This window comes from Enoplosus armatus, chromosome 13, assembly GCF_043641665.1.
Source record: "Enoplosus armatus isolate fEnoArm2 chromosome 13, fEnoArm2.hap1, whole genome shotgun sequence".
Classification (NCBI taxonomy): domain Eukaryota; kingdom Metazoa; phylum Chordata; class Actinopteri; order Centrarchiformes; family Enoplosidae; genus Enoplosus; species Enoplosus armatus.
Genome location: NC_092192.1, coordinates 21,579,119 through 21,687,455, shown reverse-complemented (window position 1 = coordinate 21,687,455; position 108,337 = coordinate 21,579,119). Strand labels below are relative to the sequence as shown.

The window sequence follows — 108,337 nt, the reverse complement described above, 5'->3', positions numbered from 1 at the left end:
TATATATATATATATAGTGTATAAGTGTCACGTTCATAGGTTTGTCCTCAATTTGTGTTAAACAAGGTTGTTTCACATTTATTCAGTCTACATGACTGATTCTGGATTAAATGGATGTGTAAGAGCCATTTATCTATTTAATTGCCTTTGTGTGTATTTTGGTGTTATACACCTTTTGTACACTAGGGGCCAGTGACATGTGTTGCATGCCAGGTGAGGCATATGCCTACAGTTTTTGGACCGTGGCCATGGTGTCTGCAGGAAGCGCAGCGGTGGCTCAAAGTTAGTTCATTTGGTTGTGAGACAGAATCTGCACAGTGGTGATTTGGGAAAAATGTATTTGACGTGTACTTTGATTTTTTTTTTTTTTTTAGTTTGGCCCATGTCCCAGCCACTAACATGGAGGCAGCTGGGTTTATGACCTATACTGCAGTCAGCCACCAGGGGGCGCTCGAGATGTTTTTGGCTTCAGTTTCAGGGAGCTGTCATGTCGTCCATCTTAATATGCAGTCTATGGTCTGGACATTGTAATTGGTTTGAGCATTACACAGCTGATGCCGACGGCACGCGTTAAGTACACAGTATTGGAAAGCCTATTTGATTGAAGTGACAGTCAGGTTGTATATTGAAGTCGGGGGACTTGTTAAGAGACAGATTTTTAAAAATAATGTTCAAAATCGAAGTCGCTGAGGCCGAGACATCCTGGCTTTTAGACCCTTATATGACTTCAAAAACGCAGTAGTGAACAACATGCCAGGGGAGAGTGAACAGAACAGTAGAGAGAAAATAAAGAGAATCTCCACCTCCCCAGCTCAAGATGACCCTGATGACATCATCAGAGTTAGACAAAGGAGATATCACACAACTGTTTACACAGGCGGTGTAGTACTCTCAGCGACGGGCAAACTGACCTTTATGTGTAAAATCGGTGGCTTGCCCCTTTAACGAGGGTTAAAGCAGTAATGTTATTACAGGGGATTCGTCTTCATCCACTGAGAACACCGCTAATGTTTGTATCATCCCCAGATCCCTCCTGTAAGAGTTCCTCTAACTGCTTCACTACTTCACCTCTAACACACAGTGGTCAGTGAACCCACAATGCACAGGGTTTGCACATGTCCCTACAGTAACACATGTCGAACAATTGGCAGCTGTGATCACATTACTGAATGTCTGTTACATAATCTTACAGTGCGCTGCCCTGCTTTTCCAGAACAGCCTATGGCCTCAGTCAAAGAACAAACATGTTTACTACGAAGCTTCGGCATTGCATTAAAACGTATTGCACCCCCCCCCCCCCTCTGTTTTGTATTCTAAGTGTACGTACAGTATGCATTTTGGAAGCACATTACCACAGCGCAGTGTGTTGCCCTGCCGCAGTTCACTCTCAGGACACAGCGCCTGCTGCCCCCTGTTGCTTCTCTGGCTCTCTGCCAGCCATAAACCCTAGTGGCTCTGGCTCCTTCTTATGTCATCGGCAGCTGAACTATAAATTAACCTCCATGACATAAGAAAACATCGATTCAAGCTATATCCATCTGCCCTCCCACTGCTGAAAGCGCTGTCCACATAGGCTTATATTCATTCGGAGCCCTCAAAATGCGCTTTAGGGGTTAGCTTTGCGACGCAGCTGAATTAGCGAAATAAAAAATATTTTGTCATATTGTGAATGTCCCCAATCTGTGGTGGTAAAACTGCTTGTGGTCAACGTAAGTTTGAGTAGGTCAAATATTTTTTCTTCTTTGTTAGTGTGGGCATACACACATACACAGGCAAAGTAAAAAAAATATACCCTACATGTAATACTAAACATACACTAATTCAAAATGTCGTCACAAAGTAAACCGTATGTAGTTGCTTGGGAAATGTTTCTTTCTTGACAATAAAATGTATTAAATTTTTAAATAACACAAAACTAAAATGGCAGTTTTCTATGAAACATTTCAACCATTTAAAGAATCATTAAAAGGTCAAAGGTCAGCGCAGGTGTGTTTCAGTATAGTGTTTACCTTTTTTTTTTACCCAGTACTTTTGTATCGTCAGGTGTTATATTTATTTAGTTTAGCAATGTTTGCAAGGCACCAACAGTCACTCTGGAGAGGGTTTCTAAAGTTTAGACTCAAATTCATAATATTTTACATGGACTTGCATGGAGTTTGAAAGATGGGGCACTTAACAGGCAGGGAAGGTCTAATGAAGTATACTGTAAAGATACATTGGGGGACTAAAACTTTCTGCCTTTGTCCTCTACCTATACAGTTTGTATAGTCTACTGTTACTGCTGGGGTCCACAAGGTGGAGACATTTGTAAAGTAGTTGCTGTGCATAGTGACCATGCCCTTCACTGTCATCACGAAAGGCTGCTTCAAATGTGGTTATTCAGACAGTTATTAAGACATCGCATTTCAAACTCAACAATCAAACCCATGCAGATCGCAAATGTGTAACTCACCGACAGACTAACACCTTTATAAATGTGTATCAGAATCAGAAATACTTTATTGATCCCCGGGGGGGGAAATTGTACAGTACCGATGCGCCCATTCAAGAGTAGAAAGTAGCATAATTCAGAAATAAAAGTATGTACAAAATATAAAAAAAATAAGAAATAGAAAATAAAAATATGTACATTTACAATATTAAAGTGAAAAATAAAAGTAAAAAATATATACAATAGCAATGTAATGTATGTATGTATGTATATATATATGTATGTATTGTATAAATGTGTATATATATGTATGTATTGTATATTTATACACATTTGTAAAGGTATTACTCCATTCTGATGAATATTTCCTACCTAACAGATTGTGCTACCCAATATTTATACACATTTATAAAAAGGTATTAGTTCATTCTCATAGATGTTTTCTACCTGATGTATATAAATATAGGGTAACGCATTCTGTCAGGTAGGAAATATTCATGAGGATGGACTAACACCTTTTATAAATGTGTATAAATATAGCACATCTACATTTGTACAATACATACATATATATATACACATTTATGCAATACATACATATATAAACATTTATGCAATATATACATACATACATTACATTGCTATTGTATATATTTTTTACTTTTATTTTTCACTTAAATATTGTATATTTTAATTTTCTATTTCTCATTTTTTATATTTTGTACATACTTTTATTTCTAATTTATGCTACTTTCTACTCTTGAATGGGCACATCGGTACTGTACAATTCCCCCCCCCCCCCCCCCCCCCCGGGATCAATAAAGTATTTCTGATTCTGATACACATTTATAAAGGTGTTACCTCCGTTTTTCCTACAAACTGAATCTGTTTTTCAACAGATTTGACACTGTGGGCCCTGACAGAGTGGTCAGCAACACCGGGGCCCCCGCGGGGGACTGTCCTCTCTCCCTTCCTCTTCACCGTCTACACAGAGACCCGCCATCTTCAGCAGTTTTCTGATGACTCAGCAATAGTTGGATGTATCAGTAAGAGTGATGAGGAGGAGTACAGGGCTGCTGTGGACAACTTTGTCTTCGTCACGTTGAGCTGTAGATGCTTCTGCTCACACCACGTGACACAGGGGCTGACTGTGGATCTGAGGAGGACCAAGGCGCCGATGACCCCTGTTTCCATCCAGGGGGTCAGTGTGGACACTGTAGAGGATTACCTGAGAGTTCACATTGACAATAAACTGGACTGGGCAAAGAACTAATACTATACTCATTTCTACTTGTTCTATTCTTGAATGGGAGCACCTGTAACTCTCTGTATTTCTGTATTTCTGATTCTGAAATAAGTGGGAAAACTCAAGTTACCACTGAAATCACTCAGTATGACTGATAATAGTAGTTACAGCTGTAATAACTGAAATATGATTCATAATAGCAATAACAATTTTAACAACAGAACTGTGACTAAAAATCATTGTAGCGATGAGTCAAACAGGCACATGGCAACCGCAGCCAGGCGTACCAGGACCACGATCCACAGGAGCCTGCGAGACGAGAGAGCACAAAGAAGCTCCGGGGAAGAAATAAAGTTAGTAACATGCACTGGAGGGACATGAATGTGTAAAGATGGAGAGGGAGAGGAGGAAAGGTGCATCATGGGAAGTCCCCCAGCAGTCTAGGCCTATAGTAGCATAACTAGGGGGCTGGTCCAGGGAGGCCTGAGCCAGCCCCCTAACTATAAGCGTTATCAAAAAGCAAAGTTTTAAGCCTACCCTTAAAAGTAGAGAGTGTGTCTGCCTCCCAGACCCAAACTGGGAGCTGGTTCCACAGGAGCTTGACAGCTGAAGGCTCTGGCTCCTGTTAGTCTTTTGGAGACTCTAAGAACCACAAGCAACCCTGCATTCTGGGAGCGCAGTGCTCTAGTGGGGTAATAGGGTACTATGAGCTCTTTAAGATATGAAGATGCCTGACCAGTAAGAGCTTTGTAAATCAGGAGAAGGATTTTAACTCTATTCTAGATTTTACAGGGAGCCAGTGCAGCGAAGCTAATACAGGAGAAATATGATCTCTTTTCCTGGTTCCTGTTACACGTGCCGCTGCATTCTGAATCAGCTGGAGAGTCCTCAGGGACTTATTGGGACAGCCTGATAATAAGGAATTGCAATAATCCAGCCTAGACGTGACAAATGCATGGACCAATCTTTCTGCGTCTGTTTGAGACAGGATCTTCACTCAAATCACCTCAAAAGTGAAGGTGTCACAAAAAAAAAAGCTCAAATGAGCTTCTCACTGAATCACATCTGCTGTCTGGAGTGAAAAAGACAGATGAAAACTTTTAAAGTGGGAAAACCAGCTTGCAGTGACTGACAGGAATCCCATATAACGATAAATGTCATTACATTTAAGTAAATCAATAGTAAATGGTGAGGCAAGTTCATTCTGGGAAAAAAAAAAGGAATGATGGGAAGAATGAATGACCGCTAGCTAACACCCAGTAGATGCAAATATCACCCAGTGGGTTATATAGGTCACATCTCAAATCACGTTTAAATTTTCAGACGAGTTTAGAGGCTGGCCAATCAAAAGAAGAAAGAGAAGAAAGAGAAGCGATGCTCAAGATACTGTATGTACTTAGGCCTCAAGAGCCCTTCTGCCGGCAGACACAGAGAAACCTCCGGGCACTCCACTGCTACGACTCCATCCTAGGGGGAACCTGATGACGCTGGTCGTGCTAAACACATCATTTGACAAAAGTTCAACACAAACAGAAACAATGAAGTGAGGTAACTTACCAGAATCTCCAATGTCCTGGACCTGCTCTGTGGTTGTCGAGTCAGCGTCCACAGGCTCCACAGTTCCACGCTGACGCTCCCACTGGTCTCAGCATCACACGCAAATGTCATTTGGGAAATGGTATTAGAAACACTCGATATGAATAGCTGGACATAACGACAACTTCATATTGGATGTACAACACTGTTGTGGATGTATAGCAATAAAAAAATATATATATAAAAAGAGCAATATTCAGCATTTGATCTTCTCTGTGGGCTAAACTGGGTGACATGGTTGAAATCAATATAACTGTTGAATGAAAGAAAGTAGAATGATTACACAATATAAACCATAATGATGACTTATCGGCTTTCGTGCTTACATTTCTGAATAGTAGCGCTCGGCTCCTATTTGAACATGAAAAGTGATCTTTGCTCAGCAAATGTGCGTGTCTAGATGCCTGTGACTTTCAGAGCATTCAGAAAAACAAATAAAATGATCAGAAATCATCTACAAGTGCTCATTTCTGTACAAACCTTCAGTTTCCATCTCATCCAGTGAGTTCCCCTGCACGCTGGAAAAACATCCTTTCTCCATTGACAAAAGCAGTTTAGAAATCTTGTGAAACACCAGCTCTGACCCACTGGTCCACATCTCGTTTCATGACTGAGGAGCCTCCACACTCCACTTGAGATCTGCTGACTCTACAGCCTACCCCAGTGCTTCATCCAAATCTTAATTTGTCTGGCTTACAGGGGAAGATCTTAGCAGCTCACGCATTCTACTAACATACAGATCAAATGCAGGTGGTCCAAGCATTCTTAAAAACCAAAGTCAACCCCACCTGGGGACAGGACCATATACACAATCTAAGGACATCCCAAGCCATATTTGTGTATATTTGTGGTTCACTGCTTAGCGTACATACATGCACTCAGGTACTTACACTTTGAAAAGCTTGTTATGAGAGCGTCCTTGCATACCACCTTACCACACCACAGGCAGCTACGCACATATAGTACCAATGTAACATGTTGGCAGGTTTTACATTTTGCCACAAGTAACATCTTTAAGCAGCATATTGGATCTAACTGACCTTTCCGACCCTGTTGGGTGTACCAAGCACTGGACTGGAATAAACTAGCCAATTGTCAACCTCGGCCTCGTGCGCAACACCAGCAACTTTAAAAGATTAAAATATACAAAATTATATTCAAAGGTTTGTGTTAACTTTTTATACAAATCACAAAACGCATATCACTTACCTTATCCAAGCTTTTGCTCAGACCACTTGATGCACCTACAGGTACGTTTTCAGCACTCGCAGAGGGCTCTGATGTGGGTGGTCCCTCACCACGCTGCCCCTCTGACATTCTTCCAGGTATCTAAAGATTTAAACAAAACATTTCAGACCAATGAGATCGCGTATAAATAGATATATGTTCTGATACAGTCAGCGTCTTTGTGTACTATGTCAACTAACAATGTGAGTAATGCTGTAAAAAATCATGTTCAAACTGAAGCTAGATGGACAATATACAATATTTATGTACATGAATGTTGTAGTTTGAGCATTTCCTGACCACCTTGCATCTCCACTTGCCAGTCTGTGTCAGATGGGGCTTCCCCAGCACAGTGCAGTACTTCTTAATTTCTTAAAATCTCAATTTATATACAAGGAGTAGTGTAAATTAACCTGACTTAAGAACTTTCTATCAATAATTTCTGTATGTTCAGCGAACCAAAAGCAACATGTCGTTTAATTCTGATTACACTAAGCATCGGCATAATACGCACCACCACAGTTTTCCGTTACAATTGAACTCGACGTGAACACCTTAAGGCGGTCATGCTAAAGTCTTTGTCTCCTCTCGCGTTCTTGCTTACGCTTCATTAGTTCGCCTCCGCATTCCGACAGAAAGCCCTTTTTAAAATGGAGCAGAGGTGTGCATACCACGACCTAATTCATATGCAAATATAAATGAGTGACAAAAATATTTCAGTCAAATCACACCGTGAATCCCAAATAGCTTAATGCTATATTACATGTTTGTGTGCACTAACAGACACAAACACAAACCCCATCTGTATCACGTTTTAAGAATCACTCAACGATATCATCTCTTCCAACCTTTGCGTCACTGACACCATCCCAGGCAAAACTTAGAGAGAGTGTAACCACATCAGGACTGGACTTTCTTTTAGGGTCGACTGTCTTTTCTGTGTGTGCCTGGCCCATAAAAACCTTTTTCTAAATTGACACTGGGCTGGCCCAATCACCTCTTTAAACCTCTCCCCTTTGGGCTCAGTGCCCTCATTAAACAGCTCATGGATGAGACAGTGCAAGGGAGCCAACGGAGAGGCAGAGAAAATAATCTACATGCAGATGCTACCAATTGTGCAAAGATTTGTATAGCGCCAAATCACAACAAAAGTCATCTCATGACACTTTACAAATACAGCGGATCGAGACCAAACTCTTTATAATGTTACAGAGACCCAACAGTTCCCGGCATGAGTAAGCACTATGGCGACAGTGGCAGGGAAAAACTTCCTTTGACTACTACATACTATACAAACTCTGTTACACTAGGAAGAGGAGCAGGCAAAGGAGCAGGCATGTGACGGGGGAAGCAGAGGAACACAGTGAGCAGGAGCGTAGTTGAAGCAGTAAGAAACCGGGATGCTCAGGGAGGTAGTGCATGTGCCACGGTGAATTTTATCCATATGGCGCCAAATCACAACAAAAGTAATCTCATGACACTTTACACATAGAGCAGGTTTACAGTGACAAGGAAGCAAGGTGGGCGGTCATCTGCTTTGATGAGTTGGGATGGTCAAAATGGACACACTCACACACACAGACACACACACACACACACACACACACATACACACACACGCACACAGCCAGTGCAAAGAAGCTAATTTTCCCTGGTTCCTGTCAACACATGTGCCACAGCATTCTGGATCAACTTGAGTCTTAGCTGAGGGAGGGACTTATTGGGGCATCAAGTTGGCTAAAACCTCTGGACCAAGAGCGGGCTTTTTAAGAAGTGGTTTAATTACAGCTACTTTAAAAAGGACTGTGGTACGTAGCCTGTATAAAACGTCTTTAAGCAGCCTAGTTGGGATGGGGTATAAGAGACAAGTTGATGGCTTAGATGAAGAATTTGTATTAGTTATTTGGTGAAGGTCAATGAGTGGAAAATCTAAATATTAGCTATTTCTAAAGGTTCCTGTGTTGGAAGGTAAGTCAGGACCGCCTGAGGGCAGGAGGTGATTCATTTTGTCTATAATGATATAACATAATTGTAACGCCATTATAAAGTGAGACCATCAGCTACTGCTGCTCACTCAGTCAATGCCAAATAGCGTAGTATAAACTGTTTTTCCAACCCATTTTTCCACCCGAATTCCAATTCTGATAAACAATTCAGCAGGTTCAAAAGTATTTCAAGACACTTACGCAGATGAAACTAATACTTCTTAGACCACTTCCACCACCACTGTTAACTCCCTCAACGATGAGGGATGTTAACTCCCTCAATGTAGTTTGAGAAATCCAATGTCCCTTCAGACAACAACAAGCCTTTTTCCTTCCATAAGTAGTTAGAACCCGCTAATTGCAGCTTGCGGCTATTTTTGATATTTATTGCTTTTATTTGTTTTATTGTTACTGTTTGTTTTTGGCTGTTTGGTTGTTGTTGTTTTTTGGTCATATTTGGTGTCATTTAAGGATCTTGTTATTTTAGTTTTTTTGTTAAATGTTTTGTCTAATTGTGCTCATTTTATATTATTGTTGTTCAGGACCCCCTTGAGCGAGACGGCACATCTCAAGGGGTTCCTCCTAATTAAGAATTTCCAACTTTTTGTTTATTGTTATTGTTGTCCAAAAAATATATACATAATCGTGAATCCTCACCGTTGTTCTTGTGTCTTGCCTTTCTCCACTCTTACAAATATCCGGTTAAGATCTAGTAACTTTTCATACTTGGACAGAAAGTAGTATTTGGGTGGAATAAACCTTAAGTATATCCCACTATTAAACTATATATAGTATAGTATTTTACTTTGAAGGTCGTAGGCGGAAGTTTCAGTTTGTGTTATTGAAGATGCCTTGGTTGCATTTTTGAGATCCTTCTTGAGAAAAACTGGGGTCCTGAAACCGCAGCCTCCTCTACTGCAGGAACATAATATTGGACAGAATGGACTACTACCTCTATAAATGTGGTCAAAAATAAGGTAGCTCAGTCTGTCAGGTAGGAAATATCTGTCAGAATGGACTACTACCACTATAAATGGGGTTAAGAATAGGGTATACAGATGTATTAAATATATACGTATGTGGCAAAAGACAGATAAGAAATTGTGAAACGTAAAAAGAAATACAAGCATTTGGTATCCTGTGTTTAACTATAACCGGATCGTTGCTCAAAGCTGGATGTGTTAGTTTCAGTTAAAAACAGGATTTTTATAATTAACACATCTTTGATTACATGATATGTATTTCTCCTTCAAACAAAACTCACTACATGGGTTTATAGTAAAAACCTTGACCTTTGACCTCTCTAAAGGACAGGGAAAAAAAGAAGAGCTTAAAGAGTGTTCCCTGCGAGGAATGATGTCACATTATTGATATTATTAAACAGGTGAAGCTGGAAATACTCTGCTGAACTTGTTCACAGGTCACCTGCTGAAGACGAAAACATACAGTACTAAGTACACGTGGCAAAGCAGGTCGGACTTGTGAATGTTCCGCTTGGGGGGAAAAGAAAATCACATTTTACATTTGAATACATGAAGCTTGCATTCTGATCCATATCAGTGCACCATAAATTCACCTCTGCCTAGCAAATGTACAGTACATCCACCTCAGCAGTGCAAAGGCCAGAGCGGCAGTGTCTCTACTGTAGTCCTGTTGCCATGGAGTGATCATATTGGGGCAAAGTGCTTGGGAAGGAAACAATAAGAGCTAGCAGACGGGCTGCCACTGTTGACTGATAAAACTGCAGGATAGGATTCATTTATTGCTCAAAGGTGTGTGTGTGTGTGTGTTCTCTGGAGTCTGCAACTGGAACACTTGTGATAACTTATATATCAGGGCTTAGTTATATCAGTTATAGTTATATTCATTTTGTTTTATCTATTGTAGCCTCTTGTATTGTATTGTAGTTTTTGGTGCCTGAAATGAGCCGAAAGAGATTGGACAAAGAGATTTTCACCTCTTGTTTGTCGCTGTGTAGCCAAACGTTAGCTTTTTTACTCCTGGGCGAGTCCACTGACGCGTCACAAATCACAACATTGGAGAAGATTATCTCGCTGAACAAAACGTGTAAATGTCATAAACCTTTTGTTTGCCGCAGAGCTTACTTTCTGCAATAATCCATAAATCCCATGGGGGGGGGGGGGGGGGGAAATCCCATTGGCTTTTTTTGTCAAGGGAACCAGGGCGATGCTGAACTTCTGGGATGGCCTACAAAAATATGTCATCCCTGCAACACCCTACTGCAGCTGCACTCCCTGAACTTTCTCACAGGGGGGTGGCCAGATGGGGCCACTGAAAATCCTGGGGTGGCGCATGAAAACCAAAAGCCAAAACTGAATTTCAGGAATTCTATTATCCTGTTGGAGTATATAGAGTATGTGTGAGCTAAGGAATCCCACAGTGTTGGTATATCAGAGCGTATGACGTGATGCACTGCTCTGTTGGAAACACCACTCACGTAGAGCTACTGTGGCTTTAAGAGGCAGCGTGCGTCGTCACTACGCACGTTGCAACACTGGGGCGTGACGTCGATTACAGACTATAATAAAAAAAAAAAAATACCAACTCCACGGACTTCCTACATGAATCAGTGTGAGGATACACAGGACCTGGCCGCACCATGTCCGCCGCCGAGTGGAGGAAGAGATGCGAGGCTGAGTGGAGCCTGCAGGGCGCACCGATGCCCGACAGCTTGGACTGGAAGTCCGCGTACGAAGCCGAACCGCTCGGGAGAAACTTGCTGAGGAACCCTGCGCCCCACGGTACCACAACACTTGTCAGAGGAGGGGTCAGAGCTCAGTAGCACCGATCTACAGGTTTTTAGTCGAGATGTTAGTGTGCATTACAATAACTTGAGTCTTGAATTGTTTCCAAAGTTCCAGGTTTACTTGGTAAAGTAATTCATATTGTTCATATATTGTACATATAAGTCAGTACTACTGCTCCTCCTTCAGTAACACATGGAACAATTTAGCCATTTAAAAAAAGGCACAGACTTCCTCATTGAACTTTTTCAAACATTATTGAGCAGCTTTGTGCGATCTGACTAAAGGTTTGGAGAAGAAACGAAGAGTGTCATAATAATAATAATAATAATAATAAATAATAAGGCACAGAGTAGCATTCTTAACTCTTTTGAGTTGGCATCATGTGTCATACATGTGTAAAAGCTCCATATCAAGTTTGGTTGGCTCTGTTCCTCAGTTTAAAGGGTCAGTTCATCCAAATGAAACTCATACCAACTCAGAAACGTTGGCAAGTATCTTTTGACGGGAAGATTTGAAAATATGACCAAGTAATGTGTTGTTAGAAATAAGTCATTTATTCAACACACATTTGAAAGAAAATCAACAACTATAGCCGAATCTGACAATGTACAGTCGTGGAATGCTGTGTTTTCAACAACAACAACAACAAAAGAAATGAAATTAAGACGAATAATATCAAAGTTTTTGCACAAAAATCCAAACTGATCACTTTAAGGCCCAAGGGGAAAATCGGCTCATGCATTTCATTTGCTTTTAATTGTGTCCTCTCCTTCATGAGGACAGGAGTCAAAAAAAAAAAAAAGACTGGGTAAGTGAATGCAAGCAAAGCTTCTGTCAGGTGGGAAATGTTGAAGTACATGGAAGTGTGTTTGTGGCGTCTTTTGAAATGCTCAACAGCAACATGTTTTTTTTTTTTTAAGGAAATATATATATATCGAAATGTCTAAATGAGAAGTGAAATAGGAAGAAAGTGACTCAGGACGTGATGCCATGAGGCTTTAAGAGGTGTGTCTATCAACTACCTCAGGTTCTTTAAGCTTTATTTTGTTAAATCTCTTACTAAACTAGACCGTTTTTATCATCATAGAAGATGTTGGCCCAATCCAATTCGTAAAGAGAAAAATGCAGCAATCACTTAGGTTTCCTTGTTGTTTGTCGCCTGGAAGCATGTACCTGCCCCCACGTGTACATTACATTGAGCATTAAGACAAAAGGATAATATAAAGGAATAAGTGAAACTAGGTAATTGTATTGCCCGTTGTCATTTTTGTAAACTCAAGAAAAGAATGCACGTTGAAACGTGGGATTCTTCCATGACACCACGCACACCCACACTGCTGACTCATACTTAAAGTGAGTGTTTTCCCACAGAGGCACACCCAGTGACCCTGACAGAGAGATATATTCTCTGGCTTTGCGATGTTTACAGTGGGATCACCGAGGTTTCAGTAGGTGTGGTCCCATTTACAGCTGTCCCTTTGTCTTTATTTCCCCACACAGGCTTGAGCAAGGACACCCCTCCACCCGAACCTGAGCTGCCTGAAGTACCGACACGCGGACCTCCACGTTTTCAACCTGATGGTGAGAGACAGGCGTGGTCTGCATGTGTGGCAGCCAATGAAGACAAAAGGAAGTGAATGAGGGTTTTGTTAAGCCTTTCAGGTAAACGTTTCTCTTAATTCGTAGGCGACTTCAGTGGCTGGACCACGAGCACGGAAGTCCTCCCCTACGATACCAGTGGCATCCCGGAAGATGTTGTGGTCTGCGCTTTGCCCCAATTCAGGTGGGTGTTAGTGGGGATCAGATGTTTACCACACAGCTGGTTAAAACAACAGGGGTTTACCAGTGAACATATACTTCCACCTACAATAAAAAGCCGGCACATATAAGGTCATGTGACCAGCATGTGGCTAATCTGACTCTGGTCTGTTCTCCTGTCCTCAGCTGGTTCTCCATGGAGCAGGTGGTGGACCTGAAGGCAGAGGGACTGTGGGACGAGCTGCTGGATGATTTTCAGCCTGAAATAGTCATCCAAGACTGGTGGGTTAATGAGCACCCCCACCCACCTGCAGGCCTCATCAACAGACCAGTGCGTGATTGCTTATCACTGCGGTCTTATTAGCTTGTGTGTACAACACGTTGCTTCACAGTCTGTGCATCTGTACATGCCGTGCAGGTTTGCCTCTGCAGGATCTCCAGGTTACACCAGTAATTCATTGGAATTAATCAATTAGACGTTTACCAATTGAACACTGTCTTACATAGTTCTTCCCAGGAAACTTCTTGGAAGTTATTAGGGGGAGACAATGAAATTACAGTAAAAGAAGCTGTTTTTATTCTAGGTTTGTGGACTCATGAACATCCTTAGATAAAACTGCCAAACTACATTTTGTTCTGATTTCTTGGTACACCTTCCATAATCTGTCGCTTTGTCAGGTATGAGGAGAGTCAGCTGCATGAGTCCATCTACCAGCTGCATGTCAAGTTACTGGGGGCGGACAAAAGCACGGTGATCTCGGAGCACTCTGTCAGCCCCACCGAGGACCTCAGCACTTACTCACACACGTGGAAGGAGGTGAGTGACTGAGTGTACCCTGACAGGTACAGTGGTCGCCCCTTTAATGATCAGGACCAGGATTCGAGTTTTTCATTGTATGTCTCTCTGTTGGCCTGCAGGTGTCACATGCGTTCTCTGGCTACGGACCCGGGGTGAGATATGTCCACTTCCTGCACCGACTGAAGAACAACTTCATGATGGAGTTCTACCCCACGCTGTTCACCGGCAGCTCAGTGATTGTCAAACCAACCAAAACCAGCTCCTAGGCTGACTGCTGCTGAAAACTGCAATGCAGACATAGTTGCTAACACACTCAATCTAAACAACCTGACCATCGCTTATTTGATTTTAGACTAGAAATTATAGATGTGATTTTAATGCACTTTACAAACGGAACATTGCAAAGTGTGCAATCTTCAATCAAAAATTGTATTCGCTTTTTTACGCAGATTTTTGGGGTTTAAATTTCGCATTATTTTCAAAATGACTGGTTTGTGCAATAATAAAAGACAATTTTCTTATTTCACAGTGAATTATTTCTTTAGAGCACTGAAACCTGTGACTGATACAGTGTACTCTATACACACTATATGTGTATATGTCTATGCGCTCTCACTCACTATATTTCAGAAATCAGGACTACAGTGCGTAAGACTGAAATTAGACTCCTTATTTTGTATAATAATATTACAAGAAGGCAGTTTTAGTGAACCCCTTATAAATGAATCTTATTTGACCACAAAACTGTGTTAAAGTTGTCTTGTCTAAAACATGTATGTAGTCATTGTAATCAATCATTTTCTCCTGTGCTCTCATTCAGTGCATTTACATGTCTCAAGTAACCTTTGAGATACCACTTTACAAAGGGGTTGTAGGTTCTAATGGCGTTATTAATGCTTAATGGATACTTAACCCCAACTAATACTTTATACATCAGTTATAAGCCATTAATAGAACAACCATTTGATCACTCTTTTCTAGTAAAACGCTATAATAATGACTTATTAACATGTATAAACTGCAGGCTTGCAGTTTTTAAAGCAACATTTATAACTGCATTATTACCAAATAGAAAGGATCCATTCAAGCCTATGGGATTTTTCACAACCTGGCAACCTCTTATATCTTCTTACTAATACTTAAAATACGCGACGAAGCATTACTAAATGATCAATTAACCATTAATAAAGAAATGAGTTACAACCTAAACCCTTTGTAGAGGATGCCTGGCACCACATTTACAAACGTGTGGAGGGATGGAGAAAAAAAAGTTATAATATTGATTACATGTGAACTAAAACTAACACACTATTATGCAGATGGTTCACAGTTCATTCACTGTCAGTCGATAAACGGCCACAAGAGCGATTAATAAACTGCAAATGTGCCAGCATTGGTGCAGTCACTGACCAGCTAAACACAGCTGCACAGTGACAAGAGGGAGTCTGCACATCACAGTGTATCAGCTTTGCAGCTGCGCACTTCCCCCCTGCGTGTGCTGCCTTCGGGTGCTCTCGAAAACAACGTCTACGAGATTGTCATACCTACAATACAAAATAAGCCATGCTGCAGCAGGAACAAAAACGAGCTTTTTTTTTCTTTTTTTTTTGAAGCTTCATTTCACAGAACACTAAATCGCCACATTTTCCCCACCACAAAAAAACTTCAACCAGCGGCCGACAAGTCGCTTTCACACAGCTCCACCGCGGTTCCCGAAAGCAGGGATTTGTGAGCAGACCCTGAACGCAGCACGTCACCCGCCGCATGGGGCTCGCAGCATCACCGCCGCTGGTTAACGGCGATGTGAGTTAACGGGAAAAGTTCACTCTGTGAGTTCAGCTGTGTGTCGGGGGACGGGGATAGTTTTACGAGGCGCGTGTTTGCAGACTTTCCAGAAGCAATGCCAGCCTCTGGTGGAGCTGTGCCATAAAACCAGAAGGTAAGAGACCAAGACACGGGGGACGGACGCCGGGACAGGTGCGGCGGGTAAACTGCTATTTGGGAGACTGCTAAAGACTACGCCCTCGTGACCCACCCGTAGTTTTGATTGATAACACGCCGACATTAAAACAGGCACTACTTTATGGGCTGTCACTCAGAGCGGCGGGTTACTTCCAAGTGCTTCATGAAGGAGGTCAGTTCGGCCAGGACCGTCCGAGTGGACAGGCGCTGTCTCAGTGAACTCTGTCCAGGAGGAGTTGTAGCCTAGAGTTAGTTATGGTTCGGCAAGGAAGTGCATGTTGTGAAGTAATGCGAGTAAAATACGAAATAAAGAGTGTCTCATCTTTAAGAATTCAAATATTAGTGAGTAGAAAGTGTTTAATACAGCACAGCCGTACACGTGTGGCCGAAGAGCGCTCCGCGCCACACGCAAGTTCTTCAAACCACTGGCACAAGCTCGAATCCGACGTCGTTAAACAAATTTGGGCCACAATCTTCACTGTACGGTAGGCCTTATGTGTGGAAACCCCCCCCTGACATTTGCTGATAAAGGTCAGCTCTGAAGTTCAACCCTTAACTGATATGAAAGCATCATTCATTTAGCTGATTGGCTGCGCCACATACAGCGCGCCACTCGCCCATCTCTTGTGTCCATGGCCGTGCTGGCTGCCCGCAGGCGCGTTAAGAGCTGGTGATGTGTGAGACAGGAGGCGCTGACTGCAGATACACCCCCAAGTGCCAGTCCACTATATTTGATTAGGCACATGATATCGCTTATATATATATATATATATCTTCTCAGATAAGCCTCTTTTGGTTATCTCTTTCTTTACTCATGTGGCACACACACACACACACACACACACACACACACACTGTTTTCTGATGTTTTTCAGATTAATGATATTAACTTGGAATTTCTGTAGTGTTTAAGAATAGATTAGAGTGAACTTGGGCTGATTTCAGCAGAAAAATAACAGACTATATCCGAGATAATTAAACACGGCAATGGCTAAATCAGTAGACTGTGGAAGTCTTTGTTCTACTAATGCAGAACACCTACTTTGTTGGCCATCAGTAGATTTACACACAGAGCTGAAATGGTTAGTGGATTGATTATCATTCAGCAACTATTTTGATACTTGATTCATTGTTTGGAGGGATTTTTCAAGCAAAAACCATTTGCTGGCATCAGCTTCTTAAATGTGAGTATTTTCACTTTTTTTTTTTTTTTTTATATCATTGTAAATGTAATGTCTTTGGGCTTTGGACTGTTGACATTGCTTTGGGAAGTTGGGATGGGAATTTTTGCACAATTCTTTGACACAAACCATCAATCAAGAAAATAATTGCCAACTTAACCCATAATACAAACAGTGGTTAGTTGAGGACATATTTAAGTTGTTTGCAGTATGCAGTTTTTTTTTTTTTTTTTTTTTTATCTTAGGTGGCAACTAAGCACAAGGAAGACAATTTGTGTTGGGGTTGAGAAGCTAAATCCAAGCAGTCCACCACTAAAGCTCACTGACACTTATCCTGAAATGCAACCCACCAGCCCCGCGAATGCGGCGGCTCAAGTAAACCAATGCTGCAGCATTGTATACAGGCACCGATATGCGGGCCATCGCAGGTGACACGGGACAAAGGGCCATACTACACCTCACGTTTCTCTCGCGTTTCCCCTCCCATCAGTTAGTAAAGCGGCGCAGTTGGTCAGCCTCCCCAACTGAAACCTTCTCATCCACTACATTTAGGGACGTCAAGACCCATGGATGGGTCTCCTTTACCCCGAGTGAATTAGATTACCGCACCTCATTTTGTTGTTGGTTTATAATGACGTATGAGCTCTATGTCCCAGCTGCCACTCGCAGTTCAGTTTAATTTCTGCTTACCATGTTTCAACAGTCATTATATATACTGTAGCTCGAGTTTACAGCAGTGTACGTGCTGCGATGGATAGTATTTACCAGCCTCTCTGTGAGTGTGTGTGTGTGTGTGAGTGTGTTAGGAGAGGAGAGCCTGTGGGGGTCTGCTTTGTTTTCATTGACTCTCTAGTCTATTGTGTGTCCAGGCCTGCTGGCTGCCTCTGCACATTTTGTTAACATTTTGTCGGTCCAAACTAGCTTGTCGCCCTGAATTCGAGCTGTCGCGGTTGAAGAATAAAAGGCACCACAAGAATGTTTCGCACGGAAATATTGGTGAGTGGTTTGTTGACTTTTCCTCGCCGTCGTTTTCTGTCATTCTTAAGGTTGCTCCACCGCGGGATGTCACCCAGTTAATGGGCATTATAAGCAATATATGTTAACTCAGGCTGGGTAATGAGTAGAGATCTTCTCCTCAATGTGTCACACCGGGAAAAAAAAAAAAAAAACCCAAAATCTCCATTTCAAAGATTAGTGATTGCTCAGGTAGTGACAGTCTGGCAACAGTGGCAGCAGTGTTTGTACGATTGACACCGTCACATTGTCATATCACTCCTCGCAGCCAGCAGCGTGTGTTTGGATATTCCGTCTGTTATTGATGTTTCTGACAGTATCCTGAATATTGCATAAATGGTGTCCCTGTTTGGGTTCATGCTGAAGTTGAGAATGCTGCTCCTTCTAAGGTGACAGTGGCTGGGCAGGGTGTCTCAGGTAATGGAAACCTCAGGAGCTGCTGTCTGCTGGCTGTCAGTCGTCCACAAACCCCTTTCGGTCCACCTCACCTCCGGCCCCACGCGGCCTCTCTCTCTCTCTCTCTGTTCACCGGCCTCTTCCATACATATACAGTGAGCCTGCCTGAGGCACACGAGGAGAAATCTTAGGAAATGGACGTGTGTCACATTGTTAGCGGAGGCAGAATGACTCGAGGGGGAGAAACGGGAGATGAGAACGGCTTAGAGATGTCAAACGGATTGTTTACCTCAGAATCAAACTGATTGGAGACGAAGAGGGCCGTTGAACTCCCTAAACCACCCCGGGTCTCAAGGGGCCTCTCCTGAAACCTCACAGTACGGACTTAGTGCTTAACCTGAAATCACCCTCGGATGTAGTAGCGTTTGGTGATCTGAAAATATATACCATGAGGTGATTTATTGTACAAGTACAATGTGTAGTGAAATGACACATATTGGGCAACAGAACGTATTAATAATATGTACAATGTGCAAAAACGCTAAAGCAATTAAAAGGTATTATACACACACACACACACACTCAGTGGCCAATTTATTAGGTACACCTTTATAATCTAAATTCGACCTTTACAAAGATAACAATATAGTAGGTAGGTAATGTTATGTCCACTACATTTACATACATGAGGGTCCAGTACAACACCACCACTAACAATTACCTCAGTAATAAACATATTAGTTGAATTAACACCTCTCAGAAAGTTTTAAGAAAAACTGATAACTGAAACTAGATTGAATACGTATACCTAATACAGGGGCCAGGGAGTGTGTGTACATATATATATATATATATACTGTATATACTTAAATTTGAAATAGAGTTAAATTAAAGTGAAATTAAGTTGAAAAATAAAGAATAAACCTCTAATATAATACCTATAATACCTCTCGTGTATCAGGCCATTGTGGCAAATATTCATCACAATATGACACTGTATATACCAGTGGTTCCCAACCTGGGGGCAGTGGGGGTCTTCAGTGTATATACAGTGGTAAAATAAGGGTCCCTTAAGAAAAAGGTTGGGGACCACTGGTGTAAACCATGAAAAAAAAGATTTGATCTGTTTTGCCCACACCTAGCGTGGACAGCCCAGAAATGAGATCGCATGTAAGGGTATGGGCCACTTGCTGATCAGCATTGTCACTCAATTATCAAAGTAGAGACAATTGTTTATGGGCTTCAAGAGTTACTTTGCTAAGAAAAAAATATATATATATACTGTATATATACATATATGAGAGACTGTTTCAAATATAATGGTTTTTGCTGGATGTTTCAGTCCTCACACCTTCAACAGGTGAAATTCTGCGCAAGAACTTGCAGTAGACATTGAAAATCAACCATTGGACTGTACATGAACAGGCCAGAGACATGGAGCTGAACTGCGCTGGCTGAAAGTAGATCACCATACTTGAAGAACTGAACAGCGTGGCAGCATGCCCGCCGTGCTGTAAACTAAACCTCGTGCTCAGCCGAGCTTGCACTGCCGCTGTCCAGATTGATGGTAATTTTGACCCAGTGGACTCGGAGGGAACAGAGACTGTGAACCACTTGGGTTATCTTTCCCCCCGCTGCGTCTACATGGACTTCTCAAAAACCAATTAATTCCACTGGGGTACTGATTGAGCCGGTATAGTTAACTTGTAGACTGAGTGACTTCACACAGCGCAGAGATATGGTAAAGCACTTTGAGACACTGCCGCTAATGTTGAAGTTTAACTTTGTCTATAGGTCACTCTTTAAAAAGTTTGAAGATCTTGGCGTCCACGAACGGCTAAGTAGTTTGCAAACTGTCTTTGAAGCATTGCTAAAGAATTGATGGACAAGTTTTAAAAAGAGAGCAAAGTCAGGGTGCCTCTATTACAAACTGCACCATGAACTGCAATAACTCAAATATATTCCCAGCTACTGTCAGCTTTTACTGCTGTGGAGATGTCATCATCCACGTAACTAAAGCCCTTTTCAGACATGCACCCCTTTGATGTTAATCTGATGGTCTCATATCTGCATAAGCCCCTTAGTCACTCGGTCGGACCTGGTAACATAAAAAACTGTAAAACTTCACGGCACAAGAATTGAATGAGAGATTAAATGCACATCTTGTTCCACCTGCGAAGAAGACTGTATTAAATTCATTATCTCAATCTCCATCTCTCAAAATCAGTTTGATAAACTATAATGTTTACTCATGCCAACTGCATGGATAACCCTAACCCTGAATGAATATCTGGCGAAATGTTTTACAGCATGCGAGCAAACAGGAATGACTAACTTCCTGTCATTCATTGCTCGTGCACTGTTGGGGATTAGAAAGCAGGCAGCAGAATTCACTTTAATAACGTTAGAATTATGAAATTATGAAACGGTCACGAGGGCTTCAACGGCAAAATGCATTTTAAAATCCATCAGTGATGCGGCCCGCGAGAGAAAGCAGAAGACCGGCAACGAGGGAGTAGCTCCCGTGGTTTTGTTCACGTCCGCAGACGGACGGCCCCCCCGACAGCAACGCAGTCGCTCCTGCCCGGCTGACCGTACTGCATCTCAGAGTGGTCCGCTTTTATACAGCGTGCACAGCGAAGGATGTGAACGCTCGGAAGACATACGTCACTCTCTTGGACAGTCTTCACCTTGTAGGGAACAAGGCCACAATAGACTGCTGAAATTACACAACCGAGAACACGTAGAGAAGGCTGTGATCCTTTGCTAGGGTCAAAGTAAATGGTAAATGGTAAATGATCTCACTTATATAGCGCTTTTCAACCTTCACGGTTCCCAAAGCGCTTCACAGCTAAGTCTCATTCACCCATTCACTCACACATTCACACACACCAATGGCGACCGAGCTGCCATGCGAAGGTGCTGGTCTCCATCGGGAGCAGCTTAGGGTTCAGTGTCTTGCTCAAGGACACTTCGGCATACAACAACAGCTAACATGACATCTCTCTCTGCCACACGTGGCACACGAGCACGCAGCTCTTCCCATAAATGTCTTGTCATATCCATACGTCTGGAAAGGGGCTAATACAGTAGGATCTTTGGCTGTGAGAACCCAACCTGGGTAGATCAGGGAATCATTTTACCAAAGCCACAGTAAGAAGGTGTGAAGGGGGCGAGGAGACTCACAGGTTCAGGCATGGATCCAGCTGTTGAAGCTGTAATCCGATGTACGCAACTTCCTGTCAAGACTCTTCATTCTGTCCTGTATCCAGTGACTAGCATAACTTGTGTGTGTGACAAGTTTTAAACCTGTTTAAACATTTGCAGAGAGTGTGCTCCGTGGAAAATCTCATGTAATGAAAACAACTAGATAACTCTTTAACAACCCCTGCTCTGCTTTGCATGTACTCTGTGCAGGACCAAGGTTTGAATACCTTTACATGTAAAACTCTTCAAAATGTTGTTTTACTTCAATTGAAAAGACTGATACTAAGCACCTACAAGCAAAATTAATTATATCAAATGAAGCACTTTTTGATTTTCTGAATTGACAATTACACAAACTCATTAAGTGACAGATATTACTATTTAATTAAACAAAACAGGGACATGTTATAAAATCCTCAGAATTTCAGAAACCAAAATATCTTGAGAACGTGCGAAAGACGGTTGTTTTGTCTTGCCCCTCAGGACCCATTTTGAGGTCACCTGTCACATAAGGTAACGTTTGCGTAATCCAGCGGTGGGTGGTAAAAAGTGGGAAATGTTGAATGTAAACAAATCCATGCTTGTTTACAATGAAGCCTCCACAAGATACCCTTAATGCCACATTAGTGGTCTGGCCCGGTCCATCTGTGTGTCTGAGCGGCCCGTGTGGATTATCTTACACTCTGACTCATCGGGTTCATTGACAGGCCCACAGCGGCAAGCCAGAGCCCGGTGTTACTTATTAAAAGGCACGGATCTCTTTCCTCTCTTTACTTTTAACTGCAAACGGAGAGACAGTCTAACTGCCTTGATTTGCGTAACTTGAACGGACGCGATCGTGCTGTAATGGATGTGTTTTATACTGTATTGTCCGAATCCAAGACTGAATCAGCTGTGGGGAATATGGCCCTGGAGCTGCAGTCCATGAAACTGCAATAATTCCCTTTCGCTACAAATTCAGATTGGTCTCTCGTGCATTGCCTGAAGTCCTTCGGTCCGACCATCCAAACACTTCCAAAACAGCTAGTAGCATCTACGCTATCCGACAACATTGAACGCTTTAGATGCATAGGAACAAAGGGAGAACAAACAGCGATAGACACAGAAGAGCGAGATAACTAGATAAAGATAAAGGCGGCACTTACAACAACTCAAACTTTATCAACAGAACGTCCAAGGCGAAAAAAACCAAGGCCTATTCTTCGGGTGACAGACGCTGCTATGATCAGTATTTTCTATTCACAATGGATCAAATGATGAACCCACAGAGAATTATCACTGTGGAGTGTGTCATCGTTTTTGTGGGGGGGGGTTTATGGCCGCTCTCACCAGCCTGGTTTCCAGCAGCAGCAGCAGCATCAGCAGGCAAATAAAGATAAAGTCAGCGACTAGCTGGGGAACATAGTGGAGCATTTAGCAGCTAAAGGAATGAATGGCCTAAACAGAGCTAATAGGGGAGTGAATATTGGACCAGAAACATGACTCCTAATGACTCTGACTAATGTTGCTCTGTTCACCATATCAGCTTTATAAGATGATGACATCTCACTGTTCATAGGAAGTGGCTGAAAGAAAGCAATCAATTGATTGGTTTAAACACTGTTCATTTGTATAATAGTATTATCATTGAGAATGGAGTGGTATGACTACATAGATAAACTACACTTCCCATTATCTGAAGTCTAGTCACAAACATAAAGGTTCCTTTCCTTCCGCGTGTGATGTACAAATGAACCTTTTTGTTCGTGGAGAGCCACAGCAATGCTGTACTTATTTTACACCATTTTGTAGCATGGGGTTTCAGTGAGTGTTTGAGGTGAAGTACAAACACAGGCTGTGATTGGTTGTCTGTGAAACTGATACATGCTATGTTATTGGTTTACCTGTGCATAGAGCTTACATCCTGGAAAGGTGATCTTTGTCAATCTGCATACAGGTGAATGTTTAAAATGGGATTGCCAGTGGTGAAGACGACACTGGAGACCCCCCCCCCCCCGAAAAATGATTGAAAATCACCAAGTTAAACATCTGGAGCAGTGTTTTGTGTCAGTTTATTCCCTGTTATTGATGCTTGAATTATTCATCCCTGCCTCACCCTCACACCCGAGTGCCCCCCGCTCGTCAAAAGGAGCGTCCCTCATCTGACAGTACCCCACTGTCAGGGCACAGGCAGGAAATATTAAACTGTTAAAGGTGCTAACTCCCTTTTTCGCTGGCACTCCTATCAGTGTAAAGTAACCCCAGGCAATCACTTATCGGTGGCGCTGACAGATAGTGGCCCGTGTCTGAGGCAGTAAGAGGAGATGAGCTGTCACCCGGCTCACTGTTCTGAGGACCACAGAGCTGTCAACACCCCACAACCCACTTCCCCCCTAGGCATGAAAATAGCTTTGTGAGATTTTCTTTTTTTTGTGTGCTTTATGTTGCTCACTACCCTCAACTTTTAACATTATCAAGTATGACTTTTAAAGCATTTTTCGAAGCGACAGTTAAACATTAAAGTGCCTGGTGAACATTGTTCCTGGAGCGAAATCGAAAAAGAGACAGCTCTGATCTGTTTAGGTGAGGGCAGGGAGTGGCAGCAATCTGCCCATTTATCAATCCATTTACTCAATCTCTCGACTGGAAAGACTTGGAAGTACTCCCTTTATGTCTGGCTGATAAATCCACCAGGCTCCTCTTCTGAATGATGTTTACAGAGCTGCTTGTACGTGCCATGAAAGGAAGAGATATCCTGCTATATTTAGGTGAATGCATTGATCAATAATGCATCCTGCTCTTCCAGCACTGGCTTCTTGATTAGCTAGCACTCATATATTGCCATCTGTGGTTCCGCTGCGTTCTACAGATCATCCACAAGGAAAATGCCCCACTTATCATACAGAACAAATCTGTATTTGAGCCTTAAGCATGCCGCACACACGGCAGACTCTAAAGACCCCTGCAAATATATGATACAGGATGTTAAAGTCGATTTCCTGTCCATTCTATATAACTATAAACATGTTGGAGCAGTTCGTTAACAGTCACTTATGCTTTTTGTTTAGGTGGTGAGTTGTGAGTGTGTGTATCTGTGTATTCAGTGCATATTGCTGGTTTCACATGTGTGGGCTCTCATGCCAGCCCAGCAGTATTATAACATTTTAATGGGGCCATCACATAAGAATTGATTTGACAGGAAGTTTGTTGTCCAAATACGAACGTTGAGGAAGTTATTTTTGGTGAGCCTACACCCCCCCCCCCCTCCCTCAGCACCCGCCGGTGTAAGGTGGCCCTCTGTCTGAGGTCGTGGTAACCATAGCAGGCCTTGGAAAGTGAAATGCGATGCGGCGGGCCCTCTGGGCTGTGTTTCTGAATCACAACTCCATAATGAGCTGGCAGAGCTCGGGCTGCATCAAAGATGCAGCACCCCAGTATCTGTTTCAACTCACGATGCACAATAGTGCAGTGTCACCTGTGCAGGGGGAGTGGAGGCAGTGGGCCCAGGAGGAGCACAGAGTGACTGAAAGCTTTCTACCACCCTGGCGTACTCACACCCGCACTGTACACACTGCAAAGCACACACAGCTCACACTGCAAACCGCCTGCTACACCTCAACATGTGTCCGCTCCACTAATGTCTGCGCTTTGACCTTATTAAGAATCCTTTAATCCAAAGACACAAAAATAAAAACAAAATGAAATTATGTAGAATCCAAATGCCATTTTTGAGCGGGAACACTGTCAGTAAGACGTAGAAAGCAGTGGAATGCTTGCAAACATCACGACCCAATGATCAGTCGTTTAGGCATTAAAGTTAGCAAGCGGTAATGATTTAGATAATAAAGAAAGTAGGTAATTAATAGCAATAATTAATGATTGAAATTGCTTCAAATTGCAGTCAATGCATGGGCATTACTCATTAGAGTGCATTAGAGTATTTACCAGATGCACCAGATGTGTCATGTCAACATTAGCGTTGACACAGCGCTGCAGGCAGAAAAAACACCGCCTGAGCCGTAACTTAGCCGCTTAGTCATCCTTACCGCCAGTGGCAGAGAATGATAACCACAGGGGCTGCATGGCTCAGCAGCCTGGCTTTAGTTTCTCGGAGGTCATTTTGATATGCTGTTAAGATTACGCGGTCGGGTCAGTTTGCTTTGTGTTGGTGGCTATGGTTAAAAAAAAACAAAAAAAAAAAACAAAACAACATACATCCTGGCTAACTGTGCAACACAGTCCCAGCAGACCATCCCTGAAAGAGAGTGCGTGGGTGTATGCATTAGTCAGTTTGTGGCTGATCATCACCTGCTGGGTATTACATTCTGGAGGATTACCACGCGGGGAGGCAAAGAGAGCTTTGGCTGGTAAAGCACATTTAATACTCAAATTACTCACAAATTACTCACAAATTACTCACAAAACTGAAGGGAAACAGGTTTAGGTGTTAATTTTCGGACGAAGTGATGGTGCTCTGAGGAGGTTTTTCACTTTTTCAGTCCTGTGTGCAGAATTTCTTTATAGCCACATCTTTACGTTTTTGGTGTATATTTCAACACAAAAAGCTGAGGTGGTGCTAATTTAAAAATAGGTCCCTTTTAGGGTGTAAGTGTTAGATCTCACATCGGTTCTTGGAAAAGCTTCAGTTAAATGGGCCTTGTAGGTAAATGGCACTTGTATAGTAGCTTTCATCATCTGAAAGCATTCTAACACATCAAAAGGACAATGCTAACTGGCCCGATGGCGCTAGGTGAAAAGTCAGTAGGATTCATCATCTGGGGACCATGAATGTCTTTACAAAATGTCACGGCAATCCATCCAATAGTTAAATAGAGATACTTCAGTCTGGACCAAAGTAGTGGGCCGACTGACCGACAGACACTGGCATCCACACAGAAGTGCGTGGCCTCGAAATCTAATGATGAATTAAAAGATGCTTTAGAGAGAAACAAGGTGAACTAACATGTACTGTAAACTGTTACTCCCCACTGTGTCTCTTTCTTAGAACAACGTGCCTTCCTCTGTTCCCCCAGGAGAGTCCTCCAACCCAGTGTCTCTACCAGTGACCCCCCCACCCCCCACCCCCAGGCCCCTCCTGACTCAGGGATATCATGGGACCCCTCCACGTTCACCCTTCCACACTCCTCTTCCTGCTTCTCTCCCTCCTCCTCCTGGCCCTCCCCTGCACCTCCTTCAGGCGTCAGGTTGTGGAGCGAGCGTCTGGCCCCGAGCAGCCTCAGTCCTCCGGTAACACCACGGGGACCAGCAAGCGGACGTGTGTGGGCAACGTGGTGTGCAAACCCGGCATCCTGCTGCCGGTGTGGTTGCCGCTCAACCCCTCACGGGGGGAGCAGGCAGGGAGGGCGGTCATCTACTTCCTCTGTCTTATGTACATCTTCCTGGGTGTGTCCATCATCGCAGATCGCTTCATGGCTTCTATAGAAGTCATCACCTCTCAGGTATTATTGAACTTCGTATTTATCAGAAATAAAATGCAGTCGTAATGGCGAGTGCTTTGGTCCCATTCTCCCAGATTGTGACTGATGAGAGAGCATCTTGGGAAATTCAGTGTGCCATTATGCCTCAGCGGCCACTGGTCAGCAATAGTTGCTATATGACAGCTACATCCAGTCTTAATTGAATTGAATACTGAAGTGGAACAGTGTTTGAAAAGATTGAAAACACCATTTCAAAATCAAAACGCAAACAAGTATAACAGGCACCATAAGCCCCTCTAAGAACGTTACAGTGATTTATTATAAAGGCTCGTTTACAAGTCGTAGCATCACATTATCTTAATACCAAAGCTCAAGTAATCCAAATATCAGCCTCACTGTGTTTGAAACAGAGTTTTGGTCAAAGTCCTTACTCAGTTTATCCTTAACCATCTGTGTCCTTTCTGAAAAATCATATACACCCCCCCCCCCCAAACCCCTGGATCCTCCACATGTAGAATACAGCCAATAGCTTGTCCACAAGTTAAAACTAATAAAAACTGCAATTATATAATGAATAATGAGTGAATATGTCAAATTTGAGTGTTATCACACTGTGACACTGACATTGATATTGACAGCATGTCTGACATATTCACAAACTCGCGTCCTTGTAGGAGAAAGAGGTGACCATCACCAAACCCAACGGTGAGACGACAGTAACGACAGTGAGAGTCTGGAATGAGACTGTGTCCAACCTCACGCTCATGGCCCTGGGCTCCTCGGCCCCTGAGATCCTGCTCTCTGTCATTGAGGTACACAGAGCGCTTCGCATTCCTTTTAACGTGCCCTGTCTTTCACTGTGCAGTGCACACACACACACACACACACACCTTTAAAATAAATGTCTGGCTTTCTGAAAAGATCTATGACTTGCAGTTGAGGATGTTAAATTAATGAATGAACGAGGAATGAGACAAGAATTGGGGTAAACTCTGGGCACCACTTTTGTAATTGTCATTTTAAGGCATCACAAACCATCAAGGTTCATTTTCTGGTTTTCCTCTTCTAGTTCAAGTCAAAAACAGGCCACGTCTAGGTTTTTGTTCTTTTAGTTGTTACATGGGCTTCAGTTCAGTTCCAGTTAGCATTATAAAAGGTCTTTTGATGTGACGTTTGTCTTCTTTGTCCCTTAAATGTTTGACAGGTGTGTGGGCACAACTTCGATGCCGGGGAGCTGGGCCCGGGCACCATAGTGGGCAGCGCTGCCTTCAATATGTTTGTGATAATTGGTCTGTGTGTGTGGGTGATCCCTGACGGAGAGACTCGCAAGATCAAACACCTGCGAGTGTTTTTTATCACGGCTTTCTGGAGCATTTTCGCCTACATTTGGCTCTACCTCATACTGGCTGTCATCTCGCCTGGGATTGTAGAGGTGCGTTTTTGCGGTGCCTGTATTCAAATGTATTTCTGATGAATCAAGCGTGCAAATCATGTGACGTTCACACTGCCCATGTCGCCAGGTGTGGGAGGCCGCAGTGACGCTGCTTTATTTCCCGGTGTGTGTGATCTTGGCTTGGATCGCTGACCGTCGCCTACTCTTCTACAAATACATGCACAAGCGTTACCGCGCTGACAAGAGGCATGGCATTGTGGTGGAAATGGAAGGCGACCTGGAGCCCAAAGGCATTGACGTGATCATGGATGGAAAGTTGTCCGACGGCAGTTCATGCCCTGGAAACTCCTCAAGTGTGACAGTCTCTGTGCAGACAGGCAATGAACTAGACCAGAACAAAGATGAGGTAAGATAAGGGAGAAATGCTGTTGTAGAGACAAATAGCCTTTTTCCCCTTGATAAAGTAAAGGTTTGGGGTCTATTCTGTATTAACCTCCTAAGACCCAAGTTCTATCTTAATTTCTCTTTGCTATTTGGGCTTATTGGGACCTGATAAGTATAAAAACTAAGCATCATCTGTTGACATGATGTGGTTCCGCATATGGGGACAATTTTGAATTTCCATACATGCAGAATTAAGTATTATGGTATAACCCAAAATGTGATGTCCACGCATGTGGATGCCAGGTCTTAGGAGGTTAAGTAATTAGAGCTCTGTAAATAAAGATTTCACTCAAATTTGGGTATGTTTTTTCTTAAAGAGGAAAGGCTACCTTCTACCCTGTCAGGCCCACTGGTGGATCTAATGTTTTTCTAACCTTAAAGCTGGGATGGGAATTTAAGGGGAATATCAGGTTTCCCGAGGCTAGCTGGATCCAATCCCAGCAGGAGTCTGAATGGCAGTAGTGCAGACAGCGGGAGTCTTAACGGGAGGGAGTTGATCAGTAGGAGGCTGAGCAGTTGGGAGGTTTCTTTGATGAAGATTCCTGCAAATCGCACTTCATAAAAGTTTTGCCCCAAGAAAGAAGAATACTTTTCCAAGCCATGCCTGCTCATTCTGCTGTTGATTCCCACCAAACCCCCAACATTTGGCTAAACATGCATCTCTATAAAACGTTAAACTGGTTTCCTCTCTTGGATAGGTGGTCCGCATCCTGAAAGACCTGAAGGAGAAGCACCCAGACAAAGACCTGGACCAGCTGATCGAGATGGCCAACTACTCTGCCCTGGTTCACCAGAAGAAGAGCCGCGCCTTCTACCGGGTCCAGGCGACGCGCTTGATGATTGGTGCTGGCAACATATTGAAGAAGCACGCTGCCGAGCACACGCGTCGCTCGGGAAGCCCGGAGGACGACAAGGCCACATGCTCGCACATTAGTTTTGAAAGTGCCCAGTACCAGTGCACGGAGAACTGTGGCTCCCTGAGCCTCGGGGTGATCCTCCAGGGGGGCACGGGCCAGGACTCTTTCTGTGTGGACTACTGTACAGAAAATGGCTCTGCCAATGCTGGCGCTGACTATGAGTTCAGCGAGGGAACCCTGGTGTTTAAACCAGGGGAGACCCGCAAAGAGATCAAGGTGAGCAAGGGGACAAGGGGACTGTGAAAGCCTTCTTAACAGTGTCTCAAAGTTCACTGCTGATATGTTTCACTCCCTGTGTTTCCTGTTTATCTTCGCTGTCACTGTCAAAGTATTTCAAACTCTGAAACTGAAATAGTAGTGTTCTCTCCTCTCATATTTCAGGGTTTGATATCAGTGAGACCCATGGAATAGTCCTTTTGAAAGTTGTGTTGTAGTGAGTTTCAGGTGAAAAGGGGGCCTTATGCATCCATGAAGAGAGTGATCATACAATGCTCTGTGCTCTCCAGGTGGGCATCTTGGATGATGACATCTTTGAGGAGGACGAGCATTTCTTTGTGCGTCTTCAGAACCTGAGGTTAGACGAAGGTGGAAGCGAAGGGACAGGAACTCCACCCAAGGGTAGGCTGGCAGAGCCGCTGGTTGCCACCGTCACCATCTTGGATGACGACCACGCCGGCATCTTCACCTTTGGGCAGCGGGTGCTGCGGGTGAGCGAGAGCACGGGCATGCTGACGGTGACCGTGGTGAGGAACTCGGGTTCCAGGGGCACCGTTGCTGTACCGTACCACACAGTGGATGGCAGTGCCAAGGCTGGGGTGGACTACGAGGAGGCCAGAGGGGAACTGGAATTCACCAATGAACAGACCAGGTGAGGCACAGTCAGCAACCAGAGGCAATGACTACAGGAAGTCTTTAGGAGCCACCGAGTCTGATGGATGAAATTCCGGACATTGATCTATTCTCTTCCAGGAAGGAGACAGTGCCAGACATCGCGACTCTTAAGGTTGCATCTTCCTACTCTTCAACATATTATACAAGGCTTTTACATTATCAACAACCCTAAAACAAATACTTTTTTTGAAGGAGAAGGCTGGCGATATTCTATATTTTTGGTATTGTCAGGTGCATGAAAAGATCAAAACCAACAATATGTTAATCCCTCTCTCAATTCTGTCTGACTTCTCTGCCCTGTATTTGGAACTCAACCCCAAGCTCATTGTTTCCTACAAAGATATAAATCTTTAGAAAACTGGACACAGACTAAACGATTTCCTAAAACAGCTGGTCACTGGAACAAATGTCACTCAAACAGAAGTCAATTTGTTAGATTCGGTGCTCTTGTGAGTATTTGGGGCAGCAGGATGGTGTATGTGGGCTTTGTTGATAAAAAGAGAAATATAGAATATTGCGAGACATGTCCTTTAACAAAGAGACGATTTTCTTTTGAATGAAACTGTAACTGCAGTGTAGGTAGATAGAAGGTTCGGAACATGCATTTTTCTCCGTTTTGCCAGCGGGTGTTAAATAATAGACAAACTGAAATATGCGCTGATGGTCTCTGAACCTTGGGCATAATTTCTACAAACACACGAGGCAATGATCGAGAGGACTGCTGCTCTCTTTGTCAAACCAGCAGTCCTGAAACACAGCACCCTGCGCGCTTTTATATGGATACTACCTCGTCCCATTAGCGCTTTTAGGCAAAGGGCACCCGAACCTTACTGAGAGATTACTATGGGATTTCAGTCACCCACTCTGGGTGGACGAGGTCCTATTAGACAGAATTACCTGACGACGTGACACCCAAAGATAATCCCGTCCCCGATCAGGTGTGGGAACCTACAGTCACCCCATGTAAGCTGACAGATCCTTTTCCCATTAAAATTTCAGGTTCTATAAGCTGTGTTTGCACGTGGACTAATTGTACACTTAGTGAAAGACTCTGTTATGTAACATGGCCCGTCAATAGACGCTGCACGGTAAAGGGTACGACAATTTGTAGATCATAGTTAATGGAGCAGTGTAGGGGTGTGTAGCCTTATTATTTCATTATAGAATCACAATCAGACATACTTTATTGATCCCCGGGGGGGGGGATGATGATCGTGTTTTTATGTATACAGTCCTTTCAAGTTGTCAGGAAGTCATCAAAGTATTCACACAAATGAGCTATACGGATGTTGATTAACCAGTTCTTGTGCTACAAGTCATTTAGTTTAGCTGTATTTCTTTGGCACAGCTGAGGAGCAGGAGCACACTATGTTTAAGCCTGAATTATTTAAAGGTCCACTGTGGTTAATTATTTAGGTCACTTCAATTTGGGATGTGATTTAGATGGTAGAGCAAATGTTTTGTGCAGTCTTGTATTATCATTCATTGTGTTAAATAGTACTTAATCCTTTGTTTTTTTAGAAGTAAAAAAATATATATATGTTTTTGTTTGTGTGTGTGTGTGTGTGTGTGCCTGCTTGCATATCTCCAGTCAGATCTTACAAGTGCGCATCATAAATGTGGAGGAGTACGAGAAGCAGGAGAACTTCTTCATTGTGATTGAGGACCCTAAATGGCTAAAGCGAGGAATCTCTGGTACGTGTTCAAGCCTTACAAATGTCGTCCTTGTGTTTTGGTGATGATGGTAATGAATGTAATGCAGTATGAGGTGAATATCCAAGATCAAGTATCAAAACAAATGACAACAGCAACACAGGCGGCTGAATGCTGGGCACCTGCGTCAGAGTCAGTAACTGAAGATTACAGGCTGCCATTCACCGCCGCCAATCAGGAATATATCCATGTATCCTTTTGTTGCCTGTTCCCTGTAACCTCAATGTGTCAAAAAGCATGCTGCGGGAATTGGATATGTTCTCGGAGGTCCAAAGAATCAGTTATGTTCGTTTGTAATGTAGTCATTTATTACGTCATTCGGTCAGAGTGGAAGTGAAGGCAGCCGTGAGGGCACAGTGCGCATGCCGATCTGCTGAACAAAGTTATTTTTTCCTGTTGCATTTCAAAATGTATTAGTCCCTGAACATAGTGTTGTTGTATTGTATTGAATCATTGTCTGTCTGTCTGTCTTCACAGCACTGCTGCTAAACCAGGGTAAGACAGTTTGGGTGTAGGTTTGGGTATTAAAGGTGCAATGTGCAGCATTTTGAAATACTCACATTATTGTGAAGTTGCAATTATGCGGAGATCATAAATGAGACAATTGTAGGCCTTAGTCTCACACCATCAGTGAAGTTGGTGATTTTCTTGAGATGGGTGCTTCTCCTGGCCATTGCTTCCTGTGGCAAAAAGGATTTGGTTACTTTCCTTCCCCTGGCTTTGTGCGTGTATTGGTTTAAAAAAAGAGCATAAACATGGTTTCAGTCTTTCCACTACTTGACATTTTCAGAAACTTGGAAAGCTTAAGCTCCATTATATATGATTATACTGTATAATATACATCGGCATATTGTTACTTTTACTTCGTGGAAGACAGCTAATCTTTATTGGTTAATTGCGCTTGCATGAGGGCGGGGCTTGTCACTGAGTGGCCAGATGCTTGCACTGCTGGGAGGGGGCCTGCTGTACTTGATGTGGCCGGTCTCTTGGGGCAGAGCCAGTACTACTACTACTACTGGGGGCAGGGTGTGCCACCCCCCTAAAAATGCTGAGGATGGGGCTTAGTTGCTGTCAGCAGTGATGGCAGTGTCAGGTCCACTGGGGGCAGGAACTGCTGTCATCCACCAGGACTGGCACATCCACTGTGCTTTTTGGGGTGGGGCCAAGACCACAGGCAGTTGGAATGGGTCCTTCTACCGCTGCTGGCGCTCCTGCTGGTTATCAGGGCGCTTAGATCATCATTTATCAGAAAGCTTAAATAAGAATTACAACCAACAACTCTGCTCCTCCTGTCAAGTAAAGGTTCCTCTCTTTAACTTATATCCTACTAGTGTATACTTTCGAATGATCCCTCCCCTCATGTCTGGGAATATTAGGATTATAAACTCGGTGCAAGCTGTGTACCACCCCCAACAAGCTCTGCCAATCACATGATTTGAGTTATAGATAGACAAAGTCAGTCAAGCAGCCTGAGATACTCAACTCAGGGCAAAAAGAGCCCACCTCACCACCCCAGCAACCTGTTTCAACAGGAAATTCATTAAATTGTGGAAGCAATGCTAAATGCTACACACAGCACCTTAGTGTGTGCAGAGTGTGGACTGGTTTTTTTTTCTCATCTTTATGCTTTAGAGGTTTGGCATGTACCCTTGGATGAGGTTTAGGATGTGCGTGTGTGTGTGTGTGTGTGTGTGTGTTTTGTAAACGACACAATCAATTATAGACATGATCATTAAATGCCTGTGCTCCCTGACAGGCCACCCCACCCCTGAGGAGGAAGAAGCCCGGAGGATCTCTGAGATGGGCAAACCCATTCTTGGAGAGCACAGTAGGCTAGAGGTCATCATAGAGGAGTCCTGTGAGTTTAAGGTGTGTGAGTGGCTGACAGAAGGCATTACACTAACAGTGAACTAACTGAGTATGTTTTAGGTTTTAAGTTCATTTGGAAATCGTGCTCTCATCGTTGGGTTTTGAAAGTGAAGATATGCGGCTTAAAGCTTGAACTTATCATTACGACTGCATGTTTTCCTTAAGCTACTATCTACATTAGGCAGGAGGAACAATAGTTTGTCTACATTGACATTCAGGTGGCACTCGAGTTAACTTGAAATATTTAATATTCCTTTTAATTTGAATGGTATTTCCTGTAAAAGCTTTTAACGAATGTAAGCACCTCTGCGATCTGTGTCATTTAACCGTGGAGATGTCAAAATATGTGTTTTACTTCATTAACCACCTTGCAATCTCTTACACATCAGACTCCCAATGGAGTACTAGACCAGGTACAGTCATAGAGCCAGCATGCTGTGTGTGATGGTACTGATTAGACTTTTCTCATCTCATTTTCCCATTAAACTCTCATTATACTCTTCTGATTGCATCTTCCCTTTCTCCATTCTCAACTGTCGTCATGCATTACATGCATCTTGATTACGAGATGCACTGAGGCAACGTGTGTGTGTGTAGCTGTGTGTGAACTGTTTGGGTCCATTCGTTTTAAAATGAATTCAAATTCTGCAGCAGAACAGCGAAGCCAGTGGTTTCGTGGGTATACTATTAGTATGTGCGATATTTGTTTTGGGTATCACACTGGGCCTAGTCCATATCAACTAGCTTATAAAACAAGCTTACGATAAACCTTGTGGTGAGGTTGCAGGACTCCATAACACAAAAGAGACTGAATGCCCACATACAAGTAACACAGACTCCATAAGACAAGATTACCATCTCTGTATTAACAATATCCAAGAAAAAGCCTCTCTACCCACCTACTGTTATACCCCTCACCATACCATTGGCTGCAGAAAAAAACGACTAAATAGGCAGAAACTGCTTGTCACAGCTGCCAAGCCAAGACTGACAAAAGATAAAGACAGGTTTTAAACCTTTTGACATTTTTGAAAAAACTACGACTACCTCTGCCTCGTTACTGACCTATTTGATGTGTTGTGACAGAACACGGTGGACAAACTCCTGAGGGACACGAATCTGGCTTTAGTGCTCGGCACTCACTCATGGAGAGAGCAGTTCATTGGAGCAGTCACAGTCAGTGCAGGTGAGTTTTTGTTTTTTTATGTACTTCTTTAATTGATTTTTTTTTTATCAAGTATTTTGTGCAGAATCTTGGGTGAAATTAAGAAAAAGTACTGATCAGAGAAATAGTTGTGTAAAACTGCATTTCTGGAGCCTCTGTTTTCTTTCTTTTCAGTTTTGAGGGTGGATGATATTTTGTCACTTTGTATCTGACCGCTGCATAAATGTGAGCCTAAGTTCATGACCTTTGTTCACTTCTCAGCTTCCATTATCAGTTCCAATGTGTTTGTTCTCTATCTTGTTATTTTATTCATATGGATTGTGTTATGTACCCAGTTTAACGTGTGAAATTCTATCGCGATAAAATGTTTCATCTCAGTCGATATTGATCATTTTTAGTGACCTATTTTTAATAAAACCAGAAGTGCAAAAGGTTGAATTTAACCACTTTGCACTAATTTTCTCACTCCATGCTGTTTCTGCTGTTGCTTCCGTTATCAAGGGGTATGATAGGCTGTCTATGAGCCAGGGTGTATTCGTTGTGTGCTTTCATGACGGTTTGCATTTAATGCATTTAAGTGAAACTATCAAACATTCTATTAAACCATTTTCTTATTGCTCTTGATGAAATGTCTGTTGCCGATACACAACGCTATCGTATTCTTGCCCAGGTTGGACTATTCCTTTACAGGAATAACAATATGCTCATGCGCTGCCTGGCAGAGAGTTAGAGGAGAAGATCAATACAACTCTCATGTCTGCCCGTTAGATATAAGTGAAAATGTTTGTTCACATCAGATCAGCAAGCAAACATTCATAAAATGGTACAACCTACCCCAGGTATATTATTCTCCACCATCTTCACATGTACCTTGACCTTTCAGTTACTTGCTAGGTAGCCTATACGCACTAAGACCACCCGAGAACAGTGGGGAACTACAGAGACGTATAAAAGCAATCAAAGGATATGAGAGACAAAACCAGTTGATCTACACAATAAAGATATGACTGCACCTGGTTACAACTTTCGTGTTGTCCGATTGAGCCCAAAGCGTGACTGCATCATTTGTGGATGCTGACATGCCTTTTGGTGCCTTGTTTGATTCATCTTCACTGTGTCTTCTTTAAACAGGCGATGGAGATGAGGAGGAGCAGCGAATGCCGAACTGCTTCGACTACTTCATGCACGTATTGTGCATTTTCTGGAAGATTCTGTTTGCTTGCATCCCGCCCACTGAGTACTGGAATGGCTGGGCGTGCTTCATCGTGTCAATCTCTGCCATTGGTCTCTTAACAGCCGTTATTGGAGACCTTGCTTCCCATTTTGGCTGCACCGTCGGCCTGAGAGACACTGTCACTGCGGTGGTCTTTGTAGCACTGGGGACTTCACTTCCTGGTAAGTGACTCTACTAGGGAGTCTCTACTGAGTGTTTTGCAATAAACAGTAAATCCCCAGCGGGGAGGCACACACAGTAATGGCAATGTTTAAGTCAGTTTAATTGATTTCAAAAGTCTTAGCCAATAATAAGCACTGAAAGAGTATTTGTGTTGTTTTAAACCATTTAACTATTGACTATTTATTTCAACTTTGCTATTTTGTCCAGATACCTTTGCCAGTAAAGTGGCTGCGACTCAGGACCAGTATGCAGACGCATGTGTGGGAAATGTGACAGGAAGCAACGCGGTTAATGTGTTTTTGGGCATTGGGGTGGCCTGGTCCGTGGCCGCCGTATATTGGGAAGTCAAAGGCAAAGTCTTCCGCGTGGACCCCGGCTCGCTGGCCTTCTCCGTCACACTCTTCACCATTTTTGCCTTCTTTAGCATGGGAGTGTTGATGCTACGCCGGAGGCCGTCCATAGGCGGGGAGCTGGGAGGCCCGCGGATCAGCAGAGTCCTCACTTCACTGCTTTTATTTGGACTCTGGTTCCTCTACGTCCTCTTCTCCAGCTTGGAGGCCTATTGCCATATACAAGGCTTCTGAGAGAGCGCAGCTGGGGAGAGTAATGACTGCACAATAACAAACAGACATCACCAGGACATTCACCTGTACAGTGCTGTTACAGTAACTACCACTGAGAAGACCTATCATCACTTGACAACTGCTGCCATGGTTCCATAAGAAATGTATACACACCCCACAGACTTGCACACGCAAACCTGTACGTCACAGCCTCTGCCGGACAGTTCCAGTCAGTAGAATTGATCGTGACAGTACTGATTCGTTTTCACTTAAGTGGACCTGTAGTGACTGTTTTTGATAAAGGAGAGCAAATGGTCAACATGTACTCTGTGAAGTCACTGGATTTTTGCTTGATGGCTGATGGCTCATAACCTGGATTTCAAGTTTGGTCTTGTTTCTCCTCATGCTTATAGAGGCTGGGTCAGAGTAGTAGACTGCCTAACCTACGAATTAAATGAGAAAATAATCGACAGCTGCTTTTACACAGATGAGCAATGTGAAAGTGAAAATCAAGTGAAAATACATGACAAGCTGCCCTGATACATGAAAACAATGCCGCTCTGCTTTGTGTCGTAGCAGTCTATTATTTTTTATATATCAGGACACCTCTGAGTGCATCCCCACGCTTATACAACGGCCACCTGTCACAGGCAAAAGTAGAAGCTGTGTTCAAACCAGGCCAGTTTGTTTGTTGTCAGTAAGCATTAACCCATTATTAGGTCTGTATTGACAAGTTGGAGTTAATTGGTAACGGCGCTCAAAGCTAAAGTACTGTTGCGATGGTTACCTCCATTTTTTTTTTGCGCACAGATTTAGAACAATAGTTAAATTGTTGACTGTTAAAGTGTCTTAGTTGTCTTGGTGCACGACTTTGAATGGAACTGCCAGCCAATCAGAAGCAAGAAGTGTTTTCTGTGGCCGCGGTATAAAACTAATGAGCACAGTTTGGGAGATAAGCTGCTGTTGTGTAATATCTCTCACTGATAAATTGTGTTTCTCCGTTGAGTTATGCGACACGAGGCATTGTTTAGTGTAACGTTATGCACCTGCTGAATTTGATCTCACTATAAGTATTGATAATAGTAATTATCAGAAATGCACTACATGGATCCAATATAGAAATGTATAACTGACAAAGAATTACACAGGCAATGAATATCTGATCATCTGTGGAATGAAAAGAAAATGTACCTAGTATCTGCCATGGAGTTTGACTGTTTGAAAGTGATGATTCATTCACCCCTGAAATCTTATCTGTTTATGTATCAATGGTGTAATTTAATGTCTTTGTAATTGAATGTATTTGAGCTGATATGAACAAAAGTATATTGTAATTTATTGTAAGATGTCATTATTACATTGAAATCTTTAACTGAGTGTGTCTCCATTGGATCCATCACCCACACTGGTTGTTTAGGTGCTGTATTACTTCCACATTATTGCAGAATACCAGGATGTCTGTTAGGGAAAATGACATGTCATTGGGGGCGCACTGACTTCAATCCATATTATGCTCTTAAATTCTGTATTTCACGTAATAGAAGAGATAGAAGATGTTAACAGGGACAAAACGAGACGGAAAAACGTGGCCGCAAAACAGACCTCTGAGACACAATCCAATTTTGTGGAGGAGCACCATAGCAACACAATGACACCTTTCACGCAGGCAAGATAAAAGATAGTCATAAAATCACTTCCTGAGATGACAATCCAACATTTAAGGCATTTAAGCAGGATGTAATGGTGACGGTATTCAGTGGCTAAAAGAGCCTTAGTGCTCCAAAACCATATCAACACTTCATTCATGACCATTGGTCTGCAACCAGTATACATGTGTTATACACAGGTCAGCTACACTAGAGGTAAACAGTGGGTCAGACGTGATTCTGAGTCAGAACTGAATTATTTGGATAACTTTTGTCAGCATAAGATATTTCTTTCCTGGTTTTGTCTCCTGGTTTTGAAATTTCTGAATTATTACATAATAAAGTAGAGAAAGAAGACATATATATTGCATATTGGGAAAACATACAAGGTTATGTCAATTATATGATGGAGTTCTGGTTGGGAAGGATTAAGTCCAGTGAAAGTAGTGCATATTGTATGAGTGACAGGTTTGTTAGGTTGGCAGTGTTCCTCTAAAATTGGACTATTCAAAAAGATTAACCCCACCTCCTCTCCTTAGTGATTGACACGGCAAAGTGACCAATAGTAAACGTGTGCAGCGTGTGACGCCCTGCTGCTGCATTCTATGTTATGGAGGGACACATAATGCACTCTGCGGAAATGAATTTCCCCTTTGGGGAAAATTAATCACCCTTCATGAGAAATAAAACATCTAAGCACTGGTCTAAATAAGTCACACTGGTTGTCAAGCCGCAGTTTCAGAAGAATAATCAAAGTAAACTTGTTCATTAAAAAAGTTGGACCGTTGGAGGAGACGCATTCATGTGTAGATAATGTATAATTATTTGAACCTTCCAATCCATCTGCAAAATAAAAAATATTTTACAAACAGCACCTGAAATGTTCAATGAATACGAGTTTACAGCATCAATCACCTAACTATGGAATCGAGTCATTGCTTTCGGCTGCACAAACAGCATTCCGTTTTTCCTACACATCTTGAATGCAGCAGTAGCCCGGCACAGGGGACAGGACAACATGGCTGCTGCTGCGGGCCGATACTACGGAGAAGGCGGCAGAGCAACGAAAAGACAGAAAACTGAGGACGGAGGAATGACAACGGTGAGGGTTTCCTCCTTACCTTTACATTGGCGTGTTATTATGATAAAAATGTTCATGGTTTTGCTTTTCTAAGAGAGGAGAAGCTAGCGTTAAGTAGCTAACCGAAGCAAACCATTTCATGTTGAGGCGCGTTTGGTCAGGTTTCCATTAGCTAGTTTGTCTAATTAATATTAAATAGCTACTCAACGACATATAACTGTCTTTTTGTGTACTAAAACACGTTTTACTTAATCGCGAGTGGTGCAAATTAACAGAAAGAATTGGTCGTTGAGTCAGGCCGGTGTTCAAACGTTCATGTGAATGTTACGTTAGTAAACGTTAGTTACTAATGCAATAACGGTTATTCACTGACTGGGGCTGCTATTTACTCATCTCTGCCGGTCTGTTGCTCCACCCCCTCCTCACCAGCACTGGAAGTATTTTCTGACCCTACAAGCGTCATGTTGTGCGCTTCGTTTTTCAGGAGAGCTACGATGACCCTCATAAACCGCTACCCTCCCCGGTGGTGCACATCAGGGGCTTGGTGGACGGCATCATGGAGGCTGACCTGGTGGAGGCCCTGCAGGAGTTTGGGGCCATAAGGTACAGAGCACCTGTGTGTCCAGCGTGCTCACAGTATTGACTGGATTCTCCGGTGGTCTGATTGTCACGCTGCACGTTTCATGGGTGAACTTTCATAATGAACTCATGTACACAGTCCTCTCTCACACACACACACAGTCCTGACCCACAGTCATCTTATCAAGTTGACTTGCCGAGTTAACACGTCAGAGAATGAGCACTGCTGAGGTCCAATATTCACTTGCTTGTTAGCTCTGCGTTAGTTTTCCAAATCCTTTGAAACTATCATGGTCTTTTAGATGCTGGATTTTCCACCAGTCACCAGATGACCTCTTATCTGTGTTGGTCCGTACTGGGCACGAGGCATACACAAGGCTATCTGAGCTTGTCTGGGGGAAACGGCTGCCTATTGTTGGAATGAAACTCAGCCATTTTCTGTGCAGGCCAGAAAACCTAAACAATGAGCTAAAAGCTGTGTAGAGCTGCAGATTTGAATGTTAAATTCACTCAGCTCTTCACTCATGTAACTGGGAATCCCTTGTTTCAAAAAACAAAAAAAATTCCATAATGCTGGTTTAAATTTAGCGAGCTATATTTAATTTAGACTATATAAGTCTGCATAATTGCAAGTTAAATCAATTTGCCAATGACTTTAAAGTTATGTGACTCATGCCTTTGTTAATTAATCATGGTTCAGTAACCCAGCCTATGGATCCTATAATTTACTTCTTGATATATTTGTTTACAGTTATGTGGTTATGATGCCCAAGAAGCGCCAGGCCCTGGTAGAGTATGAGGACATGAATGGCTCTTGCAATGCTGTTACATATGCAGCAGAGAACCAGGTTTACATTGCAGGCCACCCTGCCTTCATCAATTACTCCACCAGCCAAAAGATCTCCCGGCCAGGAGACTCAGACGACACCCGGAGCGTCAACAATGTGCTGCTGCTCACCATCATAAACCCCATCTATCCTATCACCACGGTAACTCGATTATAAAAACTGACTGCGTGCAGTGACAGAGTCACATCATAATTTACTTAGCAGTGTGTTGAAGTGGATACATTACTGTATGATTACAAATTCAGACAGAATCATTCATCAGATCTCTGTACATTAAACCCTGTTCTGTTTTTCAATGTCAGATATGAGCCAAGGTTGAAACTGGCCTCATGAAAAATAGGGATTCAATTATTTTATTTTTACAAAGTGCTGAAAGACTACTGTTTGATTAGAGATACTTCAGCCAAATACATCCATCAAACAGTATCCATTCTTTCTCCACTGCACTTCATTTGTTAGGAATAGTGATTCTCAACAAATACTGAAGCATACAAACCTATTCCTCTGCATCAGCATGGTTTTAGAATGCAAATAATGCACATCTTTTCATTTCCTTTCTCTTCATAATATATACTTTTCACAACAGCTGTGAATTTTCTTTTCCATTTTGATGTCACCGAATTATTTTTATAGAAATGGCAAAACTCTAGCAATTTAAAATTGGGCAACAGTCAGCAAAGAAGTGCTTTTGTGTTTGGTTGTGTGATATTTTTAAAAGGTGATGTGTGTGCTGCTTACTGTATCAGGAGGAATGACCGTATCTGTGTGCCTCTACAGGATGTGCTCTACACCATTTGTAACAACTGTGGTCCCGTACAGAGGATCGTCATCTTCAGAAAGAATGGCGTTCAGGCCATGGTCGAATATCCTTTTCAGTAATTGCCATGTTCCTTTACATTTGGACACACTATTGTTGTACAATATGTTGATATTTATTTATACTTTGGTGCTCAGAAATCTAAATATAATAAGACCTCACCTTAACTCATTGCTGCCACATTTGATTCGGTCCAAAGTGCCCAGAGGGCCAAAGCCTCTCTGAATGGGGCAGACATCTATTCTGGCTGCTGCACTCTAAAGATTGAATATGCCAAGGTAAGCGTATGGCAATGTCTAATCAGCCTTTGGGCCTGTTGAAGTAACATCAGATGTTAGTGAGTGGAAACTAGTTTTGATTGTAATGCAATCCTATTCACAGCCAGCACGCCTTAATGTCTTCAAGAACGACCAGGACACGTGGGACTATACAAACCCCAACCTCAGTGGCCAAGGTAACATGCAGTCCCCAACCCTTCCTTCCCCCTTTTTTCTTCCTCTTTTCCTCTCATGCCACTGTATGGGATGGTTAGGGTTCTCTGCCTCCGGGGGTATTGCCTTTGATCAGAGGTGAACGGTTTCTTCCACCGTTCACCGCGCTGCTCAACTCAGTGTTCAGAGGCAGTATTCCCGTGATGCCTTCACAGTCTTCATGCATTTTCTCGCCACACAGCAGGCTCAAAGTAAGGGCATGAGGAGCAACCTCAAGGGCAGCCAACCTCAATTACAGGCTCATGCATGTGAAAAGCCCGACACACCCGTCACAGCAGCATATGCAGGCGCACCATTCTTCACATAGGTTCACATTCCCTATAGAGCATGTCACAGCTGCACAACCTCACATCCCTGCCTACTCTAATCCAGACAACCCTACAGAGACTATCACACATGTTAGCTTTCTTTCAAACATAGTGGAGATTTTATCATAGCTTAAATTAGACCATGCACTAGCCAGTTGACGTGTGAGACCACTAGGCACACCTGTGGTGGTTAAAGGTCCCATGAAACGACTCCTGATATCTTAAACCTTTCCCAGGCTTTGATGTACTGTACAAGTATTTCTGCATGAGGGTTGGACTTCCCGATGGGGGGCCTGGGTGTGTGGGTATTGGTATTGGAGTGTTGTTGAGGATTAAACACCCAACCGTGTTGTGGGGTGTCAGCATTATGATCAGCAGAGACGGAAGCTGCTGATGTTGGATGGCATCTCAGTTTGATTTAAATTTTTACTGGATGGATGGTTTTGCATACGCCCAAGTGCATGATGAGTTATTTAAAATGACACTTAACAGTGAGCAAAATGGTGTCATTTTAGTATAATGATGGGTTACAGTGTTTGGTATGTTTTACATGTAACTGTTGATGGTGGAACAACAGATCGGGGATACGAGAACATTCTGCATTTCATGGGACCTTTAATGTAAAACATATATTACAAACACATTTGATAGTGTCATCTACATTGTTAACCTTTCAAATCAATATTTGTAGTGTCAACAAATTTGTATTGTTTAGAGACTCGCTGATGAACTTGCAAAGACCAGATAATGTTGACATAGGTTTTTAAAGGTATGGATTACATCATTTGTTATTGGATACTTGTTTGCTAAAACAATATGTTTTAAAAATCAGGATCATTGCATGCCTGAAACCTCCAGCAAAGGAACTTATTCAGCCACTTAACTGTTCAAAGCAAGTAGGCAACCTGTAATCAGATTTCAGGGTAGCTGGAAAAACAACAATCATTAAAATGTAATGTGTTATGAGTGTGATGGAGACAATATACGGTAATTCATAATACTACATATTTGCCATAGATATATCTGTGTGGTCAGCGATATGATTTTAAACCTGATTACAGACAAATATTTTAATTTAGTGTATCTGTATGGAGGGTATTTTTGATTGTCACACTGTAAAATGATGTAGTTGTTTCTCTTGTACACAACCATGACCACAACATGTACATTTCAAGTTTCATACAGGTGTTTGACATCTTTCCTGATATTCTATAGTTTGTGCTGCCTTACGAACCAGAGGTACTCCTTGTGTCCTCACTGTGCAAACTCATACAGGCTTACCTCAACCTCTAAGCAGACACAGCGGCTTCTACAGCTACAGTATAACAGCACCCACAGCCACAACTAATGTAAATCTGCTCTGTGGCATACATCGGACACAGTGGGGCAACAGATACCGGAACACAACCTCAACTCAGTACTTCCTTATTCCAAGTCCATCATCACCCCTATCTCCACCACCTGACATGGGAGTCCATTTTATTTTTGGTGGTGGACAGTACCATTTCAGTTTGAGGGACAGAAATACTCCAAGGCCACGCGAACAGACACCTCGCATATCCACCACAGACTGATGATTGATAGATTGATAAGCATCTACCACCACGTCTTTACCAGTACAGCACATCTCATCTGCAGAGCCCGAGGAGTCACCACTTTTGACACAACACATTGATGATGAGGGCGGGAGTCAGGTGTGTGGTCGTTGCGGCCACGCCTCCTAGCCCTTGGGATGTGCCTGCCATAACACAACCACAGGGAGCAACAGAGGAGTTTTCAGACACACTCAGCCCGACCAGGGAACAGATGACACCACATACTGGGGCAGTAAACAAAAAAGAGGCCATTCTCTCTCTCTCTCAGATGCTAATACTGCTCGTCTCTACCTTCCTGTGCCGAACACATGACAACACAACGAGCTGAATATCCACGGCAACACACAGCTGAACCCGCCATGACAGCACATCGTCACGCAGATATTCCAGATGACTTATTGTCAAGCACTAGATGCCTTTTCACTTTGCAAGTGGCTGACAGCCAATAAACCAAATAAGCAAGCATCACGTGAGCGTCCATTTTTACATGAGAAGAAATATCCACGGGGGGGCCCATGAAGACACAAGCATCAAACACCTATCAAGCATACAAGCACAGAGGCAAACAGATAAAAAATCCTTTCCTAAAGCTTTCTACATTTATGGACTGGTGTTCTGTTTTTTCCCCTGTACCTTCCTCCCCATTCCCTCCTTCTCTCTTTGCTGTTCTTGTGTTGTTTCTGCGTTGTTTCATTTTGCCTTTTTTGCACTGGCCCATAGTGATGCCTTTAACGCCTCCCGTGTGATGCAGGTTTGGCTCAGTGTGTCTGTGGACAGACAGCCCACTCTCAAACGGTGCAAATGTCCTGCTTTGTGGTCAGAGCACGGTAAGCTGGAAATGAGCCTCTAATAGCCACTTTCAAAACAAACCGGCAGCAAGTTAAAACCCAAGCATGGACCGTGTGGATGTACTTTTCTCTCTGGTGGTGGGGATGCAAGGAAGGAAAGAAGGAAGAAAAGACTGAAGAGGGAGAATGAGTTGAGGCTGGAGTCAAGAGGTTGGCGGGTAGCATCCTTGCTGAAGACTGCCCCCTACCTGCCCACTGTGTCCCATGCTCCATGTGTGGTGCTGTAAGTACTTGAAAGAAATGAATGAATAATCTGCCTTGATGGTTAAAAGTTGAAAGTTATTGTGAAATTAAAACAACATGACTGTTGTTGTCTTAAATTGTTGAGCCATCATGTTAATACTACAATATGATATAGGCCCATAGTAACACCTGCAAATAACGGACTTCAGTAACGTAATCGACAAACTGGCTCTGAGGTTTCTTCAGAAATGTCTTCATTAGTATTCTAAGAATTTGCTACATGTATGGCCATTTGATTATACTACTTTTTTTTGGATTACCAAGCACGTTAGTATCCAAGGGTATGAGTGGGGGCCAATCAGAGGTTGAACATTCTTAACTTTGTTATCTTGGTAAAATTCCTCCTAAAGTTCTACTAAGGGAGTGTTGGATTTAGATTTTACTGCCTTGCAGCAGTAGTAGGAGTTAATATGCATTTTCCAAAGGTAGGTAGGTTTCATTTTACAGATGTGGATTTTGGTTTTAGTGCTGGTTTATTTGGTTTTAGTATTGTTCTGGTGGCGCTGCATTATATTGACAAGAGGTTTTGTTTGCTCATGTAAAAGTATCATGAAACTAAGATAGATTAAGGGTTTTCTTTCTGTCCACTTTGTGTTGAGCAAAAATATCAGTTCATCAATTTGTTAGATTTTATGTACAATGCAAAAGTCCACGCAGAATGGTTTGTAGAAGTGGTGCTTGTAAATGAAGTCCCCATTTGGTGAATAGTCCCAGTGATCTCCCCCTGTATCGGCTATTGGTGTGCGTCTCTAGTGGCACATTCAACTAGCAATCTGCAATTCAGGGCACATTGTAAGCAGCCACTGATTTAGTGTGATTAACGTCACATCTGTTTCAGTGCGTTTCATACACAACCTCCCAGTGTTCATATCACCGTGTGGACCTGCAGTGTCTGCATATCATACATGTTCTGCAGACACATGTTTTGGTTACAGTTAAGGCTGTATTTGGAATAGTACATCTATTTTATATAACCACTTGTACTTGCTGGAGTGTAGCAGTATAGTAGTGTGGATCTGTCCTCGACACTACACTACCTCATAATGTGCTTATTTTGATTATGGCAGGGCTGCATCTTTCAAAAGTAGTGTAAGCTGAGATGTTTGGAAAATCATAAGAAACTTTTTTTTTTTCCAGTGGGCTCATACTTATTGATGCACTTGACAAATCAGTGTTGATGGACTGCTCTGACTTTTCACAAACATCAAGTTATGATCCAGTGATAGTCATGAGGAGAAAAATCCTCACTGCCAACAGATGTGATTGAAGATTTGAGATTGTTGATTTGCTAAACTTTGGGAAGTGGCTGTTGATCACCCAGGGTTCTGTTGAATGGAGCTTGTGGGAGAGGTTTTTTGTTTTTGTTTTGTTTTTTGACAACAAAAATGGACTGTTATTGAGTGTCAGTACACTTTTTTGCTGATGAATTTAAGCCAGCCTACAATTTGGGGGTAATTTTATCCCTCCCACAATGTACTGTAGTTAAAGTCCTGTCTGTTCACTTCTGATGTTCTACCTGTGCCTCATCCTGATTGTAATAACTGTGTAGTTCCATAGTTTTTAATAAAACATGCTTAGACTGCAGGTGCTGCTTCTTGCACTGATGCATATTTTACTCTCTGATCCTCTACTTGAATGTTTCTATTCCATATAACTGCCTAGGATGTCAAGAAATGTGTTGCCAAATTTATACTTTTTTTAATGTGAATTTGGTTTTGACGTGTGTATATGTGTACCTGCACAGATGCTGATGGTGAAGGCAATTGGAACAATTCACAAGGTGTGTGTTTATACTAGGATGGCTGATTTAGGAGGTCTATGAAATGTTTGACAGCTATTTCTACTGTTAGGAAAATCTCCATTATGTCACGTATTAGATAAGTAAAATAAAGCCTGCAGACTTTTTTTAAACACTTTAGATCTACCCTCTGTTGCATGCCAACCACTACCTTGTCCCTTAGCACATAGTAGCCCATGTAAGGTTTGATGCCTTTCGCAAGGAAGCTGTTTGATAGGCAACTTTCATTTTGCGATTTTAGATCCCAATGCCAATCCCAACAAACGCCAGAGACAGCCCGCTCTTTTGGGAGATCACCCGCCTGATTATGGTAAATATCCAATAAAGAAATTGGCCTGACATTAAGAAGAATGGATACTGTATCTGTTTCAATTATGTTTTTATTTCTCTAATTAAGGTGGCCCTCAAGGAGGTTATCATAGCTACAATGAGGACAGCTATGGTCCCCCTCCTCCCCACCGCATGGGGCCAGGCATAGGTGGGCGTGGTCGCGGTAGCCAGCGCTATGGCCCTGGTTATGGACCACCACCTCCTGAGTACGGTCCTCACGCTGACTCCCCGGTTCTTATGGTATATGGCCTTGAGCCCTCTAAGATCAACGCTGACAAAGTCTTTAACATCTTCTGCCTCTACGGCAACGTAGAGAGGGTGAGTGAAACGATGAGAACCAAAGGCTATCTTCAAGTTTTAAACACAACAAATTGAGTACATCACCGTGGCCTCTGAGAAATTGTGAATGCCATTTTTCATAGCATTGCATTTCATAGACTAAATGATAAGTCAATGAATCGAGAAAGTAACTGACAGATTGATCGGTAATGAAAATAATGCTCTTGTTTGATGTTTTTCTTTCGTCAGATTAAATTCATGAAGAGTAAGCCTGGAGCAGCAATGGTGGAGATGGGAGACTGTTACTCTGTGGATAGGGCCATCACTCACCTCAACAATAACTTCCTTTTCGGACAGAAACTCAATGTTTGGTAAGAGCAGCTGTACAAAACACTGGCATAGACTATCAAAATCAAAAAAAAGATGCAGAGGTAGATATACAGACGTGAGATCTTTGGCCCTCTTTCCTTGGCAGTGTGTCCAAGCAGCAGGCTATTGTGCCAGGACAGTGCTACCAGCTAGAGGACAACACCAGCAGCTTCAAAGATTTCCACGGATCTCGCAACAACCGCTTCACCTCCCCAGAGCAGGCGGCCAAGAACCGAATCCAGCACCCCAGCAACGTCCTGCACTTCTTTAACGCACAGCCCGACATCTCCGTAGAGATATTCAACCAGGTAAGCAACGCCACCAGGGTTCCATCTGTGAAGTGTCGGCTTTCCACAAATCAACCGCCTCAAATTTACACCGAAACTGGTCTTTCCTTCCAGGTCTGCGATGAACTGGGAATTAAGAGTCCCGCAAGTGTGAAACTTTTCACTGGAAAGAGTGAGTTACAGCCTGGCCAATAGTATGAACTGCTTTTCTTGTAGTGTGTTGAGTAAGAACACAAAAAGTCCCAAAAAGGTAAACATTTCGACACATTAAGATGACCTGTCATCCACATGACAGGCAATCAAAGCAAACCCCAGCTCTGTCTAAATGTAAGGTGTTGTTCGCTAACTAGATCATTTAAAATGTGTATAAAACTGTTGAATTTGGGAGACAGAGAAAATGTTTCATTAGTTTTAGAAGCATAAATATTATTTTTTACTGTTTTACAAAGAAAACGCCAAATAAATGTCAGAAAAAAAGGTTAAAATTCTCGATAAAGTTAAATACACTGGAGTTAAAATGTGATCACACACATTCCAGCTGGTTTGGGATATTGCTACTTTGGCTGTGCTGCAGCTGCTATTTATTAGTGAGTGATCTTAAAGCTTGTACAGATACGTGCTTAGTTCAATGCAGCACACAGTCGAGTATCGTCTATTATCTAATCAGTCGTCTTGTGTGGCACAACAGGTGAGCGAAGTTCATCTGGCCTTCTGGAGTGGGAATCCATCAATGATGCCATGGAAGCCCTAGCTATGATGAACCATTTCCAGATGAAAAACCCCAGTAAGTTCTCATCTCGCTACATTAACACACCAACGCGGTTCTTAAAAGCTGGCCGTGTACTTTAATGATGTACTGGACATTTTAAAAGCCTTCATAATGTATTTTACCCTTTTGTTTTTCTTTTCTCTTACAGGTGGGCCTTACCCTTACACATTGAAGCTGTGTTTCTCAACCACACACCACGCCAACTAAATACTCTCCCCGCCAACTATTTTTAATGTTCTGTGACTTTGCATAGAGTATTCTGTAGTTCTGTCGTCACGTCCCATTAAAACATTCAATCAGTATTGACAGAAACTAGGATTGATGTGCTTTAGAACATGTTACTTGAATTATGATTTTCTATGATTTATTTTACTTTTACCATGTTTTCCAATCAGTTGTTTATTTTGTACGTTCACAACACTAGATTTGAATACCCCCCCCCCCCCCCCCCCCCCCCCCCCCACTACCCTGAAATAACATTTCAATGTGGACCTCAGTTGTTGGTTTTTAAATAAAGTGAGCAGTAACCATAATGTGAATACTGATATAAGCAGTGTTCACATCTTCAGAGACTTGTATTGTATCTCTCATCATTTCTCTTTACAGGGAAACATCCATGTGTGTAGTTTTCTACACCGACGTCTCTGTGCTCGTACTGAAGTGGTTAGGGTGCCTTCCATATGTTGATACCTGGACTACAGAGGACTATCATTATGAAGATTAAAAGGATGGTAGACGCGAAGCAGATGGTTATCTGTAAGAAGAGTGTTCAGTCACTACCAAGATTTCAATGTCAAGGTGTCAGTAAACAACACTGTGAATATCACTTTGGCTGGGATTACTCTATTAACTAAAAGTTCTGTTTCATATGTTCCACATACCGGCACTAGGAGAAGCTGCATCTACACACTGTGAAGCATAACCTGTATTTACATGTACTCAGACCTACACTGCGTTATTTTCAGTATTACAGTATGTATTCACAAGTACTAGATTAATTAAAGCAGTTTAAACAATGGTTAATGTACCTTTTTACTTATATATTGATCTTAATGTTTTTATTCTGTAGGATTAAGCCATTCAAAATACATCGCTGGAGATAAATACTTATGTTTGCCTACTGACCACACTTCAGTGTTGTAACCACTGTTTGGATTATTTGTTGGCTGCATGCATACATGGTGGTGTCCTTGTAGATACAGTGTTTACTTCTAAACCAAAGAAAACAATGCAACGCAGTTGACTAAAGAGTGAGTTGTACATTGAACACAAAAGGCACACACACACACACGAAACACTTGAAGGATCATCCTGCTCCCTGATACAAGCAGTTTGACAAAAACACTCGACTCAAGGTTCTAGATTGTTTTCTGGAGCTTTCATTTCACATTACAAGCAAACTGCCGATGAAGGCCATGAGATGCAGCTGAGAGCTTTAGAAGAGTAATAAGTGGACCTTGTACTGACTTTTTTTTGTGTCAAATTAGAATTTAGAGTCAAGTGATTCTTATTCCTTCAGTTTTCAGCGAAGGCCTCACTTGTTCCTGTAATCCAAACCCAGAATCACGTGCACATTTTCTAACCTTCCTTCTGGGCTACAGTGTGAACAGACAGCAGAGCCATTTCCTCCTGAGAATGAGCCGGACACCGTCTCCCTCCAACTAACTCAGCATTCTGAGAGGAACCATTTTCTTGAAGCTTCATCACCAGCCAGTCTACATTATGATCATCCGGGTTATTTAAGCTGACTAACTACGTGTCAGGAATCTAAATGCCGCTGAAACAAAATACAGCAGCTATTTGCATTAGGACACCTGCTGCCATAACAGCTTGAGTCACATATAGGAGCGGGTGTCGAGACCGGGAACATGTTTCTAACTGTACGCGCAATGATATTTTCTCATAACCGCCAGAACAACAAAGCGTTTAACCACATCTCCCGTTTAATCACGCATCACACAGCCCGCCTCGGTTACCTGTTCTGTGTGCATTTATACACTGGTTGCTCCTACACTACTGTAATATTCACAACGCTAGAAGAAAAAAAAAAAGGGGACTACAACTCCCATAGCGCAAGGCGCCCCAGTCGCGTAGGTGTTTCCGGTGTCTTATGACATTTTACTTCCTTCCACTCAGACCGACACGAACAAATCGAGAAAGAAAACGTCGCTAACTTTTAAATGCCGTCGTCAACAGTCGCGTTTTGAGCTTCGCCCGCGTTTCATTTCCATCGTAAAATGCGCGGCCAGTGGCGGGTGGCGTCTGAGAATTGAAGAATCGTTGGAAAACGTAGACCGTAACGTGTAGGCCTCTGAAGAAAGTTTGGTCGAGGGCCTGTAAACAACATGTCCTCCGCCTCGCAGTCTTCCTCTAGACGGCAATGGTGCTACCTCTGCGATCTGCCCAAGATGCCCTGGGCCATGCTGTGGGAGTTCAGCGAGGCCGTGTGCCGGGGATGTGTCAACTACGACGGGGCAGACCGAATAGAGCTCCTCATTGAAACTGCCAGGCAACTGAAGAGCACGCACGGAGTTTTAGACGGCAGGTCCCCCGGTCCGCAGCAGGGCAAACCCAGCCCGGCCGGGCCCATTGAAGCAGGGCGGCAGCATGGAGAGCGTATAGAGAGGGGGAGGGGTGAGTATGGGGTGTCTTCTCGCCTCCCCAATGGCCTGCACAGAGCTGAAGATGTGGCCTTGTCAGAGGGCAGCAGACAGAGCCCAAACACCCGTCGGGCTATAGTTGGGGCAGTTCCTAGTCTCCATGGCACCATATCCCATGCCTTGATAGCTCAGGGGTTAGTAGCAGCCCCTCATGGGCTTTTAGCCCCATTATCAGGCTCTAGGGCTGGGGCCACACCTATTGCGGTCTCGGCCGGCTCCATAATGGGTGAGGCTGGCAGAAGACCGATCGTGTCCCTGGGTGTGGGAGCCAGCACCTCTGCTCTGGTGGGCATAGACCCTGCGGTGTGGAGGAACAATGAAGTGATGGCCGAGTTGAACGAGGTGGCTCGAAGCAGGGTCGAAGGCTGGCCAAACCGTCCCAAAGCAGTCCGGGATGTACTTGTAGCCCTCAGCAGCTGCGTCCCCTTTAATGTGCGCTTCAGGAAAGACCATAATCTGATGGGTCGTGTTCTGGCCTTTGATGCCAGCACAACTCCAGAGTTTGAGCTGAAGGTGTTTGTGGAGTACCCCGCCGGCTCTGGAATGATCTTCTCAGGAGTCCCAGACCTGGTCAGGCAGATGTTCCGTGACTCGGCCAAAGATGCAGGTAAAGCGGTGAACTCTGGCCTGCGCTATGTGGAATACGAGAAGCGGCAAGGCACGGGAGACTGGCGTGGGCTGGCCGAGCTGTTGAATGATGGCGTCCGTATGTTTAAAGAGCCCCCGATCCCAGAGGTCCTGCCACAGCCAGATGCAGGGTTGCCTATGGCACCCGCAGGACGCCCTGTACAAGCGAAGAGCACAACTCGGCGCCGCAAGGCTTCTCCGGGCTCTGAGAACGGAGAGAGCGAAGGGAGGCCTGATCACCCAGCGAGAGAGCCCTGGCCCCGAGGTGCTTACTCGGGCATGGAACCTCTTCCTGGCATGGCCGTCCCTCAAGAGGGCCCACCCCGTTTACACAGCCAGCCCTCACCCATCTCAGCGCTCATGGGAGTTGCAGACAGCCTGAGCTCCAGCCAGATGGCCAGAGATAGCCCCAGCATGTCCACAGCCCACTCCTCCTCAGCCGGGCGCCCCACCAGCAGCAGCCCCTCCACTGCCTCCACCTCAGTCTCCCAGGCAGCCTTGGGGCAGGGCTTGAGCGCGGTGGGGCCGGGCAGCAACACCAGCGCCGGAGAATCCACGAGCGGCGCCCAGGGCACTCTGCTCTGCTGCACCCTCTGCCGAGAGCGCTTGGAGGACACTCATTTTGTCCAGTGTCCCTCTGTCCCGCACCACAAGTTCTGCTTCCCCTGTACCCGAGGGTTCATCCGCAGCCAAGGTCAAGGCGGGGAGGTGTACTGCCCCAGTGGAGAGCGCTGTCCCCTGGCTGGATCCTCTGTGCCTTGGGCCTTCATGCAGGGAGAGATCTCAACCATCCTGGCCGGAGACGGAGACGTGACAGTAAAGAAGGAGAACGACCCTTGACGTCTCCATCCTGTTGTGGTGAATGGTAAGACGGCCGACGTGCTGAGAGGGACGGTTAGGGTGTCACCGTGTTGTAATCGGCAAAAACAGTTTGAACTAATCAAAACAAAACAAAACCATGATCTTAAGTCCCCAACGAGAAAAGGAAAATTAGAGTTGCAAATGAGAAGAACACAATCTGTATTATCAAGTGATAATGTTTCTTTTCTCTGATACAGTTTTAGTTTTTCAGCTGCGACTCTGCTTGGCTTTAAATTACATAGTAGTCGAACTATATAGTACAGTTACAACTCAATATCACAATGCTTAGTGTCGTGCAAAATACACTGTGACCCGCACAGGCTCCCTGAGGCTAAATGTGCCTTTTGGTGGCAGCACACTGCTGTTGGTTGGGCGAGGGAGGCTCAATGTCAGAACGGCTCTAGAGGAAAGTAAGCAGAGTAAATAACCGTTTAATCTTTTTAGATTTTGTGTTCCATAAAGAAACATGATCTCTGCCAACTGAAGCTCATCAGCTCGTTCACGCTGGAGGTGTAACTCCCATGTGAGAAATACTTTCCCTACATTCATCTTAGTTTACAGCAGACCTCAGAGAATTAGAGAGCTGCCAGTTCTCCTCTGCTATGTGTAAATATGCTTAAAACGCGTTACACTTTTATACTTTCTATAACTGAGAGTCTGTGGTTTTGCACCTGACCAAGCCCGTTCATTAAAGAGACCTAAAACGAAGGTGTAGTCGATAGAAGATGTAACACTGAGGCAGGACAATTCAAATAAATAAGTGAAACGACGCAGGATAAAATAAACTAAAATAATCTTGCAGCTCAACTCACCACTGCTCATTGTATGCAACAGCCTCACATCATGTCCTCTTTCTCCGATACCACAGTGTCATCAACTAACCACTGTGCTCCATGTACTGTGCTGGATGTTGTAGGGTTCACCAAATTAGATTTAAGATCTTTTAGGACCTTCTCAATACGCCGTGCAAAGCAAGCAAGTACCTTCTTCACATCATACCAGTCAAAGAATGACAGACAGCCTGAAGGGGGGGGACAGTAAGGTTTTCAGTTACATGAGTACATGCATTTGTGTACTTCCCTGCTGTACATGACGATCCTTTCTAGATATGATTAATCAATTAATGTGACCTGGACCCAGATAAGTGGCAGAAAATGCATGGATTCATCTTTTGCTATTATTAACTAACACAAAGCAGCACAATCCACTGTTGCACAAGTCTCAGTTGTAGTTTATAGATGCGTAATGTCTCCCAACAGCCCACTACCACATACAGAAATATTAATAACTAATGTTGCAGACTACGGCAGCGAAGAAAAAATATCCAAGACCTTTGTCGAGGAAATACCTTCTCAGGCTTAATTAAATGCTTTTAAGACTTTTGAAGACCTGCATGTAGACAAATCATGTTATGCAATCAAATATGACAGCTTGTATAGTTCTCATATTTTCAGGAAAGCATGATTTGCACAATAACTACAGTATGTCTACAGGAAATGCTCCCCAGGCAACTGAAACGACATACGACTAAATGTACCCCAAGTAATATCATAATGAAGAAGAAAGCTGCCCGTTGTTACCCTGTCTGTTTTTTGAAGTATTCCCAAATCCTGACGCGCACTTTTCTTCTTTCTCCACAGTGGATCAAACACTTTGAAAGCACTTCCCTATTATCTCAAGCAGAGGTCCACTTTGGCTGCAGTTCATCACGTGTGCCTCTGAGAACAGAATAACTCTGAACCCCCAGGAGGACGGCTACACGAGCACCGTTAACGAAAGACTTTTGAGAAGAGGGACCTGTCCGTCTTGTCAGGGCCGGGCTCACCTGTGAAGGCTGGGCTGCTACATCACAACCGGTTGAGTCCTGACCAAATCTCCCTCTCTGTCTCTCTCTCTCTCTCTCTGTCTCCCTCTCCCCCCTTTGTCCAGTGCAGCAGAGGCCTCTCGCCAGGCGTCTTTTTCAAAGCCCAGGATAGAAAGCACATGCTTGTTTTAAGAACGACAATCTATTTTGTCTTTCATTTGTGTTTTTTGTTTTATATACGCTGCATACTGTCCTATACAGACGGGTGACAGCGATACTGATAAGATGGTTTGACACAATCATGCAATTCTTTGAAAAACAAATGAATGTTCAAAATGTGGCAAAACCATTGGGTCCTTAAAGCCAAGGATGGAAAAAAAAAATGTAATCTCACAATATGTCTCTTAGGTAATCTCCTTATATTGTATGTCAAAAATGTGAATTTACTTTCAATATGGCTATGTAATTTCTATTTTTGATACAATACAAATTTCTATGTATTTGTTTATAGTGATAAGAAGACCAAAGATGGCTTCATGCTCAATGTAATTTTATTGTATTGTAGCTGTGTATGCTGTATCCACTGATAACCTTGGCATCAGTCACTAATTTGTTCATCTATCACAGAAGTAAGCTTGTTTTGTCTATTTACTTTTTGAACTATATGTATGGTAAGATAATTAGCTACCACGATCTTCAATGGTTAACCCACATACTCATGTGATCTTAACAGGTCAATTCTACAATAAATTACAAAATAGTTGTTAGTTACTGCTGGTTTATTCTTTGAACCTCTGCATTTTTATAAAACTCCATTTGAAATATATTTTGACAATAATAGCTGTAATAAGCCCAGCATGCACAGAATTAGCATCCATCCCTTGAACCACAGCTGTTCTGAACATAACATGCATGACTGATGAAGCACAAAGGGCCAGCAACTCTGCACCAAACACGACACATACAAAAAAACAAAAAAACATTGTAAACACCACACCCAGACAAGAGTTCTTTAGCTAATATCAGACAATAGACTCTGTAAACATCATTTGTACACAAGATAGTGGCGTAAATCCTTTGCTTCTTTACAGGTGGCTACATTTCTAGTCTTGTTCACATCCACTTATTCGATTATAATATAACAAGGTGAGAAGTGGTGAGAGTGATCATCTATCGGACATGTGCTGGAACATCAGAGTGGTTCAGAAGGGGCACCCGGTGTTCCCCAGGGCCTCCTGAGCCGCCTTCAAGGTCTCTCTCTTCACACATTTCCAGTAGCCGGAGAGGCCGTTCTGGTGCTGCACCTGAGGCAGGACAGTGTTCATCATGTGTAACAGCGCCGCAGTCCATTGTGAAATTCAAAATGTACCCTGAGTCGAAGAGATCATTTACAAGATATCTACCACAAACACATTTTAAAAGTGGGTCGAAGGTTTCTTTTCCTCGGAGTTCATCAGTAGTCGACTTGATGACTCTATTTAATAAGATGCCATTTTGAGAATTCTGCTTATTTGCTTTCTTGCTGAGTTACAGGTTAACTACACTAGATATAACATGTTGATTAGTGTTTATAAGTGTTTACAGGTTCTTTCCTTTGGCAGAGCCAGGCTAGCTGCTTAGCTAAGCTAACCGGCTGAAGCTTCATATTTACTGTAAAAACACCAGAGGAAGTGTATGCAGCTACTAAACCACAATATGAAGTGGAGATGGATCAGACTCACCTTCAGACCTCGCAGCACTCTGTCTTTCATCACCCCCATGAATTCCTTGTGGCTCAGGCAGTTGTCTCCGTCCATATCAAAGAGTTTGAACACTGTGTCCAGCACATTCTCGGACAGATCGTGGCCCGTGGCGATCCTCACAGCTCGCTTGAACTGGGCTGCAGTGAGAGGAGGGGGAAAAAAATGGAGTCATCTACTGTATATATGTGTGTTTAGAGAAAACTATCCAAATTCTAACCAGTAGAGAGGCGTTACCCATTCCAACAGGACGATTGGCTCCAGTCACCAGTTTCATTGAAAAGGCAAAATCCTCCAGATTGTTGGTAAAGAGGCAGAAGGCTTTGAACTCATCAAATGTGATACTCTGCAAGACAAATTCTGCCGGTTCACTTTTATGCCAAACTGAATGACCTTTTCACAGCATGTCCCGTGAAGGAAAGTCCTTCTAACCTGGCCAGCAGGGATCTTCTTCCTCATGTTCTCCCAGTAGACCTCGTTGTCTTCTTCGTTGGTGTAGTGGAGCAGCCACTCTGCAAAGTCTTCCCTTCGCATCGTGTCCATACCTTTGGAGAACTGCAGGAACTCCATCTCCTGGACTTCAGCCTGTAGGTCCTCCATGAACCTGAAGGACAGAAATGGTTTACTGCTGAGGTTTGTGGGGAAAGAAAATGGTCCCAACAAAACCACCTAGTCACTTTAAATAAAAGAGGAAATCAGGAAAAATAAATGAGTGAGAAGTAACCATGTGATAAAAAATTAACAATGGAGGGAAAAATAAAAGGACAAATTCAGTCTGCAGCTTCAACATCAGTGTGTGTGTGTGTGTGTGTGTGTGTGTTATAGTAGTGTTTCTGTTCTGTATCTGCCAGTTTGGTTTTACTTTCTTTACTACAGCCACACATTCGACATGTATCACAGTGATGGTGAAGTAATTAGGAACTATGTTGGGATGCTGCTCACCAGGGGAATGTTGTTAAAATACACATGTAGCACTGACTTGGTGTCTGCATGGTTAGTAATAAGCATTGTAACTTGTGCTGATGAGGAGGTGTCTGTATTCTGCGGGCCGAACATGTGATTTAGTGTTTCGCACTTTGCATGTAAGCGTGTGTTTAAAAAGGCAAGAATTGAGCAACTTGCCAAAACTTGTCGATTTCGTCACCAGATTCAACTCTGTTTCTAAAACCTTTAATATATTTCCTCTGACATTTGTCCTACGGAGTAACAACAGGGCTGACCTTAATTAGAAGTTAAACTTAAAAAGAGATAAACTACGTGTTTTTCCCCCTTTACATCCAAAATGCAGACCGATACAGGCTGTAACCTAATGATCACTGACAGCAGCAGGTGAGTGTGTGACTACAGAGGATTTTATTTTTTTATTTCATTACCTGCGGAACTCCTGATACTGCAACTTGTTTTCTCCTCTCTTCCCAAAGAAGTAGGCCTGCAGTGTTGTGTTCACACTTTCCCCTTCTTCCGCTGGCTTTTGTAAACATGCAGGGAAAAGTACAACAATATCATGTATTGACACTATTGAAACTGACCGGGCAGATGTGTTAGTGATGTTGAAAAGCCGTCCTTTTGAAGAAATGTGAACACCCACCTCTGTGCCGTCCATAGGAGCTCTTCTTTTACCTTTTCCAATGATTTTCTTCAGCTTCAGAAGCAAAAGACAAAATCCAAAAGTATTAATATGTTTTACTGATCGACACGACAGACAGTGGAGCAGATGGGAATCCATGCACGTCTACTTTTATTGAAGGCTTGTGCACATGGGTCACAACATGAAACTACGACACAGGGTGCATGGCGTGCCAGCATGCAGTCTACCGGGACGAGGCCTGATCTGAGACTAAGCACACAGAGGTCTTCCTCTTGACAAGCCTGGCTGGAACAAGACACACAAATGTCACATGACTTTGAATAAACGGACTAAACTGAGGGGCTGACTCAGAGATGCAAACACATGACAGACTAGAGTAGCTAGCAGCGCAGCTCTCCCTCACCTTCACACGGTGCCACGGTCCATACTCACAGCTGTGGTGGCGTCAGTGCTTGAGGCAGCATTAAAAAGGTGGCAACATTTTGAAATTTAAATGCACACACATTTGAACAAACAGAATCACAGTTCTCTCGGTACAATGTCTCCTCCCATCACTTACGTATGAAACACTATGTTCGATATTACTGCAACATTATACAAAATACATCGGAGGTCTCACCTTGAGAAACTCCTTTTGGTCCACATGCTCGTTGCCGTCCACGTCGAGCATTTTGAAAGCTATATGAAATCCGGCGCGCGGCTCTGCAACGGCAATGCACGGTTATCTGAACTCTATCTGAATATTATAGAAAACCTCACGTGAATCAGCACACGCTTGGTTAGTAGGGCAAGGTAGCAAACACAACATTCATGTCCCGCTCCACTGAAACGTGCAGGTGTGCAACTCAGAACGTGCACGTTTTGACAGGCCTTTGGTTGCTCTTAGTGGTCTTTTAATATTTTATAACCTTTTATTTATTTCTGTTTCTGTTTTACATTTGCGCACATAACTTGATGTTGCCTTGTATTCTTCATGACCGTTTATTGTTGTTATTGTGCCATTTTATTTTATTTCTATTTACGACTGATGTCTTTTACTTGCTATTGTTGTGCCGTTCAGTTCATTTTGTACGGCACTTTGGTCAACTCTGGTTGTTTTTAAAACGTGCTTTATAAATGCATTTCATTTCATTTCATTTCATTTCATTTCATTCGCAAAGCTTGGACAGAACCAACCGCGTAAAAAAGCAGTATTCTTACTGAAGACAGTGCAGCCACTTTCAGTCACAAAATCACAGGCAAATCCATTCAGCACAATCTTACTGAGAGAAGGGAAGACCTTGTGAGGCCCAGCAGCTCATGCAAGGTTTGGGAGTGTACTCACTGGTCACGATAGTCAACAGGAACAGATACTCTGTGTAGGATATCAACCCTGGGTGGAACAAAGGAATGTACGCCGAATTATAATTTGGAAATAACTTTGAAAACAAATAATCTGTAAACACACAGACGTGATTTTTTTTTTTTCCCGATACGGTCACACAGACGACTCTAAAGACTTACCTTTGTCTCCCAAGGTTCTGAACAGATCACTGCCAGCCCGAGCTTTAGAGGCAGCGGCCAGCATGTCGTTCACTTCCTGCATAGACGCCAACGGGAGACAGACGGCAGCGCAAACTGATGACTCGACTCTACACGTGCCGTTGGAAACTAAAGTTGCACGATGTGGTGACGTAAACGTACCTGTGTTGTTAAAATCCTCTTCTGCAGCTTCCCTACAAATGAGCAGAAGAGATTTGTTAATAAGACGACAAAGAATCTCTAATAAATAACAGCATGGAGGCAGCATTACATGTGAATCTTTCTCATGCATCTTGGTTTAAAACTTCGCAATGTCTGCATTATAGGCCAACACTATAACTACATCTTTGTTTATGTCCAGAGTGAAATAATTCCCTTATATAGACCGATATGGTTAAATCAAGTTATCTGCTGACATGATGGCCGCCTGAATTTCTTAAAATCTGATCTATAAAATAAATGTAAAAATTGTTTTCTCTAATACAGTAAAAAGTCTTCTTTTACGCATTTGGGTTACGTTTGAAAGTGACGATTCATGGACTCAAATTGCAACTCCCAGCACACGCATGTATGATTTCGTCACGTAATGCCAGTCTTACTTCCTCTTACTACCTAGTATACTTTGCAGTGTGGCATTGTCACATGACCACTCATCTCTTTTAGAACTGTACAACTTTCAGGATGCTGGCAGGCTGTTGTATGCACAAAACACAAGGATCTGTACCTCCCTGTCGAGGTCTAACCTTCCATTGTGGTCCAGGCTTTGAGCTGCTACTGCTACACATTTAACAGTCTTTATTTTTTTTTTCTTCCTTCCACAATTCCAGTTGATTTTAATAAAGTTGCAATAAACCTTATTATAACAAATCTTCCTCCTGCAACACTTCCATGTTTTTTTTCCCCCCACTCATTCATGCTTAAATCTGTAGAACCACCTGCCTGGGAGCACAGACTACACTCTAGACTGTAATATTGTCAGTGGAGGGAGACGTCGGTGCAGCTTACGGTCGACGTTCTCCAGCATCACAGAGAACAAGAAGTCCCTCGGGGTCATGTAGGGCTCCTGGTCGTAGACCACCGAGGCGAACTGGATGAAACGAATCCTCCTGGCGGACCGTGGGGGGGGGGCGGCGGCGGCGGCCTCCTGCAACGGCACACGCGACACACACATCACTGTAAAGTCCTGGACCAGGTGAGGCCTGGTGAAGTGCGCGTGGTGTGTCGCTGAGTGACAGCTGGGGGGCGTCAGTTGTTGATAAACGCGCGGCTGAGTATTTACGCCCTCCCTCTCAATATTCACGTCAGAGTGTCGCCGTTGCTCGTATTTACCACCGCGTTACTTCATATTCAAACAGACGGACACATTAAAAGGTCTGTCTGCGGTCACTTTCGACGACAGAAACTTTCATTAGCTGCGTACTCACGTTTTCTTCCTCGGCGTGAACGGCGAAGGGCAGAGTGCTGATGTTTGCATGATACTGGTAATAACAGATAACCCCAGTTCCGATAACGGACCCCGCAACGCCAGAACCGACGGCACGGCGCAGCGCCAACCCTTTCAGAGACCGGGGGCTCCTCAGGACGTTCCTCAACACGGCGGCGACTCTTCCCCAGCTGGCCATTTTCACGAAGCTAGCCCGCAAGATGGGTAAACTCCTCCGCTTCCGTAGCTGCGTACTGGACGCGTGCAGCGCCACGCCCACAGGTAGGAGCCGAGCTGCAGGTCACGTGACGCCCTCAGTTCCAGCAAGCCTATACACGTCCGCAGAATAAACACAGGAACATGCAGACGTCCTGACGCAATCTAGGAGAACGGGAACTAACTCCTAATTAAACATCATTGTTTCATTTCCAACATTATTGCAAAAGAAAAATGACCTTGTTAAACTTAAACTTGAAATTACACCTACTCCTTCTCCCTCACTGACAAATCCAGAACATATGGACATGCAGATTACTTTAAACTGCTGGGCACAAGATGTCTCCTACTTCACTGTAAAGTCTATTCTCGGGCTTCAATTGTAATGTACGTTTCATACTGGACCGTGATTGGCTTCCAAACTAGTGGTGATGTCACGAAATCCTGCTGGTACGTCCGGGTGTTAAACTGAGGTATAAGGTGAGCACAGAGAAGCTTCACCCCCCCCCCCCCCCCCTCTTCGGCAGATCAATGTGAACACACGTCGAACTCTGCACAGTGAAGTTCAAACGTCACAGTCGAGGAGCGAGAAGCAAAACACATTTTGACTGGAGGGGGGGCTTTAAAGGGTCATTTACATTTTTTCCAAGTTAATATGTATGTACAAATTAGATTGTTTTCATTTTGGTCTGGTAACAGATCCTATATGAGTCTGAAGACGTATTTACCATTGAAGACTACACTCTGTGACACATTCTTATCCGATGCTGCTCTCAACACTCCTCCCAGGAAACAAAACATATATATATATATGTATGTATGTTTATGGGCTTATACAGTATAATCCCATATACTGTAAAATGTGGGCACTAAGAGGCAAAAGGAACAGGCAGCATCCTCCCATCTTTTTTTTTCTACGAGTCATCCCGCTGTCTCACATATCACAGCAGCTTCTCCCCGCAGTGCACAGCGTCCAGGGGCTGAGGGGCTGCCAGTCGAAGGCTGATCCCTTTGAACTCCGCTCCTCTGGCAACAGACTGGATGTCACCCGGGCCCCGCTGTCTCACACCTGAGGACGGGCAACGGCGCGGACGACCACACGGCGCTTTAGTCAAGAAGCACAGGGAGGAGAGCGGGGAAAGGTCGAGGTCCTTAACTTATCTGGCTCCTCTTAGTCAATGTCATTTACATTTAGCGGCATGCGCCTGGAGCTGTTCTCCGGTCTATACGACGTCTTTTAATGAACGAGACAGTTGAAATATAAAACACATTTTAATCCATGACTGAGATTAGATAGGCAGTTACAATGTGGTCTATAACTTGTCCTCAGATCCTGCACATTCCTCTGCAGCCTGACACAATAGATCATGTAATCTGCTTTGACCATGTGTAATGATTACATTGACATCGATTCTGTAACATTTAATTTCAGACCTCTAATACAAGGTAACATTGGTCCCCCCCCCCCCCCCCCCTTGTGGTTGAGTTGAATTGTAACTGTAAACCTGGCAGATATTTACAGGATCTGGTGGGGGACAGCATGAAAGGATTATGGTCTTACTGTAGTCACAGAAACATGAATCCACACAGAGTCTAACTGTAAATTGTACTTTAGATCTGGGGCCCCCATTTATCTGTCTCAGGGCAGGAAATCAGTCCTATTAACCCACATTTCAGAGAGAGAGAGAGAGAGAGAGAGATGCACATTTTGTCTCATTTTTGGCACAAGTAAAAGCATTCCATCACATTTCTTAAACTAGCAGGGAAGCCATCAAATGTCAGGATTTAGGAGAGCTGCAAAGGTTTTCATAGCACTTGGTCTTTTCTAAGTATTTCATGGCACGGCTATAGTGGTAGCACCCCTTTAGCAGTATTACAGAACATGCCAGAATACAGTGGCAAGATGTATCAACATTTATCTTGGCCACAAACTAACAATATAAAGTGTCTGTCACCGGCCATGCTACACACCTACAGAGGAGAAAAAAGACAATGGCAAAATGAAGGGATGAACAGATTTTATGAGACAATACCATGTTTCATATTTCCACAGACAGATATTGGCAGATGTTATTCAATTCAATAAACAAAATCATAATTAAAATGTACATTCTTAAAACACATCAAGTTGTGCAGAATTTGTGCAATACTGTATACATATGTATATTTTTTGTGGTTTTATTATAGGACAGACCCTGCATCACAACCGCTGTCTCACACTGTGCACGGGTCTGTACTTTAGTGCAAAACAAAAGTCGCATGAACCTTTATTTTTACTCACATAAATGATTCACATGTCCACACTCACATTTTATTTTCAAACTGCACGCACGTAGCTCGGATGAGATTGGGCATTTTCATTGGTTGCTATAAGAAAGCCATAAATACAGCATAAAAATGTTTGTACCAGTCACTGTATGTACAGAAAGCAAGCGGGGCGGATCGGAAGCATTTAGATAAGACCTTGACATGGACACAGTTTGGGGAAAATACCAGGCCTCCAGTTGATTCCCACCAATGATAGAGTCCTGCACTCGTGTCAGCATGAAGGCTAGCACAGCTTTCAACTCCAGGGGGCGCTTTACACTTACGTGAAGGACACACACACACACACACACACACACTGAGGTTTCTAAAAAAGATATTTTCCTCGTTTTGATAAATGTATCAGTTGAGTGTGTTTACATATCATTGTCATACCTACATACTTTACTGCATGTTCCTTATGACCTCCAAAGTGTTCCATAAGGTTGGAAGTACCAAGGCTTTAGCAGAGAGTATATGGAGCTGATCATGTACAGTCAGTGCTAGCCAGTGCTGCTGCTACCTCATGATGGCATAATGTTGTGTCTTTTCAGCTGGAGTCTTCCTGGACACTGAGGGAGCTGCAGTACAAAGTTGATTGTTAGCTTCAAGAATGTGCAATAGAGCAGAGAACCACTCGGCCTGTAGTCGAAATCAATGTGAGGAGCAAACTGTTCCCTTTAGGTGCGTCTGTGACCAGCATGTGTGTCCACATCAATTCCACGTCAGGTTTGCATCAGCAGGTTTGGAGGTTTATTTAATGTCATAGCAGCAGGTTGTAATGTAAAGTAACAAAGACATACACACTTTTTAAGACCATCAATGAAGGAAACAAAGTTTGCACAATATTTTTTTTTTCTTCAGTCACAGTTTACGCTGCCTGTTTGACTTGGACTGTTACTGTTATAACATAGCGGGGGGGGGGGGGGGGGGATAAAACCCAGTGTGTTTCATCACATTCATCACGTGATGGGAAGCAAACACTTGAAATGCGCATGGTGATGCGGGCTAAATATCTCCCATGAGCAATGAATCAGAACAATTACAGCCACATGAAAATACTATAGCTCCTATTTCAATGGTTAAAAAACAAACAAACAAAAAAAGTGTGTCGCAACGACTCACCGCCGGACGAGTGTCAAGTCAAATGAAACATTATTCGACAACCAATCGTTTTCCCCCTTTTGAACCACCGTTTCAGCAGACTGCATGACATGGCACTTATGTAAAGACAGGGACTGACAAATGAAAAGAACATTCACATCATAGCATAGCTTATCCATTCCCGTTCAACTCATTTGAAGGCTGCAGTAACACAGACAGACGCAGCGCACTGTCACTACAATCCTCAAGTCAGTGAATTCACATACTGCTGCATCTGAGATATACTTTTGGTGTTTTGTTTTTTTTAATAGAAAGGAAGACTGTTAATTAGTCTTTTTTTTTTTTTTTTTTTTTACATATTTGAGGTGCAATTTGATAGGATGGAAAATGGGAAAAGTACATTTGGACGACGTCTCAGCTGCTGCCTGTGTTTTACTGCATGTGTGTTTCCTCCTTTGCTTTTTAATGTGAGTACAATGTGTCAAAACGGCTACATTTTACTGACATTAAGGAAACTTTAAATGTACTTTAATATATTTAAAAAAGAATGACATACATGACAAACAATAAGTGGACTAATGCCTGTTCAGGTCTCACAAGCATACTGCACTCCAGTTTAGTCACCAGTGATTAGATTATCCAGAGCAGCATGTACTGAACTGCCCAGGCTAGTTGATTTTTTTTCTTGTCTGTAATATATAAATTTAGCACACCTGTCACAGACACACTGACTATTCTTATTAAGTTCTTATTGGGGCTGCGGGGCAACTCCTGAATCTGATATGAATAAATATAGGCATATAAAAATACAACAAGCATACCTACAGTATGTCCTGCTGCTCTTCCCTGGTAAAAGGTGTTTGATACAACTAGATACTGGTGTACGTATATACACTATGATATTTGATAGTGAGTCCTAATTTGCATATTTTTCATTTAAATGTAATAAACATTAATATATTTGAGTGATGATTGTTTTTATTTGTGGATTAATACAAATGTTTTAATTTTACCCATTTCACTTCAGAGTATTGTTTTATTAGAGCACAGGGTTTATTGGTATACATACAAAGATAGGTATATACAATTCATGACTGGAATCATGACAGTTTTACATTTAACTTGCCTTTGACGGAGAGAGATTCCAATCAGTTTGAGCTCCAAATGAAAGACACAGGGGACAGAGAGGTTTAACTCTCAGCGGACTGCTTTGGGGGGAGGGGGGGGGTTTACAATTTTGGGGCACCACGAACGCGGCGGTGATTGAACATTTCACAGCTGAAGTCAGTACATTCTGTGGAAAAGAAATTGCAGTAATACAGTACAAACAGCAGAGGGGCCATTTGGCATCTTAATTCATGTTACAGATCAAGGAGTAGTCACTTTTCTGGTATACACCCACCCCCCTCCCCCCCCAAAAAAACAACCCCACCCCTTTCTTCTCATGCTTACTGTGGATAGAAGACAACCCTACTTTGTCAAACTTACCTCTGAATTGTGGGAAGTGGACCGTGATAGCGAATCCATTTCCCCCAACTCACATTTTAATTATTGCAATTCCAATACTGCCCAATGTATTTCAAGAACATGGAAATAAAGGCAAGTTTAACAGGTGCACTAACAGACTATTTCATGCAATGTTCTGATTTTTGTCATGTATACAAAGGCATTGTGTCACATAGGCTTAGTGTCACTTTGAGCATTGCCACTTTGAACACACCTTGGGTTGATGGATTAGAATTTGATGGAAATCTCTTTTCTTGACATGGATCATTGTGGACAAATAATAATAATAATAATAATAATAATAAAAAGAAACAGTAGAAATGTGTATTCATTGACACCAATGAAGTCAGGTGGGTAACACCAGCAGTCCATTATATTAAGATGATTCAAAACTAGCCATGTGATGGGATTAAATGTCATTATGATTAGTATACAGATGTGTCAAGTGTCTAAGGTGCACAACTGCCTGGAGTAAGCGTACGTGGATGTGACAAATCATAGAGTTCACATTTGCAATTATTTCTTGTTTCCTTCTCCCTTTTTCTCTCTTTAATAAAGAGAAGAAATAAAAAAGTATATTGCTTCAAAAAAATTGTTTTTTTTCTTTTTTTAATATTGTGAAACATTTCATTCACCTCTTCTCGGGTTCGTCTAGCTAGACAGAGCATTACATTATCAGTCAAAGATACATACAGAAAGATGCTGTGAGTCCAAGAGATTAAACGATCGACGATGGGACGTGACTGTGGCTAATTCCTGGGACCACTTGTTGGAGTCTGTCTGTCTGTCTGTCTGTCTGTCGGTCGGTCTGTCTGTCTGTCTGTGCCGACCTCCTACCAGCAGGTGGCACAATGCAAGCACTGATGTATTGCCTGGGTGAAGGGGAGGGGCTGAGAGATTAGTCTGTCACAGTAACAGTAGTCAGTCCAAGGACCATGGCCTCCGTGTGTTCCGGCTCTGTGACTGAGGATCTGCAAACCTAGCTGCACATGCTCTGCATCCGTCCCTCCCACCCACCACCTCCTACACCTTTTGTCAGTGAGTAATGTTAAAACGCAAAGGGGCTCCTCATTTGCTCTTTCCAGACGTGCTGGAGCCCCCCGCCCCGCCCTCCATTTTGTCGGCAATTTCTGACGTGTCTAACTTCTCAGAGCCATCCCCTTTCTCTGACCTCTCCTTCTCAGACCTCTCCTCCCCTTCTGCGAGCTCAGACCTCTCTGACCTGGCATCCGCGTCCCCCTCCGACTTCTCCTTCCTCTCCGAACCGTCGGGGTCCATGGACGAGGGGCCTGGCTTGTCCCACTTGGCCATGGCTTCATGCTCAGCTATACAGGTGGTGATATTTGAAGTCCAAGCCTTCAGGTCCTCCTACAGACACCAGCAAAAGATGCGTTATATAATATCTTTCTCTTTTGCATGTTTTTCATCATTACAGATCAAAGTTTGAGCCTGCAACAGAGAAGAGAAAACTAGTCTAACTGTAAAAATTCCCCTCATTTGATGATTTGGTGTAAGTGCAGTCATGTGTGGCCAGAAAAGATTCTGTACTTAAGTTAAAGTACCAATACAGCAATGTAAACATACTCACAAGTGAAAGTCCTGCATTTAAAATATGACTTAGTGAAAGGGCAGAAGTATTATCAGCTAAATGAACTGAAACTGAAAGTACTGATACTGAAAGTATCAAAAGTACTCATTCTGCAGACTGATATATTATTATATGTGACATTATTAGATTATTAATACTGATGCCTCAATCTGTAAACAGCATTTTACTGTTGTAGCTGCTCGAGGTGGAGCTAGTTTGAACTACTTTTATATACAGTTTTAATCCAGTGGTTTCCCAACCTCGGGGTCAGGCCCCTCCAAAGGCACAAATCTGTCTCAGTTTTTTGGGCTGTTATTTTACCACTGTGTTGTATTCTAAACGTTTGTCATCTAACTGGACCAAAGTGACATTTGCAGGTACGTTTACATGCTGTTTAATGTGCTAGCTGAGCAGCTAATTAGCTATCTAGTCTGCAAACTGACGTTAGACGTGCACTTTTCCCCATTGAATGTTTGTTAGGTGGCTAAAGTGCGGGAGAAGAAGTGTGGCAGACACAGGCAGACAGCATTATTTTTCTTCCCACCTCCTTTGCCTCAGGAACTCTGCCTCTGATCGGCTAGTACTCATTGCCTCTGTTGGTCACGTTGGTTAAGGTTTGCAGATTAGAGACAGAGTAGCTGCGGGACTTGACGCAAAGGATGTGGGGAAAAAAAAGAACGCATCATGAAACCAAAAAATAAGAAATATCAATTTCAAGGGATTTACAGAGCAGATATGTTGCTGTGTGAAAAATAAAATGCTATTTCATTTCTTCCACGAGTTATCTCCCACTGCTACACGGGGCCACCAATAGGTGAAGTTGCTTGGCACAGCTTTAAAAAAGCTGGGAAAAGGTCCTTCCAATGAAGTGAATGAGTCTTTCATAAGTCAATAAACACCTAAACACAGTATACACAGGTTCCATATATGGATTGCATCGAGATAATACATATTCCCCCTGCAGTTGTCCTGATATCTGAAAACACTGGCAGTATATTGTATATTCTTCTCATATCTTGTGTTATTTTAGTAATCCAATAGAGGAATACAAAAATAAAATAAATTAAAAATAGACAAAGTGATGCAATCTCTGACATTTATTTGCATAAGGTGATGATCAAAAGGTGTGAAAACTCAACAAAATGTTCTGAATCTATTCGTTTTTGTCAGCATACAGGTTCTTTTTTGTTATTATTCTTCAAAGGATAAGGCTGGCGATATTCTATATTTCTGTTATGGTCAGTAAATAATGTGTTAATAGTGCATATTATCCTACTAACGCTACTTTGAAGCTACAAACCTAAACTACAGGTATATTCAACCCTTAATGTGTAGACATCTCTTACGTGCTCTTAGAGATGTAAGTCTGTCATGGACCTCTTGTATGGCACAAAGAAGGACTGAAGTAAAGGAAAGTGGATTATGTCTGCTTCTCTTAAACATGACTTAAATGTAAATGTTCTTACCTCGTCTTTTGCATGGAATGCAAAGTTGTTTCCATCGTTTATTCTGTCGCAGAGAAAATCAACAGGGATTGTCAGTTTCTCATCCACTGCAATGCCTTTTATAACTATATGTCCAATTAATGAAAATAACATTGCACTTGTTTAATATTCTGTGTTTCTCTCTCATATCTGGAGAAGTAAGATATAGGCTCTAACTTCTTATTCTAATTGTAAAGAAACAACAACTATTTAAAAATCACAATTTCTGCCATTGAAAATGTCCACCATAAAATGTCTCTTACTGCAGAATGAAAACATTTTTCTTCTTCTTGTATCCCATTGAAGGATCGAATGTGCAGGTACTAAGGTCAACGGGAGGCTCGTCATTGTACGTTGTGGTGTGGTTCCTAGCATCCTTATAGAAGGTCAGATTTCCATCTTTCAGCACGCAATATACGTTCACCCAGGACTTGCTGTGAAATCAGAATGGCACATTAAGTGGATTTGCTTCTACCAATACAAGTAAAGACGGACACAATACCTAACAATAACAAGGCTAGTCTGTCTTAAAAGGAACATTATCACACAGTCATTACAAAGGTACGACACCAAACTAAAGATTTAGAAAGGAATCTCAAGCTAATTTAATTGATTTTCATTTGCTAAGCCCCACTCCCCTTAGTCACTATTGCAACATAATCCCACAAATGACTCTAGGTAGGTCACGATGAACTCCTTGGCCTTGGAGGTAAAGATCGGTCACTACTGTAGGTTGTAAGCTAGTTAGCTGGACATGCTAATATTTGCATCTTACGTTAGAGCTTAATTCAAGTTTAATTCATTCCTTATACTTTTGCTTGTGTTTTTGGTTTTGGAAAGGCTTCACCCTCCAAGACATCATCCATCAAACTCGCTCTTGTTAGAACACTGTGCACAGTGCTTCAACATGTAAATCCAAAACTGTGGTTAGTTGTAAGCTATGTCTGTTGTATGATCTATCAGTAGTGGTTGTACCTGTTTGGGCTTCTCTGCTGAGCTTCAAGGTCAGAGGTGGTGGCCTTTTTGCGGTAGAGGAAGCCTTCATTGTGGGCAGTGTGTGAAGGCGGCTGAGGTGTCGTTGGGGCACCGGTAGCTGGAGCTGAGCGAGAACGCCGTGTCTCCTCAGGCTCTTTTGGACGGGGCCTTCTCCTTGGTTTGGGGCGGTCTCGGGCACGAGGACGTCCGTCAAAACGAGTCACGGGTGCTGAGAGGCTGCTAGGAGGCCGATAAGGCTCTCCTCGTGCCTGAAAAAGCAGAGCAAGAGAACGTGGAAACCAAGACACAAAGAAAAGTGACCACACGTTGCGATATACTACATGTAAGCTAACTCACATGTGCGGCTTCTCTCTCCTGGACCTGTTCTACAATCTCTGCCATGGTAGATCTCTTCTCCCTACAGTGACAACAGACAGTGAACACAATCATTATGTGACCTTAAAAATCATTAGGATCACACTGGACGGTGCTGACTAGGCAAACTGTACAGCCACATTTTGTAAAGATCATTTGAATTTTCACTTTCATCGGCGCGACTCATCCACATACCCTGAGCGTTTGTCAGAGCCCTCCTTAACAGAGCCCTCCAGGTCACTCGAGTCCTGCCTCTGCAGCCTCTGCTTGCTGCTCCCCTCCTGCTCACTGGACGACTGCCTCTCCAGGCGCCTCCGGTAACGCTCCTGACGCACAATCAGCGGCAGCTCGTTCAGCCTGGCCTGGATCTCCTGTTCGCTGGAGGTCTGTCTACCCAGCTTGTACTCCCTCTCTCGCCTCAGATGATCCATCTGAGGATCAGAGCGGCTGCCACGGGGATCCCTCTGGAGGCGGCCGTGGAGGAGCTCCAGCCCTGACTCTGGCCCCATCATGTCTGCCATTGGGATGTCCCCAAACTGTTCCCGCTGCACTCTGCTGGCTTCTAGGAGGGGGTTTACAGCTTTGTGGATGTGGTTGATCCTGGGCTGCATGAAGTCAGCTTTCAGGTGCTGCCATGCATACGCCATTTTAGGGTCCATGATGCCGCCACTCTGTGCCAGGTAACCAGAACTGCCCAGACTTCCACTGCTGTAATTATTTTGTGCCAGAAAGCCCGAGCTACCCAATCCCCCGCTGCTCTGATAATTCTGCGCTAGGTATCCAGAACTCACAATATTAGGCTGTTGAGCCAAATACCCAGAACTTCCCATATTAGGCTGTTGTGCCAAATACCCAGAACTCCCCATATTAGGCTGTTGTGTCAAATACCCAGTACTCCCCATATTAGGCTGTTGTGTCAAATACCCAGTACTCCCCATATTTGGCTGTTGTGCCAAATATCCTGAACTCCCTAAATTAGGCTGATGTCCCAAGTATCCAGAACTTCCCATATTTTGTGGTTGGGCCAAATATCCAGAACTGCCCATATTCTGTTGAGGCAGAAAGCCAGGGCTTCCCATACCTCCACTGCTTGGTTGCTGAGCTAGGTTACCTGAACTTCCTAACCTGCCACTGCCTTGATGGTTTTGCATACCACCCACACACCCAGTAGTCAGTCCAAAGTACCCGGAGCTCTCTGCACTGCCAGCAGTTTGATGGTTTATCCCAAGGTAAATAGAAGTGTCTGCTCCAACACTATGGGAGGTTAGCGCAGAGAAACCGGAGTCACTTCCACCTCCGGCCGCTTGGTGGTTCATCCCAAGGTACGAAGAGCTCACCAACTTCCCACTGCATTGCTGTTCCAGTCCGTGGTAGCTTGATCCATTTATAACTGGGTTGTAGCTGCCGAGGGTTGAGGACAATCTCTGGGTTGCAGGGGAGCCACCCAGATCCATACTGGTCTGTAAGGGCTTGGGTTCTATATTCGCCTGTACCGTATGCCTCAAGAAAGATGAGGTAGCACTGGTTGAGGGAACACAGGGAGTCAGACAAGATAATGGGAACATCCTTCGGCTGGAGAGTGGGGTTGTCTTTTTCTCCTCTTCTTTTTTCTTCTCAGCCTAAAGAGAGAGTTAACTAAATAACTAATAGCACTACATAAACCCAATTAAAACCAGAAATGAAAAGGAAAGAAAAGGCAGGATGGTCCAATAAAATGGAAGTACAAGAAGTTATCAGGAATGATTTGCTCAAAACAATCTGTTTTATTTGCTGCTAAACAATATAGCGTGAAAGGTAGATGGGGTGCAGCGAGTGAGGGTACTCCACATGCAGTGAACGTCATGAGATTTAACGATGCAAACTCATGGCATGCGCCCATGGCTGCTAAGCAAACACAACATCCCAAGGTCACTTTTTTTTTCCCGTAGCAGCATTAAATTGTGACTCCACCAAACTGATTAAACATTTATCTACAGTCATGCTTACTGCGGAAAGCTGGCGGAGAGAGCTGAAGCGTTCTTTCCAGGTTACCGCAGCCTTGCGGAAGGCCTCGTGGCGAAGGATGAGCTGCTCAACTTCGTCTGTTTGGGCCCGGGCCTCTCCTCCTTCTGGCTCCTTGGAGGTGATCAGCGGCTCCTTGGCCTTCAGCCAGGCTTCCGCCTTCACCGTCTCCTGGGCAAACTGGAACTTTTCCTGCTCTGGAGGTGACAGCAGACCAACAGCACAGTTACCGTCAACACCACATTTTAATGCACAATATGTTGTTTAAATGCTTGATGTACATAATGGCTCAGAGTGAGTGTGTAATGTTAGCTCAAACAAGAAGAACAATAAGACTCATACATGATTCATGATAACAGGACAAAATGGAAAAACCATTTATAGCTAGTCCATTTGACATTTAACATAGCGTTGTGTTAAGAGCTGCCTCTGCTCTGATGTAGTCGTGTAGTGAGTTACTCACTGCGCTGCAACTTTTCCTGGTGTCTGTCCCATTTTTCAACAAGGTCCTTCTGCTTAGCCAGAAGGCTATCCAACTTCTCTTTTATCTGTTGTGACAGACAGATTGCAGTCATGACCACAACAACATATTGCTACATCATAATCAAGCAACCGTATGGGTTTAATGTACTCCTTTGTGGCATGTGTGATAGTCATTCAAATGTGCTGTACTGTTTGTTAGCCTGACCTCCTCTGATGCAGGGTTGCCTGCAGCAATCAGGATCTTGCCAAGATCTGCACACTGCTGTATGGTCTTGCTGCGGCCGTCTATTTTGGCTTTCAGCTCCTGATGTTGTTTCATCATCACCTCCAGAGCCGTCAAATCTCTGAGGAGAGATAGGTCAGATTATTCAGTTTAGATTAAGCAACAAATACTAAGAGGGAATCCTTATACCTGCAGAGTGTGAAATGTTAGCAGGTAGTTCTGGCAGCCAGTGGCTCCTTCAAACTTAGCTACATTTTTCGTTTCAATTTGCTATTTTTTCTGGAGCACGTGTGACAGAAATACACTCAATGGCATTGGAAGCGTGAGGATTGGATTAAGTGCAGTGGACCTTGAGACAATCACTGCCCACAGTATCTTCCAACCATCCAGCCAGACCAGCTGGACCAAGCGCTGCTGCGGGCAATTTTCTACTCTAAATTTAAATATCTGTATATATTGTATGCTCTATGTGTGTGTAGCGTGAAGGGGCTACAACTTATTTTTATTGCGCAATTCTGTGTTGTAAAATGACAAATAAATGACCTTGATGCCTTGATTAGTGGCGTGGCCCTAGGGGTGGCAATGTCAGTCGGTCGGCCTGGCCCATAACTGTGGTCCAAACTATTGGATGGATTGCTATGAAATTTGGTACATATATCCATGATGTCCAGAGAATGAATTATAATGACTTTGGTGATCCCCTGACTTTTCCAGCAGTAGAACCAGCTCACACCATCCTCACACAAATAGACATATGAAATACTTCCATGCACAGATACTTGCATGATAAACCCTTCTGGTATAGGTCACCATAGATGTTTATGCTGACAACACCCTCTGGCCAATTATAATATTTACTTCACCTTGACTGCTAAAGATCAAACACACATTTCTTGCTTGCTAGTGCGCTAGTGTGTACTTCTGACATCATTTTTGGGGCATTTCACCTTTATCTTTGATCTAGACATGGACAGGAAATGTGGGGAGAGAGAGAGAGAGAGAGAGAGAGAGAGAGAGAGAGAGAAGGGGGTGACGTGCTTTTCTCTGTTTTGTATCATTTTGTAGCAGACTAACCAGTATTGGAAGGGCTGCCTTGGGATGAAAAACGTTTTAAAGCCCAGGTGGCGTCTTCAAAGGTCTTGTTTTGTCAAACCATCAGTCCAAAACCCAAAGATATTCAGTTTGCAATCACATAAGACAAAGAAAAGCAGAAAATCTCCACAGCTGAGAAACTGAAAAAGAGAATTTCTGGCATTTTTGCTTGAAAAATGACTGAAATGATTGACCAATTGTTAAAATATTTGCTTTTCTGTTGATCGACTAATCGACTAAACATTTCAGCTCTAAATGTAGTCTCTAGCTGCAGCCCTATACAGGACATGTACATATGTCTCGCCATCTTTCTCAGGCCCACAGTGATGCATGTCCATGCATATGTTGATATATCGAAAGCTGCAAAAAGATTTCAAGCCAAGTCAAGTTAAAGTGCTACGAGCTCTTTGCACAGTGGAACTGGTTGGGTAAAGTGACAAATAATGGCAGTGGTTACAGTGTCAAATGTATAGCCTTCAATTACATCATGAAATTGTGAATTGTGAAATTAGGTCAAGGTGGCACAGCAGCCTAATTTCACTCTACACAGTAATGAAATTGTGTCTACAGGGACTGCACAAGACCACAGAGACTTCCAGTTTAACTGAACACTGAACCACAAAATGCAGCCACTAAACCAGGACCACATACTGTATACAGTAGGTTTTATGAACATCTCAACACCGAAGAATAAAGATGGTGTGCTGCTAAACAAGGATATGACAGATGTCTTACCGGGGCTCATCCCACCCTATCTGGCCCATGATGCCCTCCATCCACATCAGGTTTTCACGCACCACGGAGAAGAACTGCACCTTGTCGGTTACTGAAGTCACCTGGACGCGACTGGACTCGCAAGAGCTCAGCAGCTCCTTCCACGCCTCCATCACTTCTTGCTCTTTGATCATAATGGCCTCAGCCTTCTCACCAGCGTAGATGGTCCTCAACTGGGCAGCGTTCTCCTGCAGCTGCCTCACCTGCACCGAGACAGGATGAAGGGAGTAGAATATAGAAGAATCAGTGTAGAAGAATGGTGGTGTTTGTAGAAAATACATTGAACTGAACTGATTTAATTAGGGTTTCTGGTTGTTGCTCGTACAAAACAAGCAAACAAACAAAATGTATATGCCCTAATCCATGTACTCATGAGCAGCAAGTACACTGTTCAGAAAGAAATCATTTATATCATATCACTTGCCTGTGCGACTAGCAGTTGAAGGGCATGCTCAAAGGAGTGCATGAGTCTCTGCAGGGTGGCTGGATTGGTGATGTTGGCTTGGCACGCCCTCACCTCTGGCAGCTGCTTCATCTTCCCTGCGATCTGAGCCAAGACCTACAACACAGGACAGCGTCGTTATCACGAGTGCTTTAAAAATAGAAGCCGCATGTCACGGCCAGACTGTCTACCTTTGAAGCGGCAATGAGGAACGCGGCACACCTGAGTCACAGGCAGCATATCTGTTTTGACTGTACCTCTTTGCAGTCAGTGAAGAACTTGTGCAGCTGGTGCGACGCCGCCAGCATCTGTCTGCGGGTCTCCATCAGCTCCAGGAGGTCGGCCCACGACTCGTTCAGTCCGTCCTTCCACTCGGCGATGGTGGCTGCGTCCGAGTGGCCGCAGTCGATCATCTCGTTCACCATTTTGTTCACCTGCTCCATGCGCTGCTGGCCAACGCTGTTGGTCTCCGAGGCAAACTTGGTGAATCTCTCCTGAAGCACCTGGAACACACATAGACCCCACACCACTATAGGGACTGGACACAATAACATGAACCAATTCATTCTGATGCAGTGTAATAACACTTTGTGAGGCTCGTAATATCAACTATTTCTTTTTAGGTGGGTGCTTTCCATTCTGCTAATTATTATCATTCTCCCATCCTCGCTCTCCATGACCCGGAAGTCATCAAGGATGTTCCCTTAAATTTGTCTAGGTTTTTTACTGTTTAATGAATGTGTTTAGTGATTGGTTAGCTGATCTAATGTGAAAGGAACGGCTGGGCAGCTGTGGAAATTGTAATGTGAATATTGTTGCATAAATACAATAGGGTTGATTTGGCAAACTACCTGTGGAAACAGGAACTATCCACTATTTCGCTAATGAATTCACCGTCTGAGTCACGTTTCAAGCAAAATGCCAAATATTTGCTGGTACGAGCCAATTAAAGGAAAGTACATTCAGCTTTCTTCTCTTTTATGTCATTGCAAATTGAGTGTATTTCAGTTTTGGACGGTTGGTCAGATAAAACGAACAATTTGAATACATGATGGGCCCTTTTATAGACAAAACGATTAACTGATTGCTACTTTGTCTACTTCTTCTTCTTCAGCTTCTCTTTCCTTAGTTTTCGTTATACATTCATCGTGGTTCATTTAGGAAACATATACAGACGCACAGTCGCAGTTATGAATCAGTCCTTTGATATCAGCCTGAGCTTTTTGGCCTTTCATAAACTAATTATAGATTTCATTCAGAGCATTTATAGCTGTATTTATTGCTCTCATGTCTGTTCTTTCAGTTAAAAAAATAAATAAATGTATATTGGTTTTATTTATATCAGTCACGTTCTGTGACGCCCTGATGCCACAATAGATCTATAGTTGGCTGGAATTGGAGCAGCTGTCATCAAACATCAGGTGCTTTTCTTTTAAACTGTTGTTCTATTATATTTCCACACATTAAGACAGTTAAGATGCTGTGCGTCAGGAGTAATCAGCGTCTCCTCAGAATGACGCTGGATGTGACTGAGGATGCCCCGTTTGGTAAACAAAATTCCTTCTTCCTTCTGTCTCCTACTCGCATTCCCGTTGGGCGGAGCTAAGAGGCGAGGAGGAGATGGGGGGGGGGTTGAAGTAATTGTGTCTGACCGTAAGGCATGCATTTCATGTTCGGGTTCGTTTGTATGAAACACCAGCATATATGATCTTTTTTAATCATTTTTTTTGTTTTTTCAAATGGAATCCATTTGTTGTTGTTTTTTATTAAAACAGTATTGTTCTGTTTTTTTAAACACTATAAGGACTCAATGCCTAACTTAAGCCATGCATAAAACAAAGCATGTAAAAGTCATATTTGGTATGTACAGCAACCACTGTTGCGTATTCATTTAAGGGCCTGAATAAATCTTGTGATCATGATTTAACTCACTACCTAAAGATAACAAATGGCATCATTATGTATAGGCCTATTTCATTTATCCTCTTGCATTTTGGCTCTGTGGCCCATGGCGTGTTTGCTATAGACATTATGTTGTATGTTATGTTGCATGAGGCTGAAAAATGTCATCAGAAGATGACAGGGCTTAAAAATTGAATCCAGTCTTTTAAAGTTCTTTCAGTTTGTCTTTAAACACCCCTCTAAAACAAAACATTGCTCGGTCTTTACATAAATCTGTGGAGATTTTTAAGCTAAATTGTCAGCTTTTACAAGAGGTAAATATAAGATTATTATTACTGCGTTTTCTATAACTGCTTTCACACTGGGCCTCTATTTCAGAATGAAAGCAAACATCTTTTGTGAAAATTGAAAAACACATTAACAATGCAATTGTATTGTATTGCTCTGATGTGAAGCATATCATATAGTTATATGATCATGGTTCATGGTGTTTGCTCATAAATGACTTCAGTTTAATATCTATCTCCTGAGGTTGGAGTAGTGTGTTGATGGACTGACCGTGACATCCTCGAGGTCTTGGCCCAGCTCAGTGGAACTGGCCACCCCCTCCCTCTCAGTGATCCACTTCTCTAACTCCTCCACCTCCTTGTTAAGCTGATAGAGCCAGTACTGCTGCTCCAGCTTGGTCTTCCTGTGCTCCACCATGTCCTTCAGAGACACATACAGCCGGTCTATGTGGGACTGCTGCTTGGTGATCTGCTCACTGTTGAAAATTGAGAGTAAACAGAATGTTATGGTTGCCAACAAGAGGAGCACTGACAATGTTACCCTTATATATGGTAGACAGAACATGCAAACATCCAACTTTCCTCTTTTCGTGGGCTATGTGAGCCCATTTGTGAGTGCAAGTGTGACGGCAGGTGATGCCACACCTTTCTGGGTGTCCAAGTTCCAGTAGATGCTGGCATTGCTGGGATAGCATGCCTACTGTCTCTGCATATGTTTCCACTGTTTGCTCCAGAGCAAGGTGGGCCTTAAGCAGCTGCAGGGTGCTCGCCTCGTCCTGAAGAACAACAATAATGTCAGGATACAGGTTTCACATGTTCACTTAGGATTCATGCCAACAGATATCTGTATAACCGCCACGGCTGTCCGTACCGTGCCTTTTTCTTCATTGACCAGATGGAGCTTCTGACCTGCCAGCCAGGACTCCACTTTAGCCGCCTCGCTGTAGTACTGCTGAGCCTGCAGTGTGGCGTCCAGCATCACAGACCTCCTTTCCGTCTCCAGCTGCAAAACCTCCCAGAGCTGGCGCACATGCCCTGCCCCTTCACGCACAAACTCCACCTCAGGAGTCCTCAGCGAAGCGATTATCCCCGCCCGGTCCAGAACCTCCTCAACGCGAGCCCGCCGCCCTGTCAGCTCCCTCTGGAGTGTCTGAAGGACCAATCAGAGGTAAGTACCCAAACTGAGCAGGGTTAGGTCACATTCCAGCTGACCATGGCCAAAACGTCATCTTTGACACTTACCTGGTTCTTTTTTACATGCTGCTGTACACTCTGGAGGTTATTCCCATAATCCTTACAGGAGGCCAAGGGAAGCCTCTCCTGAATCCACAGCTATCAAGTAACCACAGTCAGGTCATTACACTTTTCAGAATGCGTATGTGAGGATCGGTGTGCACATTCATTCTTTTAAATTCTTAAATATATGTACCATAATACCATGTACCTTAATATACGATCTCTGACGGACGTACAAAAGGGAATTTAAAACAGTGTATATGAAAGAGGAAATATATGAAATGAGAGGACTCACTATCTCATCCTCCAGGTCCTGAGCGACTTGGTGCATCTCTTTGGAAGCCAGCAGGATGCGGCGTCTTTCCTTCAGGGGCTCAATGAGGCGGACGATGCGGGTCTCCACCACGCCTGACTGCTCGCCGCCCTCCCTGTCACCTGCCATCAGCCCTCGCTGGGGTAGGCAGACCCCCTGCAAGCTTCCCAGCTCTCCCACATCCTTGTAAAAGTCCCCTATCTGAGACTCCATAGCCTGCACCGGGGGGGGAAGGGGAAGGTCATGTTACAGCCATATGAGGGACGGACAAGCACAGCACATCAGCTGTTTTCCTATCAGAACATTTCAGGGTTATGTAATGGGTTGCCTCACTTTAAGGGGGGAAAAAAAAAAGCATATGGTGCAATTTTTTTTTATGTCACTGGACCTCGAGTTTAAGAACACGCCACAACAGCGGCATCTGTGGACACATGTCAGAGCTGGGGAAAATTACATAAACAACAATGAGCTGAAGTTTGCAGTCTGTCAAAAGCATTCGCTACATCAAGGCAGATTAGAGAGTTTTAGTTATACAAACATTTCTCATGGCCAAAGGTGCTGTGGAGGTAGAAATAATCCTTTTGGCAGAGTTCAGTGTCCCAGGGTGGAGTCAAAGAACCATTTTTTTTGGCAAAGCTGAAACCCAGTGGTGGGATGTAACTAACTAACTCAACTACTGTATTTAAGTACAATTTTGTGGTACTTGTACTTTACGTGAGCATTTCCATGTTATGCTACTTTATACTTCTTCTACTCCACTGCATTTCAGAGGTGAAGATTGTCTGCATTTATTTCACAGCTACAGTTATTGGTCCAATGTATAAAGTATGATGCGGTTAAACTGCCCAAAAGTACATTAAGTTGTTAAAATTAGCTCCACCTCGACAGCAATAAAAGGCTACTTAAACATTAATGCATCAGAAATAACATTTCAATAATATATATGATAAATACAAATACACACTTTGAATGGTGCCATTTTGCATAATGACTATTTTGCTGCCTTATGTACTTTTACTCAAGTAAAAGTTTGCATGACTTTTACTTGTAATGGAGAATTTTCATACTAACTTATTGTTGCCTTTACTCCAGTAAAAGATCCCAATATTTCCTCCACCACTGCTGAAGCCCCATGAGGAAGATGGAAACAATATTAGAGACTAACAATTGCCAGCAAGTTGGTCTACCTGACTTATCATACCAGGCAATTTTGTTAGCTAGAAAATGTTAACCTGGGCTTGTTATTTACCATTAAAGATGGCTAACTTCAAAAAGACAACGTGCTAGACGAGGCTGAGGATATCCAGAAGTCAGTGGATGATGGTGGGAACTCTCCCAATTTAATATTTGTGGCTGGACAGTAGCTCCTTTTCGAACATGAAAGTGTTTCCCATATAAAAGAATCATTTGGGTTTATTACAAGAGACGGTGCCAACACCTTATCAGAGAGACCCTGGAGAGCCTTAAGACTTGCCTGGAATTTCTGGAGCTGCTCATTGAAGGTGGGCAGATGGTGCGCCTGCTCCAGCTGGGGAGGCTGCTGCTCCAGGTGGGAGAGCTGGTTGTCGAGGTCCGAGTAGCTCTTCATCGCCGGCTCGGGCTTGTTGTTTTCAAAGAGCTGGCGGGCCTTGGCCTTGGTTGTGCTCTCCAGGTCGGACCAGCACTCTCTGATCTCCACCAGCTTCTGCTGAACGACTGGACGCAGCTCCGGCTTCTCCTGGATCAGCTCCTGACCCTCCTGGAGATGGAGTGTGATAACTGTTAAGGTCCAGTTGTTACTGACTGTAAAAGCACTGCATAACAGATCAGATTTATCTAAACCAGAACATCAGTTTAAGCCACTATGTATTCTCGCATGTGTTAAACCTTTCCTTTTTAAAGATTACATGACGGGCTGGACTGTCATTTCTTGACTGAGTGACTTTTTACTTCTCACTCGTACACTCCTTTAATGTCAGCTTTTGCTTCGAGGGATGGTTCTTATGGGCTGAGATGATCTGTGAACTGCACAATGGCTGCACAAACCTGTCCGCCATTTTAGATTTCAACAAAGAACAAAGAAAATATATCTCTGAATCAAAACGTGTTCATTCCAAATTCATTTTTAGATAACTGCTAACCTTTTAGCAATTTTCTTGACCGAAGGGAATTGGCTTTCAAAGAAAAAGCTATATTTTCGTACTAAACAGCCCTATTACTAACCTCCACACACATAACACATCATGCTATTCTAAGCCATGAACCTGTGCTTCTTGTTTTAATACATTGCATGTATTACATTATTTCTGAAAGGCACTATGAGAATAACATTTCATATTGCTGAAAGTGAGTGGCTAAATTGAGTTTTGTCCCCAAAATAGCTCGGGAAAACACAGCCCGGTGCCAAGGCTGGAGCCCCCTGCTTGCAGAGAGGCAGGTGTATGGAGCAAAGTTTGGCCTCGGGCTGACCTAAAAATCATGCATGGCAAGTCTAATAAACCCCTGTTCTGTCCTCTGCCTGTGCTCTTCTGCTCCTCTTCCCTCCCCTAAATCTCAGGCTTTGTTCGTGACGTGATCTGGATGAGGAGATGCAGTGAGATCAAAGCTTGTGGCATTTTCCTTTGTGTCAATGAAGCTCTTCCCTGAAATAGATTATCGCCAGTCTCCTCCCATACCTAGACTTAGAGTAGGAGGTGTTTTCCTTCTGTGAAGATTTTGGATTTCTTTTCCCTTTTTTTTTTGCATCTGGATCACAGAGGCTCGTTTATAGCGTAGACCTTCATGACTTAAAAGCCCCAGATAATGTCGCAGATTTGTTTTCAAATTTTAAGAAATATGCCTCCTCATTCTCCTGTTGTATATGACAGTTATTTACTTGGCTTGTATTGTAGTGACAAGCGTGCATGTGATCGATTTGATCTTGTAAATTCTGCTTCTCTCCTTTATCTTCCACAGAGAGCTGGACCTATATCCTATGGCTTTCATAATGCAGTGCTGCATTCCTCCTCTTGGCACAGGCTCTCTGCTTAACTGCTGCTAGTGCTCACTCTCTCACATCCCTCTCTCTCGCTCCTATCTTTTCCTCAGCCTCGCTCTCCCTCTCATAATGCAGAGCCAGCAGAAAGCCGGTCTCTCTCTCTCTCTCTCCCTCTCTCTCTCTCCCCTCTCTTGGCTTCACTGACACACAGAGTGAAGCAGAGGGAGAAGGAATCGGAGAGGGGGTGGAAAGAGGAGAGGAGGAAGGCAGAGTGGAGGAAGAAGGGAAGCAAAGGAGGAAGAATCAAAGGTTTATGGAACAGGAATGAGGCTGCGGGTGTGCCGGGCTGTGCTATAGCCTGGGCACAGTTGGATCCAAAGGGCATCTGTGAAGTGAATTTTCGAGGCAGTCATGGCTGACACAGGGCGATATTTTAATGGCTACCACATATGAATCATGCTTTTAGGGCAGCATTGTGTTGCCAAATTCTGCAGGCTTTCTTGTAATGCTGATGCAGCATAGTGAAATAGTGGGTGGGATTAAAGGGCTTGTTTTATACTACTGGCACAAACAACAATGTATTCACACCTACTGTATGCATAAAAGTAACACCATGCAACTTATGCTGTCATCTGCGTAACACTTCAAATCAAAACGTAAAACATCCCAACACCAAGCCCACATCCAAACTAGCTTATCAGAGTCATAATGCTGCAAATATCACTAAATGAAGACGCCAGACGCTGAAGGGAAAATTTGTATTAATGCAATTTCTTTCCCTTCAGCCCAACCCACAATGCAACACTTCACTATGAATCACAGTAACGTCAAACCAGCAAACGGTCAACTTTGAGAGGATGTGTCATTATTCATAATTCTGGATTTTTCCCTTCTTGATACAAACAACTTTCAGCTGTGACATACACTAAAGATACTTCAACATTATCATGCACTTACTTCAGTGTATTATTTGTATCAGTATATGAAGAATTGGATTCAACTACTTCTACAAGGCGTATGCTGAATTCGTTGAATGTCATCACTGTTTAAGACAATGTCATAAACTTGACCTGTGACTAATGGGTGGCATGCAATGCTAGTAGCTAGTAGCATGTTCTTCCTGAAAGTACCATTGCCTGCATCAAGACAGAAATGTATCACCCAATAAAGCTGTTGTTTTAATACTGCAACATGTTATTAGTCATATTTTAGGTTTAGATTAAGGCAATTTATCTATTTGAAAAAAAAACATTGTAAAAAAAAGTGTAATAGACAAAAAAGTGCAGGTGAAATTCGAAAGAAAAAGATCAGGACAATGACTGCAACAAAAATGAGAGAAAACACCCCAAAAACAAACCAAACACAATAACCTCATAAAGTAAGTCAAAATAAGGTACACGTAATATGAGAAACAATGCGTGTGCTGCAAATGAAAACAGCAGGGGGAATGGGTAAGTTAACATATACTGCATTGAAGATGTGATAGACTTAATTAATTGTACTATTGGTACACTTTTTATTGAAACATTTCTAAGACAAAACTAATCCACTGTTGGACGTTAATAATGTATAGTGAAACCAAACAGTTTTTAATTGATTCATAAGAGGGTTTTGAGACAACATAATGCTTACCAAAATAATACACAGGAATGTTAGATATCAATGTAATTGAGTAAATCCCAGAGTAACATCAAGTGTATTAACACACTAAAGAGTGTTTGGAGTCACCAAGTCAAAAAATAGCCCTGAGTTTTCTTCATTTAAAGTGCATTTCAAACGTATTACAGCCTGTAGTGTTTGCACAATGCTTAATAGCAGAGGCATGAAGAACAAATGAAGATGACAACGTTTCAGAGGTGTAACACAACAATATTTTAGTGCTGTATATGTGGAACAGAAAGCCCCAATTAAAAACAAGCGCAGTTAGCTTTTAGCGTATTTGAAACACTTTCACTGATGCTAGCCAACACATCATTGGACTGATTGCAAGTTACTGAGATAACTAATGCGCTGCAATGTTTTAGAACCTGTTCAAAAACGACATTGTTCCATTACTCCACCCAGGACAACAGCCACATGGACACTGAGGAGCCAGTAAGAAGGCTGAGATATAGCAGGACTTCACAATGCCAAGATAGCAATGTGTCAAAGTTGGCCAGCAACATTAGAAAATCCTCTAGAAGATGTGACCCAATTAGTTATGCAAATTTGATAGCAATGTTTTCCAACAATAAGTTGACACACATGAGCATGTATACAGATGTCTAAACATGATGCTACATGCTTGGTATTGGGTCATGAGCTCATACTAGAACATGTGCAGTTTTGATACCAACAGATTTAACGTGTAACAGTGTGAACACTTGTTATGCTGCTTGAATAATGCATAGTAAATGTCATCAACAAATCCCATGAAAAGACCAAAACCAACTTTAACTTGATCCTACTAACAAACAGCTAAAGCCTGATATACAGTAGATCATTCCTCTGTTAGGAACGTTATTGTCCACACAGGCAAGGCAAGGCAATTAATGAAGTCAGACATCAAGACATATCATCAACAAACAACGTGACCTTTAAAAGACTTGCATACAAGTATTAAGAATGAAAAAAAGCAGAGAGGGGCAAGATGCAAGATTTAGTTTGAGCTCTCTTGTTGTCCAAAAACTATTAAAAACACATGAATGAGCCCCATCACAGCACTGGGTGACATGTTCCTTCATTAATGTGAACGTGGTAATACCATATACACCGTCCTGCTGAGCACCAAATGTAATCTACCGCTGAAAATAGTCCCCAACAAATGCACATCTGTTTGAGTAGTGTCTGCTAAAACTAGTTGTAGCCCAGCTATTTTATGAAATTACATCGCCCTTAAAAAAATGTAACTATACCGTATATTTTAGAGCGACGGGCTTGTGCCACAGAGGGTAGTGAAGTTGGAAAGTATAGGCCATTCTCATAGCAGACATTTTGACTTGTCAGAGTAGGAAAAACACACTAATAACATTAAAGATGGTTATGTGTCCCAGTCAGTCATGACAGTGTGACAGTGAGCCAGCATGCACAGTACCAGGACCCTGAAGCTGAAGTAGCTAAATGGAATTAAGCCATCATTTATTTTATCATTTAAACCCGTGCTTTTCCTACTGTCACATGTCAAAATGTCCATTGGGATTCATCATTTGATCATGGAATTTATTGACAATGAGATGCCAGCTGAACATACATTGACAAATACGCAGAATGTTGAAGTGAAGCCATCATCCCTTTATTATTTATTATTTTCCTTTACTAATGTTCTACCAATCACACACAAAGGAGGAAGATGATTTAAATAATTTTTGATTTTTTTTTTTTAAAAGAGGCAGCAACTAAATATCAAGATGCCAGTAATATTTCAGATATTCCGCGTATGTGGATATAAAATATAAATGAATAGCGTCATCATTCTTTGTCTGAAAAATAAACATTCATGTTAAAATGCATTGGTACCAGCCCCCAGTAAGACAGAGGCTAGTGTCCATATTTAAACGTGTAAGTGGTGTGTGTTCATTAGCCTGTCAGGGATCTATATGCTCCAGCAAGACAGGCCCATGGCTTGTCTGTGTGTTTACCACACATTGACCCCTGAGCCCATAGTAAGGCTTGGCACAAGGTCAGCCGTGAGTCCTCGCACTGTAACAGAGATGCACCCACAGATTCTCCACATACACAGGCCGGCCTGGAGCTGTGCGCCTGGTTTCATGTGCTGAGTAAGTACTGAGAGAGTACAGAGGTGAGGGGCCGAGGCAGGAACCCTTCCAAAAGGACGCAGAGTTCTCCGGTCACGGCAGGACGCGGCGTCATCTTTTCTCTCTGTCTCTCAGGTAACGACAGAGGGAGCGATGGGGGTAGATTAAGGGATGTTAGCAGGGCTATGGAGACGTGACGGTCTCTGTGACCGTCTGCACAGGGCTACGTACACAGGAATTCTGGGAAATCATGCCAGTCAGCACAGGAGAGACAATCTCTGTGGGGCAGCCATCTTCTGCACTCAGTGTCAATCCTTTCAGTTGATTTATCTGGTATTTGGCATGAAAGGTTACACAAATACGCTGATGATTCAGAAGTAAAGCAGTATCCTGTTTCAGTCCGTTTTGATTTCAAGCTGAGACGTCATTCTAGGCAGAGGACCTCTCCATGTCTATTGGAGTCTCAGTCACGTGATAGGCAGAACATTAACTGTATTCTTTAATTAATTTATATTCAAATGTTATTGTGCATAGACATTAAAGGCATCTGGTTATGGATTAGAAGGCGTTGTGGTGATTTAGTAACCATATAACTGCAATGTCAATGGTTGGATTCTGGTCCAGGACCTTTGTTGCCTTTCCCCATGCTTGTTCTCTGTATCTCTACTGTAAACTATCCCATAAAGGCAAAATTCCAAAAAAAGACAACTATGGGTTACACTGCACTGGTAGGTCCCAGGACATGTCCAGGCAGGTCTTTGTTATCACCTCACCACTGAACATCCTGAGCAGGTAATAACACTATTTGTCTAAAAAATGTTATTTTCCATTTACTGTGGCACCTCCAGTGCAGCTGCCAAATGAAATTACTACAACATATGAATATATTTCTGAATATGTAATAAATAAAGATGGTGAAAAATACTATGTACAGCTCAGTGATTATAAAATCAAGTGTGCTGAGCAGACACTCACTCATGTGTGTCAACTAAGACATGTTACTTTTCACTCTTTCTGTCCAGATTCTGTTGAATGATTATCCGTCCAAGTCATTTTATTTTATTTCACCAGTGTTGAAGATAACATCAACGAAACACAGCATTCATAAACTGAGATGCACAAACCTAGTTGATCCCTAGAGACGATTTGGGATGGCCAACCAAAGAACCAAAAAAACTATAACTTACACACAATAACAAAGCACATATTACAGTAGGGCTAGCAACTAACAATTTTCATAATTGATTAATCTGCGGATTCTTTTCTCGGTTATTTCAATCAGTCGCTCAGTCTATAAAATGTCAGATATCGGCGATAAATGCCCAATTTCCTAAAAACCAAGGTGGAGCTTCAAATTGCTTGTTTTTTCTAGTCAACGCCCCCAAACACCTGGAACCACAGAATGGTCAGTGTTTTGCTTGATGAAATTGACTTGAGCCAAAATGATTTATCAGTTACACTGTTGAGAACACAAACGACTTTGGCTGCAACAGATTCAGTGACTAAACCTGGGAACCTGTCTGTAGCAAAGGAGGACTAAATAAAGTGTTGTCTGCTAAAAGCGCAAACATATCCGTACACATTGATTGGTATGCAGAAGTCATCTTTTAGCTCTTTTGCATCGTGACTGAACTAAGTCGACGTGTCTGCTGGCTTAATGGGAGGGTCTAGACTATGGCATGATAAACCTTAAAATACATTTCACACATGGACAACCAAGATGGCTAATGAGGATTTCCTCATTAGGTAAATGTACAGTAGTAGGGCTTGTCTTCAAGGGCTGTAGTTATAATTAGTTACACTGCTATCGTATGAATATTTAATAATACTGTATATACTACAAAAATGAATGTGTAAAAATCTATACAGTCTAATGAATTTCTTAATGTATTCAATAAAAAATTAATAATTAAAACACTTGGAAATGTCAACAAAACCTCTCAGGGTATTATCAGAGATGTAAATACATTTTAGCAAGGTCAAAGTCTGATAACCCTCACCAACACTGCCACTACATTATTCAGCATTTTCTTTGTTTAATGTGTGCCTACGAGTCACTTGTAATGTATTTTAGTCACACCTTTTGCCTACAGGTAGAGCACTGATAGGAGCCTCTCATTTGCTTCTAGATTCCAAGCTGAAGTAAGAAACCTGAGTATCAAATAATCAGAAACACGCTTCGCACAATCCATCATAGATTCCGCCCTGGTGCAGCGTTTGACCACTGAAATGCATGAAAGGAAATTTGTAATCTGCTCATTAACCTGACTTTATTTCCTAATGAGAAAAGAATGATTAAAAGACGTATAAAAATGGGGGGGGTATCTGTCTGACATTTTGCTAATGTTCATGTGATGGTGGGGGGCTGAATGCAAAAGAGCACTTCCTGGTCTAACCACATCACCCTCATCAATCTGAATCAATCATTATACATCATTACACACTTACAGTGCATACCTGACGACAGTTGAAAAGCACAAGTATCAAATGATGTTACACTGTGCATGAACTACACACTTCTACGTTATAAGCAAAAGTTATGGTTTACTCAAACTTTACTCACTTACATCTCGTATTTCTCTACATGTCCCCGTCATCAGCAGCTTGACATGTGACTGAGCTGAAGATCACATTTTCTCTGAGAGCAGCAGTATATTTGTGACCTAAACCAGCCAAATGCGATGTGCCATTAGCAGAAATGGAGTCTCACTGACTAATTTACATCTCAAGAGCCCACCTGAGCTTCGTGAAGGCAGAGTGCATGGAGAACATTCTGTGTGTATGGGATGTTGCTCTGTCAGTGTAGCAAAGCATGATGGGACTGCGGGGCACAAAAGCAAGCCTGAGAATGTTTTCATGATGTGGACCTGGCCTTATCTCAGCTGTGCGTTCCTAACAGAAACCATTTGTAAATATATGAAAATGAAAGGGATATGCAATCTGTGTGTTTGGCCTTCACTGCTGCAAAGGTTTACGTGTCCTCTATGTGTTTCACTGTAACCTCCATAACTGAGCCATGAAATTCTGATGGTCTAACCCAAAGAACCACAGGGATCATACCACCTGTGAACCTGAACGCAACACAGCCACTATAACAATATAACCTTGAGAATGTAATTCAGGATGTCCTCAAGCCAAGTGATGAAATGAAATCTGAGTGATGACATCTCCCCCACTTTCCCCTATTCAATTTTACTGCCACCACACCCACCATCAACACCGTATCTCACTCATGTGCTGTCTTTGGCATGGTACCCTCCCCCCCAACTCACCTGCTCTGCCTATCTGGCCTCCTCATCCCTTCATCACCATGGTCACCTCCACTCACCTGTTCTATCTTGGCCAGCCATTCTTTATTGCGGGCCAGTTCCGCCATAAAGGCCTGGTGCTTCAGCCACTTCCTGTGTAGCTTTTGAGCCTCGTCCCGCGCTGTGTCTCGGGCCATAAGCATCTTCTCTTCCACCCGCTGTCCCAATCACTCAGCTAGGGAAGACAAAAATAGCCACCATCAGGAGCCCAACGCTCGAGCCAGCCCTTCTTCCCCCCTTTCCCACAGGACGTCCTGCCTGCCTCGACGCAAGAGCCACCCGCTCTGCTCTGCAGGGGCCTGGGTACCTGTGCTGTCACCACCCACCCCAACCCCCACCAGACACCCTTTTCTGGAGAAAAAAAAATCAAGATAAGCACCTCAGCAGCAGTGGTAGCAATGGAAGCACTCAAGCCCTTCCTTTGGGTCGCCCCTGGGTCCTCATGCCCTACCGCTTCATGGGTCTTGCGGTCCTGATGCTGCAGTGCCTGCTAGCCAGTCTCAGAGAAGGCAAAAACAACCAGCGAAATAGAGGAAATGCGCCAATGACAACACTGGTAAAGAATGACACACACACATCCAAGAGTCCTCGCGGGTTGTGGGTGATCTTCTAGCTCCAAATGTCGATTACAATCCAGCCATCAGTGAGGGTGTAGATGTAGCATAGCCACAGACGAATCTTTCAGCCGGGGCAAACCTGACCATCCGCCACTCGCCAGTCCCGGTCAATCTGTAGTCCTGTCTAATGATGCTGTAGACAGGAGGAGGAGGAAGAGTTGGAGTGGGAGGAGCAGGGTGAATGGGATGCAGAGGCAGTGCAGAGGAGTCCGGATAACATAAGCTATCTGCTCTTGAAATGCATCGTTCCCACCGCTGCAAAGATGCACACGCAGGCTGGTGTGAGATGGCACACTATTTTCTCTCCTCAGTTCCCCTTCCTCGTGTCCCCGAACAGCTCAGCCGCGGTTGGTGCATGCTGCTGCAGTCCTTGCCTCTCAGCTACGCTCCTGTGTATGTGTGTGTGTGTGTGTGTGCGTGTGTGTGCTTGCGTGAATGTGTGTGTGAGTGTGTGTGCAATCACAATCAGCACTGCAGTGCCGGAGCATAGAGAGAGAGAGAGAGAGGGGGAGAGGGAGGGAGGGAGAGAGAGAGAGCGAGAAGGAGGGGAGAGGGGAGGGGGCAGCAAGAGGAGAGGGGGAGAGGGAGACAGGGAGAGGAAATAGAGAGAGGGGGAGCGCCAGAGCGAAAAAAAAAAAAGAAGGGGAGAGCAAGTCAAAAGAGGGAAAAGATGGTGTAGGTGGGGGGGGGGGTAGTGAAACAGAGAAAGGAAGTGAGAGCCTGCGTCATCCCTCAGTGTCACCAGGGACATTTCTCTGCACTAGAAATGACTGCACTCAGAGCGGGAGCAGGATTTGGGAAGGGGGGGGGGGGGGGGGTGTCATTTTAAAACAGCTGAATGAGAGGGAAGGAGGACGCATGCACACATGGTCCTCAGTGCAGCTGACTGATTCGGATCACTGTTCCCTCTTCCTCTTTAAGGGGACCTGCATGTGATTCTCCTGCTGCAAATGTGTCATTTGGGTGCAGACGGTGCACACGTTTTACTGTGTACTTTGGCTAATACTGCTCCCTCAGATCTGAATTATAGATAAACAAGATTATTTTATGCTCTCCAAAAAATGAGTTCTGACTTCAGTTCCAATCTTTAGCCTGTGTTTGTGCTGCAGCATCCAAAACGTTTTTTTTTTTATTTATATACTGTTCTTTAAAAATACCAATTTTTTATCAAATTGAATCATCATAGCATCCAGGGGTGATTAAAATTTCATGAGTAGAGGCTGAAGTGGAGCACTACCCTAAACCACCAAGTTTTGTTGTTCAAGCTGGTCATGTATTTTATTTTTATTTTTGTGTTTAGCTCTGAATTAACTAGGTTGTCTGCATTTTCTTGCACCAACAAATCCCACATCTTTGGGTTTATAATTAAAATCTCTGACATTATACTGTACAGTTTATCAACATAACATTTGTTATTACAAATTTTCAATGTGAATTTCATCATCCAATCACAGCAGGAGCCATTAATCAGACCCAATTTGACCAATTTGACCACAAATTACAAATATATATACATAATTGAAGTAGTCGGCTCATGCTGTAGATGTGAAAATTTAGATTTTTTTCCTCTCATCTGAACGTAATTGAAAATATAGGCCTGAACTAAACATTACAGCTGTTTACAGTATTATAAAACATTAATCATTTAGATTAGTTGTCTTAGTGTATTTAAAGTCAAAAATACATATTTTTCCTCATACCTGTAGTGCTATTCATCCATCTAGAGTTTTGGAGATCTTGGCTTTCTCTCAAATATATTGGAACTAGATGGCAGTCAACAGCAAGATACAGCCACAGAAGGCAAGGTAAAAAGTCATTTTCAAACTGGGTGGGAATACACCCTGATCCAAAGAAACCAGATGTTAAGAATCACATGGTAGCACAGTCTATAAAAGAAGTGGACATAGTCACCGTGACGTCACCCTGGTCACCCTTGGTTTGCAGACTGCCTGTTTTAAAGTCTCAAGTTCGGCATTTTGGCCGTCGCCAGCTTGGTTTTTTGGAAACAGAAGTGACCATATTTGGACTAAAGGGTGGAGCTGAGCATCTGAGAACCCAAGGACACTATGCACTATGGTGGACCAACTAACTCACCAAGAGACTAACAATTATGCCCTGTTCAGACCTGTTCAGTGAACAGCTCAAAGTACGTGTGTGATCGGATCTCACTTCCCCACTCTATATGACCTCCAAATATCATACCATAAATTGTACTGTCACTCTTGTTTTATATCATCGGTGATCAGGTGGATAAGTAAATCCAGTACAGTGGTAAATGTAGATGAGTGCACACAAACGATCAGAAACATGGATACTGTTATGATCATGTAAAAAGGGATTTGAATGGGGCCGTCCTTCAAATGTGGCTTAGCTAATTCAGACTAACTGTTATGCTGTTATCAGGCTAAAACAATCCAGTTTATTCTCATCCAGCTAATTAAATTCTTTGAAAGTTATCTTGAGTAACAGTAGTAGTAAGTAGCGAGTTGAAACCATGATCAGCACTCATATGACTGGCTCATATGATTGCAGGTACATGGAGTAGGTGTGTTGGGTGCCCTTCCAGCATGGGGCGATTCATTCATAAGTCTCATTTTATGGGTGTTAGGAGTGTAATTTTGCTTGAAATTGTGCTCCACAATATTTCCACTGTTTCCACATTTTCATTACTGTTTAACAACCTGGCCCCTCAACACCCACGAAGAACACAGAGCTCAAGTGAATTCACAAAGCCCTAAGGCGGCACACACATCCCCCACATCTCTGAGGACCTCTCTCGGACATTCAACACCTTGACCCCGGTCAAAAAGGCTCACCAGCATCTCTTCTTCCTGAGGAGACTGAAGAGAGTCCATCTGTCTCCTCAGATTCTGGTGAACTTCTACCACTGCACCATCGAGGGCATCACAGCATGGTATTGCAACTGCTCTGTCTCGGACCAGAGAGCACTGCACAGGGTGGCGATAACTGCCAAACGCATCACCGGCACTCCACTACCCGCCATTGAGACTGTCTAGCACATGCGGTGTCTGAGGAGAGCGTGCAGCATCGTCAGAGACACCTCTCACCCCAGCCACAGACCGTTTGCCCACTGTCTGCACCACGGTGATTTTGCCTAATGCACATGTTCACACTATATCTTTGTGTAATATTGTTCATACTGTTAATACTGTTCATATAGATATACATATATCTTAACACACTCTTCACTACCCCTTACTGTTCATTCAATTTATTGTGAAAAATTATTTTATGTATGGGGGTTCACCCTAAAACGTCTTTGTCACGATCCATATATGCATACATTACTTTTCCGTCGACTAATTTCCAGATACAAATGACTGGCTTCTTAGATTTAAGTTTGTACACTAAAAATAGAACCAGTCCAAATGTAGTCTGAGGCACCGTGAGCAAACACACATGAACTCGACTAAAAGGTTCTGTTCTGACGGTTAAAAGACATATGGCATTTCATTTGACATTAAAATGGGAATTTTGTCATTTGAACACTAAAACTTTAATTATTATTATTATTATTTAATTATTAACTGCAGACTTAAATTTGTTGAAAACAGTTTTGCAAATGAAGCTGCTTTTCAGCGATTTTAGCAGGGTTTCATTTTCATATCATATCACATAGGCTCATGATTATCACAGACTAATCTGTTGCTCACCCAATGGAGGGGACATCACCAACCATGCGCCAACATCACTCATAGTCTGACCACATTCACTGGTAATATCTACTTGTTTAACAGTGATGAAAGTGTGGAAACATTGTGAAACACAATGTAGAACAAGCTGACCGCAGTAACAACGCAGGAACACACAGAAAATAGATTTATGTTGATGAATCTGTTGCCCCAGTGTATGCTAGGACACACCTATCTTGTTTGACTGCAATCACATGATCAGCACTCAGCCAATCATATGAATGCTGATCATGCTTTACGCTTAACATAACACACCATATGTTATGTTAAAAAACAGGATAAGACTCAAAACCGGAGCACCCTTTGCTCTGTGTTTGTTCATCTCATTTCCTCAATTTCCTCCTAGTATGGTCCTAAAATCAGTAATTTTATTTCCACCCAACAAGTATAATTCCCACTAGCAGCCACTAGAGGCGCCAATGTCCATTACACCCCACAACAGTGTGTCAGACACATCAAACATACTGACGCATGTTTGTCCTGATTTCATCCTTTGAGAACCATGAATATCCTCAGAAACTTTTTAAGTTTCACTTGAACTTCATTGATCTAGGAGAGCAACCCAATAAGGAACTTGGCATTTGGATCTGCAGGCGCGCTTGTCAAAAACTAGGATATCAAGAATTGGTTACACTTCAATGTACTTTAAATACCAACTAAACATGTAAATCCAGCATTATATACTGTATATATACTGCAAATGTACAACTAGCTGCTGTAAACTCTGATTTGATGTTACAATCTCTGAGCCGCCTACACATAGACATAAATGAAGTACTTGATGCACCAATTCTTATTTTACCTTTAGCTTCTCACTTGACCCTCCATGAAGCTGAAGAATCCAAAATAATCTATCTCTGCAACAGGAAGCAAATGCAGCCTACTCACACCATCTACAGGGAAGAGTGAGCATTGCCATTGGGTTTTGTACAATTTTTTTTGTTCCAATATATGGGAATGGTGACATACAATTTCCAAACCTATATCTTTAATTTCTGTTGAAAATATATCAAAGTAATATAATACCAATATATCAGTCTTAGGAATCTTTCAAACCTGTCAGCATAACAAGTGACCGCACAAGAGGTCCTCACTTCACAGGTGAGAAATTCTGCACTGGGACTACGTATTTCCATCCAAAGGCTACCTTTTTCTGTCTCAACCGCAGGAGCCCTAACCTGGTAATTGTAGGGGAAAAGTCTGAATCTCACATTCCCTCACCCTCCTAGATCCCTCCTGTGACATTAAGCACAACCAATCCAACCCTAAATCTAACTATCACTAACCTAATCTTTCTAACCATATACCTCTAACTTAACTATCTCTTAGTTCAGACCATATAGAAATGCAGCTGTAAGCATATCCTAATGACATATGCTAACAAAAATATGCATTAGATGTCCATTTTAGTCGACCGTGGGATAAATTCAAAGCAATATCAGACCATGTACTGCTGGGCAGAAAAACATTAAGTACAGAAAATCAGCAAAAATACAAATCATCCTCAAATCAATACACTAGACATGGTAATGATAACAGTCCTAACAAAGATGTCAAAATATATAATTTTTGTTGCACAGACTTGGTGATGTTGCTGCAGGTCCTTGGTCACATATAGAGACGGAGGAGACAGGTGGAGAGTTAACATGTTCTCGTCGTGTTAGCGTGTTTTTCTAAGGGCCGGGTTATACTAAAAACGAACTAGTTTGTACAACGTGTTATCGGACCATGTCAGAAACCAAAAGTATTCGTAGATGTTCTGAACAAGTGAAAAGCTGGTCGTCATAGAGAGGGAAAGACACAATAAGACAACAGTTTAAATATGGGGATGGGTGGATTCACTAGTTGGCCCCTAATGGCCCATATGTTTGGGAGTGATGTGTGATGATAACCGCTATTCAATGGCTTAATAAGTGTCTTCAAAAGCTTTTTGCTTTAAATACCTTGTTAGTCTTACACACAGCACTAAACAAACTACTCAGAGTTGTCCCAAAGCCTCACCTTATTTCATTGTACTGAGATCACAGACCTTCGTAACTATATAATCAGAGGTAAAGTCACTTTAGGGCCACCACCAGGTAAGACTCTAAACTTTCAAATGATCTCATGTCCTCACCTGTAACTCATACAGATACAACATTTGCTATATAATTTCATTCTTCCAATCATCATTTCTATTTTTTCCAATTGGTTGAGCAACTTTGCAATCTTTCCACATTCTCCCTGGCAACTGCAGAAGTATCCCCTTTAATTTCCAGATTTTAAAAGTATCTATTTTTCTTAAATATCTCGTGCCAAAACAATACTAAACTCTAGATATAGAAAGTGATAAGAGGAATATGACAACGACACATCCATGGCTAGTGCCATTTCACTGCTTCAAATTGAGACAATAAACTATGGTTCAGCAAATAAGAACGGTATACTGTTTCTGTTCTATACAAATGACATTACCATGTATCATTGATTTTCTAACACACACCTTTTTAAATCAGCTGCATTTATATAACTTGCTAAAAGTACTCAAAGAAATGCTCTATAGACTTCAAGCTCAGTAGTTGTGTGTGATATTTTTGCCACTAGAGGGCAACCTTTCTATAAAGGTTTTCTGTCCTTGCCAGCTAAATCTCAGTAAAATGACTAATAGAAACGAGGACCTCAGCCAGGGCCAGATTGAGAGTCTGCACTGCAGTGATTATATATATATGTAATGGCCAGTATGACCAGGAGGAATGATAAAAGCAAGAAAAACTTGTTTCAATGGTCATATGGGTACCTGACTATTGTTTTAAGACAGACTTGTTTGAAAAAATGATGAATGTATCCTTTAACTTACGATCAGAAACAGCACTAACTGCTGTTAACTAGCCTACTGGTGGAAGACTTGTTCTAAATAATTGGGTCCATATAGGATAAAAGAGAATATTTCATTTAAGATGTCCCTCTGGGCTTCATTCGATGAAATGAATGAATTTCTGTCTTTTAGAAAAACAGCAAATCTATTCTAATTACATCCATAGACTTGTAGCGCATAGGGCATCGTTTTCCATTGAGCGAGAGGTTAATGGCCAGAGGCAAGACAAGGTTATGACCTCCACAGGACTGACCTGAAGAGCAAAGCTACAATTATCAATGACCACGTAACGACAAAACTCAGGAGTTTTATTGTAACTTTCCTTTGTTCTTAAACAAATATGCTCATTTTCAACCAGCCAGCTTTCATGTACGTTCGTTTATTCTGCCAATCTCTTCTTTATTCTATCAAACCACTTGAACCGTCAATCAAGCTGCATCTCTGGGAGCAGACATTTCACACACATCCATTTAAGAGGGTGTCGTAAACTTATTAGACTCATTTAACCATAGTATTGCTGTGATACTTTGTTACCACTTCTGTGGTCAGAGGCCACCACTTTAACTGCTGTGGGTTGTGTGGGAACTAGCCTACAGACAGTTAACCTTGACCACATGTTCCAACACTCCAAATGGACCCTGTAATGATAACCCAGCGTAATGACTGACTTCTCTTTGGAAAGAATGCACTATGGATACATTGCTACCTTTTTTTTTTTCCTTTCTTTTTTTTTTTTAACTTTACTAAACTGTGCAAAGTTGGTTACATTAACCTCAGCATGGCACGACATGAAATATGGTTTAAGTGAGCAGCTTAATGCCCTCCCATTGCCATGTGCAATAAATATACTGTTTTAGCAATGATTTCAGCTTGCAGTTCATGTGATCCTAGCGTAAATACTATCCTCTGAAAACAAGTGATTCATATCACGATTCAAGCATTTAGGGCAGGGGAGGAAGTATACTGACATTCCGATGTGGAGGAAACTGTTAGACATGTCATGACATCAGTACTGACAGATTTGCATGGTTTTGTTACAAGGTATAAATCACTAAGAGGGGAGGTTATAGTAATGTTCTGCTTATGGCTAAATTAGAGAGTGCAGGTCTTTTAGTGACCTAAACATTAAGTGTGCTGTTTTTCTCTACATGGCAACCAGCTTGCCTTTAAGACCTGACTGAAACAAAAACGTCTCATTGATCATTTGGTTACTATTGCTATAAAGGCAGGGTTAACATTCGACAAACATGAAGATATTTACATGAAAATAAATATTAACTTGATTCATAAATAGTAAATATGTTCAATTGTGTCTTTTTGCTTGATGAAAAAAGATGACAACATTTATTATCCCTGATCACAGTATCCTTTTCTTTATAAGTAACCAGTATTTTACTTTACTAGTTTTTCCCCCCATAAATCACAACACTTCAAGTTCTCAGAGTGGTAAACCACTGGAAACATCTCTAATGTTGCAGAATAAGCTTCAACACATCCCTATGATTAATAGCCAACACTGTGACAGATATTCTGTGAATAACACTTTCAATGTCGAGCTGTGCGTGCTGAAATACCTGGGGCATTGTTTCAACCCGACAACTGAGATTTTATAGCTGGCATGCACACTGAAAGGGATTACAGCACAGCCAACTGCACGTAATTGCCAGTAATTTCAGACAGAATGATTCACAATTGTTGTGTCAGTGGGCTTGCTGTCTTCACGGTTTTGTTTTTAACATGTCGGACAAGATCTCTGATGCAGACACTCTCTCACCACGACACCAAATCGTAAGAAGCGTCACTCAAGTATGTCTCTGCGGTACATGTTGACAGACGATAACAACAGCTCACAATGAACCTGACTATACCTCAGATCAATTTTTTTTTCTTTTTTTTGAAAATGTTCAAAGGATTCTTTAAGACTTCAGGTCTTACTCTGTTCCCCTTCACCACAGAGGAAAGTGTGACTCAGAGAGGCCCGGTCACCTCATCCACTGGTGGGTCTCTGACACAACTGGCCGTGACGGATAGATTAAAAATGATAGATGGACAGAGATCTATTCTCCACAGATCCTCTCCACATCCTCTCCATGACGTACTGGTCGGACACAAGAGCACCTTCAGTGGGAGACTCATTTTTCCCAAATGTACAACAGAGCGCCACAGGAAATCATCCCTGCCTGTGGTCATCAAACTGTTCAACTCCTCCCTCTGAGTGTCAGACTGGAAATCTGTATCTACTTCACCTGTTCATATACTACCTCACTATTTATTCTTAAATGTTTAAGTGCAATAGATATATAGTCATACACTTCAGTGCAACACATACATATATATACATTGTTATTGTATATATTTTTTTTACCTCATTGTTCACTTAAATACTGTAAATGTGTATATTTTTTATTTTTTTATTTTCTATCTCTTATTTTTATATTTGTACATACTTTTAGTTCTAAATTATGCTACTTTACTCTTGAATGGGAGCACCGGTACTGTACAATTTCCCCCCGGGGATCAATAAAGTATTTCTGATTCTGATTCTGATTCTGATCTGCTGGACAGCTCACTGTCCTGCAACAACACTAGCCAGAGCCTTGGTGCACAAAGAAAACTGTCGGAGCTCCTTGATTTCAGTCTTCAGTAAGCATATTTATATATTTGTACAGAGAATAGCCAACATGCTAATATCACAATTTGATCAGTGGTGGAAAGTAAATACATTTAATTTAAGCATTGTACTCACGTTCAGTTTTGAGGTGTTTGTACTTTACTAAAGTTTCATTTTCTGCTATTTTGTACTTGTACTTCACTATATTTCAGAGGCAAATATTGCACTTTTTATTCCACTTACTAGTTACTAGTTAAGATATCTTTTTACAAAACATATGATCAACTTATAAAATATGATGCATCGTATGGATTCAAGTACACAACTGTGTAAATAAGCTGCACCTCAACAAGCTGTGACATTAAAAGGCTGTTTCCAAGTTCCAACGCATCAGTAAAAATATTCTATATAATAATACAGAGAGCCATTCTGTCCAACCTGTACTTTGATTTTGACTTTAAGTACATTTTTCTGATAATACTTTGTACTTAAGTTAACATTTGAATTCAGGACTTTTACTTGTAACAGAGTATTTTAACAGAGTGGGACTGCTACCTTTACTTAAAAATATGAGTACTTCTTCCACCACTGCCGTTGATTAGTTATCTTTGCACCAAAAATCGATCAGTTTACTTTATCAAGCAAACATGAGTAGGACATGATTCACAAAGAATTGGAAAGGATGAGGTCATATTCTGTGGTATTTCTGGTACATGAACAAATCATTTTCACTCAAAACAAAAGAGGCCTAATGTTTTAAGTTCTCAATCTTCTTCCCCAAAATGTGAATTCCATCCTTTACCAAGGAGACAACGTGTGTTTTTGCAATAAAAGAGATTAGAGTATGGCAAAGAAAATAACTGCCATGAAATGACCGCACAGTCGATAACATGGGTTTTTACAGACATTAACTATCCTAAGGGATTGTGGTGTGACAAATAGTGGAGGGGCAGAGATAACCGCGAACCATTTATTGGACTGGAGGCTTTTTATTGAGGTGAGAAAATTCCTTGGCAGACACCAAACACATGCATTAACATACCACTGCAAAGCCAAGGTTAGCGAACCTGGACCTTACTCACTTATTACCCCTAACTACCCCTTTGGAAATATACATCTATAACGTTTGGCACACAGACCTCTAATAACAAACGGCTAACAACCAGTCATTATGGGGGCTTGAGCAGGAGATTTACAAATCTTAGGTTCAGCGGCATTGGACAGGTTCCCTTTGCTTAAAAATGGTTATTCCATCAAGGGCATGGCGAGCTGCATGATAAAATCTTGTGATTTATTCCCGGCGGCTGATAATTACTGGTGTCTTGTCACCTGTCAAAAATGAATGGACGGGGAGAGTCCGAGGCTGCAGTATTCATGCTCTTTACACCACGGCAGTAAATCTGACATGTTTGTGAAGCCATAAATCAAAGCTTGCGATAAAGCCTACGCACTTGGAGCTGAGCGGCATGGCCCGAACATTTCAAACACTTTTAGCTATAAAGGTATGCAGAAGATCAGCAGGGTTATTTAAAAGGTGTGGTAAGTACAGTGGTTTAAGTGGCTACTTTACAACCTCATGAGGATAGGCTGAGTGCAAAACAAGAAAGACAAAAAAATAGTGAAATGCTCAAACATCATCATTGTGGTTCAACTGTTTGTGCTGTGAGGCTTTAACCACTATAAGACAACACACGGTTATATGCTAGTTTGGACACTGATTATTGTTGGGCCACACAATGATTTTAAGATCTTGCCTGCATTCTACACAATGTTTTCCATTGCATTCATTTTTTCATATGAATCTACTGAAGTATGAACACACTTTCATTGTGTCAGAGAGAAATATTTGATACACAAAATGACATCTTGGGCGGTTCAATGTTTGTGATTATTTACTACCATTAAAAATGATAATGATTGTGCCATTTTAACTAATAAAAGCAGATCTTAGTGGATTTAACTGTGCAGGTTTGAATTGAGAAAACATGAGCACAGCGTGGAATGCAAGGATGACATATGAATGGCTTTAGGGTCCAGGTCTTCAAGTTTCAAGAAAAAAAAAAAAAAGGTAATTTCCCCCCTTACTTAATTAAAAATGCACGGGGGTATCCAAACATTTGTGCTGCTCTTGACTAAATATGTGGGGGTATATAAGTAAAAAAAAAACGTGTGACTGAGTGAATAATCCATGTCCAATCCATGCAGATCTCCCGGACACAACAGTAAAAAGGCAAGACTAAGCGTTCCCACCTCAAATCAATAGTTGTGCTTTCAGAGCTGAAACTCTGGGCTGTAATTGTTTTAAAGGTTGGCGTCTCAGAGCCGCAACACGTACAATAAAAAGAAGAGGGCAGGAAGGAAGCAATGCTGTTCAACGACCCCCAGTTCAGTGTCTGAGGGCCTACCCTTTAGTTACCTGACCCGTTGCACTTGGCCAGAAGCCTAGCTAAAGGTCAGCGCAATCACCTTTCACTGTCCACCACAACATCTGACACACAGATCTTCCATGTGGATGCGGGTCTTTTTCCCCCTTTCCACTGTTCGATTCGAGACTGTTTTGTGTCGAGAGGAATAAGTGGTGTAAATAAAACATAGGGAAACCTGTTTCTATTCCGTATCTAGCAGGCCTTTGTTTAGAAAATGACATGCTATTCATCACCTTACAAGGTAATTAATAAAAACGATTTCTGAAGTATTTTAGTATTGCATCAGTCTAAATTTGATCAAGACGGAACCACTTCTTCACTAGCAATAGATTCTGAAAGATCGATAGCCTAACCAGCAGCAATTGCAGGTTCTAATTGTAAAATATTTGCCCTTGTTTTTTCCCTCTCTTTGAAGTCTAGGGCTTGCTGTGCTCTTGTCCTCAGGTGCTGCCCAGGCCTGATTTATGGGGATGAGTTTCAGGGAGGCTATTCTAAATTACATGGCCCTTAAACCTGAGCAGAGAGAGACAGGGAGAGAGGGAGAGAGGGAGAATCGCCACTCTAAAGACGGCTAATTGCAAGGACAAATCTAACCTACGGTAGATAAGAAGGTTCCTCTCTTCCCAGACCTGAGAAAAGGGGAAGCATGTAACAGATTAGGCCATGTGGATAAATGTGCAATTTGTCATAAATGTTGTTGAGACGAATATTAATGGTACATCTATTTAGAAGAATATCTCTTCTTTGCTAATGGTAAAAAAAGTAAGAGGTACTGTGCAGGGAAAGAATGTGGCATGATACAGTGTCCTTCTTTGTAAATAAATGAATTGTAATGACAGGAATTGGACCAAGTGACGAGCAAAAACGTTTTCAAAACTATACAGCTTCACGGAAAGTCTCAAGGAAAAACACAGAACTGGATTCGGGGATTACATTAGCTTTAACGAGTGAAAAACAGCCAAATCAAATCCTCTATAAAGGTGTTAAAGGAAGTGTGAAGTTAATTGCTATTCCCACATAATTAGTATGTTTTGCGTATATGTTTTACACTGACATGAAGTGTTGAAACTCTTCTGTAAGATCCTGTAAGGGATGTGAAGGAGAGTCAGAGGAGGAGGAGGAGGTGACAGTGCCATTTGCCCGGAGGGCGCCCATAAACCTGGAGAGGGAGAGAGAGTGCACCATTCCTTACAGGTGACTGTACCATGTGACTTCAACAGCTTTAAAAACCAGGCCAACCTGTCTTGTTGAGGTACAAGTAATCACAAGGCACCAGGAGTCAGAGGAGGAGAATACCTGGGCTGTCGGCACAGCAGCAAATACCGACAGCCCCACAGAACTAGCCGAGGAGCACTCGGGCAGCGTGTCCAGTGACGGTAGCAGTCTGCAAACACAGCAGACCACATTTAGATGACACAGATTCTTCACTACAACTACAAAACAACTACAAAGATCCTACTCAGACTTGTCTTGTGTCCACGTTGTTGACACAATGAGCTGCAGCAGCGTTGAAGGATCAGAGTTCTCTGAGGAAGAGCTGGAGCTTGGAGTGCTGGACCAAGGGGAGGACGAGGGAAGTCCCAAGGCATCTTTCCAAGACAGTGAGAGCTCAACCAGCAGTCCAAGCGACCCAGAGGAAGGCCAGACCAAGAAGCGCAATCGACCCGTCCGCTCAAAAGCTCGAAGAATGGCCGCCAATGTCCGCGAGCGAAAACGCATCATGGACTACAACCAGGCCTTCAATGCCCTACGTGTTACTCTGAACCATGACCTCAGCGGCAAGCGGCTCTCCAAGATTGCCACACTGCAGAGGGCCATCAACCGCATCTCTGCTCTCTCAGTATTCCTGAGCTCCAACCCCCCCAACAAGCCCTGCACCCACCGGGAGTGCAACAGGTCATCTGTGGGGCCACCTGGGATGGGAGCATCTCGACTCGAGCAGACCAGGGTGGCGGTCCCTCGCCTAGAGCATCAGAGTTATGTCCCCTGGCACGCGTCCATTTCTCACCAGATGCAGCCACAACAAGGGCCTCACGTGCACAGGCTGCCCACGGAGCCCCACGTCTACATGGATAACACCGTGTCGTCGTGTCCCCCGTCACCACACTACCCCTGTTATCCCACAGAGGGGCAGCTTTACGCCTCACATGGACACTGCGGCAGCCCCCACGACCATCCGTCCAGTCCTCTGCGATACCCTCAGGTGGCTGAGGGATTGGGGTACCAGCCGGGGGTGTGGGCCTCCTGCACTCAGAGGTACATGGACACGTTTGTGGAGCCTTCTCCAGCTCTGGGGCTTCCCTGGCAGGTGAGCTACCTGCAGGAGCCGGAGCATAGCCTCTCTCTGTGCTCTGACGTACTGTAACAGGGTGCATCCACCACTGTGAGCCCTAAAGACTGCTGATAACGCTAGTGGACTGTAGAATGACCTCAGGGAGAAAACTGTGTTTGTGTTTCTGCTGTTGCAATCGACTCAGTAACGGTAGCACTCTTATTTTAGAGTCATCATGATGTAATCAACAGGTATAAATAAAAGTGCAATGGGAATCGAGACTGCAGAATGTTGTATATATATTGGGAAATGTATTTTGATCTTTTGAGCATTTCAAAGTGTTAAATCTAAAGAGCGTTTTACTGTCTGCAGTAGATAATTCACCCAGAGTATTGTGTTCTATTCGTCAGTCATCTCTTGGCCTTCTGCAAAAGCTGAATTATTGGAAATTATGTTACATTACTAAATGTATGATATTAAAAGGAAGCATAAACGCTTACAGCTGAGTAAGAACATCAACAGATGGGACAGCTTTCATATGTACTGTGCTGTTATGTAACTTGTTCTTACACTATGTTCTTAATGCATCTTAAGGAACTGTGACTAAGATTTGAACCCAAAGTTCAACATTTGTTCATGTATTTATTCTTTGTATTACATAAAAAAGTCATGACTGTCGTTGTAAAGTTGTAAAGAGTTTGTACATGATTTTCTAAACTTCAAAATTAAATGTTGAAATCATGATTCCTCTTATTCTTCCTTTCATGACATAAATGTTTACTTGTAACAGCCTTGGTTCTTTCATATAGCACGAGCACAACACACGAATGTGTGTGCATGCGTGTCCATGTGTGCATGCATGTGTGTGGGTGTGTGTTTGATTATAGCCTAAGGTCGGTAGCCTCTACCACTCTGAGTCTGAGATGACAGAGGTCCTTCACTCAGTTGAAAAATGTCCTTACAAGTCCATTCTTGTCATTTCTTTCTGGGAGAAGAAAAGTCAAGGTGCTTTTTACACACAGCAAAACAAAAGCAAGGGTTGACAGCAGGAAGGACAACACTGACAGTGTTTGCGCTACGTGAACCTAAAAATTGATAAACAAGCAGGAGTATGAAAAGTGCATGTACTGCATTTTGCACAACATGCTTTCCGGATTTTTTGCTTTCTGCACAGAAGTTAAAACTACTGCTCTGCAAACAAGAGCAAGTGAGATCATCTGCGGTTATAGGTCAATTGGTCTTTGTACAGAGCAAGAAGAGTAAATGCTAACCACAGTTCTTCCTCCCAGCCCTACTAGCTCATGTTAGTCAACAACAGCTTCCCCTCCCCTGCTGAGCAGCATGTCATGGAAAACAGCTTTAATATTAGACTATAGGACGGAGCCCACCGACAGATTTATGTGGGCTCAGGAAGGAAGACTGTGCCCCGTCATCAGTGCGGTGAAATCCCCTGTCGGGCTGCACTGGCCCGCAGGTGGAATTGGGTGTGTGAGAGTTTTTTGAACATCCTGGAGGTCTCCCAACAAGGGCCTCGAGACGCTGCTGAAAAGAGTTGGCCTGGGGAGAACTACTGCAGGCTCGGCGGAGAAATAAATGGTGTGGTACAACAACAATTAGCAGGCAGGAAGGAAAGGGAATACGGACAAAGAGATGAATGGGGAGGAGGAGTGAAATAATAAGGAAGAGGAGCATATAGGTGGTGAGAAAAAAGGAGGAGAGTGACTACACTTTGAGCCCGTCGTTCAGCTTCAACACAGACGTGAATCACCAGAAAAACCTTGACTCACCAGTGAGAGACGAGTGTGGCTGACAGCACTCAGTGACGGCATGTCTCTTCCTCCTCCCTTTTTGGCACCAAAAACAGATCTCCACTCACTACAGTGCCAGTTTATCTACTCGTCTGGGTCCTCAAGAGGCTCCAGAGTGAAAGCTGGGCTGGTAGTACCATGCAGTCCTACAGAGACCACATTTGTTTTTCTAGTCCTGTCGCTTGGTTTAGTTTACAGAGAGAAATCACACATCGGGTGAGAGTAAGAGTGCAAAAAGGCCTGGCCTCTTTGTGTCCTTACAAGCAAAAAGTTGCCAACAGAATGGCAGGATTGAAAAGATTTTGTAGCATTTTCACTGTGAATTCATGGATTTGCTAACAAAGTTGATAATCACATGAAAAATCAACAAAAAAACAACGACATTTAATTGGAACTGTTTAACAAACGAAGTGTTTAGATTTGTGCTCAAAGTTGACACCAATACACGTTTAGAGCAAATGTCGCAAGTTCAATTAAAATTTTTTCACTGTGAAATTCATCTGCACATCTGGGTTAAGAACTCTTAAAATGTGAGGATTTGCTGCTTTTCGTTTTCTAATATGATAGTAAACTGAACATCTTTTGGATTTTAGAGCGTTGGTTGGAAGTAACAAAACATATCTAGATGTCACCTTGGGCTGTGGGACAACTTTCTGACATTCTGTGGACAAAATGATTCATCAATAAATCAAGACAATAACTGGCAGATTCATCGAGAATGACAATAACTATTAGTTGCAGCCCTACAGTAAAATGTATTAAACAGCATATGTGTAACCACCATTATGAGATGATCCACCACAAAGAGAAAATCCCACGACTTTGTCGCGTCTCTGTGCGGAAAAGTGCTTTAACAGATCAACTTTCATTGAATTGTGACTCACCTGAGGATTTACCTCACTTCTCCGACATGTGAGCCTGTCAGTGATGCATCTTTTTTTCAGACTGTTCCGCCTCCTTGACATCCTCCGCTGCCAAGCTGATGGAAAAGAAAACAAGCAAACATAAGAGAAATGATGCCAAGCCACGAGGGTGTGTTTGCGTGATATATGGGGATGAGTCAGCCTTCGAAGTGAAGATGCATGTTGATGCTCTACATGCTGTGCCCACCCCCTGCTCCCCACACACACACACACACACACACACACACACACACACACACACACACACACACACAGTATGCTGCCATGACATCATTGGTGAAGGTGAAGGAAGTGAAGGTGCCAGAGGACAAGATGTGACAGACTTCGTTTGTTCCCATGACATGCACAAACAAACACATTACACCTGAATTATTACCCTCTGTCTCACAAACACTCAACTGTGGCAGGACATTAAATTAAATTATATACATATGTTAAGTCACAGAGTGAGGTTCGTTTTGAAACTGAATTGCAAATCCACGCAAAATAACAAATCAAATAAGGAAACTGATGTTCAGGGCAATGAACTGAGGCCAATCAAGGCTTATAAACGTACTAACTAATCACACAAGTAAATCGTTCAGTATAAGCAGTTACCAATTGGATCAGTGACCCTACAACCCAGCTACTCCATTACGAACAAGAGGCACTTGATAATAGTCACTTTGTTTCCAGAGTTTCTTGGAGGAATGTCACATTTTTAACTTCACAGTTTTGCTTGTGGACATTCTGTGTTCAGGTGCTGGTCCCCCTGAATTAAAGTTCATTTCAAAGTAAAGTAAAAAGTAAAAACTCTCACCTCATTCATTCGTGAAGTGTTATCTCTGCCCTTTTCCTCTGACAAATGGGACAAGATGCAGCTTGTTTTATTGATCTGATTGGATTCACAGAGCAGTAAGCAGTTCCACTACTGAACACTAGATGGAGGCAAGACAATGGAGCTCTGCTGTGTGTTGAGCCA

At 42.8% G+C, this 108,337-nt stretch overlaps 7 protein-coding genes across 14 annotated transcripts; 5 read left to right on the top strand and 2 right to left on the bottom strand.

Moving 5' to 3' along the window:
- The first annotated feature begins 11,060 nt into the window (after window positions 1-11,060).
- On the top strand, window positions 11,061-14,338 carry nccrp1 (P1, F-box associated domain containing). Its single transcript, XM_070917346.1, has 6 exons — window positions 11,061-11,247; window positions 12,754-12,834; window positions 12,940-13,036; window positions 13,198-13,293; window positions 13,690-13,828; window positions 13,930-14,338. The coding sequence occupies exons 1-6, from the start codon at window positions 11,106-11,108 to the stop codon at window positions 14,074-14,076; spliced, it is 702 nt and encodes a 233-aa protein (XP_070773447.1). The 5' UTR covers window positions 11,061-11,105; the 3' UTR covers window positions 14,077-14,338.
- Window positions 14,339-26,660: 12,322 nt separating this feature from the next.
- Window positions 26,661-37,359, top strand: slc8a2a (solute carrier family 8 member 2a). Of its 6 annotated transcripts, none has more exons than XM_070916705.1 (12): window positions 26,661-27,008; window positions 27,662-27,799; window positions 28,192-28,419; window positions 28,508-28,786; window positions 29,523-29,957; window positions 30,248-30,609; window positions 32,224-32,327; window positions 32,823-32,840; window positions 34,102-34,214; window positions 35,301-35,400; window positions 36,511-36,774; window positions 36,983-37,359. In XM_070916705.1, the coding sequence occupies exons 1-12, from the start codon at window positions 26,661-26,663 to the stop codon at window positions 37,357-37,359; spliced, it is 2,766 nt and encodes a 921-aa protein (XP_070772806.1). The 6 variants fall into 6 exon arrangements, with proteins under 6 accessions (XP_070772806.1, XP_070772807.1, XP_070772808.1 ...); XM_070916707.1 differs by having other exon boundaries at window positions 26,799-27,008; window positions 34,069-34,214; XM_070916706.1 differs by lacking the exon at window positions 32,823-32,840 and having other exon boundaries at window positions 32,224-32,350; window positions 34,122-34,214.
- Window positions 37,360-40,010: 2,651 nt separating this feature from the next.
- On the top strand, window positions 40,011-50,073 carry hnrnpl (heterogeneous nuclear ribonucleoprotein L). 3 transcript variants are annotated; one of them, XM_070916846.1, is made up of 14 exons: window positions 40,012-40,086; window positions 40,550-40,668; window positions 41,396-41,633; window positions 42,270-42,355; window positions 42,491-42,587; window positions 42,691-42,763; window positions 47,606-47,608; window positions 47,834-47,902; window positions 47,990-48,240; window positions 48,451-48,572; window positions 48,677-48,878; window positions 48,972-49,029; window positions 49,546-49,641; window positions 49,775-50,073. In XM_070916846.1, the coding sequence occupies exons 1-14, from the start codon at window positions 40,078-40,080 to the stop codon at window positions 49,831-49,833; spliced, it is 1,482 nt and encodes a 493-aa protein (XP_070772947.1). In that variant the 5' UTR covers window positions 40,012-40,077; the 3' UTR covers window positions 49,834-50,073. The 3 variants fall into 3 exon arrangements, with proteins under 3 accessions (XP_070772948.1, XP_070772949.1, XP_070772947.1); XM_070916847.1 differs by lacking the exon at window positions 47,606-47,608 and having other exon boundaries at window positions 40,011-40,086; window positions 48,002-48,240; window positions 49,525-49,641; XM_070916848.1 differs by lacking the exons at window positions 47,606-47,608; window positions 47,834-47,902 and having other exon boundaries at window positions 40,011-40,086; window positions 48,002-48,240; window positions 49,525-49,641.
- A 1,702-nt stretch (window positions 50,074-51,775) lies between these two features.
- On the top strand, window positions 51,776-56,349 carry LOC139295173 (interferon regulatory factor 2-binding protein 1-like). Its single transcript, XM_070917300.1, has 2 exons — window positions 51,776-53,778; window positions 55,415-56,349. The coding sequence occupies exon 1, from the start codon at window positions 51,972-51,974 to the stop codon at window positions 53,751-53,753; it is 1,782 nt and encodes a 593-aa protein (XP_070773401.1). The 5' UTR covers window positions 51,776-51,971; the 3' UTR covers window positions 53,754-53,778; window positions 55,415-56,349.
- On the bottom strand, window positions 56,340-62,068 carry micu2 (mitochondrial calcium uptake 2). The gene is made up of 12 exons (XM_070917301.1): window positions 61,851-62,068; window positions 61,432-61,570; window positions 60,589-60,620; window positions 60,409-60,484; window positions 60,230-60,277; window positions 59,525-59,607; window positions 58,906-58,959; window positions 58,691-58,785; window positions 57,750-57,921; window positions 57,555-57,663; window positions 57,300-57,457; window positions 56,340-56,882 (listed from the first exon to the last, which is right to left on the bottom strand). The coding sequence occupies exons 1-12, from the start codon at window positions 62,046-62,048 to the stop codon at window positions 56,781-56,783; spliced, it is 1,266 nt and encodes a 421-aa protein (XP_070773402.1). The 5' UTR covers window positions 62,049-62,068; the 3' UTR covers window positions 56,340-56,780.
- A 5,979-nt stretch (window positions 62,069-68,047) lies between these two features.
- sptbn4a (spectrin, beta, non-erythrocytic 4a) lies at window positions 68,048-90,295 on the bottom strand. Its single transcript, XM_070917714.1, has 20 exons — window positions 90,173-90,295; window positions 81,629-81,892; window positions 80,137-80,370; window positions 79,848-79,937; window positions 79,477-79,755; window positions 79,251-79,381; window positions 78,877-79,081; window positions 76,674-76,919; window positions 76,399-76,533; window positions 75,936-76,177; window positions 74,091-74,229; window positions 73,866-73,950; window positions 73,388-73,599; window positions 72,739-72,922; window positions 71,597-72,173; window positions 71,384-71,444; window positions 71,027-71,295; window positions 70,315-70,485; window positions 70,034-70,076; window positions 68,048-68,347 (listed from the first exon to the last, which is right to left on the bottom strand). Exons 1-20 carry the CDS (start codon window positions 90,293-90,295, stop codon window positions 68,048-68,050), a joined length of 3,990 nt encoding a protein of 1,329 aa, XP_070773815.1.
- A 13,570-nt stretch (window positions 90,296-103,865) lies between these two features.
- bhlha9 (basic helix-loop-helix family, member a9) lies at window positions 103,866-104,738 on the top strand. Its single transcript, XM_070918064.1, has one exon. The coding sequence runs from the start codon at window positions 103,866-103,868 to the stop codon at window positions 104,736-104,738; it is 873 nt and encodes a 290-aa protein (XP_070774165.1).
- The last annotated feature ends 3,599 nt before the right edge of the window (window positions 104,739-108,337 follow it).

What these genes read in the sequence shown, in the direction of transcription:
- sptbn4a (XM_070917714.1), bottom strand. Translation starts at nt 90,295, where the DNA reads ATGCTTATGGCCCGAGACACAGCGCGGGACGAGGCTCAAAAGCTACAC. An exon ending in GAACTTGGACACCCAGAAAG is followed by an intron (nt 79,082 to 79,250) that starts GTGTGGCATCAC and finishes AATTTTCAACAG; the next exon opens with TGAGCAGATCACCAAGCAGC. An exon ending in AAAAATGTTTTCATTCTGCA is followed by an intron (nt 70,077 to 70,314) that starts GTAAGAGACATT and finishes TCTCTGCGACAG; the next exon opens with AATAAACGATGGAAACAACT.
- LOC139295173 (XM_070917300.1), top strand. Translation starts at nt 51,972, where the DNA reads ATGTCCTCCGCCTCGCAGTCTTCCTCTAGACGGCAATGGTGCTACCTC.
- hnrnpl (XM_070916847.1), top strand. An exon ending in TAAAGATTGAATATGCCAAG is followed by an intron (nt 42,588 to 42,690) that starts GTAAGCGTATGG and finishes TCCTATTCACAG; the next exon opens with CCAGCACGCCTTAATGTCTT. An exon ending in GGACAGAAACTCAATGTTTG is followed by an intron (nt 48,573 to 48,676) that starts GTAAGAGCAGCT and finishes TTTCCTTGGCAG; the next exon opens with TGTGTCCAAGCAGCAGGCTA.
- nccrp1 (XM_070917346.1), top strand. Translation starts at nt 11,106, where the DNA reads ATGTCCGCCGCCGAGTGGAGGAAGAGATGCGAGGCTGAGTGGAGCCTG. An exon ending in TCCACGTTTTCAACCTGATG is followed by an intron (nt 12,835 to 12,939) that starts GTGAGAGACAGG and finishes CTTAATTCGTAG; the next exon opens with GCGACTTCAGTGGCTGGACC. An exon ending in TGCGCTTTGCCCCAATTCAG is followed by an intron (nt 13,037 to 13,197) that starts GTGGGTGTTAGT and finishes TCCTGTCCTCAG; the next exon opens with CTGGTTCTCCATGGAGCAGG.
- micu2 (XM_070917301.1), bottom strand. Translation starts at nt 62,048, where the DNA reads ATGGCCAGCTGGGGAAGAGTCGCCGCCGTGTTGAGGAACGTCCTGAGG. An exon ending in AGAGGATTTTAACAACACAG is followed by an intron (nt 60,485 to 60,588) that starts GTACGTTTACGT and finishes GCGTCTATGCAG; the next exon opens with GAAGTGAACGACATGCTGGC. An exon ending in AGAAGATCCCTGCTGGCCAG is followed by an intron (nt 57,664 to 57,749) that starts GTTAGAAGGACT and finishes TTTGTCTTGCAG; the next exon opens with AGTATCACATTTGATGAGTT.
- slc8a2a (XM_070916705.1), top strand. Translation starts at nt 26,661, where the DNA reads ATGGGACCCCTCCACGTTCACCCTTCCACACTCCTCTTCCTGCTTCTC. An exon ending in TCTCGCCTGGGATTGTAGAG is followed by an intron (nt 28,420 to 28,507) that starts GTGCGTTTTTGC and finishes CCATGTCGCCAG; the next exon opens with GTGTGGGAGGCCGCAGTGAC. An exon ending in TTCACCAATGAACAGACCAG is followed by an intron (nt 30,610 to 32,223) that starts GTGAGGCACAGT and finishes GCATATCTCCAG; the next exon opens with TCAGATCTTACAAGTGCGCA.
- bhlha9 (XM_070918064.1), top strand. Translation starts at nt 103,866, where the DNA reads ATGAGCTGCAGCAGCGTTGAAGGATCAGAGTTCTCTGAGGAAGAGCTG.